The sequence below is a fragment of the Ambystoma mexicanum genome, chromosome 6q (genome assembly GCF_040938575.1).
Source record: "Ambystoma mexicanum isolate Mex_15411 chromosome 6q, UKY_AmexF1_1, whole genome shotgun sequence".
Lineage (NCBI taxonomy): Eukaryota > Metazoa > Chordata > Amphibia > Caudata > Ambystomatidae > Ambystoma > Ambystoma mexicanum.
Genome location: NC_090937.1, coordinates 1676460059 through 1676604237, shown reverse-complemented (window position 1 = coordinate 1676604237; position 144179 = coordinate 1676460059). Strand labels below are relative to the sequence as shown.

Sequence of the window (144179 nt, the reverse complement as noted above, 5' to 3'; positions counted from 1 at the left end):
ATGGTCAAATTGTAAATCTCTCAAAGAGGAATACGAATGTAATTTTTCAATAGTGTTACTCCAGTCGTGACTGAAAAGACACTCCTTGACCTTGTTAGGATTCGTTAGTAGGGTGTCCCTATCAGTCGAAATATCCAACAGGGTCTTATCACAGAGATCACTAAAAGCGTTAAGATATAAATTCTGGACTAAAGGTCCCTGAGAAGAAATCATGTGGCCCACGTCAGCATAGAGAGTATCAGGTTTAGGAGAGAGCAGAGCTGAAAAAAGTGAAAGAACCCTCCAGAGAATCCGGGCTCGGAATGAGACTAACCCTAGTTCATACCTAATAGCCACTGTTGGAATGGAATTTGGCAGTTTCAGAATAATCCTCCAATAGATACCCTCAAGAGAGTCCCAGAAAATCAGAAGTGCCGAGTAGTGGAATTCCATTCCATACAGAAGCTTTGGAGTAACCTTACCCTTAAAGAAATCTACTACAGGCTTAAGGGAGAACATGCCATATTTATTGTCTAGTCTAAGGGATTGGGAGATGAGTGGGAGCAATTTGTGTCTAGGAAATCGTCTAAGTTCGATCGCCGAGGGTTGGGCCAAAATCAAATAACCAAGATAGACTATTTTATTTGCTCTGATTATATTTGCACCACCTCTTTTCCATATTTTGTTATTCCCCATTCTCCCCTTTGAGAAGACCATAGTATGGGTTTTGCTCGGGTTAATCTTAAGCCCATTAAGAGTGGCATATTCATCAAATTTGCAAATGAGCCTCTGCAGGCCCACTTTAGTTTGATCAAAAAGAAGAAAATCGTCGGCATAAGCCAACCATGAGAGCCTCATATCCCCTAGTTTAGCACTCACCATGCCTGCATTTCTCAGAAAGTCATCAACATCAGCCATATAGAGGATAAAGAGACAGGGAGCTAACAAGCAACCCTGTCTCACCCCAATATGTGTCCTTATCCTTCTGGAGAGGGTTCCTGCCAGGTCAAGCCTGATATGGACCCCAGAATTTTCATACATAGCCATGATAAGAGTTAAAAGCCCGGCCGGAATGCCCCATTTAGTTAATTTTTCCCATAGTCTTTACCTGATAACCAGGTCGAATGCATTTGACAGGTCGATGGACGCAACGTAAAGAGAACCATCATACTTACCCCAGGTGGAAGTCTGCAGGGCGCTGAGAATAAGACCATTGAGATTAGTTGAGTGGCCTGTCCTAAAGCCTGTTTGATGTTTGGGGAGAATATGATTTTCCCTGATCCACACGTTAAGGTGGGAGAGCAACAAGGAGGCAAAAAGCTTACAATCCGCATCAATAAGCGAGATAGGCCTATAATTTCTGACCTCGTTACGCAGGCCTCTTTTAAAGATTGTACAATATGAGCAGTTTGCCAACTAATGGGTACCTTCCCAGAGTTAACGACATCTTGAAAGAGCAAAGAAAGAAGATTATCCCAGAGATCTGGCTCAGCTTTAAATGTATTGTTAGTGAGGCCATTAGGCCCAGGAGCCCTAGATTTCTTGGCTTTGGAGATGAGTCCTAGTACTGTCTCGGAATCAGTAGGAGGCTTCCATGAGTCCCTAGAGGGGTTGTTCCCCCACAGACAGGAAACTAATCCCTCACCCCCAATGTCAAAGAGTTTAGTGTAGTGCTCAACCCATTGAACCTCAGGGATGGCATTCAGCTGGTCGGCCACCGCCGCATTGTCTAAGCTAGATACCGTAACCCAAAATGCCCTCAGATCTCGTTTTATGAGCACTGCAAGCATATGTTCTGCGTCATTTTGTAGCATAGTAGCTTTTCTAGACTTACAATAATTTTTATATTTTTGGCAAATAGTTTTAATTTTTGTTTTTTTGTCAGCCCATTCAAGATCTAGGGCTTGTATATCTCTAATGAGTTTCCTAGTGAGACCCTTTACATTGGCCAATTCTTGGTCAAATCTATGAGGATGAGATAATTTAGAAACACCTTTCCTGAGCTGGCCATGAATACTACACTGGAGAGCATTGAGAAAGCTATCAAAATAGACTGTATTAAAAACTGCCAATTTCCAACTGAGAGAAGTATGGTTAAAAGAAAGAATCAGTTTACGATTAAGTACACTGATATTAAGAGGAGTCCAACGTACCCCTGTCCCTTGTCCCACAGTTTGGAGATGGGTAGGACCCCCCACGGGCAAAAACTTAGTGGGAAAGGGACAGAGAAATGAGACCCGGAGGATACCATGATCACTCCATGAATTGAAAGAAACCTCGACATTAGAGGAGAAAGGAATAAGAGAGTGATCTACAAACACGTAGTCTAAGGTAGATATTGATGAGGATTTACGTCATGTGGGACGAGGTAAATTAATAGCGTCATAAAAACCATTGAGACAAGTTAGACCCACTGAATCCAAGGCGAGATTCCAACGGCGACCCCGTGCGAATTTCAGGCCTAGGCGAGAATCATCCTCCATAGCCAATCCCAAGTCGTCATATTTGGATTCGGAAGAGATAGAGCAATCCGAATTAAGATCACCTGCCAGGATCAGTTTACCCCTGGGGTACAAAGATCTCCAAGAAAGAAGCATATCTGTTAACTCTTGCAGAAACGGCTCAAGAGGAGAGATTCCCTTGTGCCAGTATACATTAACCAGAAGTACAATAACCGTTAGATCAAGAGAGAACACCTCCAGGGCCAAGATACCAAAAGGCGTGTCCACAAGCACCTTAGTCCTAAAACCTAAAGAAGTTCTTAATCCTATAAGAAGACCACCCGACGGCCTCCCTCCCAAGCTGGGTTTAGCATTTTGAGAAAAGATATCAAACCCATCTAAAACGGGAGTTGAGAGCATCCAGGTTTCTTGGAGAAAGAAACAATGTGAAGCCCTAATCAGAGTGACAGTGTCTAAGTTCGTAAAGAGGTGAGAATTACCTCTAGAATTCCAGGAGAGAAACCCAAAGCTATTCACGGGAGGAACATCTGGAGAGAGTTCTGAATTAATCAGAGGGTACTCATTTCCACAGACCTGCGGTAACCTGTGCCCAGTGGTGAAAGTTTCCATTAGATTTGGGCATAAATTGCTTGTGTTGGGGCTGTGGGGTTCTTTCCGGATGATATACCATAGTGAGATTACCCCTATATTCTGCACCCCCTACATTGTTACTGAAGAACTGAGTGGGTTCCAGTAAATTTGCTTCAAAGCCAAGTTGCTTTAATCCTTCCCTATGCCCCATGATCAAGTCCAGAACCACTCTTGATTTAAGAATGATATTACTTACATCTACCCGATCCCGAATGGGGAAGAAAATGCTATCCATGTCATAGCTAGAGATGAGCGAGAGCGAGGGAAGTTGATGAAAAATCTTTAAAATATTACCACGATTTAAACAGATTGGTGTATCTTGACCCCAAAGGCTGGTAAGCTGTATAATGTCACGAGGAACTTTCGATTCTGATAAATCAGGTAGAGAATCAGAGATCTTTTTAGTGAACTGAGTTAAAGAATCAACCGCCAAGTCGGGGCCCCTAGCACCTCTTAATATAGTCCTATTTTGAATAACATTTGGACCCACAAGAAATCTTTCACATAACTTGAAAGGAGTGTTGTAATGAACAGAGTCGAGCCCAGAGGGGACACCTTCACGGCCCATAATCGGGCCCGCAATAGGCAAACTTAAAGAGGATGGGTTAAAAGAGAGCTGGGCAGACAAATCCCTCTGTAGTTGAACTCCCGTACCAGCGTCCCTCGTTATAAGCTCAATATTAGCAGGAGGACCCTCAGTAACAGAAATGAGCGATGGGACCAAAGGTAGGGGCGGGGTAGAAGAAGCCCCATCCTGGGACGGCCATATATTAGGTTTAGGCACTGCCCCACATACAGTTTTAGGAACCAGTATCTCCCGGAATAAGTGTTTGACCATATCAATGTTAACCAAGTTTGCTGTAATTGTTGGCAGAGTAGACTGTGAACGGCTCTGATCTATCCCTGATATGCAATTAGAAGGAATAATAGGGAGTACTGCAGCAGAAGAGAAATCCTTTGCAATGATATTGGTGGTTAGCACCGTAGAGGCATTGATGGAGGTCGGCTCTAGTGGAGTTGGAGCTGTTATCAAAGTACTAGAAGCCAGAGAGTCCACTGCCCCCTCAATATTAGGTCCCACTACTAGAGAAGGAGTGTTGTTAGTCGAGGGACCATCAGCCAAACCATCCGGTAAGGGAGATAGAGCTGCTGTAGTGGGAAGTAAGTCAGCAGTGGCCACAGTAGCCACCATAGTAGGAATAGGGGTCAGAGAAACCACTGGTTCAACAGAATTACCGGTCCCCTTTGGAACGGGAGTCGTAGATGAAGAAGCTAAAGTATTTGCCAGGAAGAGATTTTTGAAAAATTGGTTCGTATATGAATTTAGATTTTTCACGTTCTTCTGATTTTTAGTTTTCTTCATTTGCTGAGTAATTTTCCTTTTCCTTCCTATACAGGGCAAAACTTTTTGATGTAAAATTTCTTTGATGGGTTCAGTGGAAACAGATGGATTCTCTAAAGTCGGAATAGATATAAATTCTGATGAAGAGGCGATGAGGGCACCCTTAGAAGTATCTACTGGTTCTAAAGACCTACCCACAAAGGGAAGACCTTGAACAATAAGATTAGGAAGCGGACCAACCGATTCCTCTTGAACTTTCTCCTCCATAAGTACCATAGTGAGTTTGGTGTGAGGGGTAGGATGTACTGCCTTCAATCCAGTGACCTCTCGCATACCCTCAGGAATAGTTGTCAAAATCATAGATGGATGGCTACAAAAATCCAAAGCTGGGCCTTGAGGGACCGTGGGAGCCAGGCCCTTAACTAAAACTACATCTTGTATACTTGGCGGGGTCGCAGTGAGCCCTTTATGTACGATCTGGGCTTCAGACGGTAGTTGATTAGGAGAAATTGGGTCAGGACCGTGTGTGGTCAAAAGTGGATGTTCTTCCTTAATAATTTTAACTAACTCTTCAAATCTGTCAACACCCTCTAACCTAGAATAGATTTCCGATAGGAGGAGAGAGTGAGATCTGACCTCAGACCATATATTATCATACAAACTCACAAAGGAACTCAGAACCATATTAAGAGCCGAGATAGTAGGTTGAGAAAGTTTAATTCTTTCATCTGCCTCTTTAAGAGTATGATGTAAGATAGATTTGCTGCCCTGATCCTTATTTGAGTCTGGGAGTAGACCCCTTTCTTTCAACCAATTTTGTTTCTCTGTGTATTCATCAATAAAATTGATGAGATCAGAAGGAGAGCCTGCAAAGGAATCGTCACAGATTTGCTGGGTGACATTATTTGTATTATTACAATTGGGGCCCAGGTGACTATCAGCAATTGCCTTGTCTGCACATTCTATAATGCTGATATCGTCAATATCCTTAGCTAAAGGGTCTTCAATCTCCAATTTCTTAATTACATCGACTAGATTAGTGTGGTCTAATGAAGACACTGTTGGAAGTGAGTGTAGAGATTTAACAAGGGTACTAGATGTAGTCCTCTTTCCAAAGAAGTGTGAAATATTTTTCCCTTGAATTGGTTTCCCTAGGGTACCCAGATTGGATTTTGTTTTGAGGATGGAATTATGGGTTTTGTTAAATGGAGTTTTGAACAAAATAGGTATAGACTTCCCTGTAGGAGTGTATGGAGTTCCAGCCACATTAGTAGGCAGATTGACATGAATAGTCAAAGTATGGTTAATGCCCCTAGCTGCGGAATTAACCTCTGGCGAAGGTTCAGTGGGAGGAGAAACAATGTTCCCATTGACCGTCACCATAGGTAATGCAGAGGCATTAGCTACAGAGTCAGCCGCCATAACAGATAATATAGGCGTCCTGGGATGAGGGTGGGCAGGAGTTGACAGAACAATATTAACCATATTGTTGTTAGAGTAATCCAAGTGGCCCTTATCCTTTTGAAGAGTAGCACCTTCCGCAAGATTAGAGTCTAAGGTAGCTGCTAGACGTTCTTCCTGTGTATCTATCGAGATATCATGAGTTCCATTAAAAATACAGCTATTGTAAGCTGTATTGCGTGGAATAATACCCATAGCATTGAGTACCTCAGACCTATTGCTGACTTGAATTTGAGCCTGGGCCAGGGTTTTAAGGAGTAAAGGGTTATAGGGGACAGCTACAGGAACATGATGTAAATTCCCCAGTATAGCCGGGGAGGAAGCATCTAACAGAGTAGTAACTGGTGAAACAGAAGGTAAATTACCAGTAGCGGACGGAGTTAAAGCCAGTGAGGCCTCCATAGCTGTCTGACTTCGCAGTCCCTTACGTGTCATTCAGAGAGAACCAAGGCCCAGGAGGGAAATACAGGGGACTTGAGAAAATAACAATACTAGGTTAAGCTAAAACTAGACCTAAGATACAATGATACATTTTTTCATTAAAATACACAAAAACAACGTACACAACAGTCGATAAAATTATGAACACTGCGATCTAAAAATATAACACTAAAAAACCGGAGGCAACCTTAGGCAAAAATGACAATTGTCCCAAGAACACTCATGGATTAAAAATACAGAAGGAAATGGATCTATGCAGCCCCCCCACCCAAACAAATAAAAATAACAGATGTATTAAGAATTAGAGTTGATAATGTTCTTAATCAATACATAATCAAAATGTAATGATTTTTAGGAATAGCCATAATCGTCAAAAGAACCAAGAGGAGCGCTCAGTCTCAGGGTAGGGAACGCCCGACAGCTTGTGGAGCTGCCAGAGTCCGACTCTCCACCCCAAACCCTTAGAGCTGAAGAGGTGCTTGAGAATGAATTATACAGCACAAGACCCAAGTTCCAGTTGCTCACAGGTCACAGCCAAACAGCACAACAGCAGCTCCATCCCTTACTGCCTCCTGGGCTTAACGCCGCAAGGGTGGTTGGGTCGGCAATTTGTGGCACAGATCAGTCACGTGATGCTGTCATGATCTCTGCTTCCAAAAGGTCAGGACTTACCCAACTCCCTTGGAAGCAGACCCATAACCCAGGTTCCGAGTGCCAACCAGTCCCAATTGGGACCTTTTGGACCCTGTCCTGGCGCCAGTGGCACCAGGCTCATAAATATGCCCAGTCCCAGCGCTGGAAGCGCCGGGCTCATAATGCTTGGGTGGACTTACCTGCAGCAGACCATGCTGCTTACTTACCTGCCAGTTGAGCCTCTAATCCTCTTCTGTTTGGGACTACTTTTCCTGTTGGGTGGGGCAGGAGCCACTCCCTAGGTTCAGAACACTGGAACTCTTCTGGAAAGCAGAAACTCTTTTCTTACCTAGGCGTGGCTGTGGAAGGAGACACCTAAGCACTACAGGAGGCTATTTAAACCACACCCGATGGATGAATCTTGCTTTGCGTTATTCTGCATCCTCTGCAGCAGAACGCTCATCGTGTCTTCTGCATCTGATCCTGGGCCTAAGGAAAAAGGCTTACCATCCTGAATCCAGTCTTCAGCAACACCTATAAAGACAAGAAAGAACAGGTTAGCATTACGGTCTTCAGTGACAGCTCTTCACTTACCTGGTCCATCAGCTGTCACCAACGCCTCGCGCTGCATTCCGGCATCTGAAAGACAAAGGCTTACCTACTCTTCGTGCGCTCCGGAGGTCTTCACACTGCATTCCGGCATCTGAAAGACAAAAGCTTACCAGCTCTTCGCACGCCAAGACAAAAGAAGGTGTGTTTAAAGACATTGGGTAACTTTATTACTCACGTGCCATTACTCCTTCCCACGCCGAACCCAGTGGGTATTCCGGCACCCTTCAGCAGCTCCGAACTTGTACCTGCAAGATAGACAGTTAGTGCGCATCGTGAAGCAGGCAACAAGCGCTTACTTACGTGCTTCCAGGCGCTTCTATTCCTCACACGGGTTCCATCCTCAACTCACTTCAGCCCGTCATCCGCCATCGCCGGAACCCTGCAAAACAAGAGACATCATTACAAAAGACTTTTAAGACATTTGAAGTGCCCAGAACTTACCGTTCGTGCAGTAAACGACGGACAGCAGTCCTCTGAGGTCAAGAGGCCTGCACCCTTATCCAGTGAAGAAACTGGTTACGGCACCCTGCCCCGAGGCAGATGGAGAGCTCGGCGTTCACTTACCTAAGGTGAGAGCGTTAACCTTTGGGGTTCTACAGGAGAAGAGAAGGGGAAGAAGAGAGAGACACCCAATAACAGTTCATTAATCCCATATTTTCTATCTGCAGACATCTTACTCTTCGAGTCAGACATACAGTGCACAGAGGTCCAGCCCAAAGAGCCAACTGTGTGTTACACATCACCTTTGACGATACGGTATTCGCCCAGTCAAGACCGGCGCCTCTGCGGGAATCAGGTGAGCGTTACAGAACGCAAAGCCTTCCGCAAAACTCCCGCCCAGGCGCTATGGAAACCTCGGATACCGACCAGCTAGCCCAGTTACTTGGGGAACTAAGAGCAGAAGTGCATGCAGCCCGTCAGGAAACAAACGCTCTAAGAAGGGAACTGATTATTTCCAAGGAGCGAACAGACGATCTCGCTAGACAATTGTTACAGTCACAAGCCGGACAGACCCCATTACCCGCATCAGGGGCAAATCTTCCTTCAACATCCTCTATGAATCCAGTGCAAATCAACCTACCTGGGAATGTACCTCTGGCTCCGCCCGAACGATTTTCTGGTGACCCAAAGAGGTTTGCAGTATTTATTAATCAGTGCCGGTTACATTTCTTATGCCGGCCAGCAGCCTTTCCAACTGATCAAGCTAAAGTAGCTTTCGTGCTTTCGTACCTTAGTGGCAATGCGGCAGACTGGTCGATCCCTCTAGTTAATCAAGATGATCCGGTTCTCCATGATTTTCAAGCTTTTCAGCTCAGTATGGAAAAACTGTTTGCAAGACATTCACAGGGGCAGGCCTTGGACAATGAGCTTCTTTCGTTGCGACAGGGTAATCAAGACCTTTTGGCTTATATTGCGTCTTTCAACAGACTGATAGTGGAAACTCAATGGCCTGAGGACAAAAGGATTACGCTGTTTTATAGAGGTCTACGTGGAGAGCTCAAAGATGTGTTAGCCCAAGTAGTGAATCCCCCGCAAGACTGTTCGGACTATATAGACTTAGTCATTCAAATAGATCACAGACTGCAGAACAGGAAGGCCGATCATTCCAAGTTTGATGCTCGAGTATTTTCCAAACCACCAACTCCTTCCAAAGGAGTAGACTCCGGGGAACCCATGCAAATAGGGGGCCTGAAAGGACCACTAACACAAAAGGAGCGGGAAAGGAGAAAACAGTTGCAATTATGCCTCTATTGCGGAAACTCAGGGCACTTTCTTCGAGACTGTCCGAGAAACAAGCCAAAAAGGCAGTAGGAGCTGCAGTTACCAAGGTCACAAACTCTGAGCAGGGAAACGACCTCGCCCGACAAGAATAGAGGTCTTCTTGCCGAGCGTTAAAACCAGTTCCGTGACCTCGCATTTCGTGATACCTATGGTCCTCATTAGCCCTGATCATCCGGATCGATTACATGCAATTGAAGCTTACGTCGACAGCGGTGCCATCGGCAATTATATGGATCATGAAATGGTTTTGAGGATGAATCTAACTCTTTGTCCCAAGGCTGTAAAGGACGTCATTACTACGGTGGATGGTACGGAGATAGCCTCCGGACCAGTAACGCATACCACTCAAGAAGTGACGCTAGTAAGTCAAGATGGACACCATGAGAAGATCGTGTTCGATGTGATCAAGGCCCCTCAGTTCCAGATTATTCTAGGAATACCTTGGTTAGAGAAACACAATCCTCAGATCGATTGGCGAGCAAGAACGGTTCAGTTTCCAGAATGTGTCTCTACTTGTCACCCTCCACCTGGTGTTGCACTGGCAGCAATTTCTTCGGAGACTCCCCAGTTACCTCCCGAATACCTAGAATTCCAAGATGTTTTCCGGAAGGATCAGACTAACTCTCTACCTCCTCATAGGTCTTATGACTGCCAGATAGACCTGATACCTGGATCTACTCCACCTTGTAGTAGAATTTATGCCCTCACCGAGCCTGAGAACCTTCACCTCCGACAATACCTGGATCAATACCTAGCGAATGGGTTTATTCGTCCTTCCAAGTCCCCTGCTTCTTCAGCTTTGTTCTTCGTTCCAAAAAAGAAGGGGACCTTAGAACTTGTATAGATTATCGTGCCCTGAACCAGATCACCGTTAAGAATAGATATCCGTTACTTTTGATCCCTGAACTCCTGGACCAAGTCAGAAAAGCATGCATATATACAAAGCTGGATCTTAGAGGAGCCTACCACTAGGTACGAGTAAAAGAGGGCGATGAATGGAAGACGGCCTTCCGAACCAAGTATGGGCTATTTGAATATCAGGTCATGCCCTTCGGACTTTGCAATGCCCCGGCCGCCTTTCAATATTTTATGAACGATGTCCTCAGAGAGCTCATAGATGTGTGTGTTGTTGTTTACATTGACGACATCCTCTTTTATTCTTCATCGGAATATGAACATCGGAAACACGTGAAAATGGTCCTCGAGAGATTGCGTCAACACAAACTTTTCGCCAAGTTGGAAAAATGTGTTTTCAACGTGACTGAAGTTGAGTTCTTGGGATTCATATTATCACCTAGCGGAGTGCGTATGGATTCAAAGAAGGTCGATGCAATTCTCAAATGGCCGTCACCATCCTCCGTAAAAGGTGTTCAAAGCATGTTAGGCTTCGCTAACTTTTACCGCAGGTTTATCCCCGAATTCTCTCGAATAGTCCAGCCCATCACCGCCTTGTTAAAGGAAAACAAACGTTTTGAATGGTCTACCGAGGCGGAGCAAGCTTTCCAGAATTTGAAGACTAAATTTATCTCTGCACCAATTTTAAAACATCCTCGCCCCGAACTCCCCTACATCGTGGAAACTGATGCTTCGAGCCTTGCCATGGGAGCAGTTCTATCACAAAAGGACCCAGTAACCAATCAGTTGCATCCCGTGGCATTTTGGTCCGCAAATTCTCACCTCCTGAAATCAATTACACTATTACTGATAAGGAACTTCTGGCTATCAAGTCTGCCTTTAAGGCTTGGCGGCATTATCTTCTGGGGGCCCGACACACCGTTACTGTGATTACGGATCACCGAAACCTGCAATATTTGAAAACCGCAAAAGCCCAATCCTCTAGACAACTCCGTTGGGCACTATTCTTTGCCGAGTTTGACTTCATAATTACCTATCGACCTGGTACAAAAAACGGTAAAGCTGATGCCCTTTCTCGGATGGGAGTGGAAGAACACTTGATCAACCCTAAAACTGTACCTATCATTCCCGAACAAAGAATTCTGGGTGTAATCGCCACACAATCCATAGAGGAAGTTAAGGATAAAGCCAGGCAACTTGTAACTCCAGCAGACATACAGAATTGGCATCTGCAGGGAAAGGACTTTGCAGTGAAGGACAACTTATTGTATTTCCAAGAACGATTATACCTGCCCAGCACAGATTTACAGAAAAAGGTAATCTCTTGTTATCACGATTCCTTAATGGAAGGACATCCCGGTATGGCCAAAACCTCAGAAAAGATCAAGCGCTACTTCTGGTGGCCGTCTTGGAAAAAAGATATCAGAGACTTTATAATGTCCTGTGGAGTATGCGCCCAAAACAAGAGTCAAAAGGAAAAACCAGCCGGCCTCTTACGCCCTATTGACATCCCACCTCGCCCTTGGCATACGCTTTCTATGGACTTCATCACCGATCTACCTGCATGCTCCGGATACAATACGATCCTAGTAATCGTGGACTTATTCTCCAAGATGGCGCATTTCATTCCTCTCAAAGGCTTGCCAACCGCAACAACTCTGGCCCGAGAATTTCTCGAAAACATCGTCCGACTGCACGGTTTTCCTTCAGTTCTAATTTCGGATCGAGGTAGTCAATTTATTTCTCATTTTTGGCGAAGTTGCTGTCGGTCGGCTCAAATTGATGTGAGACTATCGACCAGTCACCACCCTCAAACCGACGGACAAACCGAGAGGACCAATCAAACTCTGGAACAGTATTTACGCTGCATGCTGCAACAAACTGAAAAAACTTGGAAAGATATCCTTTGGATAGCCGAATATGCCTACAATAACTCTGTCCACTCGGGAACTGGGAAAACCCCGTTTTTTCTTCTATACGGCAGTCACCCTCGAACCTCGGAGTTGGATCCACTCCAAGATCTTGGAACACCAGCAGTAGACTACCTGCATTCTACAATCACCCAAGCCTTTAAGGAAGCCGTTTCTCACCTTCAAAGAGCTAAGGAACAATACAAGAAAGGAGCAGATCAACATCGGAAGGAAGCCCCCCAATATCAAGTAGGAGATCAAGTCTGGTTATCCACCAAATATCTACCTCTAAAAGGACCACGCACATTCAACCCAAGATACCTTGGTCCCTATTCCATCACTACCATAGTAAACCCAGTAGCAGTCAAGTCGGACTTGCCCCCTCACATGAAGATACATCCGGTCTTCCACGTCTCTCTATTAAAACCCATGCAACCTCAAACCCGACTAACTAAATCTCCAAAACCTATCCTAGTTGATGGAGAACTCGAGTTTGAAGTCAAAAGCATCCTGGACTCCAAGATCTCCAAATCTAAACTATTTTACCTAATTGACTGGAAAGGCTACGGCCCCCAAGAAAGATCCTGGGAACCTGCAGAATATGTCCACGCTCCTCGTCTAATCAAAAGATTCCATCGAACATTTCCTGACAAGCCCAAACCCCCGGAGAAGCCCGGTTTGGGAGGGGCCTTGAGGAGGGGTGCTGTCATGATCTCTGCTTCCAAAAGGTCAGGACTTACCCAACTCCCTTGGAAGCAGACCCATAACCCAGGTTCCGAGTGCCAACCAGTCCCAATTGGGACCTTTTGGACCCTGTCCTGGCGCCAGTGGCACCAGGCTCATAAATATGCCCAGTCCCAGCGCTGGAAGCGCTGGGCTCATAATGCTTGGGTGGACTTACCTGCAGCAGACCATGCTGCTTACTTACCTGCCAGGTGAGCCTCTAATCCTCTTCTGTTTGGGACTACTTTTCCTGTTGGGTGGGGCAGGAGCCACTCCCTAGGTTCAGAACACTGGAACTCTTCTGGAAAGCAGGAACTCTTTTCTTACCTAGGCAAGGCTGTGGAAGGAGACACCTAAGCACTACAGGAGGCTATTTAAACCACACCCGATGGATGGATCTTGCTTTGCGTTATTCTGCATCCTCTGCAGCAGAACGCTCATCGTGTCTTCTGCATCTGATCCTGGGCCTAAGGGAAAAAGGCTTACCATCCTGAATCCAGTCTTCAGCAACACCTATAAAGACAAGAAAGAACAGGTTAGCATTACGGTCTTCAGTGACAGCGCTTCTCTTACCTGGTCCATCGGCTGTCACCAACACCTCGCGCTGCATTCCGGCATCTGAAAGACAAAGGCTTACCTACTCTTCGCGTGCTCCGGAGGTCTTCGCACTGCATTCCGGCATCTGAAAGACAAAAGCTTACCAACTCTTCACACGCTCCGGAGGCCTTCGGCGCTGCATCCCGCATCTGAAAGACAAAAGAAGGTGCGTTTAAAGTTGGGTAACTTTATTACTCATGTGCCATTACTCCTTCCCACGCCGAACCCAGTGGGTATTCCGGCACCCTTCAGCAGCTCCGAACTTGTACCTGCAAGATAAAAGGACAGTTAGTGCGCATCGTGAAGCAGGCAACAAGCGCTTACTTACGTGCTTCCAGGCGCTTCTATTCCTCACACGGGTTCCATCCTCAACTCACTTCAGCCCGTCATCCGCCATCGCCGGAACCCTGCAAAACAAGAGACATCATTACAAAAGATTTTTAAAGACATTTGAAATACTCGGAACTTACCGTTTGTGCAGTAAACGACGGACAGCAGTCCTCTGAGGTCAAGAGGCCTGCACCCTTATCCAGTGAAGAAACTGGTTACGGCACCCTGCCCCGAGGCAGATGGAGAGCTCGGCGTTCACTTACCTAAGGTGAGAGCGTTAACCTTTGGGGTTCTACAGGAGAAGAGAAGGGGAAGAAGAGAGAGACACCCAATAACAGTTCATTAATCCCATATTTTCTATCTGCAGACATCTTACTCTTCGAGTCAGACATACAGTGCACAGAGGTCCAGCCCAAAGAGCCAACTGTGTGTTACACATCACCTTTGACGATACGGTATTCACCCAGTCAAGACCGGCGCCTCTGCGGGAATCAGGTGAGCGTTACAGAACGCAAAGCCTTCCGCAAAACTCCCGCCCAGGCGCTATGGAAACCTCGGATACCGACCAGCTAGCCCAGTTACTTGGGGAACTAAGAGCAGAAGTGCATGCAGCCCGTCAGGAAACAAACGCTCTAAGAAGGGAACTGATTATTTCCAAGGAGCGAACAGACGATCTCGCTAGACAATTGTTACAGTCACAAGCCGGACAGACCCCATTACCCGCATCAGGGGCAAATCTTCCTTCAACATCCTCTATGAATCCAGTGCAAATCAACCTACCTGGGAATGTACCTCTGGCTCCGCCCGAACGATTTTCTGGTGACCCAAAGAGGTTTGCAGTATTTATTAATCAGTGCCGGTTGCATTTCTTATGCCGGCCAGCAGCCTTTCCAACTGATCAAGCTAAAGTAGCTTTCGTGCTTTCGTACCTTAGTGGCAATGCGGCAGACTGGTCGATCCCTCTAGTTAATCAAGATGATCCGGTTCTCCATGATTTTCAAGCTTTTCAGCTCAGTATGGAAAAACTGTTTGCAAGACATTCACAGGGGCAGGCCTTGGACAATGAGCTTCTTTCGTTGCGACAGGGTAATCAAGACCTTTTGGCTTATATTGCGTCTTTCAACAGACTGATAGTGGAAACTCAATGGCCTGAGGACAAAAGGATTACGCTGTTTTATAGAGGTCTACGTGGAGAGCTCAAAGATGTGTTAGCCCAAGTAGTGAATCCCCCGCAAGACTGTTCGGACTATATAGACTTAGTCGTTCAAATAGATCACAGACTGCAGAACAGGAAGGCCGATCGTTCCAAGTTTGATGCTCGAGTATTTTCCAAACCACCAACTCCTTCCAAAGGAGTAGACTCCGGGGAACCCATGCAAATAGGGGGCCTGAAAGGACCACTAACACAAAAGGAGCGGGAAAGGAGAAAACAGTTGCAATTATGCCTCTATTGCGGAAACTCAGGGCACTTTCTTCGAGACTGTCCGAGAAACCAGCCAAAAAGGCAGTAGGAGCTGCAGTTACCAAGGTCACAAACTCTGAGCAGGGAAACGACCTCGCCCGACAAGAATAGAGGTCTTCTTGCCGAGCGTTAAAACCAGTTCCGTGACCTCGCATTTCGTGATACCTATGGTCCTCATTAGCCCTGATCATCCGGATCGATTACATGCAATTGAAGCTTACGTCGACAGCGGTGCCATCGGCAATTATGTGGATCATGAAATGGTTTTGAGGATGAATCTAACTCTTTGTCCCAAGGCTGTAAAGGACGTCATTACTATGGTGGATGGTACGGAGATAGCCTCCGGACCAGTAACGCATACCACTCAAGAAGTGACGCTAGTAAGTCAAGATGGACACCATGAGAAGATCGTATTCGATGTGATCAAGGCCCCTCAGTTCCAGATTATTCTAGGAATACCTTGGTTAGAGCAACACAATCCTCAGATCGATTGGCGAGCAAGAACGGTTCAGTTTCCAGAATGTGTCTCTACTTGTCACTCTCCACCTGGTGTTGCACTGGCAGCAATTTCTTCGGAGACTCCCCAGTTACCTCCCGAATACCTAGAATTCCAAGATGTTTTCCGGAAGGATCAGACTAACTCTCTACCTCCTCATAGGTCCTATGACTGCCAGATAGACCTGATACCTGGATCTACTCCTCCTTGTAGTAGAATTTATGCCCTCACCGAGCCTGAGAACCTTCACCTCCGACAATACCTGGATCAATACCTAGCGAATGGGTTTATTTGTCCTTCCAAGTCCCCTGCTTCTTCAGCTTTGTTCTTCGTTCCAAAAAAGAAGGGGACCTTAGAACTTGTATAGATTATCGTGCCCTGAACCAGATCACCGTTAAGAATAGATATCCGTTACTTTTGATCCCTGAACTCCTGGACCAAGTCAGAAAAGCATGCATATATACAAAGCTGGATCTTAGAGGAGCCTACCACTTGGTACGAGTAAAAGAGGGCGATGAATGGAAGACGGCCTTCCGCACCAAGTATGGGCTATTTGAATATCAGGTCATGCCCTTCGGACTTTGCAATGCCCCGGCCGCCTTTCAATATTTTATGAACGATGTCCTCAGAGAGCTCATAGATGTGTGTGTTGTTGTTTACATTGACGACATCCTCGTTTATTCTTCATCGGAATCTGAACATCGGAAACACGTGAAAATGGTCCTCGAGAGATTGCGTCAACACAAACTTTTCGCCAAGTTGGAAAAATGTGTTTTCAACGTGACTGAAGTTGAGTTCTTGGGATTCATATTATCACCTAGCGGAGTGCGTATGGATTCAAAGAAGGTCGATGCAATTCTCAAATGGCCATCACCATCCTCCGTAAAAGGTGTTCAAAGCATGTTAGGCTTCGCTAACTTTTACCGCAAGTTTATCCCCGAATTCTCTCGAATAGTCCAGCCCATCACCGCCTTGTTAAAGAAAAACAAAAGTTTTGAATGGTCTACCGAGGCGGAGCAAGCTTTCCAGAATTTGAAGACTAAATTTATCTCTGCACCAATTTTAAAACATCCTCGCCCCGAACTCCCCTACATCGTGGAAACTGATGCTTCGAGCCTTGCCATGGGGGCAGTTCTATCACAAAAGGACCCAGTAACCAATCAGTTGCATCCCGTGGCATTTTGGTCCGCAAATTCTCGCCTCCTGAAATCAATTACACTATTACTGATAAGGAACTTCTGGCTATCAAGTCTGCCTTTAAGGCTTGGCGGCATTATCTTCTGGGGGCCCGACACACCGTTACTGTGATTACGGATCACCGAAACCTGCAATATTTGAAAACCGCAAAAGCCCAATCCTCTAGACAACTCCGTTGGGCACTATTCATTGCCGAGTTTGACTTCATAATTACCTATCGACCTGGTACAAAAAACAGTAAAGCTGATGCCCTTTCTCGGATGGGAGTGGAAGAACACTTGATCAACCCTAAACCTGTACCTATCATTCCCGAACAAAGAATTCTGGGTGTAATCGCCACACAATCCATAGAGGAAGTTAAGGATAAAGCCAGGCAAATTGTAACTCCAGCAGACATACAGAATTGGCATCTGCAGGGAAAGGACTTTGCAGTGAAGGACAACTTATTGTATTTCCAAGAACGATTATACCTGCCCAGCACAGATTTACAGAAAAAGGTAATCTCTTGTTATCACGATTCCTTAATGGAAGGACATCCCGGTATGGCCAAAACCTCAGAAAAGATCAAGCGCTACTTCTGGTGGCCGTCTTGGAAAAAAGATATCAGAGACTTTATAATGTCCTGTGGAGTATGCGCCCAAAACAAGAGTCAAAAGGAAAAACCAGCCGGCCCTTACGCCCTATTGACATCCCACCTCGCCCTTGGCATACGCTTTCTATGGACTTCATCACCGATCTACCTCCATGCTCCGGATACAATACGATCCTAGTAATCGTGGACTTATTCTCCAAGATGGCGCATTTCATTCCTCTCAAAGGCTTGCCAACCGCAACAACTCTGGCCCGAGAATTTCTCGAAAACATCGTCCGACTGCACGGTTTTCCTTCAGTTCTAATTTCGGATCGAGGTAGTCAATTTATTTCTCATTTTTGGCGAAGTTGCTGTCGGTCGGCTCAAATTGATGTGAGACTATCGACCAGTCACCACCCTCAAACCGACGGACAAACCGAGAGGACCAATCAAACTCTGGAACAGTATTTACGCTGCATGCTGCAACAAACTGAAAAAACTTGGAAAGATATCCTTTGGATAGCCGAATATGCCTACAATAACTCTGTCCACTCGGGAACTGGGAAAACCCCGTTTTTTCTTCTATACGGCAGTCACCCTCGAACCTCGGAGTTGGATCCACTCCAAGATCTTGGAACACCAGCAGTAGACTACCTGCATTCTACAATCACCCAAGCCTTTAAGGAAGCCGTTTCTCACCTTCAAAGAGCTAAGGAACAATACAAGAAAGGAGCAGATCAACATCGGAAGGAAGCCCCCCAATATCAAGTAGGAGATCAAGTCTGGTTATCCACCAAATATCTACCTCTAAAAGGACCACGCACATTCAACCCAAGATACCTTGGTCCCTATTCCATCACTACCATAGTAAACCCAGTAGCAGTCAAGTCGGACTTGCCCCCTCACATGAAGATACATCCGGTCTTCCACGTCTCTCTATTAAAACCCATGCAACCTCAAACCCGACTAACTAAATCTCCAAAACCTATCCTAGTTGATGGAGAACTCGAGTTTGAAGTCAAAAGCATCCTGGACTCCAAGATCTCCAAATCTAAACTATTTTACCTAATTGACTGGAAAGGCTACGGCCCCCAAGAAAGATCCTGGGAACCTGCAGAATATGTCCACGCTCCTCGTCTAATCAAAAGATTCCATCGAACATTTCCTGACAAGCCCAAACCCCCGGAGAAGCCCGGTTTGGGAGGGGCCTTGAGGGGGGGTGCTGTCATGATCTCTGCTTCCAAAAGGTCAGGACTTACCCAACTCCCTTGGAAGCAGACCCATAACCCAGGTTCCGAGTGCCAACCAGTCCCAATTGGGACCTTTTGGACCCTGTCCTGGCGCCAGTGGCACCAGGCTCATAAATATGCCCAGTCCCAGCGCTGGAAGCGCCGGGCTCATAATGCTTGGGTGGACTTACCTGCAGCAGACCATGCTGCTTACTTACCTGCCAGTTGAGCCTCTAATCCTCTTCTGTTTGGGACTACTTTTCCTGTTGGGTGGGGCAGGAGCCACTCCCTAGGTTCAGAACACTGGAACTCTTCTGGAAAGCAGGAACTCTTTTCTTACCTAGGCGAGGCTGTGGAAGGAGACACCTAAGCACTACAGGAGGCTATTTAAACCACACCCGATGGATGGATCTTGCTTTGCGTTATTCTGCATCCTCTGCAGCAGAACGCTCATCGTGTCTTCTGCATCTGATCCTGGGCCTAAGGGAAAAAGGCTTACCATCCTGAATCCAGTCTTCAGCAACACCTATAAAGACAAGAAAGAACAGGTTAGCATTACGGTCTTCAGTGACAGCGCTTCTCTTACCTGGTCCATCGGCTGTCACCAACGCCTCGCGCTGCATTCCGGCATCTGAAAGACAAAGGCTTACCTACTCTTCGCGTGCTCCGGAGGTCTTCGCACTGCATTCCGGCATCTGAAAGACAAAAGCTTACCAACTCTTCACACGCTCCGGAGGCCTTCGGCGCTGCATCCCGCATCTGAAAGACAAAAGAAGGTGCGTTTAAAGTTGGGTAACTTTATTACTCACGTGCCATTACTCCTTCCCACGCCGAACCCAGTGGGTATTCCGGCACCCTTCAGGAGCTCCGAACTTGTACCTGCAAGATAAAAGGACAGTTAGTGCGCATCGTGAAGCAGGCAACAAGCGCTTACTTACGTGCTTCCAGGCGCTTCTATTCCTCACACGGGTTCCATCCTCAACTCACTTCAGCCCGTCATCCGCCATCGCCGGAACCCTGCAAAACAAGAGACATCATTACAAAAGATTTTTAAAGACATTTGAAATACTCGGAACTTACCGTTCGTGCAGTAAACGACGGACAGCAGTCCTCTGAGGTCAAGAGGCCTGCACCCTTATCTGAAACTGGTTACGGCACCCTGCCCCGAGGCAGATGGAGAGCTTGGCGTTCACTTACCTAAGGTGAGAGCGTTAACCTTTGGGGTTCTACAGGAGAAGAGAAGGGGAAGAAGAGAGAGACACCCAATAACAGTTCATTAATCCCATATTTTCTATCTGCAGACATCTTACTCTTCGAGTCAGACATACAGTGCACAGAGGTCCAGCCCAAAGAGCCAACTGTGTGTTACACATCACCTTTGACGATACGGTATTCGCCCAGTCAAGACCGGAGCCTCTGCGGGAATCAGGTGAGCGTTACAGAACGCAAAGCCTTCCGCAAAACTCCCGCCCAGGCGCTATGGAAACCTCGGATACCGACCAGCTAGCCCAGTTACTTGGGGAACTAAGAGCAGAAGTGCATGCAGCCCGTCAGGAAACAAACGCTCTAAGAAGGGAACTGATTATTTCCAAGGAGCGAACAGACGATCTCGCTAGACAATTGTTACAGTCACAAGCCGGACAGACCCCATTACCCGCATCAGGGGCAAATCTTCCTTCAACATCCTCTATGAATCCAGTGCAAATCAACCTACCTGGGAATGTACCTCTGGCTCCGCCCGAACGATTTTCTGGTGACCCAAAGAGGTTTGCAGTATTTATTAATCAGTGCCGGTTGCATTTGGGGTTCTACAGGAGAAGAGAAGGGGAAGAAGAGAGAGACACCCAATAACCCCAGTTCATTAACACCATATTTTCTATCTGCAGACATCTTACTCTTCGAGTCAGACATACAGTGCACAGAGGTCCAGCCCAAAGAGCCAACCGTGTGTTACACATCACCTTTGACGATACGGTATTCGCCCAGTCAAGACCGGCGCCTCTGCGGGAATCAGGTGAGCGTTACAGATGCGTCACGTGTCCGTAGATGGCCCCACCTCCTCCAGGAAGCAGGGGAAGCAGCAAGAGCTCAGCTCGCAGTGCTGCTCGGAGCGGAGTTATTGTAGGTTAGTTGGAACGTTAAAATGTTCAGAGCACCAAGCACAATGCGCTCTCACACAGGAAACAAAAGCCACGCCGCAAGGGTGGTTGGATCGGCAATTTGTTGCACAGATCAGTCACGTGATGCGTCACGTGTCCGTAGATGGCCCGCCTCCTCCAGGAAGCAGGGGAAGCAGCAAGAGCTCGGCTCGCAGTGCTGCTCGGAGCGGAGTTATTGTAGGTTAGTTGGAACGTTAAAACGTTCAGAGCACCAAGCATAATGCGCTCTCACACAGGAAACAAAAGCTTGTATGCTTGTTGTCGGTTCCTGGAGTGCTGTATGTGTGTCTATGTGAATTGTTTTATTACGGTCACTTTTGACGCTGTGTGAACTGTAACCAGCTAACTCTGCACATCTTACCTGACTCTGCCTCTGAAGCAGTCACGTTGTCAGCTTTATTAGAATTGCAGAAATTGTAACATCTGCTAAGTGCTATCTTGGAACCTTACTCTATTTCACTAGGATCTCCTACTTACCGCTCCGTCCTCGCCTCTGATTGCTTCCGCATTGCGCAGCCAGTCAGCTTCATTTTGTAGTTCCCAGGCTTATTCCCACTCTTAAGCACCTCAGCGGTGCATTACGTGGGCCGGTTAGAGCCATTTCAGTCCGGGTTGTGGACGTTTCTACCTCTACGCCCACCTCATCCCTGACTCGGATCTTCACTCTCCCTGCTTTCAGGTATCCCCGTTTTACAAGCATTGTACATCATCTGCTTTGCGCAGTCCTTTTCATCATCTTAAATGTGTCCTATTTCCAAAGGACGCTCGGCGGTGTCTGACAACACGTTCTATAATGACTCGATTGTCTTATCACCTGTCAAAAGAGGGCCACCCAGGCAGTCCCTCACCACTGCACTCCTTAACACTCGATCCTTGGTGTCCCACGGGGTCGAGGTTGAGGACTTACTTACACAATCATATAATGACATCATGGCAGTCACAGAGTCATGGCTCAGTGACTGTATCTCCAATGAGGCAACTCAGGCTATGCCCCCAGGGTATGTCTTATTAAGGACTGATCGCCAAGATGTCAAAGGAGGGGGGTCGCCCTCCTTCTGAGAGATAGCCTTCAATACCATCTCTGTCCACACGAGCCCTTTGACGATTGTGAATCATTGATCACTAAAATCAAGATTTCTAGCAATACCACGCTTACCCGTATTCTCATTTACCGTCCTCCTCGTAACTTACCCATGTTTGAAGAACAACTTTTACATCTGCTTAATAATGTCATCACCAACCAAGTCCCTGTCGTTCTCTTAGGTGGCTTTAATTTATGGGCCAATGTCCCTTCTGACAAAACTGCACAATCCCTTCTTGGGGCTCTATCCTCTATTGGTTTTATCCAGCAGGTGACTGAACCCACTCACGCAGCCGGTCATATCTTGGACTGGGTCCTATTTCATGAAATTCCATCTTCCACCCCCACCATCTCCCCATGCCCGTGGTCGGACCACTTTTTACTTAATTTTACCATCACTCTCCCCACTGTATCTCCTAGAGTATATATCACATGCAGGCGCTCCACCACTTCTAGAACATTCAAAAAACGTACTCCTGAAAGACTATCTCTTGAACTTACTGAAAGACTAGGCAACTTGTCCAAATTTGAAAACTCTTCTGAGATTTCAGAACATATGAAAAACATACTTGATTCCATCATTGAGTAACTTGCCCCCATGAGCACAGGACTCATAAAACCTGAAACTCTTACCAAATATTGGTTCAACGATGAAATCCTCTTGTTACAGCATCGCAGGCGAGCCGCAGAACGTGCCTGGTGAAAACATCCTTCGCCTGACTTGTTAGCTGCCTACAAGAAGATAGTGATAATATTCAAAACTGCTGTCACTAATGCCAAAGCTGTTTACTACAGCATTCACACCCATCAAGCAAAATCTAAATCAAAAGAACTTTTTGCAATTCTTCAAGAATTCAATGCTAACACACAGACAACCCTGCAGGCACCTCAGGATGCCTCCTGGTGTCAAACTATTCACAACGCCTTTTCTGCTAAAATTGCCTCACACTTAGAAGCTAGTGTATCTTCTTCTGCTAATATTACTGTAATGCCCCCCCCAATAGCCTCTGCTCCTTTGCCCTCCAATTCACTTGAACAATCTCCTTTGTCGAAGACTTCTTTCAATGAAGCACAGGACCAATCCTCCTCCAGTGTACCCACCGAATTCTCCCCTCGCCGGCTTCAGGACCCCACCCATAAGCCTTCTACAAAAAAGCCTTTGTTCTCTTTTACCCCATGTACTGTATCTGCGGTAACTACGATCATACTGAATATGAAGCCTACTTCTTGCAAAGGTGATGCCTGTCCTTCCAGGCTCCTGGTACAATGCCTTGATACCATCAGTCCCATGATCACCAAACTGATCAACCAGTCCTTCAAGGAAGGCCAAGTCCCGGCGAACCTCAAGGAAGCATGGATTACCCCTTTGCTTAAAAAAGCTAATCTGGACCCTTCCCTTGCCAAGCACTATCGGCCTATAACCAATGTGCCCTTCCTTTTGAAGGTTATCGACAGTGTAGCTTATCTCCAGCTACAGAAATCTATTGACGACATTGCCATACTTGGCCCCCGTCAGTCTGGCTATCGAGCCTGTCACGGCACAGAAACTGCCATGTTAAATTTAAAATCGAATCTTGGATCCATCATCGACCGTGGCCATCCTGCCCTTTTGATGTTGCTAGATCTCTCTGCTGCGTTACACTTAGTTGACCACGCATTACTGGCAACAAGATTACAAACACTTGTCGGCTGCACAAATCTCACGACACAATGGCTAGCCTGTTTTATTGGTCCCGGAATGCCTGTGTGGTGATCCAAAATTCATCTTCTATACCCTCCTTGCTCACTCGTGGTGTACCCCAGGGATCTTCTCTGCCCCCTACTCTCTTCAACATTTACATTCTCCCTCTGCTCCTGTTGCTTGATGACCTGGGTGTCTTATATACCAACTATGCTGATGACACCCAGGTCATCCTCGAACTTTCAGGCTCTTACTCCTCTGACTCGAAAGCCATTGCTGCCATCTACTCCGTCATCCACTCCTGGATGAGTCTGAACTTTATGGCATTGAATGCCGATAAAACAGAGATACTCATTGCCGGTTCTAGTCATATGCTAAAGAATCTCTCTAAGGAATATGCGTCATTTATGATTGCCAATGTTTCCATTCCTGTGGCCCAAAGCGTTAAGACCTTCGGCGTCACCATTGACTTCGAACTCTCCATGTGCCCACACGTGGCCAAAACCCGAGCAGCATGCGGATGGATTAATAGGCAACTATTTACAATGTGTCCATTCTTATCTGTTAGCAATATGTCTCTTCTTGCTTCTGACCTCGTAAACTCCAGGTTGGACTATTGCAACAGTCTTCTAGCAGGCACCTTTGCTGGCAACATCGCTGCCTTGCAGATCACTCAAAACGGCGCGGTCAGAGCTCTGCTGGGTCTACCCAGGCACTTCTCTATCACCGAAGCCCGGAAGAAACTGCACTGGCTCCCTATCAAGAACAGGGTTTCCTTTAAGATACTCACCCTCACATTTAAATGCTTGACCAACTCTGCACCCATCTACCTGACAGTGCATCCAGCGCTATGTCCCTGGTCGATCACTCAGGTCGACTGAGCAGGTCAGGCTCAGTCAGCCTCGCTTTCGCTCAGTCAAATTTGGAAAAAGGAACTTCAACCTCACTGCGCTAGATCTGTGGAACTCACTCCCTCTTCACCTTAAGAGCTACACCTCACGGGTTATCTTTAAAAAGAACCTCAAGACTCATCTCTTTAAGACACCCTAGTCCCCCGACTAGCTTGTTGCCATCTTCTTGTCTCTGATCTTCTCGGTTTCTACTGATTGTCCCTGTCTTGTATTGTTTTTTGTGTGCCGTGAGGCCTGCAGGTGATTTGGCACGTTATCAAGAATTAAAATAAATAAATCATTACTCCACGCCCGGATCTAGAGTACTACACAGAGGTTTGGGTGGACCTGGTGGGGGAGGGGGAATGCATCTATATGACTTGTTCAGTTGAGGAATACGCCCGTACGGGGGAGAGTTTGTGGTCAATATGCAGGGCTTGGATGCCAATAAAGAGAACACAGCCATACGTTGAAGCAGAGAGTAGACAGCTGGAGCAAAGGGTATTAAGGAGTTTGTTACTGTACAAGTAACAAAAGGGGAATGTTGGGAAGGGGGCAACCATGTACCACCCACATAAGCACTTTAGAGTAAGGCGAACTGCATTCAAAGCACTATGATGGGCCAGGGAGAGGTTGGGGTGGTGGTATGACCCCAGTCTGATACAATCAACTCACATAGTGTAGCCCATGACACGAGCAAGAGTGCCATTTTGTGTAGATGTTAGTAACTATAGCTAGGAGACAGAGCCTGCACGGCGAATGCAGCATTTCATGCACTAGGTCTTAATTGTGAGATGAGGGGACCTTCCAGCCATGCCCAAGCTCCCATGAGGACAACACCCCCCCCCCCCCAAACGCCATAAACTTCATTCTATACCGAATGTGCCCTACAATGCTGCAATCCCAGACTGGCGCCTGGTGTGCATTATATCTCGCACTGGCCCAAGCATGACCTGGCTCGTCCCCAGGCAACCACGAGTTATAGCGCATAGAACTGCCTAAGCCCCAAGACCCTTGAATTTCATGGCACCAGGTGACCTTCGATTACTAACCCTAAAGTAACAAGTCCTCAATGTTCAAAGAGAACAGACATTGCACGTCTTTGAGCTACAATCCTATGATTTGTATTGTGAGGTGCTGGGAGGGATACATTGCAGTTCAAACCGAGGGTGGAGACCTTGGAGACAGATGGCGCGATAGGGAGTGAGTGAAATGTGTGTGCGAAGGTCAGAGTGCCCCAGAACCTCCTTTGAGCCACCAGTCTTTAACCTGCCAGGTGCACAGTATAATGATGAAGTAGCATTGTTTAGGAGTGTAGATAATTTGTTATTTAATCTTCGTCAATGAGAAGAAGATGATCTCCGCAGCACCCACGTGATGGAAGACGAGCGGTTTGGGCTGGAACTAATGACCTGGATTCTCTTTTGGAGAAGGCGGACCCTGTATAGACAGACACCACCCAGCTGTGCAGGTTTTTACTGAATGTATCGCATCACAATGACGATGTGTCTACCCATTTTCAGCAGAACGTTCCTAGCCGCAGCATTCTTTGTTGTTGCTCTCATCTTTGTGTGAGATTAATACTCATCCTTACAAGATCGACTTGGGCTTTTCTTCTCTAGCATTTGTATTCTCTCTGGTGTAAGCGTTCAGGGGAGTGCCTTCATTTTGCTAAAGCAACGTAATTAAAAAGACTTTACACACCAGGGTGTCATCGATTGGGGACTGGGAGTTAGTTAAAAAACATGTTCATATGGTCTTCCTGGCGTCTGGCCAGGAAAAAAGAGCAATATCAATTCAGGACAGTGCCAGAGAGTGTCAAAAGCAGCAGCAACATCAAGGAGCACATTCAGGACAGTGCCAGAGAGTCCCATTCTGTCGGCATGGAGGGAGAGAAGGATGCAATGGTCGACTGTGTCAAAAGCAGCAGCGACATCAAGGAGCACGTTCAGGACAGTGCCAGAGAGTCCCATTCTGTCGGCATGGAGGGAGAGAAGGATGCAATGGTCGACTGTGTCAAAAGCAGCAGAGACATCAAGGAGCACATTCAGGACAGTGCCGGAGAGTCCCATTCTGTCGGCATGGAGGGAGGGAAGGATGCAATGGTCGACTGTGTCAAAAGCAGCAGCGACATCAAGGAGCACGTTGAGGCATGAGTCACTATTAAGCATGATTTGGAGGGCACCGTCACCACCTAGATGATGGCTGTGTCGATGCTACACTTGGTGTGGAACCCTGACTGATCGTCATTTAAGAGGTACAATTGTTTGATACTGGTGAGTAGGTGTGTAGCAAACTGCGTTTTCCAATATTTTGCCGGGAAGTTCGGACTGGCCGGCAGTTGGCTATGTTGGCTTCTGTTGGGTTACCTTTTCAATCGGGATGGGTTAGTGGGCAGCGCTGTCGAGTAGAGCTGTGTCAAGTTTGGTTCGATATATACATTAGCAGATGTCTGCATCCTGTCTGGAATTAGATTGCAGGAAACAATGGGTACATCTGCCAGACGTAGCAGCTGGTGCGTTCCATCGTGTGCCATCTTCTCTCACCACAGTCACTTCCACCTCACCTATTACACACTCTGTCATTTCTATAAGGAGTGATGTGCTTTGAGAGGGGAACAGAGGGTATGCAGACATGTGGGAGCAGCAGGAAAAAAAATCTTCATCTCTATGTTAAGAACATTTAAAGAGCACCATCTGTTCCTACATGCCTGGACCATCCGAAATGATACACTGACCGTGTCCCAGACTGTCCCTTTTGTTAGATCCTTCTCAACCCACATAGCCAGCTGCTGGCAATGGATGGAGATGGCGCTGTGTGCCACATGCTGTACCAGCCGGCACAGCCCCTTGCAGCCAGCATGATCGTATTAGGATGGATTGACTCTACACTTTCCTTCTCTGCTCACATCTCTGAAGTCTCTAAGAAGACACACTACCAGCTGCACCTCCTCAGAGCAGAGGTATTCTTCCTTTCACCTCCTTCCCCCAGAAGCTCACTGTCTCCAGAGCTCTGGTTCTCTCTAAACTGGACTACTGCAACAGCCTCTTTCTTAATCTGCCTGCTTCTACTCTGCGCCCTCTGCAATTTATCCAGAACAGGACTGCGGGACTTGTCCATAGCCTCAAGCCCAGGGATCGTATCTCTCCAGGACTGAAATCTGTGCACTGGCTCCCAGTGGCTGCGAGGATTAAGTTCAAAACCCTCTGCATTGTCCACAAGGCCTTCTGGGCCCTGGTGCCTCAATACCTTCAACTCTCTCTTCTTAAATACCTTCCTTCTCAAGCTCTTCGCTCATCTGCCTCAAACTCCCTCAGGGTCAGTCGCTTCTCCAAGCAACGAGTTGGTGGTGGATCTCTTTGTTCGGCTGGGGCCTCCCTCTGGAACAGCCTCCCTGCCTACCTGAAACTTGAGGAGAATCATCTTCAGTTTCGGAAGCACCTCAAAACCTTTCTCTTTGCTTCTGCTTTTAATCCTCCTCTCCCTTGCTGTCTTCCTGGCTGACACTGAAACTGCACTGGTTACCTGGCCACCCTCTGAGCTCGGGCTCAGGTCCCTTCCCCCACCAGTCGCACTCCTGCACTGCCTTCCTGGATACCCCTACACTTGGGGACTGTTTTTCTGTATCCCTACAGTCCCATCACCCGCACATGACACGTGATGTCGGCACTCACCCTTGCACTTGCCACCTGCTGGCCGTACTTTTACTTATTGTTTATTTATTTTCTTATCCTATGTACTGCACTGCCCTGTCCCCTTTTCCCCCCTCACACTTCTCCTCCTTCCCCTTCCCATGCACTTGCATGATCTGAATGACACCTGGCCTAGTAGGATCGTTGTCTGTCTTCCCTCTGTTCCCCCTCCCTTGCCTCATCGCGCCTTGAAACACTTGTGTATAGGAGCATTATAAATGCCATATCATATCATATCATACGTTGTATGGAACACGTTTCCTTAAATAAACAATACCATTACTCCTGTTGTAGTCAGAATTGTGTAACCTCAAGGAAAACCTAATGAAACAAATACAAACAAAGTTTAATTAACTTAATATCACATTCAATCTAACACAAAACTGAAATCAAGCCTGTCACCCCACTACTTAAAATAGATTAACCGCCTCTGTTCCAGAAAGCAGTTTCTTTTAAATTAAAGCAAAATAAAAGAAATATATTGAACATACAAATGGCGGTACTATTAACAACTTATTTTTAATGTTAACACTGTGGCATGCTGGCTGACCCTCAATATTATTTTCATCAGTCTTACAAACACAGGTGAACAAGAGTTAAGTTTGACACGTCAGCTTATCCACCCTTTTGTCCACTATTCCATCTTGGAATTCAGACAGAACGGCTATAATACCATCACAGTCACAACACTTCCATTTTAGACAGAAAGGCACCATTTAATTTCCAAATTCATGAGTTGTATTGCCTCACAGCTCAGTGAATACCTCTACTCCACATATGTGTAAATATGCATGTTTAAATTATTTTTTCTCTACAGGTCAGGTGTGGTCAGGCATAATGCCTGTAGAACACCTTCCAGTGGCACAGCCTGGCTGGTATCACTGGGCTGAGCATATCCTTGGAGCTGAGTGGGTCAAAGGAGGAAGGCTGACACTTATGTGTCAGTTGCTTCCAACTTTATAGTTGGGAGTATTGCTACTTTCATGTATTTTTTATAGGTCATTCATTATACACCTATACGCGTGTGTGTCTCAAGGCGCAACAAGACAAGAGGGGTGGGTGAGGGTGGAACGATCCTACTAGACCTTATACATTTATATTGTGCAAGTGAAGGCTATTTATAACGTGCTTGGTTTCAATCACAGATCACGGATTCAAACCTGTGTTGCTCAGCGTGGTCTTGCTTCCAAGACCCGCGCGTTTCCACAGAGCTCTCCTCGCTTCACATGATGGGAGTATTTACCAATTCTTGGGTAGGAAATGTCGTCAATAGACCATGTCTCTGTGGGGGTGGTATTAAGAGCTAAGGCGCTCGTCCACGCAACAGTTTTTGGGTTCTAGTAGCTGGTGGGCATTAAAATATAAGCGTATCCAGCAAAAATAAAGAAAGGAAACCTGAATAAATGGGCCTTCAGCAAGCATCTGAAGGTCACATGGTCTGTGGTGGTGTGCAATCTTAGGGAGAGCGCATTGCATATATAGGGAACAAAATCCAAAAAGGCTACACCAACTGGCTGCACCACCTGGCTGCACCGCCCGGCTACACCACCCGGCTACACCACCCGGCTGCCTTCTGAAACAGGAAATTCTCATCTGAAGGGCAGAACTAAAGGTACAGGAAGGACACGGGTGGAAAGAAGGGTGGCAGAAAGGGCAAGGTGTGCAATAAAAGGCACAATCAGCTAAACAAAGCCCCTTAAATCCAATCAGAGATATCACAGGAAACCTGTGCAGATTGTGGTCACAATTGTGAACGCCTGAAAGAAGCAGGTCAGCATGTTCTGGGCCACCTGAAGTTAGTCACAAGCGCCAGGGGCAGAGTAAAATTGGCATTGCCATGGTCAAGTCTGGATAAAATTAAGGTTATAGCAACTGACATCCGAGTATGAAGGGTAAGAAAAGGGAGGTTATTCTGCCACAATTTATTTTGGGTATAAATTGATGCCAACAGCAACGTCTGAGAGACAAGTGAGAGCTCACAGTCAATTTTGACACTCAGGTATATGCCATGAGCTCCAAGCTCAAAGGAAGGCCAAGAAAGCATGGCAAGTGCCCAGTGCAACTCCACCAATATAATGCTTTTGCAGAGTTCGGTGAGAGATGTAAGGAAGGCATGATATTAACTGTAAAACAAGTGACCACAGTTCAAGGGTGTCTATTGAACTACAAAAATGGTTTGAGAAATGCCTATCTAATCCTAAATCTACAGATGGGAGCAAGCTACGTCCAACAAATAATAATAATGCAGTCCTAGTGGAGTCTAGTCAAATAAAAAGGCCTACGATAATAAACCTATTGCCAATCCTTACCTCTAAATACAAATAGTTTTGGAAACAGTGATTCGAAAAAGAAAAAAGTGTGTGCAAAAGGATGTTCAGGCCATTGTCTCCCTTCCCCATGTTTTCAACACGGGACAAGGTGGTACACTCGAGCTTAACACCATGTCTGGCTTCTCCAGCACAAGGATACAGTTCAGTCATTAGCATCAGGGCCGTCTGTGCCCAAGTTTCTTTGCCTTTCAAAGTCTCTTCTTTCAGAGGGTCTGATGCGACAAACAAACAATACGTTATTTTCCTCGTAGGATATCACAAGTACTCCATTTATTAGGTGATTCACTATTCAGCTTGGATCCCCCTCAGCCAGGTTCAAATCCTATTTACACAATACTCATAGCATATTCATGCATCTAATTTCTTGGGTGATTGAAGGTTCACCACGGATCACCGTCAGCCGGGCTCAGATCCTCTTAACACAATGTTCAATTAGTCTCCCTCGGTCAGGCTCGGACCAATTTCAATTTAACTTTGAACTCAAACTTAAGCTCTTAAACCAAAGCTCTTAGCTGATCTCCCTCCGCTGTGCTCGGGCCAACTTCGTCTACTTTGTCATCAACATTCTTTATTCTATTAACAGCAAAGACTTTCAATTGTGAACAGGATTTTGCTTGACCCATTGCAGGACCACTTCGATTCACACATTTTTCTCGCTCTTTTGCTTTTTCCACCTTTCAGTTGGATACCTGACAGAGACTTTCGAATGAGCATGCACGCAATGCTAGACCACTCTGTCTAAGGTATCATATCTTAGCTTCATATTTCAATCACTCATCTGTTGTTCAATTTTACTCACTTTGATTATATCAAATACACTTCATACACTGTTCACTATACAATGTTGCAGCTTGCAACCTTGGCTTCCATACAGACCGGTCTGGTATCAGTCTCCCCAACTCACTGGATGTGCTTTCTTCACTGGTGCTGCTTTATTGTAGGAGCCAAGGACCGTACGACAGCGGCAAGCAATTCTCCCCACCTTGACTATCGGTATGGGAGTGCCCTGTGTACTGCCAACACACAATGCAGGATTCTTCAGCCTTGTTTCCTGGTCTTACGTTTTCTATTCTCATGAAAGTAACGGTTCCTTGTTGAAAAGGTCAAGGGCACTTCAGTCTTGGAACTGCTGCTTTCTCGTGTGCTTTGCCTTGCTCAGAGTGTTCTCTCGTGCTCCGCCTTTTATTCGTGTGGTGAAGTGTAATGGATGTCAGGTGTGTAATGGTCGGTAATTGCTTGACCCTGCCTGACCATTGTATTGTGACATGTCAGGTATACGGCTCATGTGTTAGTCCGTTTCTCTCATAGCAAGCTGCCTGTGAGAACGTTTTTGTGTTGAGAAAGGGGGGGTTTGAGTTCCTAAGTGTCCTACTTGGTAGGGTGGGGTAAAGGTGTTACAGGGAAGAGGACACAGCGTCTTGCCATCTGGTGTCCCACTCCCTGAAGACCGCTCACCCAAGTGATCCTCCTGCACTGGTCCACTGGTCCCCCAGGACCTGGATCCAAAAGCGATGGCCGCGTCCTAGCCACCTGGATGACAGATCCCCGGGGACTAGCGGGTGAGACATCTTCAGGTTTCACAGTTATTAGACTGCTCTGGAAGTATTGTGAATTCTTTGCTGTCCTCCCAAATAAGAGTTTGAGGATACAAGTGTTGTGAGCCTAGAATCTGAAGCTGCAAGAATAGATTAGTAGAGCCAGGAGCAGAGTGTAAAGTGTTGAGGATGGGGGATAAGGCAGAACCCTGGGGCATGCTGCATCCTGTTAAGCAGGGATTCCAATATGAAATGAGGCCGCATAGCTTCTCATGTTCTATTAGCCTGTAGTATTGCAAAAAGGAGCAGTGATTTAACAAATCATAATCAGCTAGTATGTGTGTGCCTAAGGAAACTAGGAACAGCTGTGTTATTCAATAGCCATGCCAAACTTAGTCCCACCGAGGAAGCCCCTCCTCCTCTCTGAAGCTTCAATTGCAGAGGGGATTTCATGACCTACATGTCTGCTTTCATGGCAGATAAGAACATCCTGTGCACTGAAGTATTTTCCAGATTCGCTACAATGAAATTGACCCTCGCGGGTATGTTTTGTCATGTGCCTAACAAGGTTACTGTTCTGACTGAAGCTTTTTCCACATTCAGTGCACACATGAGGTTTCTCACCTGTATGTGTTCTCAGGTGGATAGTAAGTTTTCCCTTCTCAACAAACCCTTTCCCACATTCAGTGCACACATGAGGTTTCTCACCTGTATGTGTTCTCTTGTGGTTAGTAAAATCTCCCTTGTGAGCAAACCCTTTCCCACATTCACTGCACTCATGGGGTTTCTCACCTGTATGCGTTCTCTGGTGGTTAGCAAGATGTCCCTTCTTAGCAAAACCTTTCCCACATTCAGTGCAGACATGAGGTTTCACACCTGTATGTGCTCTCTGGTGGATAACAAGATCTCCCTTGTAAGCAAACCTCTTCGCACATTCAGTGCACTCGTGAGGTTTCTCACCTGTATGTGTTCTGATGTGGCGAATAAGATCTCTCTTAACGAAGAAGCTCTTCCTACATGTGGTACACTTGTGAGGTCTTAAACCTGTATGTAAAGACTGATGGCAGATAAGACCCCCCTTACGGCTAAACTCTTTCCCACATTCAGTGCACACATGAGGTTTCTCACCTGTATGTATTCTCTGGTGGCGAGTAAGCTCTTTCTTTCTGAAGAAGCTCATCCTACATTCCGTACACTCATGAGGTCTTACACCTGTATGTAAGGACTGATGGTAAATAAGACCTTCCTTATTTCTAAACCCTTGCCCACATTCAGTGCACTTGTGTGGTTTCTCACTTGTATGTGCTCTCTGGTGGCGAATAAGATGGTCCTTCTGAGCAAATCCTTTCCCACATTCAGTGCACTGATAAGGTTTCTCACCCGTATGTGTTCTCTGGTGGCGAAAAAGATCTCTCTTTATGAAGAAACTCTTCCTACATTCCGTACACTTATGCGGTTTTACACCTGTATGTAAGGACTGGTGGTAAATAAGACTTCCCTTACAAATAAACCCTTTCCCACATTCAGTGCACACATGAGGTTTCTCACCTGTATGTGTTCTCTGGTGGATAATACAATCTCCCTGCTGAACAAACCTTTTCCCACATACGTTGCACTGAAAAGGTTTCTCACCTGTATGTATTCTCTGGTGGTTGATAAGAGTTCCCTTCCGAGCAAACCCTTTCCCACATTCAGTGCACACATGAGGTTTCTCACCTGTATGTATTCTATGGTGGTTAATAAGAGCTCCCTTCCGAGCAAACCCTTTCCCACATTCAGTGCACACATGAGGTTTCTCACCTGTATGTGTTCGCTGATGGCAGATAAGTGTATCATGCAAATTCATGCTATTCATAAATTCAGTGCACTGATAAGGATTGTCACCTATGTACTCATATGGGCAATACGTATGTTCTTGAGATGGTAACTTTTCCCTCATTCTGTGCACATGTAAAAGTTCTCGCCATTCAATTCTGTCTTAGTAAGAGGGCCCTTGCTACTGACCCTTTTCCCAAATTCAGAGCACAGATGGGTGTTCTCTCGTGTGACATATTTAGTGTAGCTCTTCATACAGGGATTACAGGTATGGATGCAATCATGTATTCAACCGGATTATCAATCTTAGTTCCATAAATCTTCTGAAAAGATAACTGGATCCCGGACCTGCATACTTCCAAGATGTTTGGGAATTGCATATTCTAAGAATTAAGCTTTTCACTGCGTTAGTCCAGAGAACGTATCGATCGCTGCTGTTGCATTTCTGGGGCATCAATCACCTATTGAAATAAAAGGAGATGAACGTAATTAGATTCAACGCATTCACTATCGCAGGCATCACAAGTAACAGGCAGACTGGTTCTCAGTGGCAGTGATGTGCACTAATTACCAACACAATAACTAAATATATGTGGCATAATCGGGTGCCATCGATTGGGGGCAGGTACCTGACAGCTGGCAGAGTAGTGCTCGAATGATGTAATGGAATGGGACGGAGGTGACATGCAGCAGGAACAGAGTGATGCATTTATAGTTAGAACATTTTAGCATCCAAGAGCATAAGAAAAAACAACAAAGGGTAAGTGAACAACACAAAGTGGATATTTTAACCACCAGGGCCGTGCATATAGGTGCTGCCATCACTGTTAATAGCCAAGAACTCACCATGTATGCATCATGCACATGATTCCTGTGAATCTACAGTGGAGATTCCGTCCCCGCCCCCCCTCTAGGGGAATCTGCTCAACACAATCCCTCCGATCCTTGACCTGCATAAGCAATACCTCCTATGTCAGCATCCGTTGCAAATTTAAGAATTGTGTTTGCGTCCCATATGGCATCGATCTTGGCATAATTACAGTATTCAAAGTTAGTCACCCCAGGATGCGTGAGCCACACACTTCCACCTTTCTGCCTGTCAGACAGTCAGTCCTAGGTTATTGAATGTATTCTGTGTCTATTGGAGGCAACCGTCACAACATTCCAATATGGTAGCCACAAACTGGTTTGAGGTGGCCCTATGCAATCAGTTCCCCTTTTTGTCCACCAAACCTTTTCGCAGCTTCAATACATAAAACAGGTGTGGGGGTAGGGAGAAGTCTTACCAAGAGTCTTGTCTGCCAGTGCATCAGCCATCATTCAGGGCATACCTGCATTTACAGTCAGCTAAAATCATATGCCATTGTTCATGGAATAAGATTCATGCATGTGTGAACAGAATTCACAGTTAGTCACCCCAGTATGCGTGAGTGTAAAGACTGGAGGGGGGTGTCTGTACTTCTGCTCTCTATATGGTAGAGGAGAGGCACAGAGGACCCCAGCCAAGATTCTCTATTATTGGTAACGTAGTCGAGCAATCAAGGCCTAGCTTCTCAGGAGGTGATGCAGGCTGGTTCTTAAGTACAGTGTAGTCCCCAAGCCCCCACAAAGGAATGTCCACACACTGTATTACTGAAAACACAGTCTTTATATAATTAATATTCAAAGGTATGTACACTATCACAATAACGCACTTTGTACTCAGAAATCAACAACGGTAAATATATACAATTCTAAAGTGGTACCACCAATAATATTTGATCTCATTAAAGTGCATCAACTATACGGTCAGAATGTCACATAGATCAATAACAATGAAACCAGCAATAGAGATAGGAAGGAAAGCAAGATGGCAGACTACTGGCCCAGCTACCTAGACACAGTTCTGTGTGGAGATCTCCCCACCTGGGTAACCTGTAAAATAAATATATAGCACAAGCCGAGTCCATATATTGCTCAATGGTGTTGTTCTCTCCTATAATGTTTTTACCCCCCCAATATACCTGGGGGAGTAGAGTTCTTCGAAGAAGCGTTGACAGATCCTTCTTGAGTGACTCCCTTTAAAGCAGGAGCCACAGATCGTCGATAGGCGTCGAAGAAGGTGAACTTGGCATCAACGACATCAATGAGAAGTTTGAGGGTGCCGAGACCACGACGTCGATCCAGGAGGTGCTCGTCGGCGACGTCCTGCGAGGATGAGATGTGCGGGGCACCTCGGCGATTGATTGTTCAGGACTGCAAAGAGTTTCTGAAGAACTGTGGCCCAGCAAAGGTGTCGAGTCATCTATGTCTTTGTGGCCTTCAGGTGGCGTGAAACCCACCGGCGGATTCTCCTTGGCGCGTTGGCGGCCTTGACTTTCTCCGGTAGGACAAAGCGGTCGACGTTGCAGACAAGAGAGTCCTTCGATTCAAATGTTCTTAGGCAAAGGAGTGGGCGGTTCCGGTCGTCGGCGGCACGGCGTCAAGCGGTCCCCTCTTCTGGGGCAAAACGACTTCGACGAGCCTCCAGCGGTTACACAAACCTGCAAACCCTGGTCGACGGCAATGGACTTCGACAGCGGCGAAGTCCTAGTGCTTCACTTCGTTCTCCTCAGCGGTCCCCGTCTCCGGTCGGCAGCCTTTCGAGGGTCTGACTTCCAGGGAGCTTCGGCGAAGGTTAGCGGTGCTCGATGGTCCCTCGGAGCATGGGAAGAGGGAGCCTTACCAGGTCCTCTCTCAGATCAGTCTTCGATGAATTCGACAGCTTTCAGATCAGGTCAGGTCAAAGCAAATGCAACAGCAAGTCTTCTTCCAGCTGGGTGTCGAGGATCAGCAGTTCCAGTTACTCTTCAAGTGTAGATAAAGCTTCCAAACAATTTCCAGTGGTGAGAGGTCCCCAGATATACTATTCTGTCTCTCATCCACACTGCTGGTTCACGCTCAGCAGCCAATCATACAGAAGGGCATTCATGCAGTCAGTCAGCCAATCAGGCACACAGTGCATTCAGGCCATCCTTCTCCCTCTCAGACACTCACAACAAGGAATATGGATTGGGACAAGTACCCAGCCATTCAACACTACACACTGCATTCAGGCCAGGTTTGGGCAGGGCTGTCTCAGTCTTTGTCTCTCATACCAGAAACCAGACAACCACAACAAGAAGTGTATATGGGTCACACAATCCATTCACCCAGGTCCCACCACAGGGTGTACCCACAACATACAGTCACTGGGAAGGCTCCAGCCAGTCTGGACTGGACTTCACAAAAGCACCATATATAGAACTTCCACCCAACAACCAGTCAGGGGGAAGGGACAGAGTCAGGGCTTCCCAGGACTTTGGGAAAACAAGGTAACAGGCAATAGAAAGCAAGAGGCCACAGGGGGCATCTTGTTTTCTATCAGGAATCAACTGATTCTAATGGCAGGGCCTGGGTATACCAAAATGGAGGATACTCAGAGCACCTGTCAAATTCAGCATGGAGCTGCCACCAGCCCATACCCTGCTCTGTGGGCCACCCCCAGGTGACCAAAACATACACTGGGGCACAGGGTTGTACCTCCACCCATGGGTGCCATAAGGGTCTCCCATGGGTCTGTACACCAAACCAAAAACAGGAAGAGCTGCACTGCCAGGAGTCCAACATGGGCTCCTGGGAAGAAAACAATACAGAACACAATGAAATAGGACTACAGGACAAGTACAGGCAGGCCCTGTCCCTCCAATGCATTTCCAGCATCACAGCCAGCCACACACATCCATCTTTTTGCCTGCCAGACAGTCAGTCCTTGGTTATTAAATGTATTCTGTGTCTATTGGAGACAGCCTTGACAACAGTATACGTGAGAACCTTTGAGCATTCCAATATGGTGGCCAAACACCGGTTTGAGGAGACTCACCTTCTCACAGCTTCAATAAATAAAATAGACATAGGGATGTGTGTTTCTGTTTCAGGGAGTCAAGTCGCGTAACAGTTAACAATCTGAGTCTCCCCTCATGTTTATGTGGCACGTATCTCCCCAAGTCGCCTTTGAATGGCCATCTCCACAATCCCTCAATGGTGATCCATTTATCTGGCCACAATGTACCATAAAAAGAAGAAGAATGCCCCGCTGAACCTCAATGCCCTCCATCCTATTCTCTCCATGCTCGCGGAGTGAAAAACCCTTTAAAAGGCCGTCATTCTGTGAGGCAGCCAGAGCTACATCCCTGCCCTTGACCCAGTACCACTCCCGGCATAGCCAAGTCCATGTATCATTCAGCTCAGGGGGTTATTCCACGATTAAGGGGGAAGATGTAATGCACATGCTCCTCCGCCAGAGAATGTTCTCCCGATCTTTGCAGTGTTCCACATGTTGGTGGACTGCTTTCAGCCGGGCTGTCAGGAACCTGCGGCTGAATACTCTCCCACAAGTTGCCAATGGAATTCTAGAAAGAGTAAAGCCTTCACATGGCCCAGGCCATTTGCCTGCCAGCACCACTAGTATCGCGTCAGTGTGCCATCATACTGTGAATGACTTTGCCTGCCAGTGCTTTGTCTCGTCAACCACCCCTACCTGCTGCCTTCAGCCATGCCCCTCTCTCTGTACTCTAGAACCTGCCTGTTATGGTCAATGCTTCCCTTTCGCTGGTGGGCTGCCCACCGGACCATCCCGCCATGGTAGCCTGGGCAACTGGTGGACGGGAGCACTCTGAAGCCCAGTTATTGATCGCTGATTAGTTCTCTCCACAGCCTCACTGGTCTTCTATTGTGCAGTTGCCTGCCACAGACCGTCTTACACACATGCGGTATGCACGAGGAAAGAGGCATGCTCTTCTCCAGTCCACTTGCCTTTCTGACGTTCATCTCCTGCACAGTGTTGGAAGGCCTGGGAGTCTCTACTGGCTCACATGAGATCCCATTTTTGGCCAGCATATAATCTAGTCTCAGCATCTAAAATGTAAAGAGATTTTTAGAGTTGGTATATTTGCTGAATCTTTAAGTGGCAAGCAACATTTATTTTATTGTTTATAGCCCGAACCTAGCTCAAGAGCAACAGAGCGCTTTGCAACAGGAGGGTGCCAGCCGCGGGCTTGACATTTTATACCGTAGCGCAGTGGTAGAGGGAGAGAGGGATTAGTATTCGACTGTCAGGTATTGTTGAAAGAGCCAGGCTTTTAGTAGTTTGCTGACCTGGAGGGTGGTAGGGAGAAGCACTGCTTGCAAGTCTTGTCTTTGTGGGCTAGATTTGAGTCCAACCTTTTGAGGTGTGAAAGCCACCAGAAGTATGGGGTGTAGCCACTGACGATGCTAGTGTTCCATTTGAGACAGGTTTGTAGGAGATCATGCAGTTTTGAACATTATCCTGGAGGCGAGGTCGAGGCAGTGAAGCGTGCGCAGTGTTGGAGAAATACTGTCCAATGTGTAGGTAGTTGTAATGAGGCGGGCTGCAGCATGGTGGGCTGCTTTGAGTTGGGCAGGTGTGCAGTTGGAAGCCCAGTAAGGAGGGCATTTCTCCCATCGATGTATGGCTGAACAACCGGGTTGAATGTGATCAGGGAAATGAAGGATTCATTTTGCGGAGTGAGTATCTGTAGCCATGTGGTTTGTACCTTTTAGGCTAGGCTATTTAGTTGCGGATACTTGAATGCCTTGAATGGTTAATACATGCGATCAGGCTTTTCCATTACAATACCCGTGCAAGAGTGCACCTGGATAACGAGGGAAGTATGTCTGGGCCAATAAGTATAAATAGGGCAGTCAAGTAAGGATGCTTGCTGGCCCCCCGTACTGCATCATGTGGACACTACTGACCTGCCTGCTTGTCTTCTAAAGAGCTCTAATTGTCACCCCAAAATGGGGAGGGAAAATACAGGCTGCAGGTTGTATGTTGATGATTTGGTTTTATTTGACCACACGTTTAGTGAGATGAAAACCATGATAAATGAACTTCGTGGGCCTCATTATAACATTGGCGGAATGGGTTAACGGGTGCCGCTAATGGATGCGGACCCGTTAAACTCATTCCGCATGATTACGAGGTCCCCTTGCGGGACCCGGTAAGGACGCCTGGTAAAACCAGGCGTCCTTACCGGGTCCCGCGAGGGCACCAGGGAGCTAACAATGGGCCAGTCGTAATCGTCCCGTTGTTAGCTCCCTGCACCCATTCCCATTGAGCCCTATGGGGGCTCGAATGGGAATGGGGAAGGTCCGGGCCTGGGTTCCCTGAGGGAACACATTTTTGCCGATTTTGCAAAGAGATTGCTCATGAAGAAACCCAGCATTTAGTAGTAGAGTGTTCTGCACTGACGTCAGAAGGGGAAACGTATTTTAATAATCTTATGGAATTGGTATGTTTACAGAGTTGCGATGACATTTCGCAAGCTCTTTTTGCCACTACTAGAATGTCAAAATTGCTCTGGTACAGATTCTTTTTTTTTGATCAAAGACTTTATTGATTTTTAAACATAGGAAAACAACTTAACAGTACATGCATCTCTCTGTGTATCAGGGATGGGAGCAAGGGAGCAGTCATACAATCAACATTTTCAGGAGGAGGATCAGGAGAGGAGAGAGAAGCAGGTAAAAGAAAACTAAAAACAACAAAAGAGAGGAAAGAAGAGAGAAGAAAAGAAAACTCTTGATAACTGGGACTGCCGTCTAGTGGTCCGTCAGACTTTGCCAAAACAGGAGTTACTCGTGGCACAATCGGTATGTTCCTGGCTCGCTTCATTCAGCATCATGCGGCCCTGTCCGTTCCTAGCGTCTGTTGTGGCTCACCTGCCTTCTAGCTGGCTTCTTCCCAGCGACCCCATATTTTGTTCGCTTTTTGCGGGCGGCCCCTTGCAGCATATACCCGATGTTCTATGTCAGCGCAGATGTCCACATCCACGACCCATTGGTCGTAGTCCGGAGTGCGTTCTGCGCCCCACAGTTGTGCTATATTCCGCCTGAGCACGGCCGTTGCAGTGGAGCAGAGTATCTTTTCATACCGGGACAGGTCGGCTTCATTAGAGATCCCCAGAAGGAGGTGTTTTGGGCATCTGACTATTGTCTTGCCTATAACGCTGGATAGTTTGTCACAGCATTTCTGCCAGAGTTGTTGGATATTATTGCATTCCCATAGGATATGGAAGAATGTGCCTTCCTCATGCTTGCATCGCAGGCAGCGTGCGTCTGTCGTCTTCCCCCAGCGGAAAAGGGCGACTCTTGGGTAGTAGACGCGGTGCAGGATCTTTAGTTGGATCAGCCTGAGTCTTGAAGAGATGGTTACCTTGCGCGGGTACATTAGGGCCTCCACCCAGTCTTCCGGCTGGAGCGGTCCCACGTCCCGTTCCCATTTGGTCTTCAGGCTGGTCAATTCTGGTGTCGCAAAGGATGTAATCACATTGTACAAGGTGGAGGTGACTTTTCGTTTCACCTGGTCCGACACCATATTGCATTCAAGGGGGGAGCTTTCCGGTATGTTCCGTATATTTTGTTGGTGGGTGCTTAACGCATGTTGCAATTGCGTGTGGTGGTATCTTTCTGTGGCTGAGAGGGAAAATTCCTCTTGCAATGTTTCAAATGGTGCCAGTTTGTCCTCCCGCAGCACAGCCCCGACGGTGGTGATTCCTCGTTGGACCCATTCGGGCCATCTAGGTAGCTTTTGTATTTCAGGAAGATGGCAATTGTTCCATAGGGGTTGGGCCAGTGTCAGTTTCCCATCCCATGCTAGGTGTCGGTGTACCTCTTTCCATATTCTCACAATGTGTGTCGCCATATCTGGTTTCGGTGGGCGACCCAGGCTTCCGTAGAGATGTTCTAATGGTGCTGTTGTGTTGTGGGGGTTAATTGCCTTGATGTGCGGAAGTGTCCCATCCCCATGCAACATGTCATTGACCACCGTCAGCTGGCCGGCCCAGTAGTATGATTGCAGCCTGGGCAGTCCAATCCCTCCTTCCCATACGGACCTCTGGAGCGTGGAGAGAGCGATCCGCGGGTGCGCCCCTCCCCATAGCAGCTTTCTGAGGATGCATTTGAGCTTATGGAATTCTTGCTGCGGGATATATAGAGGGGCGTTTTGCAGGATATACAAGAATTTGGGGAGGGCAATCATTTTGAATAGTGCAGCTCTACCCAACAATGTCAATGGCAGTGAGATCCAGTTGCGGGTGCCTTCTGCGAATCTTGTTACGAGTGGGGCAAGGTTCAGGGATGTATAGTCTGCAAGTTGTTGCGTGATACGTATCCCAAGATATTTGAACTGTTCCATTTCGATCTGGTAGGGGCCGTTCATTGCACTGGTTGCAGGCGCATCCCCTATAGGGAATAGGATGGATTTGTCCCAGTTCACTCGTAGGCCACTGAATGCCCCATATTGCTCCAGTATGCTCGTAACTCTGGAGCAGGAATTGGCTGGGTCCTTCAGATAGATGAGCAGGTCGTCAGCAAAGAGTGATACTCTGACCTCCAAGGTTGCTGACCAGCGAAAGCCTTCCCAGGCAGGTGTGTTTCTCAGGAGAATTGCCAGGGGTTCTATTGCGATCGCAAAGATCATGGCTGACAGTGGGCAGCCCTGCCTCGTTCCTCTCCCCAGCCCAAAGGGATCTGATTGCCATCCATTGATCCTGGTTCCGACGGTTGGGCAGTTGTATAGTAGGCGTACCCAGCTCATGAAGTTCTTGCCAAAGCCCATACGGTGCATTATGTCCCAGATGGCCTCCCATCTCACTGAATCGAAGGCCTTCTCAAAGTCAATTGCAAGTAAGGCCAAGTGGCCTTGTATGCTGTGGGCTCTTTCCAGGGCTGAATATATTCTGTAAAGGTTCATGCGTGTTGATCTCCGTGGCATGAAGCCGCACTGGTCCGGGTGTATCAGAGAGGGAATAACCTGTTGGAGGCGGTCTGCTAGTATTTTGGCGAGTATCTTTGTTTCGCTGTTGATAAGTGAGATAGGCCTGTATGAACTGCAGGTTTCGGGGGGTTTGTCCGGTTTGGGTATCGCTATTATCGTTGCTTCACGTAGGTCAGGTGAGAGAATGCCCTTTTCACGTGCATACTGGTACATCCGTACCAGGTGCGGAGCGATCACATTGGTCCCCACCTTCCGCCATAGCTCGATCGGGAAGCCGTTGGGACCTGGGGATTTGCCGGTTTGGAGGCTGGATATGGCGCTTAGGATCTCGTCCTCCGTGACGTCTCTCTCCAGTAGTTCCTGCTGCGCCGCATTTAAGGTAGGGATGGCAATTTCCTCCATGATCGAGGCATCCATTCCAGTCCTGGGTGCCTCATAGAGTTCTGCGTAATACTCTGCAAAGCCTTGTGTTATGTCCTGGTCCGTTACACAAGTGTTTTGCTCTCCTGTCTCCAGCCGCAAGACATGGCTGCGCCCTTGCTCTTTCCTTTCTAGCCATGCCAGCATCTTCCCAGCTTTATCTCCCATTTCATAGATTCTCGCTCGCATCGCAGTATGTGCGTGCTTTGCGTTATCCATTGCTGTATTTTGGAGCTTCTTTTGTGCTCGAAGCAGGGTGTGGTTTGTGTCCGGTGTGTCTTCGCTTATGTGCTTTTCCTCTGCCTGCTTCACTTGCTGTTCTGCTTCAAGAATCTTGCTGAGATGCTTTCTCTTTTGGGCAGTCGTCCATGATATTAGCTCGCCCCTTAGCACTGCTTGTAGGCTTCCCACAGCGTCTCAGGGTTAGAAGCAGACTGTGTATTAAGCTCAAAGTATGTGTTTGTGCTCTCCTGGAGTTTATCCACTAGCTCGGGGTCCCCCAAGTAGTAGTTATTTAGTCGCTAGCTCGGCGGGGGAATCGGCCTGGATGTTGTGATTTTCAGTTCAAGCGGGGAGTGGTCAGATATGCCTCTAGGGAGCAGGTCTGTTTCCTGTACCTTGTGTTGATCTGAGGCTTGGACGAAAAAGTAGTCCAGCCTAGATAGGGAGGCATGGGCCCCGAATGGAAGGACTATTCCCTAGTGTCTGGGTGGAGTTTCCTCCATGAATCGCATAGACCCAGTGCATTGGTGAATGTGGCGAGTCGGGTAGTTGCGTTGGGGTTCCTGTTGCGTAAATGTGAGCGGTCTAAAGTTACGTTCATGACTTCATTGAAGTCTCCACCCAGAACCAGCAGGTTGGAAGTGTCATTCGTGATCAGCGGGGCAATGTCTGTGAGCAGTTGGTCCAGTTGGGTTGGTGGTGCATAGGTGGCTAGCAGTGCGATGGATTGGTCCCACAACGTGCCCGTCACAAATACGTATCTGCCGCCAGTGTCCAGGTGCACTGTGGTGAGTTGGAAAGGAAGGTTTTTGTGAAACAGGACCATGACTCCCCTTGATCCCATCGTGAAGCCTGAGTGGAGTGTCAGCTTGTAGTTTGTGCGTTTGAACAGGGTGCATTCCGTGCCCGCAAGATGGGTCTCAGTCAGAAGCACTATGTCTGGTGCCCGTCTATTAAGGAATTGCCTAACCAGGCGCCGTTTGATAGCATTGCCAAGGCCATTAACATTCCACGTCATGAGCCGGAGTGTTCTAAGGGCATGAGCAGTGTTGTTATGTGATACCATGTCTGCTTATGGGAGTGGATACGTGTGCCGCCGATGACGATGTGTCGCGTCTCGCGAGCTTGTGCCCATAAGTTATGCTGGTGCTGATTGGTCCTGATATGTTTCGTGTCCGGCGTGTCCCTTGTGTAATGAAACTTAACAAACCCGTTACCCCCCACCCCATACTCCTCCCAACTAGAAGCATCGGTCACCCGAACCTAGAAAACCACGTGTGTCAACTGGACACCTTACATGCAATAAACTCAACTTGTGCATGTATGCTAGTCCCCGGCGGTGTGCGATGAGGGGTTAGCACCACTGGGGCTACTCTCTGATGTGTCTCTTAGAGGGTGGGGGCCCCTCTAACGTGTGGCTGCGAGTCGACCCCGCGGCCGCAATTTTAGGGAGTGTGTTGATTCGTGTCAGCAGGTGGAAAGACTGCCTCGCTTTCTGCACCTCTCTCGTGTAGTCCGGAAAGAAGGCGATCCTGGAGCCGTTGAAGGTGATCGGGCCTTTGGTCCGTGCCAGTTGCAGTAGGGCGTCTCGGTCCCTGTAATTTAAGAATCTTACTGTGCGTGGTGGCGCCCCAGGCGTTGGTCTACCCGTGGGTACTCTATGTGCTCGTTCTATAGAGAAAAACTTGGAGAAGGAGCTCAGGTCATATAGGTCTGTTAGCCATTGTTCAAGGAAGAGCTCCATGCAGGGGCCTTAAGCTTTCTCAGGTATGCCAATTATGCGCACGTTATTGCACCTTGAGTGGCCCTCACCGTCTTCAACTTGGCTTTCCAGCAGTTTGAGTTTCGAAGTGACGCTTCTGAGCTGGTGTTGCATGTCTCGTACTCCATCTTCTGTAGTCGAGATGCGCTGTTCTCTGGTACAGTTTCTTGATGTGGTTTTGTTACAAACATCTACTCTAAGCAGTTGTCAAAAGGATGTTGACAGTGAGAAACTATCTATATAGATGGTAAGCAGTCGGCCTATTCTGTCTCTATCTGATTCTTTTTGAATTTATTTTATTTGCTGTCTTACTGTAACCTGGTTTTAAATGTATATGTGAATAATCTAAATAGAGATGAAATTGTATGATAACATGACTTGTATGACATGAGTTTTTGAAAGGTTGAATTTTGTCAGCCAACCAAAATAAAAATAAATACAAATGTTCACCTATTGAGGCTCGCTTGCTAGTCCGATGTGGCCGGAGGTTCCCTGAGAGCGATCTTAGGCCCAGGGTTGGGAAGTGTTGCCATGTTCACCTAGTGAGGCTCGTTTGCTAGTCTGATGTGGCCGGAGGTTCCCTGAGAGCGATCTTAGGCCCAGGGTTGGGGAGTGTTGCCATGTTCACCTATTGAGGCTCGCTTGCTAGTCCGATGTGGCCGGAGGTTCCCTGAGAGCGATCTTAGGCCCAAGGCTAGGACAGTGTTGCCATGTTCACCTATTGAGGCTTGCTTGCTAGTCCGATGTGGCCGGAGGTTCCCTGAGAGCGATCTAAGGCCCGAGGGTTGGGGAGTGTTGCCATGTTCACCTATTGAGGGTCGCTTGCTACTCCGATGTGGCCGGAGGTTCCCTGAGAGCGATCTTAGGCCCAGGGTTGGGGAGTGTTGCCATGTTCACCTATTGAGGCTCGCTTGCTAGTCCGATGTGGCCGGAGGTTCCCTGAGAGCGATCTTAGGCCCGAGACTTGGGCCCTGAGAGAGATTCTAGGTCTCTAGTCTTGGTCAATGTTGCATGTCACTTATTGGAGACGAAATTCTGCAGGTTTTTCGTGCAAAATCGATTGTAATATTTAGAGGTCGTTCAGTGCAGTTTTTGTCTGCTCATTTCTGTACACATGCTCTTATGATTGGGATTGCATACATTCTAGAAATGCATATTGCCCACATCACATCCAGGCTGACCTGGGTGCCATGAACGGAAGGACGTGCAGTTGCTGAGGTACTACATCTCTTGTGGTATTTCAGCGCTACAATGCCTAAGGGCTGCTGTGCGCTCTATAAATGCTAATGAATAAGTACCTGCACACCCTTCTTATGTTTACATTCTTAGTCAGTTGACACTGGTGGGACATTTCCAAGTGAAAGACCCCCCCCCCCCACACACAGAGCTTCCATCACGTACAAAGTCTGTGTCCACTTCCAAAAGCATTAAAGTGAATTATACACTAAAGCTCCCATTTGAAGGTAAGCTCTTTGGCACCATCTGTATTTTGTTTATTTATAAGGCACTTTCACCAAAGCGCCTGTTGGGATGCACTTACAGACTGCTGCCTCTCCCAAATGGTTCAGGCTGCAGAAAATATATTAAAATACAGAGAATGTGCAAAGGACCGTGTGGGAGGCCGGGGGACTTTTATGGGTAGAGTTGATGGGTGGGAAATAGATGTACATCAGGAGATTATAGTGGGGAAACTGACCAGTGAACTTGCAGTACTGACTGCTACGTAGAACATATTGAATGTGTGTGATGTTTAGAACACGATTTAACAATGCATTTAAAAGTAGGCCTGAACTCCCGCATGCTGTGTTGGAAAGACTGAACAACGAGACCTCATCCTTTGCTTTGATTATGCACATTCCAATTCCCAGACACAGCAAGGAAGATGCATATGCACAGACCTATGAGCAATTAGTTAGGAATGTGAGCTGCAAAATGGGAGACGGGCCTCAGCCCAGCACAAAGGCCGTACTCATGGGTACTGGGGCAAGGGTCGTGGGTTGCCAAAACATGAACCGAGATTTAGGACACCAGCACCCCCAAGATAATGTCCATTCTATTTCAACTACCAGATGTGTAGGAATAAATCCTTCACCAGGTGGACACTGGGCCTATTCCTTGAGACGGGGAACTGATACAGGGGAGAGCAGGTAACAACAAGGTCCGTGAGTTGTACCAGGGAGAGCAAAGGCTGAGGCCAATTCTTTGGGGAGGCATGATGGAGGCGCCTGCGTGTCTGGGATGAGAAAAGAGTTGCGGTGCTCACAATGACCAGGCGCCCTCGATGGCATCAGTTCATGGTGATAACCAGGTGCACATCATGTGGTGAGGCGTTGTGAGATAGGTGGGTATCCAGAGAGAGTAATAGGATTGGTGTAATGTCAAACTGGCACTAGCGATAATGGGATCGTTCCCTCAAGTGATGCTTCTAAAGGCTGTTGATGTCCATAAGATCAAAACCAAAATCCGTCTGTGTCATAATCTATGCTTGCCCTGACTCCTAGAACAAATGCAATGTTGGGACTTCTTAAAAGAAAAATGGTCATAAAAAAAAGAAATGTCAACGAAGGCTGGATTCAGACAGCCTTAACGCCAGGGTTAGTTCTGCCAGTTCAAAGAAACAGTTCAGCTCAAAAAGGGGTGTCCTTGGTATGTTCCAGGTAGGGCCCTTGCAGCAAGACAATATAGTTCACAATGGGGCTCATTACAAGTTTGTCAGTCCGGTAGTAATGGCGCTGGTAAGGTACCGGCGGCGTGACTACCGGACATGCAAACTACGAGTTTTGCTCGCAGGTGCCTTTCTGCCCGCCAGGCCTGACCTGGCTGGCGGAACAGTACTCGCGAGCAGAGAATATCGCATGCACAAGTACCATTCGTGAATGGTGCCGGTGCATCCAACCTCCCCATTCCCATTTGAGCCCTGTGCGGCTCAAATGGGAATGGGGAGTATTTAATTCCGGCACCCGCGAATGGCCAATTACCGGGTCCAGCGGGGCCATAATGACCCGGTAATTGCCCATTTCGCAAGTCTGGCGGCAGCCTGCAGGATTTACCGGCAAGGCTACCGCCAAACTTATAATGAGGCCCAATGTCTCTGGGTCTCTTAGGGGTCCCTTCCCCAAGCTCTGGCGCCTCTTGTTCCAAAAGAAAAGTGACAGTTCCGTTCAGGACTCCGGGTTCCCATCCACAATCCTAGGCCATTCCCTTCACAAAAAAAGAATGGGGGTCATTACGAGTTTGGAGGCAGCCATGGTGCTGCCTCCAAACCCGTGTCCGGGTAGTCGGAATGGGGATTTACCGGGTCATTCTAACCTTGGAGGACCCAGTAAGTCCCCATTCTGAAAACCATTCCCCATTCCCATTCGAGCCCCCATAGGGCTCAATGGGAATGGGGAAGGGGCTAATAACGGGCCCGCAAATAGCAGGCCCATTATTAGCGCCCTGATCCCTTAGCGGGTTCCGCTAACAGTGGCTAGTAAAACCAGCCGGTCCTGGTGGGACCCGCTAAGGGAACTCGGAAAGCGGCGGTAGGGGGTTAACGGCACCGGCATCCTTACCAGTGACGTTAATCCGCTACCGCTGTACTCGTATTGAGGCCCAATGTCTCTTACAGCTTCCTTTGGGCCTCTCAGGGTTCCCTTCCCCAAGTGTAAGCCCCTCTTGTCATCCCAAAAGTTTACTCAATACAAACACAAATTATCAAAGGTTCACCTTGTCAGGGTGTACCTCTCAAAACTTGTCATGTGGGTTTTCTTATCAGCCTTTCCTTCACTTTAAGGAATTTCGCTCCCACTTCGCTCTCAGTGTAGCTCCCCCTGTTCCACATTCACTCAAGTGGCGCTGTATACCTTCTTTTTTTAACACTGGGGCAATATCAGAGACTTTTGAGAATGCTGGGCTTTTACTCCTCCCCATGAGCGACCACTCGGATACACGGCCCACTCTCCATAGAGTCTTTTTCTTTCTTCTATTCTCTTTAGGCACTTTCTGTCTCTTTGTGCCCTATGCACACTTTTATCTGCCTCTCCAGTGCCCTTTGCACAGTTTGTTGTGGCACTTCTGCCTTGTCATGCCTCTTGCACACTTTCTCCTTCTTTTCCCTTTGTGTCGCTTGCATGCGTTACTTTCGTTCTCTCACATTGCTTCGTGCTACTCGCACCTTGTTATTTTCAGTTTACTTAATTTCAGGTCGCTCGCGCCTTCTAATTTCTCATTCTTCTTTCATATTTCACACTGTCCTTACTTTTTCTTCACGACGCTCGTGCACATTTTCCTTTTCTTCGTTCTTGCTTTTTTGCTAGTGTGCCGCTTACACGTTATCATTCAAACACTCCCTCTCCAGCCTCCTGAACGCTACTGAGTTTCTCTACACAATGTAAACTCACCAGCTAGCGCGATCTTGGCTGGTAGACTCATTAGATTTTAGTGTTGAGGTCAGGGTCTCACTGCCTGCCCCCAAGGGACCCATGGGAAGTGGACCCCTCTCAGGGGAATGAGTACTGGCCTGGACACGGCCAAAAGGATACAGCAACACCTGAACCAGTTCCCTGGAGACATAGCTCCCTCACCATGCTGCAACCCCTCTGACACACTGCCATGCTGCAACCCCTCTGACACTCTGCCATGCTGCAACCCCTCTGACACACTGGGTCAGCGGCTCAGAGTCCCGTGCTCCACTGTATCCTCCAGGCTCCGCCAGCTGCAGCCTCCTGCTCCCTGGCTCCCACGACCCATCCAGTAAGCCCAGCTCACTCATTTAATCTGGCAGAACTCTGCCTTTTATACCTTAGCTGGCGGACAATTGTAGTCAGGTGTGTATGGTCAGTGTCAAATGCCTGACTCTGTCTGACTCTATTAACGGGACATGTTAATGGTGGAATGCAGGCCTCTCCATCCACAATATTGTTCCCATGGGTAATCCTTCCAACTCTCAGTCGCCTCTTCCTCGTCCCAGTGCATGTTGGAAAAGGGGAGTGGGAGACAGGATAATATTGAAAATACCCCATGAGGGCCGGAGAAGAGTGTGATGCTGCACAACTGGGAAAGGGGGAATACCATGTCTCGCCTTCTGGTATTCTATTCCCAGTCCCCAGAGACCCTACATTCATGTGATCCTCCCTCGCTTGTCCACTCCAAGGGTCGGGATCCAAAAGCGATGGCCCTTTCCCGGGAGAGGAGGTTGGGAAAGACCTTAAGGTTTTTCACAGAGTACAGACAGGATGGTACTATTTGAGTTTAATCAATCGTTTTGCAGCGTCTCAAGGTGGTCGAGCTTGTTACCCACGTGTGGTGAAGATAGAGGAGAAGACGACATAGCCAACTGGAAGGAGGACTGTATGTATCCATTATTTTTTATTTATTTGTCTTTTTCATTTGTTACACGCCCAGACCCTGGGGTATCACGGCGTAGATACAGACATCTTGGTAATTGGTCATACATTTGAAGAAAAAAAGAAGAGCGTGCAAACATTATTTACAGGCAGAAAATCATTCAAAGCAGTATTAAGCAATATTTACAGGAAGCAGAAGGGGTTGCACTAGTATCGGTTTTGCAATGTACTAGTATTGGTTGAACAACCATGTCTTTAGCTGCTTTTTGAAACTGAAAAGGAAGTCTCTTTTTCGATGTTGATGGGGAGGGAGTTCCAATGTTTAGGGGCTAGGACATAAAAGCTGCTACCCCCTGCTTTGGTGTTGTTGTAGCGGGGTGACACTAGGAGTTGACTATCAGATCTCAGTGTTCTGGTCTTTTCTTTTTTCTGTAGGGTGTTGTTCAGATATAAAGGGGCTTTTTTGGCAAGACATTTATGCGCAATGCAGAGGGTTTTAAAGATGATTCTGGCTTTGATGGGCAGCTAGTGGGCATCCTTCCTAATCTTGGAGATGTGCGCACCCTTTTTTTTATCCCTAATGCTGCACTTAAAGCTTTATTTTGCAAAGGTTGCAGTTTGCTGAGGTTGGTGTTAGAAGTCCCTAGTAGCAACACATTGCAATAGTCCAACTTAGATAATACCAAGGCTCAAGACAGTGTGAGGCAGTTGTTCGGCGTCACGAATTGTCGACTTAGTGCGATCAGTTTGGATGTGCAAGCCGTGGATGATGACAGGGAGCTGATATGTTTGGTCATGGTGAGGTTAGCGTCTAGATATACGCCTAATGTTTTTACCTGCTTGAGGACTGGGATCAGAGTGCCGTCAATGTTGATAGAGTAGTAGTCTGCATGAAGGGGTGCCATTTTAGTTGGTGATCCCGCAATGAGGACTTCTGTCTTCTCATCGTTAAGACAGGCTATTTAGTGCCATCCAGTTCTGGATGATGGCGTATATTTTGTTGATAGTTAAGCTGTCCTGGCCGTAGTTCCCTGAGATGGGTATGAGGATCTGGGTGTCATCTGCAAAGTTGGTGTAGATGACACCCATGTCGTCAAGCGCAGAGAAGAGGAGTTTTGTGTAGGCATTATAGAGTGTTGGGGAGAGGCAAGAACCCTGGGGTACTCCTATGGGTACTGGTATGGGATCAGCAGCTTCCTTGCCTATGGTCACTCAAGAGGTCCGTTCAGCAAGGAAGGATTTTACCCACTAAATGGTGTCCCTGGAATACAGAGTTTCCCTGAATCTCTGATAGTGTCCATTTGGATTTTGAGATCCAGGAGGGCCCTTTCAGTGCGATGGTTAGGCCTGAAGCCTGATTGTCTGGTTCCTAGGAGCTGGTTCTGTTCCAGATGTGATTGAATCTGTGTGTATGCTATTTTGTCTATGAGCTTAAGGAGGAAGGGGACTGTTGTTATTGGCCGATAATAAGTATGTACTGTGGGGTCCAATGTTGTTTTGTTTAGAAGAGGGGTGACCCAGGCCCCTAATACTAGCTGGTACTGTATTGGTGTTGAAGGAGGAGTTGATAAAGTTGCTAATGGTGGGGGTGAGGGTAGTTGCACAAGCTTTCACTGGTTTGGCTGGTACACGGTCACCTTTGCAGTTGGAGGCTTTTAGTTTGGATATGGTGTTACGTACCAGTTCTTGGGTGACCGGGGCGAAGTGGAATAAAGAATTGGGATTTTCAGAAGGGCTAGGAAAGGTGTTGGTGGTGGAAGTGTTTTTTATCAACTAATGCCAGTCTTTTGGCAGAGATTTGCTTCTATATAGGTGGCAGCCAATGAGGGTGGGGGATGAACACTGTATATTGAATGTGTCATGAATGACGACTTGTACCTTTATAAACCTGACACCACCTTGAAGACGAGAGAGCGCTCTGAGACAGTGGATCTGTAATGCCCGGTCCGCCTTTCCTTTTTGATACAAAATAAAGCTCTTGTTCTTCTCAAAAAAGGGTGCACCCAGCCTTTTTCCCTAGCAAGTTGTTTTTTCTAGGCCTGGTTGTTTAGGAATCACCCTTCATGCAACGCATAAATGAGCAGGATAAAACACTTGATACATAATAACGAGCCAACAGAAGCAGAGTTCAGTGATATTAGAAAGTAGGTTGAGTTTAGGGTGAGAACAGAAATTAGCATAAGGGGATAGATATGTTGGGGCAAAGCGGTCCATAGTTTGGGGGCAAGCAAAGAGAAAGCATGAAAATGAGATTGTGTACCTGGGAGCTTGGGAACAGTTAGTAGAAATCGTGACTCGGCGCAAAGGGACCGAGACGGAACATAAAAGGAATCCAATGAGCAAAGATAAGGCAGGTCCAGTCCTAGAAAAAATATAAAAGTGATGCCAAGGCGGGGTCAAGCGGAAACTGAGATGGCTGCATGAATGAGGAGCTCCCGCTGACAGAGAATTATAATCACTAAAATTAACATATTTACTTACTTGTTTTTGTAAAAAAAGAACTGTGGAACACTAGGGTAACCAACTGCCTACTTCCACCTATGTCTGACTCTGAATTATGAATGTAGTTTACTTGGCGCTCTGCTGAAGTATGTCTCATCATCTGAACTGAAGCTGCCTTCCAGCAATGGCAGACCACAACACCTCTCCAGCTGGATGCATTTGAGGTAAACTGCCGTTCCATGAGCACAACTCCCCGACACAGCCTCGCTACTCCGGTTGGAACGCCCACCATGCTTCCACGCATCAGCGGTTAATTGTCGTTAGCTGACTGAAGGACTCCTCCACCGTTTGCTCTGAGATATTAAACCACCTCAAACCAAAAGCGGGAGCGCAGCGGCTTGCTTATTTTCAAACTGTTGTCACTGGGAAACAGGCCGCTGGGGTCCCTTCTTCTTTCCCTCTCCACATGTTTGTCGGCGTGACGCGCCGCTTTACATCGTGGCTTCAGATTGCTAGCCATGGCCTACTCAGTGCTGACACCCAGTGTCCAAACATAATATTGCATGTACTCTATCAGCCTATAAACGATGTGTTCTAATAATTGTGTGATACTACACAGTTACTATGGCTGACACTACTAAACCTCAATATGATAATCCTATTCTCAACACTTGTATGGAAAAAATACTTGAAGAGCTTAGTGGTATTTGCTCCTCAATTACTACACTTGACGCCAGATCTTCTAATATACAAGAGGAAATTAAAGCATTTAAGATTGATATGAAAAGAGTACTTGGCAGATTGGGGGATGCTGAGGAAAGAATAGCTTTTGTTAAAGACAGAGTTTAAGGCCTCGAAAATATGCAACACAAAATACTTCAGCTGGAACTCAATGTTACTGAATTGGAAGATAGGAATCATAGAAACAATGTCAGATTTTATGGGATCCCAGAAAAACTTGAATTGGATGACCCTATACATTTTCTCATCAACTGGAACCCCGCAGCACATGGAATTACTTTCAATCCTCCTTTAGAATTACAACAAGCTCCCAGAATTAGACCTCGATCATCTACCAACAACTCTATGCCCAGACCATTCTTTGCATGTTTCCTAAGCACCAACAGGCGCGGCAAACTCTAATTGCAGCCAAGAACAAATCTCCTATTTTATTTCCAGGCCATAACATTTTTATCTCTCCTGATTTCTCAAAGTCTACTCAAGCCAAAAGGAAAGGATTTCTGGATATGAGACCTCGTCTGAAAAACCTTGGCATTAGATATGGCCTACTTGACCCCGCTAAAATGATCATGAAAATTCCAGATGGCCCCATGAAGGAATTCACTCACCCTACTGATCTTTTCAGCCTACTTCAATAACTTCAACCTTTCTCCATGGAATTCTCAGCCTCCTCGGAATCTCCTACTTGTGCCTCTACATCAGATCATCACACACATCAGCCACTCTTCAAAAGAACAAAGAACAGACAAAGCAAATACAGCATCCCAGAAAGCAGGTTTGAAACGTCTATACCTTTGGATCCCTCTTGCAGCCCTAGTTGCTCCAGAGGCAAATCTAGATCATCCATAAGAAACAGAGAACCTACTCTCTCAGCATTACTGGCTTGAACGCTTCTATCTATTTCTTTCCACCCCGCCTATCGAAGGAATACTTAAGCTCTGAATGTTCTCCCTAGTTATTATCTTCATCCAGCATGAAAATGACTAGATATTATTGTATATGTGTGTTGTCCTTTTTCATCACACAGCAGTTTCATGATTCTCTCTTCTCAGTTGACTCTTTCTTTGTGTTGCACTTTTTTGTGTGCCCTTGAAACCCCCACAATATTCTTTATCCATAACTACCTGATGTGGACCCCTTTCCTCTTCTTTATTCTTATTTCTCATCATTCCCACATTAAATTGCTCTATATCAATAACTATTATTTATGTCTGATCCCTCCACTTTCTAAATGTTTCTCTCCTCACATATTTCCCCTGGTTTATCAAATTATCAACTAGACAGAGCTGTTAACATTTAATTTCTAGCTCATTTAAAATTTTATTTGGACTAATGCGCCTTTGAATGTAGTTTCCGATGTTATCTACAATAACGGTCATTTAAACACTCCATTTATGATGTACAAAGACTATTAAACTCATCACCTGGAATGTAAAAGGTTTAAATCATCCCATCGAGTGCTGCAAAGTTGTCTCTCATCGCACTAAACTCAAGGTTGATCTCGCTGGTCTTCAAGAAACACATTTAGATTCGGGTGAAGAGAACAAGAAGGTCAAAGCTTCATGGGGGAGTCATACTCTTATCCAATGCTGTAAACAAAAAAGATAGTGTTTCAATTTTGACTAATAAACGTTTAACCTTTACATTAATTAATGAAGAAAAAGAACGCTATTAACTATACCAATAATTGTGGTGAATATCTATGGCCCCCTCTTTTGGTCTAATCTCAAATTGAGACCAATACAGAAACATATTTTATTATTTTTTATTATTTACATTATTTGTGGAGATTTCAATCAAATCAAGTCGTAGATGTTTTCTCTTGATCGTAAATCCCCTCCCATCTTATTAACTCCAAATCCTACAAAAATGTCCTTCATTTATTAGAAAACCTGAATTCAGAACAAGCATGGCAATTTTGTCATCCTGAAGTCAAAGATTTCATGTTCTTTTCCCCTCCACATCAATCCTTTTCTAGACTAGATTATATATTCTTCAATCCCTCTCTAATCTCCTCAATTAATTCAGAAATTGGCCCTATCACTATTTCTGACCATGCCCCAGCCAGCAACACCCTAGAATGGTCTCATGCATCTAATTTTCCTCCCAGATGGAAATGTAATTCCTTTTTGTTAAAAGATAAAGGGGGTAATTCATAGCAATCAGCGCACAAGTGGTGCACGCGGCTGGCGCACAGTGTGCTTGTGCGGCAGTCTGCGACAGCCGTGTGTGCCAAAATCCATTTCCACGCACAGCGTATTCATGGATTCTAACATCCATAACGAGCCGTGGCGCAGAGTGGCGCAGCGAACCTGCAGCAGCGCCAGTTACGCCCCCAACCCTGCCCCGTGCGCCATGAACAGCACACAAATCCCGTAAATGGCACACAGGCCAGTGGACCAGCATACAGCCCCCAAACCACGAAAACGTCTGTAAAACTCCCCGCGCACCCCTCCGAATACACAAACCCTGCTCGCAGCGGGGTGCGCGTAGAGAAGGGTACGTGTATTTCGGGGGTGCGCGTGAAGAATCACACGCGATAGGCCTTGTGCGAGCGAGATACATGTATTTCGGGGGTGCGCATGGAGAATCACAAGTGACAGGCCTTGTGCGAGCGGGTACGTGTATTTCAGGGGTGAGCATGGAGAATCAGACGTGATAGGCCCTGTGCGAGTGTGGTACGTGTATTTCGGGGGTGCGCATGGAGAATCAGACGCGATAGGCCTTGTGCGAGCGGTGTACGTGTATTTTGGGGGTGCGCGTGGAGAATCACACGCGATAGGCCTTGTGTGAGCGGGGTATGTGTATTTCAGGGGTGCGCATGGAGAATCACACGCGATAGGCCTTGTGCGAGCGAGATACCTGTATTTCGGGGGTGCGCATGGAGAATCACACGCGATAGGCCAAGTGCGAGCGGGGTACGTGTATTTTGGGAGTGCGCATGGAGAATCACATGCGGTAGGCCTTGTGCGAGCGGGTATGTGTATTTCGGGGGTGCGCGTGGAGAATCACACGCGATAGGCCCTGTGCGAGTGGGGTACGTGTATTTTGGGGGTGCGCATGGAGAATCACACGCGATAGGCCTTGTGCGAGCGGGGTATGTGTATTTCGGGGGTGTGCGTGGAGAATCACACGTGACAGGCCTTGTGCGAGTGGGGTACGTGTATTTCGGGGTGCGTGTGGAGAATCACACACGATAGGCCTTGTGCAAGCGGGGTACGTGTATTTCGGGGGTGCGCATGGAGAATCACACGCGACAGGCCTTGTGCGAGTGGGGTATGTGTATTCTGAGGGGTGCGCGGAGAGTTTCAAACATGATTTTGCAGTGTGTGTCCTCCCAGGTGTGCCCTGTACTCCCTCCCCAGCCCCTGCAGGCAGCCCACACCACAGGGGACTACCCTGCAGCCCTGGTCATGTCCTGTAGGCAGCCCATCCACCCTGGCCATGCCCCCCAGCCAGCCCACATGTCACCATGCAACAGTGAGCACCGAGTCATGTCCCCCTGCACCCCCACCCCCCAGCATTGACGGGCACCTGCCAGCAGGCCCCGACACATGTCCCCCTGCACCCCCACCCCCCCAGCATTGAGGGGCACCTGCCAGCAGGCCCCGACACATGTCCCCCTGCACCCCCACCCACTCTGCATTGACGGGCACCTGCCAGCAGGCCCCGACACATGTCCCCCTGCACCCCCACCCCCCAGCATTGACGGGCACCTGCCAGCAGGCCCCGACACATGTCACCCTGCGCCCCCACCCACCCCGCATTGACGGGCACCTGCCAGCAGGCCCGACACATGTCCCCCTGCGCCCCCACCCACCCTGCATTGACGGGCACCTACCAGCAGGCCCCGACACATGTCCCCCTGAACCCCCACCCACCCAGCATTGACGGGCACCTGCCAGCTGGCCCCGACTCATGTCCCCCTGCACTCCCACCCCCCCAGCATTGACGGGCACCTGCCAGCAGGCCCCGACTCATGTCCCCCTGCACCCCTACCCACCCTGCATTGACGGGCACCTGCCAGCAGGCCCCCACTCATGTCCCCCTGCACACCCACCCTGCATTGACGGGCACCTGCCAGCAGGCCCCGACTCATGTCCCCACCCAACATGTCATAAAGATGCACATTCATGGGCCTCATGTCCACCAAAATCCCACTGCACGCCACCCCAGTCTTCAGAACCAATCAAGTTTCCCATCCACCCGATACTGAAAGGCCTATTTCTTGTCACAAACCAAAAGTCAACTATGCACATCAACACATGTCCGTCACACACACTGTGCCAGTGATTGTGTAAACCCACATTGTGACACACAGTAAACCAATGAGCGAATACCACACATGGAAGTAACAAATCAAAATGTATTGTGCACAAAATGGAGCAAATGGAATCAAAGCATGAAAATAATTTTAAACAAGAAAAAAATTCATGTCCAAAAAAGAAAAACAAAATAATGAAGTCACAATCCAAAGTAATCCAAAATAAAGTCACTGAAAACTCCTTGTCTACCAAAGCAAATCCAAAGGAAACCTAAATTTAAAAATCCATTCATCCATGGTGATGTAAAATAATATTTTCACAGAAATCTACAGTCCAACTATGTACAAAGATTGAAACCAGGGTCCATGAGCCCAACAAATGAAATGAAACCTATGAAAAAAAAAACTACCTAATTAAGAACTATTTACAAAAACGTGGGGCATTGTCCAAGCGTCCCAAAAGAAATAAAAATAGAAAGGAAACCTAACACTAACTAACTGTATACAATGGCGGCGGGCAAGTCCTACGGCTCACTCTGTGATGTTGTGGGCCAGGGCATCATCGAACTCCATGTCAATCTCCTGGAGGCGGATGTTAGGAAGAATTCTCCTTCTAGGGCTAATTTCCCTCACCTAGTGAGCCCCCCAGCAGCTTTGCTGGATTTCTGTAGTTTATTTTTCCACCGGGTAAGAGTGTACATCTTTTTTTCCACTCTTACATGTGTTTTGGCCTATGTGTTTTACTCATTGTGTGATCTTGGGCACTGGAGCACACCACTCCAGGTGCCCCTGTTCTTGTATGGGTTACACCGTACCTTTAGTGTAGTAACCCAGGGTTGTCTTTTAGACTTCCCTCTGACTCCACTTCGCTGGGGCTGACTACTGTCCCCCAGAGAAGGGTAAAGTTGCCATTTACTTTACATAGTCATTTTTACCACAGACCCAGTACACCCCATCTTACATGGAGTACTGGAAAGGGCTAATCGGTACCCCTTTTCGGTCTGTACCTCCCTGAGCATTGTTTTGCTCTTTTAAGATTTAGACTTGGCTGGTGGCAGTGGTATCTAGCCTAACTTTTCTACCGCGATTATATTAGATAAACGTGGTACTGTTCTTGGCTATTATATTAGCCTCGAACATAGACCCGCTTGACCAAATCGTCTTTCTTTTGGCTCCGGTTGGGTTTATTCGCCATTTCTTTTTGTTAAAATCCTTCTTGTGTTTTACTTTGCGCGGCAAAGTAGGTTTGCCTTGTTTGTTCACCGTCTTTTTGGCGGGCTTCTGCAGAGAAGCCCTCCTCAAGGCGCCTGGGTGTCTAGGTGGGCTGAATGTAAGGGAGGAGTGTAGTCCATCCCTGCACAGGGTATCCTAGGAAACCCAAGTTGCACTTTGCCATGATTGGCTGAGGTGGTTGTCCCGGCTGGGCAACCCCCCTGCTGCGTGATTGACAGCCAGGCTGTGTGAATGGGGGTTTTGCGCATAAAAGGCAGGTCTCTTGGGCTAGAAGTCGGAGTCGCCTCTGGAACTACAAGGAACCGAAGAGAAGCGGAGAGAACGACGGCTGCTGCAACTACCCGTTCCGGTGAAGCCCTGCTGCAGTCCTGAGCTATCTACCCTTCGACAACTGAGAGAAGATCCAGTCCAGAGTCTTCTTCCCTTGAGCCTGGTGGGGATAATCAGCTCATCTTCTTCAGCCAGAGATCTCCGCCGCGGTCAAAATCGCTGCACACTGTTATAGTGATCCGGATAGCCACCTGCTGAGCCTCTCCTGTTTTTAAGGAGCACACCTTTTCGTTGTTGCTGCTGCCGGCTTCATCCCTGTGTGGTGCAGACCCCCTTCAGACGTCCTCCTTCACAACGAAGCTCCAGGAATCGTGGGTCTGCGGGAAACCAACAGGAACAACTGCCAGGGCTCCAGCTGCATCGTGGAAATAAGGTACTGTGTTCTACTCGAGGAAACTGGGTGAATCCCTTTTCTTCATCCTCAAGGCTCGTCCTTGTCTTCCCTCCTTCTTATAACTTTTGCTTCTGAACATTGACAATATTAAGTACTTTTTGGCTACACTGAATCGTGAACTGTCTAACGGTGTGATCTTCGGCACAGGCCTCTGGTGTCACCTAAACTGGCTCCGACCCTTTGACTTTTCAACTCCTGTTTCTGAGTGTTTCTCGATACTGTCTGCCTAACCTAAATAGTGCCTGTGATTTTTGCCTCCAACTCCCTCTGGGTATCTCAGGTGCTAAGTGTATTTTTGCCCGGTAGCATTTCATGTCACGGATAAACGTTTTTTTTAGTAGACCGAACTGTCAAAAAGTGATCGCAACCGTATCCGCGGTATCGTGTTTTGTTCATAACACCGGTTCATTCAAACACAGGGTACTTACCTTGAGACTAACTGTACAAAGTGAATTGGTTAGTTGTAGTATATTTAACGTGTGGTTTTGTTTAAAGTTTAATAGAGGTGTTGTGTTTATAACTGATGGTTTAAGAATAAATGTACTTATATTTTTTTTACCTGAAACCTTGATGCAGTGTTTGCTTGAGTCACAGTAATTGTGGTTCCTTTGTGTAATCTCTACTACTGCTCATATACTCTTGAGATAAGCCTGGCTTCTCTGCTACTGCTACCACTATAACCTAGTAGTACAGGCTTGTACCAAAGGTAAAACTTGTACTGCCACCTGTAGTCTTAATTGTGTGTAGTGGTCCTTAAGGGCACTGCACAGGATTCTACCTAACAGCGGGTCTCTGCCCTGGCCCTGAGGTCTTGCCGGGATGCAGTCATGGCCTGTTCCAACTCCCTGCGAGTTGCTTCGAGGCACTCAGCCCGCCTCAACGCTCGACGCATGGAGAACTCCGGCCTGACCATGGTGAGCCGGGCCTCTTCCGCCCGCTGCCGCTCCACATCTATCGCATGGTCCAACCGCTGCCACACGGAAGACACTTCCCATCCAGGGTCCTCCTGCCCTCCGGCCGATGCCGGCCCCTCTGATGTTGATGGCCCCGAGCCATCATTGCTCCCACCTACAGCCTGCTCCTGCTGCTGCTGTCCATTTGCCCTGTCTGATGGTGCCTGCACATCCTCCATCTGCTGGTCTCCAGTTGTTATGGTGTCCACCCCTGCTGGACCGCCGACTCCCGACTGTGGCAGGGATGGGATCTCCACCAAGCTGGCTGTGTTGGTCAGGCCAGGTCCACAGGGGGCCCTGGTGGAATCTGGGCCAGTAGACAGCAGGGAGAACGACTGGGGCATAGTCTCCACAGAGGAGGAGAGGTCTGCCAGAGTGCGCGACACATATCAGAACCCACCGACCATGGCCCCTCCCAACTGTGCCACGTTGCCACGCAGCTCTTCGTGATGGCGTGCGTGGTCCCCCAGGAAGCACGCACATCATCATGAATGACACGCGTGCGCAACACGACACCACTCAGGATGGAGCCCATACAGTCTCCTCCTGAGTGGTGTCGTGTTGCGCAGTGACTCCTCGTCCGCAGGCAGTGGAGAGCCAGATGACGTGGGCCTCCCCCCTACCTGCGGTCGGGCCTGGGACAGGGCATCCCTGCTGGTGCATGGTGGTGCAGTCACAGGGTCAGGGACAGCAGCATGCAGTGGCCCCTCCGCGGCGGCCTATGCTGCCTCCTGACTCTGGCCCTGGACTGCACCACTTGCACCAGTGGTACTACCCCCACCAGGCCCCATGTGCGGCTCAGTAGCGGGCTCCTCCTCCTCTGTGGAGACCACCAACCTGGATGTCTCCGCACCGTCTTCCGCCATTGGAAGCCCCTGTGGGGGCTCACCCGGCCCTCCGCTACAGCCGTAGTGGCAGACGCGGCACCAGTCCCCTAGCTCCCTGATGATGGCAATACCTAGGAGGGGGGCTGGGCCTTGCATCGCCGCCCGGTGGAGGCATCCCCGCCGCTTAGCTCCACAGGGCTATATCCGCCCTCTTCTTCACTCGACGCTGCATAGAGGGAGACATAGAACACAAGCATGAGGGTACTGTACAATAGTCCCTTAGACAGAAAGCAATAACACATGAGTGGCACTGTAAAACGTCACTTCCATCCTGTCCCTCCACAACACATGGTTCAATGCACAATGTGCAACACACATGCAGAAACAGGCACGGCGCATGCAATCAACATCAGCATCCATGTACAAGGGCCTCTAGTGACATAAATGTTGCCTTAAAACTCACATGCATCATGGCTCATACTGATCCCATGCACACACATCACCGGAGGGTCATGCATCATGGCTCGTACACCACAGACACAGTGGATACAAGGGTGACCAGACTGCATAAGTGAATCTACACATCATCGCGGACATGTGTCATGCATCCATGGCATTTCAAAGTCACACACACGCTTCTCAGACACACAGACATGTACACCATACATGTACATGAGAGTAGCACCCATCTCTCACCCGCATCCATGTCCAAGAACAGGGACAGGCATGCATTCATGTGTGCATTCCGCATGCTGCTCCCCATGTTGCATTGGAACACATGCACCATCCATGTGGTTCACGCATTACTGGTCTCACATGCATTACCATGATGTCCCTGCACACACACATCCATACATGGCCTATCTTACACATACAGGCAAGTAGCTGACTACCAGCACACTGCAACATGCCCTGTTTCACACAGCAATGCATAGCCACTTACCGCTCAACTCCAGACGGGACTTCCTCCGAAGGATCTGGGCGTGGAGAGCTGGGTTTATGCTTTCCAGGACCCTCATCTGTATGTTGGTCAGGCTGACCCGGCACCCCTCTGCATCCTCTGCCTTCATGAGGCGCGGGCCTTGTTGAGGGTCCTGGACCTGAAGTCCTCCCAGCGCTTCCGGACGTGCCTGATGTCGCGGGTTGCCACCCCCTCCGCATTGATGGCAACCGCTACATCTTCCCAGATCCTCTCCCATCCTTCCTTGTCGGCGCGCGATGGTGTGAAGAGGGCATCATAATGCCCCAGAACATGCTCCACAAGGACACCACCTCCTTCTCACTGCAGCTGGTGGCCCTCTGCCTCTCTGGCTGGGGGTCGCCAGTGGTCTCAGATGGTGTTTGCCCCGACATGGCGACCCCCGAGGCAGGTGTGGGTGGGCAACTGGGTCCTGGGGCTGGGCTGTGGAGCGATGGTATCCCAGTCGGGAGTCTTCTGTTCTAGCAGGGGTGGACATAGCAACTGGACACCTGCAGATGGCTGACGTGCAGGCACCAAATAGCAGGGCACATGGGCAGCAGGCAGGCAGGCAGCAGCAGATGGCAGGTGGGAGCGTGCTCAGGGCTCTGGGGGACAGGGAAATGGCCTTTTGGGCAGGAGCGTGGTCTTTCGTGTGCTGTCACATGGCCAGCTTGATACGGAGTGATTTAGCACGTGAGAAAAGTGCACGTCAGCGTGTAATTTGCGGAAAGGCCCTTGGCGCGTAGGTGCGTCTGCGACGTAACATGCATGGGCATTTCCCTCAACACGGGTGCATATTGGATCAGCACGTGAAAAAACCACAAGTCCGTGTGTGAATGCGTGTAATTCGGGGAAAGGGCCTAAGCGCATAAGTGACGTGACGCACGTGGGTGTTTCCCTCAGCATGGTTTAAAGGTGAGCGTGGCCAGCCGTTCGCTGTACGTGCCTTTCGTGGAGACCGACGTGTGTGTTGCTACTTCGTGTTGTTTCGCGCGCTATCACAAGTTCACAGCGGATCAAGGAAGTAACTCTTCTTTTGGCAGGGGTATTGGCTACACATGTTTTTCATCATCACCCTAGTCTGACGGTGAGTCGCGCACACTATTTTTCCCACTGTCGGTGCCCCTGTGCATCGCGTACCCGTTTTCGAGGTCATAGTAGCCTGCGTGTCCCACGTGTATGCGTTTTTCATGTTCCTGGGTGCCACCGCATACTACGGGAGGTTGATTCCACGCACGTAGGCTGCAGGAGTTGCGTGCACGGTTTTACAGCAGTTTTGGGGTGTCTGAGCTTTGCGTGACCCGTCACTTCATCACCGGGGTCACATACAGCCTTGCAGGTGCAGGGGTGCTGTTAACATCGTGCATCCCACCCCCTTCACCCCAATTGCCCAGGACAATTGTCGTGTACACCTCCCATTGGCACTTCTCCATCTGTGCCGGCACTACTCCATCTGTGCCATGGTTGGGAGGCCACCAAAGGTGAGGGGCGCCTCAGCTGGGCATACTCCTCGTGGCGGGCGTGGTCAGGGACGTGGCCGGGGTCACCAGGGAGTAGGGGGACTCCAGGGAATCCAGGGTGGCTGCAGAGGGGGAAGAGGCAGGGGCGCGCCAGCTGGTGACGATGTTGTGCCACGTGTTGATGCAGTCATGCCACATCCCCTGCGGCTCTGGGAGATGCAGTACTTGCATCTGACACTGGCGCCCGTGTGACCCGGCAGTCCCTTTCATCGACTGCCACGGGCCCAAGGGTAGTGGTAGCTGCAGGTTCAGCTGTCGACACCACCACCCAGGCTCAGGGTCTGCCAGCGCAGGCTTCGTTGGCACTTGAAGAGTCCATGGAGGATTTCCAGCAGGTCAGGAGGAACACCGTAGGTGCACGCAGGGCTGCCCTGACCGAGACACATGTCCCTGGGGCAGTGATGTCATCTGCTGCCCCGACCAGCGGGGTGTTGGCAAGTGCAGGGGCAGATGCAGCCAACAACACCCCGGTTGTGAGTCTACCAACCAGGATAGTCGCGGTCAATAAACCTGGCACAGCTGATGTTGCTGCGCAGGGTCCATTCCAGGGCACCCAGCAGCCACTGACACAAGTCAGGCCTTCGGTCGTCCTACCACCTGCCATTCCCTTGGTTCAATCCTCCGGTGCCACTGGATCAGAGAGGCATTTGCCAGCCAGGGTCCGCGCCACAATCCAAGAGGAGGAAGGTTGCATCTGCAGCACAGGCTGGGACCCCAGACACAGCCACGGCCTCCTGCACGTCAAGGAAGAAGCCTTTCTGTGCGCAGGAACTGGACTCCCTTGTGGACTACGTGCAGGACCACAGCCGTGACATGCTAGTGGGGCAGAATTGTAAAACTACGGCTGCCCATCAGAATACCCACTGGAAGCATGTCGCGGATAATGTGAGTGCATTCGGCCATGAGGTGCGCACAGCTGCCGAGTGCAAGAAGCGTTGGAATGACCTCAAACGCAGCACTAAGGCCAAGCATGCCTCAAATTACAACATGACTCTTGTGACTGGCGGTGGGCCATCACCTGAGGAGGATGTCCTCACTCTGCATGAGGCACTCGTTGCGGGTTTCATACCAGATGAATTGGTCGAAGGAGTGGGAGAGATGCAGGACTTTGATGCCCCATCCAGTGAGTGTTATTGTGTTTATGTCCAGCCCATGTGTGGTTTGCCTGTGTGATGTGTTGTGCTTGACTGCCACTACATGCTATGTGTACATGGTTCTCATGTGCAAGTCATGCAATGCTTCACTGATGCGGGCTTGCTATGCAGGATGGTGGACATGTAGAGCAGACGGGGACTGTCCTCATCACCACACTTGCACCCTACTCACATGCTAGTCACCCAGATGCCCCTCCGGTCCATGTTCCAGCTCACTGGCCCTTCTGCATGTAGCCAGGGGTGTATTTCCTCTCAGCAATGGGACTATATCATTGCATGACTGACGTGCATGTGTCCTCTGCCTGCATGCGGGAACTCCACGTAGGCATGCCCCCTTGCTCCTCCACCCTCCCTGCACCCCAATTACACCATTGCACTGGTGTGTATCATTTTGGCGTACTGTTTTGGCCTGTTCAAGCCTCCTGTGTACATGCTAACTTCCACCAGCCAACCTGCCAGACACATGCAGTGGGGTACATCCTCTGCCCTTCATGCAGGGTGTCTCGCTTGGACTGTGCAGATGGCAGATGCTCCGCAGGGACATGAGTGCCCATTCATGCTCCATGTGCATTCCATGCATGCCCCTATATGTCCTTGGCAGGATGATCATTGTAGTACGTGTCTTTGATGAGCAACATTTCATGGCATATCTTCCGCCATCCCATGGCCACTCTGGCCCAGTCCTGCATCACACACGTTTAGGGTGTCACAGACTGTGTGGGGCTCAGTCCTCCCCCAGTTTCAGGCCCACTGACTCTGTCAAACTGGTGTAGTGGCTTTTGCACACTTGGGTGTACTACTGAGGGTTTGTCATGTGTCCTGCTTACTGTCCCATCATCATCTGCTGTGTTGTCAGTTGACTCAGATGATGCCATTGATGCTAGTCAACACTGGCTGCCAATACACAGGTATCTGGTCACCCTTTTGCTACCATGCAAGGCATCCCTGCATTTTCACTCAGGAGGGGGGGGGGCTTTGCTTGTAGCCATGCAACCCATTGAATGCACATTGCACGTGATGCCTGAACTTGCCCATGAACTGCCTTCACATTTTTTGATACACATCATGAAGTACTTGTTCATGTAGTTAGTGAGTAACGTACACATGTTCTGCACTGCATCAACCCACTTCTGAGCCATGTAACACCATTCTACATGCATACTCACTGATGCAATGGCAAAATCACCGGGCATGTATGGCAGGTTGTCTTGTGTGTGTGACATGTCTGCTTCATGTGTTGGCTGTCTGTGTGATGTCCATGTGTGAGTGTGCTATGTGCTTCTAACATGTTCTAATGTTTTTTCTCTCCACTTTTCAGATGATGACGCAATGGAGCCAGAGGATGGTGTTGTCATGCCAGGCACAGGGTTGTTATCACAACCGCAACCCAGCACAAGTGGGGGTCGTGGGGTGGTAGAGCACGAGCACCCACGTGTGCTACAGACCATCTTGTCTTTGGCTGGCAATGAGTCCAGCCCAGATGACCACTCTGACGTCCATGTCGAGTTGGATGAGCATCAGGTCTGTTAGGGAGAATTCTCTGTTTAGGCTGAATTTCCTAACCTAGTGAGTCCCCCAGCAGCTTTGCTGGATTTCTGGAGTTTGTTTTTTAATCCTGCCAGTGAGACTCTTTTCCTCACACTCTTGGACATGATTTGAGGGGTTCCTTTGACAGTTAATGTGTTTTATGGGCTATGGGGTCTTTTACTCCATAGGGTCTCATATGTTTTTCTATGTGTGTTACACAGCACCCTCCGTGCAGTAACACAGGAGTGTCATAGTGACACCCCACCATAGGCTCCATACCCTGGGACTGACTACTGTCTCCCAGGGCATGTAAAGTCACCATTGGCTTTACTAGTCCCAAATTTAGTAACAGAATCAGTACAAACCATCATATTGTGGAAGTACTGGTAAGGGATAATTCGATTGCCCCTGGGTCTGTTTTTCGAGGGGACACTGTCCCGTTCCCCCTCGTGGAGTTTCTGGCTGGTGGCAGTGGTTACCACGCGGAATATTCCTTAAGAATATTCTCTATGGGATTTCTCCCATGTATTTTAAACGCACCACTTTTTGGTGCAATGCTAAAGATACCGCCGGTTTATTTATTTAACATTAATTCACCGGTAGGGTCTTTTTGCCAGAACTCGGTTTTAAAATGGTGTTTGTGTTCGCCTCTGTAACTCCAAACCAAAGGTCGAGCCCTTTGTTCCACTTTTGGGGGGATTCTACACAGAAGCCCTCCAAAGTGGTGCCACTCTGTCTGGGTACCACAGAGGGTGTGGGAGGGGGTTTAGGCACCCTGGACTAAGTTGCCTTGCCAACCCAAGTCGCACTCTTGCGTGATTGGCCCAAGTGGTTAGCCGCCCCGTGCACCACTTAGCATGTTTGATTGACAGCTAGGCTAAATGAATGGGGGTTTCTTGCATAAAAGCAGGGCTTTAGGGACTGGAACTTCAGAAGTCGCCACAGGACCTGAAAATCCGAAGAGGGAGAAGCTGAGCCGCCCTGCAATGACGACACCACCGGTGGAGCCCTGCTGAACCGTCTCACCACTTCCCGACGACAGAGGAGATCTTCTTGCCGGAGAGTCTCGTCCCCTTGAGCTGGTGGGGACAACCAGTTTGCTTTCCTTTTCGCCTACCAGGACGTCTAGTGGTCGAATTGCCCGTGCCAAGCATCCCGGCAACCGGATAGCCACTTGCCACTGAACCGCGAATAAAAGGACCGCTCCTTTGAATCGAGAACTCCACGGCTGGTTTCTTCCCTGGCAGTACAACTACCTTCTCTTCCGCCGGATGAAGCACCGACTTGCAACCGCTGCCAGGAACAACTGCCCCTGCTGGAGCATTCTCACCATTTCAAGGTACCGTGTCCGCCTGGCCTCCCTTTCTATAGATTGCTACAAGGTGACAGTAAATCCTTAATTTTCTAGACTGGAATGGCCTCTTGACCATCTAACTGGTCCCTTCCTTTTGGTCCAACGTCTTTCTGAACATTCTGGAGACATTTGTGCACTTTCCAACCGTGTGACCTTGGACACATTTCGTTCTGATCATCTTAAAGTGGATCCGGCTTTCTGAACTCTAACTTCACGGTTTTATTCTGCCTTCCTCTCTTGCTGTGTTCTTCTGAAAGTGTTGGGATCTGTTTCAATTTATGGTCTGCCTTTCTCTCCCTTTCAAACCGAATTATTAGAGTGCCATCTGCGTTAAGCGCTCACCGCTGTCTGAAAATAAGTGGTGCTTTACTTAAGACTTGTCTAACACTCTTTTAAGGAAGTGTATATACTTTAGTAACTGTGTTTTTGAACTTGCTTGATATTAGTGCCCGTGTGTTTTTATAGATGTGTTAAATTAATTATGTATCTTTTACACCAAAGCTCTGGTCATTGTTTGCTTGTTTTACTGTGTTTACCTGCCCTATTGGATATGCTCTGTATACTGCCTAACTCTTCTTGAGAGAAGTCTGACTGCTCAGCCACAGCTACCAGATAAATCTGGGTGGTGCAGACTGCTACCAATTGGGTTTACTGCTAACTCCTGTGGTCTTAAACTTTTTGCAGTGGTCCCTAAGGGAACTGCACAGGTTTCTGCCTAACACTGGTGTACAGCGGTGGGATTTGTATTGAGTATACACTTTAGTGTGCTTTTAGATACTTTAGGACAACTAACCACAAAGCTTAGCACTAAAAAAGCTGATTTTCTAAAACCTGTGTGCTATGGAAAGTTATACCCTAGAATCATTGTCTGCCAAAACTGCTGATTGCTTAAAAGTATTGTGTAGCTATAAGAACCTCTCTGGGAAGGGCAGGAAAATAGAACTTATAGAAAGATTGTTAGAAAATCAAAGTCTGGGTGAAACAGAGGAATCTACCCCCCCCCCCCAGCAAATGTGGATAACAGTGATGGTATTGATCTGAATCAAAGTCTTGATAATGAGTCAGAAGAGGAAAGTGAACCTAATGAAGTTAGCCACCCTGAACCTCTGTCTGCCTTACCTACTGTACCTACTGGATTTATACCAGGTCCCACATGTAATCCTGAATATTTTGAACTTGAAAAAATGAAGCTTGAATTAGAATACAAACGTTTTATTGCTCAATCTGAACGGAATCAAGAGTTAGAGTTCAGAAGAATCAACGCCCAAGCTGAGCAGAAGCAAGCTGAGTTGAAGCTCAGAGAAATAGAGCTTAATCATGAACTTGAAATGAAAACGTTGTCTGTGGAAACTGCTTCTCTCTCTTCTGGTTCCTCTAGGAGTTCCAGTCCCAAAAGACCCCAGATGCCTAAGGAATTAGTGGGTATATATGAACCTAAGTTGGATGTGTTGGATTGGTTGAAAATGTTTGAATATAATCATGGGCTCCAGGACATCACAGGGAATGAGCTACTTCCTTGGTTGTTCTCTAGGCTCCCCCCTGTTGCAACTGATGTGGTAATGGAGTTGGGTGAGGTGGATAAGAAGGATTATGAGTGTGTGAAGCTAGCTTTAATAGCTAGATTTGGGAAGACCCCTTCCCAGTACCTTAAGAGGTTTAGGACCCTCAAAAAGCATGATGGTACCCTTTGGGCTACCTGGGTGAGTGAAAGTTTGAAAAACTTAGAGGGATGGGTTAAGGGTTACAGGGTTAACACTTATGAGGGAATGAAGAATCTTGTAATGTTGGAGTCAATTTATGATGCCTGCTCTCCTGAGCTCAGACAACACTTGGCTGATTCAAAGCAATTAGATTCCAGGAAGCTAGCTAAGGCTGCTGACTTGTGGGTTGCCAACAGGGCTACTCACAAGGATTCTGGGGCTACTCAGAAGAAGGATGAGGGAAAACAGCCTAAAAAGGACTCTAAAGAGAATTCTAATAATTCCAATCCCAAAGAGGGCCCCAAACAGAACCATAAGGTAAACCACAAGGGAAACCAAATCAGGCTAGTGTACCTTCTGGTGCCAAACCAGAAGGAGGTCAGAACAAGCCACCATTCCAAAATGCATTTGGTAAATGCTTTGTTTGTGGCTCTACTGACCATGTGAAAGGAGATCCCAGATGTAAGGGTAAACCTTCAGGGGTCTAGATTGTCTCCTTAGCCTTCGCTCCAGAGGAGGAAGTACAAATGGCAAGTGGAAACTTTCTATTACTGGCTGATGAACCCATTGGAGTCTCAGCCAGAGTTTCCTTAGTGTCTCAGGGTTTGTGGGAACAACAGAACTTAGATGTCTATAATTCTATCCCAGATAATACTAAAGAGTATTATAAGGACAGTGTCCAGGTGAATGGCCAGGAGACTCCTGCCATTAGGGACACTGGGGCCAGCATAACTGTGGTGGACAAATCGTTTTTTCAGGCTGAGGATGTTGCTAAGGCACCCAAACGCCTCACCAAGTTAGCTGGAGGGCCTGTGCAGATGCTTCCCCAGTTACCAGTTCTCATCCAGTGTAATGACATGACTGTGAAGATACCTGTCAGCATACAAAGTGAGTTGCCAGGAAGGGTTCCGTTGGGTAATGACTTGAAAACTCTTGGAGTAGTGTCACATTCCCCCAGACCTCCTAGTAAAAGATTACAGGAGCTCACCAGACCTGCAAGGGAGAGAACTATGAGAGGTACTCACAAGGAGATGATGAAGAAAGAGATCACTCCTACTCCACTGGAGCTGTCAGCTGCTGTATCCAAACAACCAGAAGAAAAGGGGAAATCTAAAACTTCTAAAAAGAAACCAGCAGTCAACACTCCAGTGCATCCAACAAGGACTTCCCCGAGGTTGTCCAAAGTTACACCTGTAACTCCCTCTCCAGCTGAGGCTGAGAGGGTGGTACAACCCTTTGTGGTAGAACTAGACTCTGAGGAAGAGCTGTGGAAGGCCAGGAACTCATTGGAGATCTGGATCCTATTGACCATCCTGAGCTGCAGTCTTTACTGGCAGAAGGTGGATCCAACAGGGCAGACTTCAGTAAGGGACAGTGAGAATGTCCAACTCTGGGAGGTCTTCGCCACCAGACAGATGATCAGGCTGAAGGGCAAGAGCCTGGGAAATATAGGTTGCACTGGGAAGATGGCCTCTTCTACAGTGAACCAACAGAGTCTGCCCCTAGGGACTACAAACGACTTGTAGTACCCCAAGAGATCAGACAACAGTTCTTGCAGTTAGCCCATGAGATTCCTTTGGCTGGTCACTTGAGTTTCAAGAAGACTAAGGCAAGGCTCTCACTCTACTTTTATTGGCCAAAGATGGGGGCTGAAGTAGATAAGTACTGCCGGAGCTGCCACACCTGCCAGACTTCTGGTAAGGTTGGCTCCAAGAATGTGGCACCCTTACTGACTCTCCCAGTTGTGGGAGTCCCATTTGAGAGAGTAGGGATTGACATTGTTGGTCCCCTTGATCCTCCAACCTCCTCAGGCAACAGGTTTATACTTGTTGTAGTAGACCATGCTACTAGGTATCCTGAGGCAATTCCTATGAGGACTGTTACATCTCCGGCTGTGGCTAAGGCCCTCCTTGGTATTTTTACCGGTGTTGGGTTTCCTAAGGAAGTAATCTCTGACAGGGGGTCCAATTTTATGTCCCAATACATGAAAGCCATGTGGAAAACCTGCGGCGTTACTTACAAGTTCTCAACCGTATACCACCCTCAGACAAATAGATTGGTTGAAAGGCTCAACCGAACCATGAAGAGCATGATAGGTGCTTTAGAGGACCCCCTTAAAAGAACAGATCTTCTACTGCCATGCCTTCTCTTTGCTTATAGAGAAGTCCCTCAGGAGGGAGTAGGTTATTCTCCCTTTGAACTTCTTTATGGTCATCCAGTCAGAGGCCCCTTAGCCCTGATTAAGGAGGGGTTGGAGAGTGCTCCTTCCCCCAAGCCAGTCAGAGTGACTGACTATGTGATAGGTCTCCGGAGGAGAATGTCACACATGATGGCAGAAGCAAGTGATAACCTGAAAGCTGGACAAGCTTTGGTCAAGCACTGGCATGATCAAAAGGCTAACATGATTGAGTTTACTCAGGACCAGCTAGTTCTCGTTATGATCCCAACAAGGCAGAGGGCCTTGCAAGACAAATGGATGGGACCCTTCAAGGTTGTGGGTAAACTTGGAGAGGTCAACTATCTGGTGGACTTGGGCAATCCCAAGGAGGCTCCCACAGTCTTCCACACCAACCAACTAAAAGCGCATGTCTCCAGACCTGATGTAGGAGCTTTGCTTCTGGCATCATCAGAGGAAGAAGAAGAGAGTGAAGCTCTTCCTGATCTCCTCAGAGGCTTACCTTTGGACGAAAAGATTGAAGGAGTAAATCTCTCTTCAAATCTGACACCTGAGCAACAAGAGGAGTGCAAATCTATGTTAAATCAGTTTGCCTCCCTGTTCTCACTTTCACCAGGCTTGACCCCTTGGGGACAGCATGACATTCTCACTGGTGACTGTCTGCCAGTCAAAATCAGAGGATATCGAATGTCAGAGAATGTAAGAACCCACATCAAAGGTGAGGTCAGCAAGATGCTTGATCTCGGGGTTATAGAGCCATCTACTAGTCCATGGTCTAGCCCAGTTGTGTTAGTACCAAAGGCAGGATCTAAAGATTCTGTGTGGATTATAGAGCCATTAATGCAGTCACCAAGACTGATGCCCACCCTTTGCCAAGGACAGATGAGTTGGTGGATAGACTTGGTTCAGCCAAGTTCCTCAGCACATTTGACTTGACGTCAGGCTATTGGCAAATAGCCCTGACAGACCATGCCAAGGAGAAAACTGCATTTTCTACCCCAGTTGGCTTATACCAGTTTGCACCTGCTACATTTCAAAGGATGGTGAATCAGGTTCTGACAGGGATGGAGGACATCTGCATGGCATACTTGGATGACATTGCAGTCTTCAGCCAAACCTGGGAAGAACAAGTGGACCACCTGAGCTATGTTTTGCAGGCTCTTGAGAAGGCCAATCTGACCATAAAGGCAAGTAAATGTCTACCATGGACATGAGGTAGGAGGTGGAGAAATAAGGACTTTGCTCAGTAAGATTGAAGCTGTGCACAATTGGACAACACCTACTACTCAGACTCAGGTGAGAGCCTTCTTAGGTCTCACTGGGTACTACAGGAATTTCATAGAGAACTATGGGACCATAGCTTCTCCATTGAATGTCATCTCCTTTCCTAAATTCCCTAAAAAGGTAAGATGGAATGATGAGTGCAATAAGGCCTTTGAAAACCTGAAAAAGGCTCTTTGTCAAGCCCCAGTACTCAGAGCTCCTGACTACCACCAAACTTTCATTGTGCAGACAGATGCTTCAAATGTAGGAATAGGTGCAGTCCTCAGTCAACTGGATGGGAAAGGTAGGGAGCACCCCATTTGCTTCATCAGTAGAAAGCTGAAGCATCCTGAAACAAGGTGGGCAACCATTGAACAAGAGTGTTTTGCTATTGTGTGGGCTCTGAAGAAGTTTAGGCCATACTTGTATGGTTCTACTTTTGTTATTCAGACTGACCACCAACCCTTGAGATGGTTAATGCAAATGAAAGGGGAAAACCCAAAACTATTGAGATGGTCAATCTGCCTGCAAGGGTTTGATTTCAACATTGAGCACAGGTCAGGGTGTCACCACCAAAATGCTGATGGTCTCTCTAGGATGTATGTCATCGACTAGAGGTATGAGATTCATCCAGGAGTGGATTAAATCCTCCTGTCCCTTAGTCGGGGGGGGGGGGGGGCGAGTGTTAGAGAGAATTCTCTGTTTAGGCTGAATTTCCTAACCTAGCGAGTCCCCAGCAGCTTTGCTGGATTTCTGGAGTTTGTTTTTTTCTCATGCCAAGAGTGAGACTCTTTTCCTCACACTCTTGGACATGATTTGAGGGGTTCATTTGACTGTGAATGTGTTTTATGGGCTATGGGGTCTTTTACTCCATAGGGTCTCATGTGTTTTTACTATGTATGTTACACAGCACCCTCAGTGCAGTGACACAGGAGTGTCATAGTGACACCCCACCATAGACTCCATACCCTGGGACTGACTACTGTCTCCCAGGGCATGTAAAGTCACCATTGGCTTTACTAGTCCCAAATTTAGTAACAGAACCAGTACAAAACATCATAATGTGGAAGTACTGGTAGGGGTAATTCGATTGCCCCTGGGTCTGTTTTTCGAGTGGGTACTGTGCAGTCCTCCCTCGTCGAGTTTCTGGCTAGTGGCAGTGGTTACCACGCAGAATATTCCTTAAGAATATTCTCTATGGGATTTTTCCCATGTATTTTAAACGCACCACTTTTTGGTGCAATGCTAAAGATACCGCTGGTTTATTTATTTAATATTAATTCACCGGTAGGGTCTTTTTGCCAGAACTCGGTTTTAAAATGGCGTTTGCCTCTGTAAATCCAAACCAAAGGTCGAGCCCTTTGTTCCACTTTTGGCGGGCTTCTACACAGAAGCCCTCCAAAGTGGTGCCACTCTGTCTGGGTACCACAGGGGGTGTGGGAGGGGGTTTAGGCACCCTGGACTAAGTTGCCTTGCCAACCCAAGTCACACTCTTGCGTGATTGGCCCAAGTGGTGAGCCCCCCCGCTCACCACTTAGCATGTTTGATTGACAGCTAGGCTGAATGAATGGGGGTTTCTTGCATAAAAGCAGGGCTTTTGAGACTGGAACTTCAGAGGTCGCCACAGGACCTGAAAATCCGAAGAGGGAGAAGTTGAGCTGACCTGCAATGACGACACCACCGGTGGAGTCCTGCTGAACCGTCTCACCACTTCCCGACGACAGAGGAGATCTTCTTGCCGGAGAGTCTATTCCCCTTGAGCTGCTGGGGACAACCAGTTCACTTTCCTTTTCGCCTACCAGGACGTCTAGTGGTCGAATTGCCCGTGCCAAGCACCCCGGCAACCGGATAGCCACTTACCACTGAACCGCGAATAAAAGGACCGCTCCTTTGAATCGAGAACTCCGTGGCTGGTTTCTTCCCTGGCAGTACAACAACCTTCTGCTTTCCTCCCCGACGAGATCTTCTCTTCCGCCGGACGAAGCACCGACTTGCAACCGCTGCCAGGAACAACTGCCCCCGCTGGAGCGTTCTCACCATTTCAAGGTACTGTGTCCGCCTGGCCTCCCTTTCTATAGATTGCTACAAGGTGACAGTAAATCCTTAACCTTCTAGAATGGGCTGGCCTCTTGACCATCTAACTGGTCCCTTTCTTTTGGTCCAACTTCTTTCTGAACCTTCTCGAGACTTTTGTGCACTTTCCAACCGTGTGACCTTGGACACATTTCGTTCTGATCCTCTTAAAGTGGATCCGGCTTTCTGAACTCTAAGTTCATGGTTTTATTCTGCCTTCCTCTCTTGCTGTGTTCTTTTAAAAGTGTTTGGATCTGTTTCAAATTATGCTCTGCCTTTCTCTCCCTTTTAAACCGAATTATTAGAGTGCCATTTGCGTTAAGCGCTCACCGCTGTCTGAAAATAAGTGGTGCTTTACTTTTAAGGGAGTGTATATACTTTAGTAACTGTGTTTTTGAACTTGCTTGATATTAGTGCCAGTGTGTTTTTAAATAAATAATTATATATCTTTTACACCAAAGCTCTGGTCAGTGTTTGCTTGTTTTACTGTGTTTACCTGCCCTATTGTGTATGCTCTGTATACTGCCTAACTCTTCTTGAGAGAAGTCTGACTGCTCAGCCACAGCTACCAGATAAATCTGGGGGTTGCAGACTGCTACCAATTGGGTTTACTGCTAACTCCTGTGGTCTTAAACTTTTTGCAGTGGTCCCTAAGGGAACTTCACAGGTTTCTGCCTAACAAGGTCCATACGTCAGGGATGAGTGATTCTGATGTGGACACTCCTCGGTCCGCGACACCTGCACTGAGGAGCCAGACAGTGGTGGGACTTCCGCCTGTGGTGGATCGGGACGCAGGGTCACCCTCCACACCAGTAGCTGATGTGCCTGGGGCATCACGTAGACGGGGCCTTGTAGTCGTGCAGCCGCGGGCGGTTCTAACCCAACAAGAACGCCTGGCCCTTGGGTCCCGCAGGTGTCGAGCCCAGCAATGCGGTGGCCGTGTGCCACCGAGGTATACTGAGTGGGAGCAAGACATGACTGCCAATTCAGAACGTAAGGGGGCAGCACTTGATAACATCGCTGTGAGCATGGAACGTGTGGCCTAATCCGTGCTCCCCCCTGCTAGGCAGGTGCTTCTCCAGCGGCAGGCGGCGCAGTCTACGGCCCGCTCGCTCAGGCTGGGCATGGCGGCATCTGACCGGGCATGCCAGGCTGAAATGTTGTCTCTGCATCAAGCAATTAATGCTCATGCAGCGGCACACATGGAGGCACTGAGGGCTGAGTATGAGTCTCTCAGATCTACTCTGGGTGCCCTCTTGACATCCCAGAGGGTGCGGTCAGAGGAGAGGTTTGAGCAGCTTCAGCGTACCATCTCAGCTGAGCTACATGCTTGCCGGGAGGTGCATCAGTTGTCCAGCCAGACCACACAGGAAGAACTCCGTGTTACACGTGTTACCTTGCAAGAGGAAGCACGTGTATCACGGGAGGTTCTGCATGCAGACCTGCGTGTCATTGCCGCACAGAACCAGGCTCACCCGTCCGTCAGACTTGCTGCCGACGAGGGGCAAGCTGTGCCTAGGCGTGGTCAGGCTCCTGGCCATCGTCCTCCTTTTCCGGATGAGGCAGACTCAGACGACGAGATATCTCCCACACAGGTCGTGGTGTGCAGGCGTTGAGCCCATGGAGGTTTTCTTTTTGTCTCAACATCATCACATGTGGGTGTTGAGGTGCACCCTGTACCTCCCCCCTCCTGGGTGCCCCCCCCCCCCCTGGGTCGTATGTGGCCATTTTTGATTTTTGATTTTAGTTTAGTTAGTTAATATTAACTATTTGATAGTTATTTTAATTAGGTTATGTAGGTTGTTCATTTTTAGTTTAATGAGTTAATATAGTTTAATATTGTTTGTCTATTGTGCAGTCATGTGACGTTGTGGTGCTTTGTGGCTTTTGAAAGCATCCACTGTTTGTTCGAGCTGAGCCCTTCAAGCTTGTCTTGTGTATGTGTTTGCAGCTTGGGGTCCTGACTCACATAGGCCACTCCTGCTTCCCTTATCCATGGGATCGCTAGAATGGTTCGGTGTTACAGAATTGTACATACGGGCTTTGGACTTTCTTAATAACTGTGGTCTGTCTGCTGCTGTACTATTTGTGTTAACACCCCTAGTGGGGATTGGTTGCGTTTTATCCACCCCATGTCTGTAATCAATTTGGGTGAGTATGTGATTGATGTCTCCATTAATTGATGTGGATTGTGATGTATGTTATTTTCTTGCCTGTATATGTGCTTGATGCACTTCATGCTGTAGACAGTAGCCTGCACCCTTGGCCTGTCAAAGTGACACTGATGGTGAGAGGAGTTTGATGTAGGTCTGTAACCTGGCCCAGTGACAACCAGCATGTAGACACACACACAGGGAACTTTCCAGCCTTATTGATTTATTTGATGCCCTTTCTGCTGGAAGATGAGCCTCCAGACTACCTTTGCCAGCAGACACAGGGACGACTAATCCAGAAAACTGTCCATGTTCGGTGGTGCAGACGTGTGGATGTGTGCGCAAGCAGAAGCACAGGGATTGTGCTCAGATGTCCGACAGAAGCAGACGTATTTCCAGGAGCTCCTGGCAAGGTGAGCAACACAAGGGCCCCCACCGCAGACTACCTTCCACCAGGCCACTTGCACATGGATGCTAAGTAGCATCAGTGCTGGGGAGCTTTGCCAGGCATTGTTGGAGAAGGACACAGTACAGCTGACATGCGTTGAGAGGCAAATGCCAAGTGGCTTAACATGTTGTCAGGGGAACACGCAAGGGCCATCAAACATATCCTCGAGTACCCCCTGCTCCATTGAAGCAGAGTAATTAGGGTAGTAGTGTTCCTAGCCAGAAACTGATACAGCGCACAGGGATACCCAGTGAGGCTCAGACTCGTGGTGAGTGCATGTCATTTGCATGTGCAAATTGCCACGTGAACTACCTATTTAAATCTGCGGCGGCCAGGTCACAACTTGTACTGAAGTTGCACCTTGCTATACACGTCTAGCAGCTCACCCAGGGACCATTGTATCATGTGTGATTCTTGACCAATTGGTCTTCCATTCCCCGCGCGGCCACATACGCCGGCCTTACTGCATTGACAGTGTATGTACCATTGGTGGGCCAGGCTAACATATGGGTACATAGCAGCAGACAGGGGTGTTTGTTTGTGGAGGAGTCACTTACTTTGGGGCATGGATGGGGTTGTGTGTGTGTGTGTTGTAAACACACATTCAGATTAGTAACTCACACTCTCTTTGCAGCATTGAAGTGCTCCTGTTACCGGTTCTGAGAGTGCACAGGCAGGAGGCCAGCACTCATCCCAGAGATAAGTCTCCCTTTGGCTTGCATTTGACTTATTTGGTACAATGTGCATGATGAACATGTTTTCTCTAATTGAGTATGTGTTTTTGTGATTGGTTGTATTTTGTCTACTTTCCCTTGCAAATCCACATCCACTCTCCTGCCCCTCTTTCCGGTTATCCTGAATACCAATGCCTGTCCATGCAACATATCCCTGACCCTCCTTCCCCGCCGGGGTCTTAGAGGCCTGTGTTAGTTTGACCTTGCAGGTGCCCAGACCACGGAGGGGGTGGTTGGTTTGTGCCACTCCTGCGTCTGGACACCGGAGCTGTGACACTACCCATCAGTTGATTCATCATCATTGTATGTTATGTACCGTGAATGGTACCCATCCTGTTGGACCATTGTTCAACTGTGCTACCTTGGTTGTTCTATCATTGTGCTTGTACATGTGCTTTGACATTTCCTGCTACTTCAAGTCATCTACTGGAGACTCTTCAAGGGTTTTTTGGTGCCTGCAGCCTTTTTCCCTGGTTTGTGGGTTTGCCTACTTGAAGTTCTCTGCAATTTGGCATTTTTACCAGTCAAGGTGGATCTGAGGGGGCTGGTCCCTATTTACACGCAAGCTGGAACATGGAGAGCAAGGGGTAGGGTGATCCTGTAGCCAGGTAGACTTGATGGAAGAAGGCTACATACCCTAGAGACAGTTGCTCAGAAGGTCACAGTGATGTGTAAGGGAGGGCCTTTTGTTGTTGGACAGTTGGCTTGGCCTACAGTGTTTTGGGCACTCTGACATTGTAATTGCGGGGTACTATGTATATGATGTGTTGTTCTAGTCAATGCCTGTTCCTGTGTTGTCTTTACCTTTCAGGTGTCAGGGGATTGGTGTGGTTTGACATGCTGGGGTGTTCACATGGCCAATGTTCACATGTGATGTGTACAGGACACTGAGGGTCACTTGATTTCACATGCATATATTGAGTGCATGTCCCTAATGACACACACAATTGCACAATGATCCACCACACGTACATCCACCCTTCAATGGCCAAAGGTGCACACAGATTGCCTTCTCGGGCCCGCTGTGTCCCTGCAGCACATGATCTATTTCCATGTGGGTATGGGAGGTTGTTGGTCAGTCATTTCATCTGATTCCATGTCAGGCATCATTGTCTCATGCCAGTTTTCATTTATGACATGTCTCTTTGTATCCTATTGGTCATGTGTTGGCCTTTTGCTATTGCATGCCATGTCATGGTGTGGCAGACAAGGGTGATGTGGGTTGGGAGGGTTTGGGTGACATAGCAGGGATTGTGATGGCCTGTTTTGCAGGGGTGTGTGATACACACCTTACATGTGTTCCTTTTGGTCACACAGGATTGGTTATGTTTAAGTAGCTAGGGATGCACACAATGTAGCACTTCCATGGCAACATTCTCAGGGTGGTAAGGTTGTGACAGTTGACTGTCTCTTTGTCATCATCGATTGTCACCTGGTATGTACCAAGATTGTGTGCACTCCGCAGGGGTGGGAGTTTAGGTGAAGAATGTGGCCACAAGCTGGGTCCGGGCTGCCTCGCCACGTGCCCTGTCCCATCCCATGGGCAGCGCCTGTGCCTGTAGTTGGGGATATGGGGGCACCACCATGTCCACTGGTACCTCCCGCCGTGTTGCAACATTGTGCCGGACACATGCTGCCACAATGATCCTGCACACTACTGGGGGATGCATATATTAGCTGCCCACCAGAGCGGTCAAGGGAGCAGAAGCGTGACTTCAGCACTCTGAATGTGCGCTCCACTATGCCCCTGGTTGCAATATGGGCGGCGTTGTATCTTACCTGGGGTGGTGTGGTGGGGGTCCGGATTGGCATCATCATGTGGCTGCTCAGAGGATAGGCACTGTCCCCTGGGGAGGTGATAATGGTTGAGATTATTAGGGTTTGGGTATTTGTCTGTGTGTGACTTGCATGCATGTGCACAGGCATTTGTACTCACCAAGGAGCCATGTATCGCCATGCTGCCCAGCTTCCAGGGCCCGGCTCAGGGCAGACATTCTGTATATGAAACTGTCATGGGTGGAGCCAGGGTAGTTTGCATAGACAGAGGTGATGATTCCTTTAGCATCGCATACAACCTGCACGTTGATGGAATGCCAGTGCTTGCGGTTTCGATAGATGTGCTCAGTGGCCCTAGGTGGACGTAGGGCCACATGGGTGCAATCTATGGCACTGAGCACTTTGGAGAAGTGTGCCACCCTGTAAAAGTCCTGGACCATGGCCTGCCTTTCTGCGGGTGTTCTGGGCATATATGTGCCTGCAGACTGAGGGGCATGCAGTGATGATTGCCAACACCTGGTGTAGGCAGCGTGACTGCGTGGCCTATGAGACCCCGCCCATTATGGCAGTAGTCCGCTGAAATGACCCAGTGGCCAAAAAATGCAGGACATTGATAACCTTCTCCAAGGGGCTCAATGCTTGGGAGCCCGAGGTGGGGGATGTAAGGTCATCTTCCCACTCCCTGACGAGGTCTGGGATGATATGAGGTGGAAACCTATACCTGCCATAGACGTGGTCGTCAGGCATCCCAAAAAGGCTGGTCCGGGAAAAAAAAATGTGGGCCCTGGCTATTCTCCTCCTCCTGCCGTGTCCCACGATCAGTACTGCGACAAATGGGGCATTAGCTGTATATACGTGTTTGTTGTTTGCGTGCACTTTTATACTGTGCGTGGGGACGCTTCCGCCTGCCTTCGAGTGGCGGACGCGTTGACGCCCATGCGCGTCTTTTGCCGTGCACGGGTTTCCCATATTTGAATCCATGAATACGGGTTGTTCGCGTGTGTGTGGCGTTCCGTGTATTTCCCTGCAGTACTTCCCCAGTTACGCCTTCTTTTTCACGCGTTGTTCCCCATTCCGCGTGTTACGCCCCGTGTCCTGCCCCCTTTTTGGTGTGTGCGCGGATGTTGTGTGCATTTCCTGTGCGCATCGCACACAGCGTTCGGGATGTTGCAATGACGTGTGCGCCCGTGTGCGCCACGCACGGGTTTGGCACAAATCCCGAGGGTAACACGCGCAGGGACTTCCATAAATCGCACGCATGCATGTGCGCTTGCTTTTTAACGCATGTGCCACCTTGCGCTGAGATTTTCGGTGCACGTTTGTTCCATGAATCGGCCTGAAAATCTTTATAGAAAAAAAAATTCTTTTATTGAAGAATTCTTTCATCATAATCGTCCTGAACATTCTTTGACCCACAATAACTGGGATGCTTTTAAAGTTACCTTTCAGGGATTTATTATTCAATATGTTGCTTCCAGAAAAGGACAATCTGAATCTATTTATAAGAATTTATTAACTTCCATTCAAGATCTGAAAAAAATGTATTGTAGTTATCCAGACAGTAATGTAGCCACACATCTTATGAATAAACACATTGAGTTCAACAAATTATGCACTAACAAAGAGTCAAATTCGATACTTTGATCTAAATCCAAATTCTATAGTGGCTCTAACAAAGCCGGGAACATGCTTGCTTCTTATCTTAAAAATAAGAAAGAAAAAGCATTACTTCTATTTCCTCTGCTGACGGTAAAAGGTTAACTAACCAAAAAGATATTAACAAAGCCTTCCTAGAATTCTACTCAACCTTATACTCCAAAGACCATTCGATTCCATTATCAGATATCCACTCCTTCTTTGAGCAAAATAAGAAAGACCCTGATAACCCTGTAGACTTATCATCTCTAAACATTCCAATATCCCTAACAGAAATTAAACAAGCTTTCTTGGACCTCAAACCAAAGAAAGCCATCGGCCTGATGGTTTCTCCATTGATTTCTTTAAAACCTTTACTAATTCTATCTCTCCCAAACTCCTTGAACAATATACTCACTACACTAAGACCCTTCTTTTGTTAAAAACTATAGGCACATCTTCTTAGTTAACTCAGACTCTAAAATGTTTGCTACAATTCTTGCCAAACATCTCAAAATATTTCTTCCCAAACTCATCCACGTTGATCAAACAGGTTTTCACAAAAATTGTTTTACCTCTTCCAACACTAGATTACTCTTCCATGCACTGTCTCATTCTCAATCATCAAATGACTCACTGGCCCTTCTTGCATTAGATGCCGAAAAAGCATTTGACCGTGTTTCTTGGACCTCAATTCTACAATCACTTATTTGGAATTGTTTCTCACCCGCTTTCATCAATCGCATACAAATCCTGTACTCCTCCCATCCATTTGAATCCTTATCAACAACTCACTTTCTCCCTCCTTTCAAATACAAAGAGGAACTTTGCAAGGTTAACCACTTTCACCATTACTGTTCAATTTAGCATTGGAACCCTTACTACAAAACATAAGGAATAATGTTAATATTAAAGGTATACAATCAATAAAGCAATAGTATGCTGACGATATATTACTTTATCTCTTCGACCCCGGTTGCTCTATTCAGCGTTTAAGTTCCACTATTAATGATTTCTCTAAAGTCTCCGGCTATAAACTTAACTTCGAGAAGTCTGAAATGAGGCCCTTACCAATGCTTGTAATGTAACTAACACTCCTATGTTTGGTGTGTCTTGGCAACTTTCATCTATTAAATATTTTGCATTTCCTTCATTTTGCTAAAGATATTCATGCTACTGTCTCCCTTAACACTTATCTAATGATTGAGAAAGTTACTGAAGTGGTTTCAGGCTGGCCTCTTCTTTTCTTATCGCTTAGACTCTATACAAATGATGATTTGCCCCACCATCTTTAATTTTCTATCCATGATACCATTAACAGTCCCAACCAATTTTTTCAAAAAACTTGACTCTACTTTTAAAATTCCTATCAAACCAAAACAAACCTAGAATTGCCATTAACAAACTCAGACTTTCTACATTTCTAGGTGGATTCAAATCCCCAACTTTTTAACCTATAATAAAGCCGTTATGTTAAAACAACTGACAACACTCTACCAATAAGCGAATCGCATCTATGATGCCCCTATATTAATCAACATTGAATCCAATATTATCTCCCAATTTCCCTCACTCACTTTCTCTTAACACCTTCATGGCCCAACATCACTTCTTACCCCTCTATTCACTTTTTAAAATCTATATGGAATGAGCTCCAACCTATGTCTTATTTTCAATCTGAAACAAAGGATAATTCTTTTTTGGTATTGTAAAAACTTCCCTAATAAATCCAACTTTTATCATAATTAATAGATGGTATTTCTCCGGTTTCAAATGAATCCAATATCTATTCCAAAATAATATAGAAATTCCATTTGTACAACTATGCCATCAATCCAATATCCCACAAATGAATACTTCCTTCCACAGATCACTTATCAACACTCTTACCAAATCCCTACCCAATCTAACTCAAAAATCTCCTTCGCCCCTTCTGACCTATTGATCATCTCGACCTTCCACTAAAGCCGCTAAATTGCATTCCTTGTTAAATGACAATTGCACCATCAACTCGCCAAACTCTATTATCATTAGACAGTGGGAACTAGACTCGAACTTTCACCCTACTCCAGATTCATGGTCTGACATTTGAAAATCACATTACTCCTCTTCAGTTGCAGCCAACCTTACCCAAACATTGTACTTCATTCTGCACCGTGCGTACCTTACCCCTTCAAGAATTGTGAAGATTTCTAGTAATACATCCACTAACTGCTGGTCATGCCATTCACCTAATGCAGAGTTTGTTCATCAAATGTATGACTGTAGATATATACATTCATTCTGGCTTGAGATCTGGACAAGCCTTCAAAAAATGTTAATATTCCAAGAACTACTGTAATCTCATGATTGGTACTATTGTTAATCCCTACCTACTAACGATAAACAGCCTGATTTATGGAATTATTTGCGTGAAAAACGCAGATTTGCGCGTCTTTCTGCCAGAAAATCCCTGTTTGAAGTATGGGGATTTTCGGGCAGATAATTCCATGAATCAGGCTGCTTGGCTCCCAGTTTATTCAACCTGTTTATCAGTACTGCTTTCCATATTATCACCTCCAATTGGAGAGACTGTACCAGACTTTCATATACTATGTGGTGAAATTACATCTGTTCTATGCATCGCATAGAAAAGTGCAATGATGTTTTTACTTTGCGTTGGCATAAATTTGATAAGAAAGGGAACATTTGTATTCAATATCTCAATCTGAATGTCTGAAATAATTTACAGATTGCATTAATATGATATATTTCTCTTGTAATACTCTTTTCCTGCCTTTCTCTCCTCTTGTCTCTTGTCCTGTTTGTCCACCTATTATTAGTTCAATCAATTCCAAGTGCTTTACTCTATTGATTTCAAACATGTTTTACTCTTGTTAAATATTTGATAACTCTTACATTGGTTTGTAATGTATATATTGGACCTCAGGAGGATGCTAACGGTAGCCGTGCCTGTAATACAGGCACAGCTGCCGGCGGTATTTTTTGTTTCCGGCGCCCAGGAATGGTCAATTACCAGGTCACTACGGCATTGCCGGACCGGGAATTTGCCCATTCCAGGGCTCCGGAAAATATTTTTCCCCATGGGGGACAGAAAGACACCCGCGAGCACAACTCGTAGTTTGGCGTTCTGGGAATTACGGTACCAGAAAGCTTACCGGTACTGTAGTTCCCAGACCAACAAACTCACAATGAGGCCCATTGTATTCTCAATAATTAATGAATATGTTATGTTATGTTATGTTATGTTACGTTAAAGGTACTTATATAGCGCACCGTCACCTTCGGAATTGGTCCCCAGGAGTTCTGGTGGATATGTAAACAGGAAGGAGGGCAGGTAGGGTTGGTCGGGAGGAGGGGAGTAGGAAAGTGGGAGAGGTGGTGTGCTGTTGGCAGCTTCAGCTCGGTATACACCGAGTGCTGAACTTTGGTGCAAGTATCAGATCGGACGAGGCCTTGTGTGCTGTAGGTGCTGTCTATGTGTTGATGCAGTGTGGTAAAGTGCATGCGTATTGCTAGGAGAGAAAAGGTTGTGTGAGTTTTGTGTGGGTTGAGTATGCAGAAAATTGAGGGTTTGGTTAGCGGGGTCTGTATCCTAGTTCAGGTACTTCTGGTTCAGTTTGAGCTGTATCCCTGTGGGTGGGGTTGTTGCTGGTTCCTTATGGGCCATTTCACTGTGGTGGTGCTGCACGTGTCCAGCTGTGTTACAGTGAGCCTTGTATGGGGTGGTGGGTGTTTCTGAACCATTTCTTTGGGTGTGGAACTGGGTTGGTACCATCAATTCTCTTGTTTTCTAATGTGGCACTGGTCAGTTGAAGCTTTAAATGGTTCAGGGTCAGAATGCTGTTGATGAGGCGGCCTAGTGCGTCTGTCTAGGTCAGCCTGTTTATTCCGGCGTTAGTTTCCTCCTCTCATGACTGTCTTTCAGTTAGTTCTTTGGTTTTTGTGAGCTGACTTCCTTAGGGCGATGAGCTCTCCTCTATACCTTGGTTGCCTTGTGAGTTGCGCCTCTGGTCCATCACTCCCTCTGGTCTCTTACCTGTCTGGCGAGGAGCCCTCCTCTAGACCTTGGTTGTCTTGTGAGTTGCACCTCTGGTCCATCACTCTCTCTGGTCTCTGACTGCCTGGTGAGGAGCTCTCCTCTAGACCTTGGTTGCCTTGTGAGTTGCACCTCTGGTCCATCACTCTCTCTGGTCCCTGCCTACCTGGTGATGAGCTCTCCTCTAGACCTTGGTTGACTTGTGAATTGGTTCCAGCATCCAATGATAGGCAAGGGACATTGCTGACTGACTGTGCTGGCCACAGCTCATTCAGGAATTCAGTATTGCCTCTCCAAGGGACATTTCTGTCTGACTGTGCTAGCCACAGCTCATTCAGGAATTCAGTATTGCCTCTCCAATGGGCATTGCTGTCTGACTGTGCTGGCCACAGTCCATTCAGGAATTCAGTATTGCCTCTCTAAGGGATATTGCGGACTGACTGTGCTGGCCACAGCCCATTCAGGAATTCAGTATTGCCTCTCCAAGGGACATTGCTGACTGACTGTGCTGGCCACAGCCCATTCAGGAATTTAGTATTGCCTCTCCAAGGGACATTGCTGACTGACTGTGCTGGCCACGCCCATTCAGGAATTCAGTATTGCCTCTCCAAGGGACATTGTTGACTGACTGTGCTGGCCACAGCCCATTCAGGAATTTAGTATTGCCTCTCCAAGGGACATTGCTGACTGACTGTGCTGGCAAAAGGCCATTCAGGAATTCAGTATTGCCTCTCCAAGGGACATTGCTGACTGACTGTGCTGGCCACAGCCCATTCAGGAATTCAGTATTGCCTCTTCAAGGCTGGGGTTTTAGCTTTGCATCCAGTAAGCTCAGCCGCACTCCAAGCCGCTTTGCCCATCACTTCACAAAAACAAACCCTCTGTACATGGCACTTTTCTAAAACCTTTAAGCTTTCACAGACACAACCCCTCCATTTTACAGCACTCCAAAATAATTCTGCAACCAAAATTCTGCAGGAATACCGCCCACCTGTGGCAACCCATATGAACACATGCTTGCTGGTTATTTACAAACTTCCCACACAATGCACCAGCTTTGCATCCCTCTCCACCAAACTTCTTACCTCTCTTCACTGTGGTGAGACATGCAGAGGATGTCACGTGCTTCAACCTCAGAAATTGGTAGGCACTGCCTTGTCTTATATTGACCACTGACCCTGGAAAGTAACAACAGTAAGTCAGAATATTAATCTTAGAAAAGAAAACTCTCAACGATGGTTCTTGCGAGCCCTCGGCATTCCCAGTGCCTCTGCTTTGCCAGTCACTGAGAAGAAAATACCCACAAGAATAAGCCTTCAGTTGTGAACTCCTGTCAGCAGCACCCACCCCACAGCTACCATGCTTGCCCCACACTCAGGATGACCACACAAGTCACTCTGGTGCGCTTACTTGGCAGTGCACTTCCACAAGGTCCAACTCTGGGGGACTGCTCTTCTAGAATTTTGAACCTAAAAGGGAAGAGGACAGCAGGTCAAATATTTGAAAAATTAACTCAGGTGTGGCTTCTACGAGCATTCCGTAACACCTAGCTTCCTCCAGCCCACCACCCAAAAACCAAAGACCAATTCTCACAGTTATAACCATCGGTGGCTACTGCATCACGAGTCGTGCTTTAATCAAGTACTACTATTTGTCCGAGTTCATGCAACTCTTTTTTGACAATGTGTATTACTTCTAAAGAAGAGTGCCTATACTCAAGCAAGTTCTAATGATCAAGCTGGCAATATTTCTTCACAGTGTAGAGAGACTAAGGACAAAGCACTCCATTCACACCCCACAAAGTGGTCATACATTCAAACATGCCCCCATACAATTCTGGCGATGCGTTGAAAAGGAAAAGGGAGGTCTGGATGAACCCCTAAATAACATGGATGACAATGAACTGTCTGAATCCATGTGCCGCCTCCTAGCGTTCTCCATAACATGATGACCTTGGCCTGTCTGAATCCATGTGCCCCCTCCTAGTGTTCTCCATAACATGATGACCTTGACCTGTCTGAATCCATGTGCCCCCTCCTAGCGTTCTCCATAACATGATGACCTTGGCCTGTCTGAATCCATGTACCACTTCCTAGCTTTGTCCATAACATGATGACCTTGGCCTGTCTGAATCCATGTGGCACTTCCTACTGTTCTCTATAAGATGATGACCTTGACTTGTCTGAATCCATGTGCCCCCTCCTTGTGTTCTCCATAACACGGATGACCTTGACCTGTCTTAATCCATGTACCACCTCCTTGCGTTCTCCATAACATGGATGACCTTGGCCTGTCTGAATCCATGTGCCACATCCTAGTGTTCTCCATAACATGGATTACCTTGGCCAGTCTTAATCCATGTGCCCCTCCTAGCGTTCTCCAAACCATGGATGACCTTGACCTGTGTGAAGCCATGTTCCCCCTCCTAGCGTTCTCCAAACCATGGATGACCTTGACCTGTCTGAATCCAGGTTCCCCGTCCTAGCGTTCTCCATACCCTGGATGACCTTGGCCTGTCTGAATTCAGGTGCCCCCTCTTAGTGTTCTCCGTAACATGGATGACCTTGGCCTGTCTGAATCCATGTTCCCCCTCTTAGTGTTCTCCATAACATGGATGACCTTGGCCTGTCTGAATCCATGTGCCCCCTCCTAGCGTTCTCCATAACATGGATGACCTTGGCCTGTCTGAATCCATGTGCCCCCTCCTAGCGTTCTACATAACATGGATGAGCTTGACCTGTCTGAATCCATGTGCCCCCTCCTAGCGTTCTACATAACATGGATGAGCTTGACCTGTCTGAATCCATGTGGCCCCTCCTAGCGTTCCCCTGCTGCCCCTTTGGTTTCAGGATTGCTGGAGAACATTAGGGCAGAATCTTCACCAACACTGCCCCCGTGTGGCCAAGCATACCTCTCAGCTGTTTCAGTCCCCCGGCCGGGGGGAAATGGAGGAGTTAGGGCGGGTGAGAGCGCATTGAAGTGACCCGGCCGGGGGCAATGGAGGATTTCATTTTGGGCGGGTGAGAGCGCATTGAAGTGAATAGTCATGTTAGGAGTTTGGCGGCTGAGAGAACTGATTCCATGTTGTATGATACCTTCCAAAGGTGTGTGAGTTGAGAGGTTTCACCGAGCGCCCAAGAGAGAGCCACGCTCCTAGCACATACATCTTTCTAAAGGTGTCATAATTGACCTTTTCACAATTGACCTCGGGAGAATTGACCTCGGGAGAATTTACCTAATTTAGATGGTCAATTAGGACATATATACGGGGGGAAAACCGCTGCAAACCCACCCAATCCAAAAACCCATGCAAACCCCCACCCAATCCCCTTATATTATTTATAATCCAAACCCAAGCCAATACATATATAAAATAACTAAAATAATATAAAGGTCAATTGTGCAGAAGGTCAATTAGGACCACTATAATTAGGTCAATTGTGCAAAAGATCAATTGTAAAAGGTCAATTCGAGTAATACCTTGTGTACACATGTCTGTGCTGGCACAGAGGCCCATTCCCTGCAGTGTTGTGGTGCTGACTTTGGGTCTTTCATGGATAGGAGGGGAGGTATCTGGCATTTATTGATAGGAGGGGAGGTATCTGGCATGTATGGATAGGAGGGAGGTATCTGGCATGTATGGGTAGGAGGGGAGGTATCTAGCATGTATGGATAGGAGGGGAGGTATCTGGCATGTATGGGTAGGAGGGGAGGTATCTGGCATGTATAGATAGGCGAGGAGGTATCTGGCATGTATTCTGGCAGGAACGGAAGGGCATTACGTTCCCTTACTCTTCAGGCAAATCCGCCATCAATACGTTTGCTTATTTTTTACTTCTCCTCTACTGGGGATTCGAACGTGGGCCCTGCTGGTGAGACTCCAATGTCCCATCATGCTGTGCTTTCGCACATCAACTTGTGGTTTACCCCATAACCTGCACGAACTATGCTGGGAGAAACACCTAGCAGAAGGCACTTGGAAAAAATCCCCTTCGGCCGCCTTCAAAACTCTGTTCCATATTGCCTCCAAACAGTAGAAACAGGCAGCCAAATAGGCAGACATTAATGCTAGGATCTCCAACGTCAGCTCAAACATCAAAGAAATCTTCAAGATACTTAGGGAATTGGTTACCTCTGCTGCCCCCCCCCCCCCCCAGCACCATCATTAAAGATGGAACTTGGTGTTCCAATATACAAGACGCCATGTTAGGAAAACTCAACTCCCTGCAATGCAAAATTGCACAAAAACAAGGGCCTTTCAAATCATCCTACAACCTCCCCCGTCCACCTACTCCTACCTGCCCCAACATCCCCACATTCCACTTCAGGAAAGTGATTGAATTCGAAGCTACTGACATCCTCAGACGCCTCAAACCATCCAGATGCAAAGGGGTTATATGCCCAGCCACTATTATCAAAGACTGCGCATAAGCCCTTGTCCCTTTTATCACTAGGTTTATTAATGCCTCCTTTGGTTCGTCCCACCGAGCTTAAAAGAAGCATGGGTTCTGTCCTTGCTAAAAAGAAACACGCTAGATCCCACTGATCCCAGTAACTACTGTCCCATAACAACAGTTCCTTTCCTCCTAAAGATTCTGGACAGGGCTGCCTACATCCAAATACAGAACTTCTTGGAATAGAATTGCATCCTAGGCATGCGCCAATCCGGCTTCCAGCCAGGACATGGCACCAAATCTGCATTACTGTATTTAAAAAACCAGCTGGATGATCTCAGAGATCAGGGTAAACCAGCCTGGCTCTTGTTGCTGTACTTCTCAGCAGCCTTTGACCTGCTTGACCACAAAAAATGTTGTCACTACCTCAAAACCTCTGCCAGCTTCTCCTTGGAAGCTACCACCTCTTTCCTTGAAGGAAGATCCATGAGAGTGTTTGCAGAGGCGGCTACACCCACAGAGCTTAGATCTTCTGTTTCCCGTTAGGGAGAATTCTCAAGAATGTGCTAATTTCCCTTACCTTTTGAGACCCCCAGAAACTTTGCTGGATTTCTAGGATTTTAATTTTTACCTGGAAAGAGTGTGAGCCTGTTTTTCCCACTCTTTCATGTATTTTTGGTGTGTTTTACTTTTATATTCTTTCGTTATGGGGTTTTAAAACAACCTCCATAGACATCTGTGTCACACAGCACCATTAGTGCAGTGGCACAGGGTTGTCTTTCAGACTTCCCAAGGTTTAAATACCTTCTCTGGGACTGACTACTGTCTCCCAGAGCATGTAAAGTTAAATTGACTTTACTAGTCCTTTTAAATTTACAGACCCAGCACACACTATCTTCCTGTAGAGTGCTGGAGGGGTTGCCTATCATCCCCTGAGTCAAAACACTCATGTAACAGTCAAATGTTACCCTTTCCTACTTTATATGGCTGCTGGCAGTGGTTTAGATCAAACTACCACGATTTTTCCCGACCGCAAACAACGGTAGCTAGAAATCGGGACAGCCATGTTTTTCAATATGGCACCCAAGACCAATCTGTAAAAACAGACTCCGGTCAACATTTTTCGCTGTTTCTTTTAGGAAAGGTCCTTCTTGTGTTTGTCTCTGCGCGCCAAACCAGGTTTGGTCCCTTTGTTCGTTGGCCTTTGGCAGGCTTCAGTGCTGAAGCCCTCCTCTGGCGCCTGAATGTCTGGGGTGGACAGGATGTGAGGGAGGTGCCCGAAACTCCCTGTGCTTAGTCTCCTAGGAGACCCAAATGCATTCTGGCATGATTGTCCGGCTGGCTGTCCAGCAAGGACAGCCACCCCGCTGTTTGAGTGACAGCCAGGCTGGAATGAATGGGGGAAAACTGTTTAAAAGCAGGTCTCTGGTACTTGGAAAGCAGAGTCGACCACTGGAACGAAAGAACCGAAGACGAGCTGAAGGAATGTTAGGGAGAATTCTCTCTTTAGGCTGAATTTCCTAACCTAATGAGTCCCCCAGCAGCTTTGCTGGATTTCTGGAGTTTGTTTTTTTCTCCTGCCAAGAGTGAGACTCTTTTTCTCCCACTCTTGGACATGATTTATGGTGTTCCTTTCACTGTTAATGTGTTTTATGGGCTATGGGGTCCTTTACCCCATAGGGTCTCATGTGTTTTTACTATGTGTGTCACACAGCACCCTCCGTGCAGTGACACAGGGGTGTCATAGTGACACCCCACCATAGACTCCATCCCCTGGGACTGACTACTGTCTCCCAGGGCATGTAAAGTCACCATTGGCTTTACTAGTCACAAATTATTAACAGAAACCGGTACAAACCATCATATTGTGGACGTACTGGTTGGGGCAATTCGATTGCCCCGGGGTCTGTTTGTCGAGGGGGCACATCTCCGTCCCCCCTGATCGAGTTTTGGCTGGTGGCAGTGGAAACTACTTTTTATATTCGACCGCGAATATATCCCTATGGGATTTTCCCATTGTTCGAGGCTACCAACTTTAATTATTTAATTCTCATAGCCTCGAACATACCGCCAGTTTATTTAATTAATATTAATTCGCCGGTTGGTATTTTTTGCCAGGACTCGATTCTAAAATGGCGTTTGTGTTCTCTTCTGTGACCCCAACCCAAGTTGAGCCCTTTGTTCCACTTTTTGGCAGGCTTCTCCACAGAAGCCTCCAAAAGTGGTGCCACTCTGTCTGGGTACCACGGGGGATGTGGGAGGGGGTTTAGGCACCCTGGACTGTGTTACCTTGGTAACTCAAGTCGCACTCTTGTGTGATTGGCCCAAGTGGTGAGCCGGCCGGCTCACCACTTAGCATGTTTGATTGACAGCTAGGCTGAGTGAATGGGGGTGTGCTGCATAAAAGCAGGGCTTTGGGGACTGGAACTTCAGAAGTCGCCACAGGACCTGAGAATCCGATGAGGGAGAAGCTGAGCCGACCTACCACGACGACACCACCGGTGGAGCCCTGCGGAACCGACTCAGCACTTCCCGACGACAGAGAAGATCTCCCGACTGGAGAGGCTTCTTCCCCTGACTGGTGGGCACAACCAGTTTACCTTCTTCTTTTCGCATGCCAGGCCGTCTTGTATTCGAATTGCCCGTGCCAAGCACCCCAGCAACCGGATAGCCACTTACCACTGGACCGCGAATAAAAGGACTGCTCCTTTTACCTGAGAACTTCACGGCTGGTTTCTTCCCTGGCAGTGCAACTGACTCCTGTCTTCGTCCCCGACGAGATCCTCTCTTCCGCCGGACGAAGCACCGACTTGCATCCGCTGCCAGAAACAACTGCCCCCGCTGGAGTATTCTCACCACTTTAAGGTACCGTGTCCGCCAGGCCTCCCTTTCTAAAGATTGCTACAAGGTAATAATAAACCCTTAACCTTCTGGACTGGGTTGGCCGCCTTGACCTTCTAACGGGTCCCTTTCTTTTGGTCCAACTCTTTTGTGAACATTTGCAAGACTCTTGTGCACTTCAACCGTGTGACCTTGGACACATTTTGTTCTGATCCTCTTAAAGTGGATCCGACCTTCTGAACTCTAACTTCACGGTTTTACTTGCCTCCCTCTCTTGTTTTGTTCTTATGAAAAGGGTTGGGATCTGTTTCATATTATACTCTGCTTTTCTCTCCCTTTTTAAAATGAATTATTATAGTGCCATCTGCGTTAAGCGCTCACCGCTGTCTGAAAATAAGTGGGGCTTTACTTAAGACTTGTCTAAAATTCCTCTAAGGGAGTGTATATCTTTTAGTGACCGTGTTTTTGAATTGCTTACTATTAGTGCCTGTGTGTTTTTCTAGATGTGGTTTTAAATAAATAATTATATCTCTTTTACACCAAGCTCTGGTCAGTGTTTACTTGTTCTACTGTGCTCTTCTGACCTATTGTGAATACTCTGTATACTGCCTAATTCTTCTTGAAGGAAGTCTGACTGCTCAGCCACAGCTACCAAGTGAATCTGTGTGGTACAGACTGCTACCAAGTGGGTTTACTGCCAAACACCTGGAGTCTTAAATCTTTTGCAGTGGTCCCAGAGGAAACTGCACAGGTTTCTGTCTAACACTGGTGGCAGCAGTGGGATTTGTATTGAGTATACACTTTAGAGTGCTTTTTGAACACTTTGACAATTAACCACAGAGCTTAGCACTAAAAAGCTGATTTTCTAACTATGTCTGCTATGGAGAGTTATACCCTAGAGTCATTGTCTGCCAAAACTGCTGATTGCTTAAAAGTATTGAGTAGACATAAGAATCTCTCTGAGAAGGGCAAGAAAATGGAACTTATAGAAAGATTGTTAGAAAAGCAAAGTCTGGGTGGTACAGAGGAATCTACCTCCCCCCAGCAAATGTAGAAAACAGTGATGGTATTAATCTGAATCAAAGTCTTGATAATGCGCCAGAAGAGGAAAGTGAACCTAATGAAGTTAGCCACTCTGAGCCTCTGTCTGCCTTACCTACTGTACCTACTGGGCCTATACCAGGTCCTACAAGTAACCCTGCTTATTTTGAACTTGACAAAATGAAGCTTGAATTAGAGTACAAACGTTTTATTGCTCAATCTGATAGAAACCAAGAGCTAGAGTTCAGAAGAATGAATGCCCAGGCTGAGCAGAAGCAAGCTGAGTTAAGACTCAGAGAAATAGAGCTTAATCATGAACTAGAAATGAAGAAGTTGTCTGTGGAAAATGCTTCTCTCTCCTCTGGTTCCTCTAGGAGTTCCAGTCCCAAAAGACCCCGGATGCCTAAGGAATTAGTGGGTATGTATGAACCTAAATTGGATGTGTTGGATTGGTTAAAAATGTTTGAGTATGATCATGGGCTCCAGGACATCACAGGGAATGAGTTACTTCCCTGGTTGTTCTCTAGGCTTCCCCCTGTTGCAACTGATGTGGTAATGGAGTTGGGGGAGGTGGATAAGAAGTATTATAAATGTGTGAAACTAGCTTTGATAGCTAGATTTGGGAAGACCCCTTCCCAGTACCTTAAGAGTTTTAGGACCCTCAAAAAGCATGATGGTACCCCTTGGGCTACCTGGGTGAGTGAAAGTTTGAAAAACTTAGAGGGATGGATTAAGGGTTACAGAGTTAACACTTATGAAGGAATGAAGAATCTTATAATGTTGGAGTCAATTTATGATGCCTGCTCTCCTGAGCTCAGACTGCACTTGGCTGATTCAAAGGAATTAGATTCCAGGAAGTTAGCTAAGGCTTCTGACTTGTGGGTTACCAACAGGGCCACTCACAAGGATTCTGGGGCTACTCAGAAAAAGGATGACGGAAAACAGCCAAAGAAGGACTCCAAAGAGAATTCTAATAATTCCAATTCCAAAGAGGGCCCCAAACAGAACCATAAGGGTAAGCCACAAGGGAAACCAAATCAGGCTAGTGTACCTCCTGGTGCCAAACCAGAAGGAGGTCAGAACAAGCCACCATTCCAGAAAGTATTTGGTAAATGCTTTGTTTGTGGCTCTACTGACCATGTGAAAGGAGATCCCAGATGCAAGGGTAAACCTTCAGGGGTCCATCTTGTCTCCTTAGCCTTTGCTCCAGAGGAGGAAGTACAAATGGCAAGTGCAAACTTTCTATTGCTGGCTGATGAACCCATTGGAGTCTCAGCCAGTGTTTCTTTAGTGTCTCTGGGGTTGTGGGAACAACAGAACTTAGATGTCTATAATTCTATCCCAGATAATACTAAAGAGTATTATAAGGACAGTGTCCAGGTGAATGGTCAGTAGACTCCTGCCATTAGGGACACTGGGGCCAGCATAACTGTGGTGGACAAATCTTTTTTTCAGGCTGAGGATGTTGCTAAGGCACCCAAATGCCTCACCAAGTTAGCTGGAGGGCCTGTGCAGATGCTTCCCCAATTACCAGTTCTCATCCAGTGTAATGACATGACTGTAAAGATAACTGTCAGCATACAACGTGAGGTGCCAGGAAGGGTTCTGCTGGGTAATGACTTAAACACTCTTGGAGTAGTGTCACATACCCCCAGACCTCCTAGTAAAAAGTTACAGGAGCTCACCAGACCTACAAAGGAGCGAACTATGAGAGGTACTCCCAAGGAGATGATGAAGAAAGAGATCACTCCTACTCCACTGGAGATGTCAGCTGCTGTCTCTAAGAAACTAGAAGGAAAAGGGAAACCTAAAACTTCTAAAAAGGACCTCACAGCCAGCACTCCGGTGCAGCCAACAAGGACTTCCCCTAGGTTGTCCAAAGTTACACCAGTAACTCCCCCACCAGCTGAGGCTGAGAGGGAGGTACAACCCTGTGTGGTTGAACTAGACTCTGAAGAAGAGCTAGTGGAAGGCCAGGAACTCATTGGAGATCTGGATCATGTTGACCATCCTGAGCTGCAGTCTTTATTGGCAGAAGGTGGACCGAACAGGGCAGACTTCAGTAAGGGACAGAGAGAATCTCCAACTCTGGAAGGTCTTCGCCACCAGGCAGATGCTCAGGCTGAAGGGCAAGAGCCTGGGAAATATAGGTTACACTGGGAAGATGGCCTCTTCTACAGTGAACCAACGGAGTCTGCACCTGGGGACAACAAACGACTTGTAGTACCCCAAGAGAACAGACAACAGTTTGCCTTGGCCATGGCATTAGAAGTTAGCTAAGGCTGCTGACTTGTGGGTTGCCAACAGGGCCACTCACAAGGATTCTGGGGCTACTCAGAAAAAGGATGACGGAAAACAGCCAAAGAAGGACTCCAAAGAGAATTCTAATAATTCCAATTCCACTGGCATGGCATTGCCCTGGCCATGGCATTAGAGGAGTATGGCCTCCAACAACTCTGCTCCAAACCTACCCACTCGAAAGGCAGAATCCTTGACTGGATCACCGCCCTTAACTGCAACATTACCTTGAAAGATCCCACACAGCTCATTTGGACAGACCACTACTTCCTCTCATTTGACATTAATACCAGCAACTTAGCGCATAAAAGACCTATTATTGCACCTGCCTGCGCAACTAGGAAAAAGAGCAACATCACAGCGGAAGCCTTAATACCCTTGGTGATCCCTACTCTGAACGCATTACCAGCCACAACTGACTTGAACCAATTGGTCAACGTCTACAACGATTCCATGGCCAAAGCCATTGACATCATTGCCCCACTGAAATTGTGCAAAGGGAAACCTAAAGCGCACCTGAATACATGGTACACCCCGGAGCTTAAAACTCTCCATCAACAAAAAAGTAAACTCGAAGCACTATGGAAATCAGTGCCATCAGTAAATAACAGAACTAATCTTACAAACATCTCCACTCTCTACAAAAATGAGATCACACGCGCTAAAAAAGAATCTCTCAACTCCAGGATTTCCCAGGCAAGCTCCAGCACTAAGGAGCTCTTTAACATACTAAAGGAACTAGAAAACCCCACTCCTCCCACTGACTCTTGCACTAAGGATAAACCTTGGTGCACAGGGATCCAGAATGCCCTTGCTAACAAATTTCAGGGCTCCAAACTAAAATTGACAACAAACGACAACAATTTACTCCCGGTCCTACCTCCAGTCCCACCCCTCTTCCACCTACCGCCACCAGCTCAGGCTTTACCTTCAAAAAGGTATCCATACCGGAGGTACAGAAAATTATAGCATCCCTGAAACCCTCGAACTGCAAGGGGGATAGTTGCCCCGCTCAGATCATAAAAGATGCAGCTATGGATCTCTCCCCCTTCATTACTAAATTAATAAACCTGTCTTTCTCCAATAACTTGGTCCCTAGTAATCTGAAACAATCCTGGGTCCTACCACTACTAAAAAAAAAAACACTCTCGACCCTGACATACCCACGAACTATAGACCCATTACCACCGTCCCATTCTTACTAAAAATTCTTGATAGAGTGGCCTATTTACAAATCCAGGATTACCTCGAGACAAATCATTTACTAGGAACTCGCCAATCTGGCTTTCAACCACAACACGGGACAGAAACGGCCCTTGTTGACCTCAAATGCCAGATAGACGAACTCAAAGATAAAGGTAAGGCTGCCATCCTTCTTCTCCTCAACCTCTCCGCTGCCTTTGACCTGGTCGACCACAAAATCCTGTGCAACCATCTGTCATCGGCAGCACACTTCTCCCACTCTGCGATCACATGGATCCAATCCTTCCTGGACAATAGGACTATGCGGGTCTTCTCACCCCTAGCAGCGGCTGACCCTATCCCTATTACCTGCGGTGTCCCACAAGGATCTTGTGTCTCACCTACTTTGTACAATATATTTACAAAACCCCTATTTGAGAAGCTGGACAATCTGGGTGTCACCTACACGAACTACGCAGATGACACCCAGATACTCCTCACTCTATCCGGTAACTACAACGTGGACGCCAAATGGATCAATGAAGTCTTCTCCATCATTCAGGCATTGATGGCCACACATGGGCTCTGCCTGAATGATGATAAGACCGAACTGCTTCTTGTCGGCTCACCTAACACCATCCGTAAACTCTGTCCCGGTTACCCAGCTTTACCATTGACGGCAACACCATACCCATCGCCAAAAGTGTAAAAACCCTCGGTTTCCATTTAGACATGAATACCAACCTAGCCAAACAAGTTAATATGACTGCCTCAGCCACTGCCTACACTGGTAAATTAATTAGGGCCTGCAGACCATTGATTTCCCCCAACAACTGTCTCACTTCAGCCAGAGCACTCATTCAATCCAAACTGGACTACTGTAATAGCCTCTATGTAGGTGCCAATAAAACAGTAATCAATAAATTGCAAGTCTTACAAAATAACGCACTCCGTGCAGCCCTAAATCTTCCCAGAAGAGAACATATCTCCGCCACAAGAATTGCTTGTAAATGGCTCTCCATCCAACAAAAAATAGACTTAAAAACCATATGCCTTACATACAAAGCTCTTAACCACTTAGACCCGCCCTATCTCACTAACAAATTCACATTAGGACAGAACACTAGAACCACTGGATCAACTAACACACTACAACTGACGCCCAAATACTCCCTCAAAAGAGCTGGTGGATCCAGCTTCCCAGCTCTGGCCTCACAACTTTGGAACACCATTCCACTGGATATCAAATCCACACCTACCTTCCAACCCTTCAGAACTAAGGTCATCACCTGGTTACTCAACAAATAACCAACCATGTATGTATGCATACCCAATGCTCAAATGCTTCTTATTGTGTTTGCCTATTATTATCTATGCACTAACTGCCTTCCTGTCAACCTTTACATGCCACATTACTGTTGTACTATTGTTCCCTACTGTTGCCTGTAACCAGATGCTCAAAGCGCACATATACCCCTGGGTCAAGAGTGCTATACAAATAAATAAACAAACAAACAAACAAACAAACAAACAAACAAACAGTTCTTGCAGTTAGCCCCTGAGATTCCTTTGGCTGGTCACTTGAGTTTCAAGACGACTAAGGAAAAGCTCTCACTCTACTTTAATTGGCCAAAGATGGGGGCCGAAGTAGACAAATACTGCAGGAGCTGCCACACCTGCCAGACTTCTGGTAAGGTTGGCTCCAAGAATGTGGCCCCTTTAGTGCCTCTCCCTGTAGTGGGTGTCCCATTTGAGAGAGTAGGGATTGACATTGTTGGTCCCTTTGATCCTCCAACCTCCTCAGGCAACAGGTTTATACTTGTTGTAGTAGACCATGCTACTAGGTACCCTGAGGCAATTCCTATGAGGACTGTTACAACTCCGGCTGTGGCTAAGGCCCTCCTTGGTATTTTTACCAGGTTTGGGTTTCCTAAGGAAGTAATCTCTGACAGGGGGTCGAATTTTATGTCCCACTACATGAAAGCCATGTGTAAAACCTGTGGAGTTACTTACAAGTTCTCAAGCGCATACCAAACTCAGACAAATGGGCTGGTTGAAAGGTTCAACAGAACCATGAAGAGCATGATAGGTGCTTTAGAGGACCCCCTTAAAAGAAAGTGGGACCTTCTTCTGCCATGCCTTCTCTTTGCTTATAGAGAAGTCCCTCAGGTGGGAGTAGGTTATTCTCCTTTTGAACTTCTTTATGGTCATCCGGTCAGAGGTCCATTGGCCCTGATCAAGGCGGGGTTGGAGAGTGCTCCTTCCCCCAAGCCAGTCAGGGTGACTGACTATGTGATAGGTCTCCGAAGGAGAATGTCACAAATGATGGCAGAAGCAAGTGATAACTTGAAAGCTGGACAAGCATTGGCCAAGCACTGGCATGACCAAAGAGCTAACATGGTTGAGTTTCCTCAGGACCAGCTAGTTCTCGTTATGATTCCAACAAGGCAGAGGGCCTTGCAAGACAAATGGATGGGACCCTTCAAAGTTGTGGGTAAACTTGGAGAGGTCAACTATCTGGTGGACTTGGGCAATCCCAAGGAGGCTCCAACAGTCTTCCACACCAACAGACTAAAAGCGTATGTCTCCAGACCTGATGTAGGAGCGTTGCTTCTAGCATCATCAGAGGAAGAAGAAGAGAGTGAAGCTCTTCCGGATCTCCTCAGAGGCTTACCTTTAGACGAAAAGATTAAAGGAGTAAATCTCTCTTCAAATCTGACACCTGAGCAACAGGAAGAGTGCAAATCCATGTTGAATCAGTTTGCCTCCCTGTACTCACTTTCACCAGGCTTGACCCCTTGGGGACAGCATGACATACTCACTGGTGACTGTCTGCCAGTCAAAAGCAGAGGATATCGAATGTCAGAAAATGTAAGAACCCACATCAAAGGTGAGGTCAGCAAGATGCTTGATCTCGGGGTAATAGAGCCCTCTACTAGTCCATGGTCTAGCCCAGTTGTGTTAGTACCAAAGGCCGGATCTAAAGAACTTAGATTCTGTGTGGATTATAGAGCTCTTAATGCAGTCACTAAGACTGATGCCCACCCTTTGCCAAGAACAGATGAGTTGGTGGATAAACTTGGCGCCGCCAAGTTCCTCAACACATTTGACTTGACGTCAGGCTATTGGCAAATAGCCCTGACAGACCATGCCAAGGAGAAAACTGCATTTTCTACCCCCGTTGGCTTATACCAGTTTAAGGTAATGTCGTTCGGATTGAAGAATGCACCTGCCACTTCCAGACACCATCAAAACGCTCCTTCCCTATTTTGAGTAATCCTGCAGAGTAAAATCAAAATGGTGGAGGGGGGCTACCAGAAGACTCCTTCCAGCAGCTAAAGCAGGGCAGCGGGAACTGTGGCTCTGTGCCAGACCGGAAGCCCCTGATCCCAGGGTACATGGTGGGGCTATCAGAAGACTCCTTCCAGCAGCTAAAGCAGGGCATCGGGAACTGTGGCTATGTGCCAGACCGGGAGCCCCTGATCCCAGGGTGCACGGTGGGGTTACCAGAAGACTCCTTCCAGCAGCTAAAGCAGGGCAGCGAGAACTGTGGCTATGTGCCAGACCGGGAGCCCCTGATCCCAGGGTGCACTGTGGGGCTACCAGAAGACTCCTTCCAGCAGCTAAAGCAGGGCAGCGGGAACTGTGGCTATGTGCCAGACCGGGGAAGCCCCTGATCCCAGGGTGCACGGTGGGGCTACCAGAAGACTCCTTCCAGCAGTTAAAGCAGGGCAGCGGGAACTGTGGCTACGTGCCAGACCGGGAGACCCTGATCCCAGGGTGCACGGTGGGGCTACCAGAAGACTCCTTCCAGCAGCTAAAGCAGGGCAGCGGGAACTGTGGCTATGTGCCAGACCGGGGAAGCCCCTGATCCCAGGGTGCACGGTGGGGCTACCAGAAGACTCCTTCCAGGAGCTAAAGCAGGGCAGCGGGAACTGTGGCTATGTGCCAGACCGGAAGCCCCTGATCCCAGGGTGCACGGTGGGGCTATCAGAAGACTCCTTCCAGCAGCTAAAGCAGGGCAGCGGGAACTGTGGTTATGTGCCAGACCGGGAGCCCCTGATCCCAGGGTGCACGGTGGGGCTACCAGAAGACTCGTTCCAGCAGCTAAAGCAGGGCAGCGGGAACTGTGGATATGTGCCAGACCGGGGAAGCCCCTGATCCCAGGGTGCACGGTGGGGCTACCAGAAGACTCGTTCCAGCAGCTAAAGCAGGGCAGCGGGAACTGTGGCTATGTGCCAGACCGGGGAAGCCCCTGATCCCAGGGTGCACGGTGGGGCTACCAGAAGACTCCTTCCAGCAGCTAAAGCAGGGCAGCGGGAACTGTGGCTATGTGCCAGACCGGGAGCCCCTAGTCCCAGGGTGCACGGTGGGGCTACCAGAAGACTCCTTCCAGCAGCTAAAGCAGGGCAGTGGGAACTGTGGCTATGTGCCAGACCGGGGAAGCCCCTGATCCCAGGGTGCACGGTGGGGCTACCAGAAGACTCCTTCCAGCAGCTAAAGCAGGGCAGCGGGAACTGTGGCTATGTGCCAGACCGGGAGCCCCTGATCCCAGGGTGCACGATGGGGCTACCAGAAGACTCCTTCCAGCAGCTAAAGCAGGGCAGCGGGAACTGTGGCTATGTGCCAGACCGGGGAAGCCCCTGATCCCAGGGTGCACGGTGGGGATACCAGAAGACTCCTTCCAGCAGCTAAAGCAGGGCAGCGGGAACTGTGGCTATGTGCCAGACCGGAAGCCCCTGATCCCAGGGTGCACGGTGGGGCTATCAGAAGACTCCTTCCAGCAGCTAAAGCAGGGCAGCGGGAACTGTGGCTATGTGCCAGACCGGGAGCCCCTGATCCCAGGGTGCACGGTGGGGCTACCAGAAGACTCCTTCCAGCAGCTAAAGCAGGGCAGCGGGAACTGTGGCTATGTGCCAGACCGGGGAAGCCCCTGATCCCAGGGTGCACGGTGGGGCTACCAGAAGACTCCTTCCAGCAGCTAAAGCAGGGCAGCGGGAACTGTGGCTATGTGCCAGACCGGGGAAGCCCCTGATCCCAGGGTGCACGGTGGGGCTACCAGAAGACTCCTTCCAGCAGCTAAAGCAGGGCAGCGGGAACTGTGGCTATGTGCCAGACCGGGGAAGCCCCTGATCCCAGGGTGCACGGTGGGGCTATCAGAAGACTCCTTCCAGCAGCTAAAGCAGGGCAGCGGGAACTGTGGCTATGTGCAGACCGGGAGCCCCTGATCCCAGGGTGCATGGTGGGGCTACCAGAAGACTCCTTCGAGCAGCTAAAGCAGGGCAGCGGGAACTGTGGCTATGTGCCAGACCGGGGAAGCCCCTGATCCCAGGGTGCACGGTGGGGCTACCAGAAGACTCCTTCCAGCAGCTAAAGCAGGGCAGCGGGAACTGTGGCTATGTGCCAGACCGGAAGCCCCTGATCCCAGGGTGCACGGTGGGGCTGTCAGAAGACTCCTTCCAGCAGCTAAAGCAGGGCAGCGGGAACTGTGGCTATGTGCCAGACCGGGAGCCCCTGATCCCAGGGTGCACGGTGGGGCTACCAGAAGACTCCTTCCAGCAGCTAAAGCAGGGCAGAGGAAACTGTGGCTATGTGCCAGACCGGGGAAGCCCCTGATCCCAGGGTGCACGGTGGGGCTACCAGAAGACTCCTTCCAGCAGCTAAAGCAGGGCAGCGGGAACTGTGGCTATGTGCCAGACCGGAAGCCCCTGATCCCAGGGTGCACGGTGGGGCTACCAGAAGACTCCTTCCAGCATCTAAAGCAGGGCAGCGGGAACTGTGGCTATGTGCCAGACCGGGGAAGCCCCTGATCCCAGGGTGCACGGTGGGGCTACCAGAAGACTCCTTCCAGCAGCTAAAGCAGGGCAGCGGGAACTGTGGCTATGTGCCAGCCCGGGGAAGCCCCTGATCCCAGGGTGCACAGTGGGGCTACCAGAAGACTCCTTCCAGCAGCTAAAGCAGGGCCGCGGGAACTGTGGCTATGTGCCAGACCGGAAGCCCCTGATCCCAGGGTGCACGGTGGGGCTATCAGCAGACTCCTTCCAGCAGCTAAAGCAGGGCAGCGGGAACTGTGGCTATGTGCCAGACCGGGAGCCCCTGATCCCAGGGTGCACAGCGACTGAAGCACTGGAAGCTACTCCCGCCGGGGTGAACGCGCACTGCAGTCTCTGTAAACCACTATCTACGGTTGCAGGGAGACTGCAGCTACTACAACACTAGAAGCTAATTTCCCTGGGTGCAGGGGGGCAGCAGCTACTGTAACTGAAGCCGCTCCGCCCAGCATGCGCAAGGACGGCAACACTGAAATTCGCTTCCCCTGAGGTGAATAGGAACTGCAGCTACTGCAAGACCGGAATCCGCTCGTCCCAGGGTGCACAGGGACTGCAACACCAGAAGCCGCTACCACACGGGATACACAGGGACTGCAGCACTGGATGCCGCTCACCCTGGGTGCACGGGGACTGCAGCTATCTCATCACTGGAAGCCTCAGACCTCTCATTCCTGTGGGTGGAGTAGAAGTGAGAGTCTTGTAGAGGAATTTGGGGCATATGACCCTCTCCTTTCCATTATGTCATGCCTATCGGCAACGCTAGCCAGAGAGGGGCGTTTCTGCTGGATCTGCCACAGGACTTGAACCTGCGCTCTGTCCAGTGTCATCCCCAGCATTTATCTGCCTGAGCTGTTTCCCAGGCACACAGGTTTGTGCCTGCCCCCGACCTGTTATATACATTGTGAAGCAAACGTCGTGAGGGTGATTTGTGGGTAAATGGTGGCTGTGGAATCTCACGCACTTCACAGCCTGTGTTTAGGTATCGAGACACGTATGGCACTTTCAGGCCTCAAATAAAGATTGAGGGAAAAGAACGCTACAATTTCTATCTTTTTGGTTAAAATACATCTGCAGGGGGTCTTATGTTTGGATTGCAAGATGTCACTTGTAGCTTTCAAATCACACATTTCTACCAACTAGAATGAAAGAAAATCTGTGGTCAAGTCCCTATATTGCTGACTGGTCTCAAATCCCAGCTTCACCAATTAAAGTTCAGCTAGTGATCCTGGGCACCACCATACATTGCTTCAGGTAACAGGGAAAGGAGGGTCTTTAACAAGAATATTTTGTTTGCATAACAAATGTCAGCCCAAAAGGTAATGAATGAGTGGTGTTCTATCCATGTAATCATTGAATAAAGTTTTTTGAGGCCCCCTCCTTCATCCTTACTTTGTTAGTAACCCTCCTATTAGTGAGGATCGTTAAGGATATTAAGAAGGATCCTAGCAAATTAAGATCCGTCTGGAGCTTGCTTACAAATGTTTCATTGGGCAACAAAAGACTTTTAAGAAAAATAATACAGTATTTGGCATATACATGGACTATAAAGTCATTGGGCCTCATTACACGGTAGGCGGTAAGGGTTTACCGGTACTGGTATTTTACCGGTACTGGTAAATTCTTACCGCCTTACTACGAGGTCCCTTTGCGGGTTGGGGTATTTAACGTCTGCTTTTTGCAGGCGTTAAAAACCAACCCGCAAAGGGACCCAGGGAGCTAATTACGGTACTGCAATTTGCGGTACCGTAATTAGCGCCTTCCCCATTTCCATTATGCCCTATGGGGCAAAAATGGGAATGGGGAAGGGGAATGGTGAAAGGGGGAATTACCGCCCCGCCATCCTTGGAATGGGGCGGTAATTCCCCTTTCCACCAAGGCGGTGCCGGTATTTAACCGGCATGAACCATGGCGCTAATAGCGCCATGGTTCTCCGCCTACCGTGTATTGAGGCCCAGTATATGTTGTGGCACTTTCATAGCTCCATGTTTGAGTGTAGGTTCACCCTAGTCTGATACGTACCAGTTCCCTAACCCATTTAAAGGTTAAAGACCTGTTAAATGATCCCTCTCACTATGTTGCCATCAGCACTGACCCTACCAACTCCATCATGACCAGATTACAGGAACTATGCAGGTCAGGAATTGAAAGCGGCTTTCTGTCGACCCATAAGGCCCAATACCTTACTCCTAGGGAAGTCTGCACACCTGTTCTGTATGCTTTGTCTAAGGTTCATAAAAACCAAGATAAGCCACACGCTCGTCTGATTGTTTCATTGTGTGGCTCCATCCTGGAAACCTGCGGGAAGTATCTTGATTACTTTTTACAGCTTTGGTAACAGCATCCAGAGCATATCTCAAAGATACCCTGTGGCCATTCTCTGGCTAGGAGGGTACTTCTTCGACTGATCCAGCAAGTTGTTAGTGACTTGCGACATTGTCGCTCTTCCTCAACTTGAGGCGATGCGTGTTGTTGAGGGGAGATTAGACGAATGACCAACCCCTCACCAGATGCTTACTTCCTTTCTGTTTACTCTATTGCGTATAGCATTGTGCGAGAACGTCATTACCTTCGGTAATGACTTGTTCTTACAGATCAAGGGTATGGCTATGGGGGCAGCTTTTGCCCCCAGTCTTGCCAACTTGTATGTGTCAGAGTTGGAGGATTCTTATATTTTTTCCAACAATCCCTTTTCAGACAACATCATAGACTGGAGACAATATATATATGACGTCTTCTTTAACTGCCACTGCCAATCCCATGACCTGTTAGCATTCCTAGGTTGGTTTAACAATCCCAATTCTAATCTTCAATTTACTTGTCAATGGAACCAAGACCAGATTTCGTTCTTGGATTTACCAGTTTCCCATGACCAAGGTACACTACATACTTCCTTGTACCGTAAGAAATTTGATTGCAATAGCTCTTTGCTTTTCAGAAGCCAGCATCCAAGGGCACTTTGCCAAAATCTCCCACCCCGTCAACTACTTAGGATGCAACGAAACTGAACTTTTAAAGATGATTATGCCAGATTGTTACTCAGCGCTCTGGTAATTGATCACTGCCTGTAGATAGGCGACCTTGGAGACAGTAGTTTCCACAGATATTCACAAGACAGCATCTGGTAACCCGACACCCCCTAAATGCTAAGATTCAGGCTTCCTCAAGGAGTGGCTCTTTTCTGCGATGTGCCCTTCTGCTGTTTCAACCTGAACAGGCAGAATTGCCCATCACCTAAAAGAGTGGGGAGAACACATACCGCCAACCAATGCTGCAAAGAAATACAAAGATGGTTAGAGGAGCCAAGGTATGAAGGAATGCAAGAAAACAATAGTACTAAGGAATACCTAGATATGATTTGAGGTGTGGACTCTGCTATAGGATTAACCTACAAAAGAAATAAACGATTACCCTCTACATAAATGTAATATACCAGAGCATCCCAGAAATAAATGGATAAATAATTCAAACACAGACCTGAAGGGAAAACTGGCAGGATTGAATGAAGTCCAAATAGAGGGGAATCAACGAAAGGACAAAATAATAGAAAGGTAGGTTAGTACAGGAGAGTAATCCGGGCCGCACGAGGGACGCACTAGTGACGGGTTGGTGCATGTACCGGAAAGCGTCAATATGCACTTGGTGAGTAGTTCACTGTGGAATGTTGAAGTCCCAGAGGATGTAGAAACCAAGTTCCAAAGTGGGTATTAACTAGTATGAACAGTTCAGGATAGCAGCAAGTGAAATGACCTCAGGAACCAGAAAGAGGCCGTGGATGAGAACAGGGGACAACCAATTACCTTAGTGGGCCGTAGTACCAGGACGTCACTGAGGAAAAAAGCAGGCAGTCTGTGAAGAGGTCTGGGTCAGTAAAGGAGCGGGCGTAACCAAACCAAAGGAGTATCCAAATGCAGTCCAAATTGAATAGTCAAGCGTCGGGAACCAGAAGATCAACAATAAAGCACTGACTGAAAGTCAGAAGGGAATAGGAAACATAATCGCAATGAGAGTAACGCTACAATTAGCAGCAGAGAGCTGTACGAGTAGCAGTACTTTAAAGTACAGAGGGGCGTGGTTTAGGTGCACGTTCCTTACGCCTGCAAGGTGTCAGCTGACACGAGACGCGCCGGCCTGCAAACAATTGCCATGGCAACCTGTATCGATTCCAGAGGAGAGCTCGTGAGTGTGCTCTTCTTCGCGTGAACGCCGCGGATGAACCAGCGCTATCATTCTGTGTTGAATGGGTAACACAGAAATACCAATGACAAGATCTCTTCTCGATTACGCGTCAGGGGATACCCTTCTAAATTTCTTAAGAGATCGGCTAAGCAAGGTCTACCACACTGACCACGACATTCTCCTTCAACCCTTGGAGAAGTAGACTGCATTATACTGGCTGGTTTGTGTGACCACCTGTGCATCAAAACCCACAGCCATTAAGAAGCTTATTAAGAAAAATTGGAACTTATAATGCAGCTCTGGTTACACTTCCAAAGCACCTCTGTTTGCCCTCAAGCGGGGCCAGAATATTTGAGAATGCGTGGTTCATGCTTGTGTGCTTTGTGAAAAGCCTTGAGTGCAAACCTTACGAGATCTGTGGAGCGGTCAATCCCAACCAGTAATGGGTCATTTCCCATACAGCTCATGTGACACTTGTATCACAAGTTCTGTTTTTCAATACAAAGACGTCACATGGATGTTAAGATCTCACACCAATTGCATCACAACCAATGTTATATACATCATTCACTGCCCCTGCTAGAAGCATTATGTAGGAATGACCACCCACAAACTTATTTTGCGCATTGGAGTGCATCGCCCGCATATCAGGGCTGGTTCCCCTCCTCCATTGGTCCAGCATTTTTTGGACCTTGGACATAATGAGCTTGAACTGAAGTTGATGAAAATAGGCTGCATCATCCCTGAGCACTGCTCATAGCCTTTTCAGGTTAGAACAACGCTGGATTTTTCGGCTAAAGACATACTTGAATGATTTAAATGAAGAGACCCAATGCTCTTCCCTCTTATAACATTGGTTGTCTTATATCAGCTTGTTTCACTTACCTGTGCCTGCGCAATATTTTTTGGAATGTCACAATATTCAAATCTATGATTCCTGTGTCCACCTTGATTCCTTAGTCCAGTGACCGCAGAAGATTTTCTATGGTTTTGTGTGTCCACCTTTAATCCTTAGTTCAGTGACCGTAGAAGGTTTTCTATGGTTTTGTGTGTCCACCTTGATTCCTTAGTCCAGTGACCGCAGAAGATTTTCTATGGTTTTGTGTGTCCACCTTGATTCCTTAGTTCAGTGACCGCAGAAGGTTTTCTATGGTTTTGTGTGTCCACCTTGATTCCTTAGTTCAGTGACCGCAGAAGATTTTCTATGGTTTTATGTGTCCACCTTGATTCCTTAGTCCAGTGGCCGCAGAAGATTTTCTATGGTTTTGTGTGTCCAACTTGATACCTTAGTCCAGTGACCGCAGAAGATCTTTTAGGGTTTTGTGTGTCCACCTTGATTCCTTAGTCCAGCGACCACAGAAGATTTTCTATGGTTTTGGGTGTCCACCTTGATTCCTTAGTCCAGTGACCGCAGAAGATTTTCTATGGTTTTGTGTGTCCACCTTTATTCCTTAGTCCAGCAACCGCAGAAGGTTTTCTATGGTTTTGTGTGTCCACCTTGATTCCTTGGATCAGTGACCACAGGAGGTTTTCTATGGTTTTGTGTGTCCACCTTGATTCCTTAGTTCAGTGACCGCAGAAGATTTTCTATGGTTTTATGTGTCCACCTTGATTCCTTAGTCCAGTGGCGCAGAAGATTTTCTATGGTTTTGGGTGTCCACCTTGATTCCTTAGTTCAGTGACCGCAGAAGATTTTTTAGGGTTTTGTGTGTCCACCTTGATTCCTTAGTCCAGCGACCGCAGAAGATTATTTAGGGTTTTGTGTGTCCACCTTGATTCCTTAGTCCAGTGGCCGCAGCAGATTTTTTATCTTGTTCATTTGATATGTGATACAGGAATGCTTTTTTTACCTACACTCCACAACAGACTTAGGGCCTCATTACACGGACGGCGGTAAGGGTTAACGGTCACCATTAATGGTACCGGTGACCGTTAACCCTTACCGCCTTACTACGAGGTCTCGTTGCGGGTTGGAGACTTTAACGCCTGCTTTTTGCAGGCGTTAAAAACCAACCCGCAAAGGGACCAGGGAGCTAATTACGGTACCGCAATTTGCGGTGCCGTAATTAGCACCTTCCCCATTCCCATTATACCCTATGGGGCAAAAATGGGAATGGGGAAGGGCAATGGGGGAAGGGGGAATTACCGCCACACCAACCTTGGAATAGGGCAGTAATTCCCCTTTCCACCAAGGCGGTGCCGGTATTTTACCGGCATGGACCAAGGTGCTAATAGCACCTTGGTCCACCGCCGTCCGTGTAATGAGGCCCTTAGTTCTCAACTTGTTTATCAATACCACTAATTTGTTCTATCTGCATGTAATCCAATTGAACATCTTAAAATTCCGACAAGCTCGACGCTGTTACCTCAACTACTTCCACCTTTAGGAGCGGTCACATGACCGCTATACAATTTGACTGCTGGCTTGATCAGAGCCTGAGTTTGACTGAGGCTGTGAGCTCTGTCCGACGCAGAAACGTCTGACCTTTGCCCGCTTGCAGGCTTCGTCCGGCAAGCATGATGGAACTCCATTCTTCCGAGGTGAGTGTACACCCTTGTCACAGTCCAACTGGGTGACGCTCCTGCAATGCCCCATTGGGCAAGATTTCTATATGTCTTTGTGACTGATGCAGTTTTTCCGTTTCCCTTTTGTCTCGTTCAGTGATGCGATTGCACTTCCTCGCGTTGATTCAAGTAAACTGAAGTTCTCACTACATGCAACATGTGTGCGACTTGAATGCACCTTCGTTGTGCACTTTTAGTTTATGTTAGACCTCTGCTTTCAATGCATTTGACTTGGTGAATGTTGTAGAAATAATATTGCCTTGGCACTTGTCATTAACCGGCTTTCAGGTCCCAGATGTCATCTCCGGCTTTCTGTATTTTTCTTTAAGATTCAGCAGTACGAACCATGTGTGTTCAATTTTTGATTTATTCTGTCCTCACTTCATGTATTTTGTTTTCAGTTAAATTTAGAACTGATTATTGTTTCAACCTTCTAAACTCATTCTCACCCTGATGAAGGCTCGGCCCCTCAAAGTTCTGGGGCTCTGATAGCCGAAACTCAAGTTAGCGTTTTTTTGTTCTGCTTATCACTGTTCTCTGAATTGAACCTTTTTGATACAAAGCTGAAGCTATTACTTAGCACCTTGCTGTGCAATAGGCCAACACGCAAGTGTGGCCTCAGGTGTTCACGTGTCCGGCATTCTTTTTGGCAGCAATATTCTCTGGCTCTTTGTTCATTTGGGTATTTGTATTGGCTCTGTGGGTCTAGCCCCTCTCCAGCAGGCCCTACTGGGTTATTCTCCCTTTTTCGCCACACGTGCAGAACTTGCATCCTCTTCTGAACTCTTGTTCTACATAATGCTTTTTGCATTGTTTTTAAACATTTTTCTAAGTGCTTGCTATGATGTTATTTTTCTAATATTCTTTTTTCCGAGTTTGTTTTCTACCATTTCCATAGAGTCATTTTCATTGATTGTTGGAACCTTGTCTTTGGTGTGTGCAGTTTGATCACACTTTGGAACCTTGTCTTTGGTATGTGCAGTTTGATCACACTTTGGAACCTTGTCTTTGGTGTGTGCAGTTTGATCACACTTTGGAACCTTGTCTTTGGTATGTGCAGTTTGATCACACTTTGGAACCTTGTCTTTGGTGTGTGCAGTTTGATCACACTTTGGAACCTTGTCTTTGGTGTGTGCAGTTTGATCACACTTTGGAACCTTGTCTTTGGTGTGTGCAGTTTGATCACACTTTGGAACCTTGTCTTTGGTGTGTGCAGTTTGATCACACTTTGGAACCTTGTCTTTGGTGTGTGCAGTTTGATCACACTTTGGAACCTTGTCTTTGGTGTGTGCAGTTTGATCACACGTTTTGGTTCAATTTTGCTTTGTTCCAGCGGGTTTCCGGTCCTGTTGATGGTTCCCTTATTCCAGTGGAACCTACAATGAAACATTCCTACCCTTTCTTCTGCACACAAGCTTAGCTTAGACAGCCTTATTGCATCTACACGCACAGATACGATAGAGAGGTGTGTTTAATGTGTGTCTGGTTCTGCAGAGGGGTACCATACATGTTACTTTGAACTTTACATTGGCCCTATGATTCTATAACCATTTAAGGATTCTCAACCTTTGGGAAAATGTGCAAACATTGGGCGTGATAGCGACCACCACATCTCTTGGTGTTTGTGCAGGGAGTTGGGCATATGAACGAGCTGCTGTGCATGAGCCCCTTCCCTTCTGCATTTGCTGGACCGCCAGACTGGACCACAATGCCATTGTGTTTTTAAGGAAATTGCTCTAGCAGGATCTTGTACAGGAGCAGCTCCGTCTCACCCACACACAACTGACTTATGAAGAGCAAATCCAATGTCGAAATGAAAGGCACCACCACTGTTTGCAAAATAGCCGAATAAAGCAATGGCGAATAATGATTAGTAATGGAATTACCGCCACTTTTACTGCTCTGCCATGTTTCGAGTTTGGCCTTGGAGTGGAGGATTTACCTCCAGCATCACGATCACGTGATGACCGTACGGCCTGCTGGAAAGGGTCTTGTCCCCCCGCCACTCCTCCCCTTTGCTGATCCTTGGCCTAGAAACAGGCCTTAGATCAGTACTTGTACACACCGCTGTGCCGCTAGAGAAGCCCTCCATCATCTCTGGTTGTTGGAAGTTTTAGGAGCCACCTCCTTCAATCAGGTGGATCACTGCATCCTTGCAGGATGCCACAACTTCACTGGTAGAACTGGGTCCCAATGCTACTACCATGTCCTTTAAAGGTGGCCCTCCTCTTCGCTTATTCACGCCAGGCGCTGTTTGGGCCCCAACGCGGAACTGTCCTCCCGAGTGGCATCAGGAACAATGTCGGGTGTGACATGCTCTAGACCCCCCTCCTGTGGCTGAGTCCATGGGCCAAGGTTCCCTCGAGGATTGTCTTTATGCAATGGGATCTCCAACCGTCTGCTCCACCAACATTGCTGGTAAACCACCTTCCTGGAGATTTGGATTGCCCGTGCTAAGGGACTAAGCTCCCCTCCAGGCCCTGCTGCACACCCCCAGGGCAGATTATACAGGCATCTCACTCTGGGCATAGGGGCAGACTATGAATGTACACGCTTGGGCAGAAATACTGCGCAGGGCCACTGTTACAGTTTGATGCCCCCGAGGAGACCATCCGCCTTCACATGCTGCACTGTCAGGGAGCGCATGCGCACATGCCAACGATTGTTCTTTGCTAAACGATAGCAATGTTATTGGCCCCTTTCAATTATTATCTAGGGCTTGTGCTCCCCTCAAATTGTTTGGTGGGAAACATCCGAATTTTAATGGCATCTTCAGGTAGGGCAGAGGACGGTTGGTTGCAAACGCTTACTGCATCCCTCAGTTAAATACACTATGCCAGCCTCATAGTCATATAAAAAAGAAAGCGATCAGTCAAGTGCCGTACAAAGTGCTACTCTGGTCTCCTGTGGCAGGAAAGTGCATGAAGTGCCACCCCAGAAACCTCTAATGGGCAAGACCCTGGGAACACGTGATGGGCACATCCATGAAGCGCTGCACTGAGCACATGTGAGGGGCAGATCCATGAAGCCCTGCACTGTGCGCATGTGATGCGCTGCTCAATGAGGCACTGCACTGAGCACATGTGAGGGGCAGATCCATGAAGCACTGCACTGGACGCATGTGATGGGGACATTCATGAAGCACTGCATGGGATGCATGTGATGGGGACATTTATGAAGCACTGCACTGGACACATGTGATGGGCAGACCCATGAAGCACTGCAAGGGATGCATGTGATGGAAAACCCATGAAGCACTGCACTGGATGCATGTAATGGGCAGATCCATGAAGCAGTGGACTGGGCGCATGTGATGGGCAGATCCATGAAGCACTGCACGGGACGCATGTGATGGCAAACCCATGAAGCACTGCATTGGGCGCATGTGATGGGCAGATCCATGAAGCAGTGGACTGGGCGCATGTGATGGGCAGATCCATGAAGCACTGCATTGGGCGCATGTGAAGGGCACATACATGAAGCACTGCACTGGGCGCATGTGATGGCAGATCCATGAAGCTCTGCATTGGACGCATGTGAGGGGCAGATCCATGAAGCACTGCACTGGGCGCATGTGAAGGGCTCATCCATGAAGTACTGCACTGGGCACATGTGATGGGCAGACCCATGAAGCACTGCAATGGGCGCATGTGAAGGTGACATCCATGAAGCACTGCACTGGGCGCATGTGATGTCAGATCCATGAAGCACTGTGTTGGCGCATGTGAAGGGCAGATCCATGAAGCACTGCACTGGGCGCATGTGATGGACAGATCCATGAAGCACTGCACTGGGCGAATGTGATGGGCATGGATATGAAGCACTGCACTGGGTGCATGTGCGGGGCAGATCGATGAAGCACTGCACTGGATGCCTGTGATGGACAGATCAATGAAGCACTGCACTGGGTGCATTTGATGGGAGCGGTTATGAAGCACTGCGCAGGGGACATGTGATGGCAGGTCCATGAAGCACTGCACTGGGTGCATGTGAAGGGCACATCAATGAAGCACTGCACTGGGCGCATGTGATGGCAGATCCATGAAGCACTGCACTGGGCGCATGTGATGGACAGATCCATGAAGCACTGCACTGGGCGAATGTGATGGGCATGGATATGAAGCACTGCACTGGGCGCATGTGAGGGGCAGATCCATGAAGCACTGCGCTGGACGCATGTGATGGACAGATCAATGGAGTACTGCACTGGGTGCATTTGATGGGAGCGGTTATGAATCACTGCACAGGGCACATGTGATGGCAGATTCATGAAGCACTGCACTGGGTGCATGTGAAGGGCACATCCATGAAGCACTGCACTAGGCGCATATGATGGCAGATCCATGAAGCACTACACTGGGTGCATGTGATGGACAGATCCATGAAGCATTGCACTGGGCGCATGTGAAGGGCACATCCATGAAGCACTGCACTGGGCGCATGTGATGGCAGATCCATGAAGCATTGAACTGGGTGCATTTGATGGGAGCAGTTATGAAGCACTGCACTGGGCGCATGTGATGGACAGATCCATGAAGCACTTCACTCGGCGCATGTGAAGGGCACATCCAGGAAGCACTGCACTGGGCGCATGTGATGGCAGATCCATGAAGCTATGCATTGGATGCATGTGAAGGGCAGATCCATGAAGCACTGCACTGGGTGCATGTGATGGGCATGGATATGAAGCACTACACTGGACCCATATGATGGCAAATTTATGAAGCACTGCACTGGGTGCATTTGATGGGAGCGTTTATGAAGCACTGCACAAGGCACATGTGATGGGCAGACCCATGAAGCACTGCACAGGACGCATGTGAGGGGCAGATCCATGAAGCACTGCACGGGACGCATCTGAGGGGCCGATCCATGAAGCACTGCACTGGATGCATGTGATGGACAAATCCATGAAGCACTGCACTGGGCGCATGTGAAGGGCACATCCATTAAGTACTGCACTGGGCGCATGTGATGGGCAGACCTATGAAGCACTGCACTGGGCGCAAGTGAAGGGCACATCCATGAAGTAATGCACTGGGTGCATGTGATGGCAGATCCATGAAGCACTGCAATGGGCGCATGTGAAGGGCACATCCATGAAGAACTGCACTGGGTGCATGTGATGGACAGATCCATTAAGCACTGCACTGGGCGAATGTGATGGGCATGGATATGAAGCACTGCACTGGGCGCACGCGAGGGGCAGATCCATGAAGCACTGCACTGGGCACATGTGAAGGGCACATCTATGAAGTACTGCACTGGGCACATGTGATGTCAGATCCATGAAGCACTGTGCTGGGCGCATGTGAAGGGCAGATCAGTGAAGCACTGCACTGGGCGCATGTGATGGCAGATCCATGAAGCACTGCACTGGGTGCATGTGATGGACAGATCCATGAAGCACTGCACTGGGCGAATGTGATGGGCATGGATATGAAGCGCTGCAATGGGCACATGTGCGGGGCAGATCCATGAAGCACTGCACTGGACGCATGTGATGGACAGATCAATGAAGCACTGCACTGGGTGCATTTGATGGGAGCGGTTATGAAGCACTGCGCAGGGCACATGTGATGGCAGATCCATGAAGCACTGCACTCGGCGCTTGTGAATGGCACATCCATGAAGCACTGCACTGGGCACATGTGATGGCAGATCCATGAAGCACTGCAATGGGCACATGTGATGGACAGATCCATGAAGCACTGCACTGGGCGAATGTGATGGGCATGGATATGAAGCACTGCACTGGGTGCACGTGCAGGGCAGATCCATGAAGCACTGCACTAGGCGAATGTGATGGGCATGGATATGAAGCACTGCACTGGGCGCATGTGAGGGGCAGATCCATGAAGCACTGCTCTGGGTGCAGGTGAAGGGCACATCCATGAATTACTGCACTGGGCGCAAGTGAAGGGCAGACCCATGAAGCACTGCAATGGGTGCATGTGAAGGGCACATCCATGAAGTACTGCACTGGGCGCATGTGATGGCAGATCCATGAAGCACTGCACTGGGCGCATGTGATGGACAGATCCATAAAGCACTGCACTGGGCGAATGTGATGGGCATGGATATGAAGCACTGCACTGGGTGCATGTGCGGGGCAGATCCATGAAGCACTTCACTGGGTGCAGGTGAAGGGCACATCCATGAATTACTGCACTGGGCGCAAGTGAAGGGCAGACCCATGAAGCACTGCAATGGGTGCATGTGAAGGGCACATCCATGAAGTACTGCACTGGGCGCATGTGATGTCATACTCATGAAGCACTGTGCTGGGCACATGTGATGGGCACATCTATGAAGTACTGCACTGGGCGCATGTGATGTCAGATCCATGAAGCACTGCACTGGGCGCATGTGAAGGGCACATCCATGAAGCACTGCACTGTGCGCATGTAATGGCAGATCCATGAAGCACTGCACTGGGCGCATGTGATGGACAGATCCATAAAGCACTGCACTGGGCGAATGTGATGGGCATGGATATGAAGCACTGCACTGGGTGCATGTGCGGGGCAGATCCATGAAGCACTGCACTGGACACATGTGATGGACAGATTAATGAAGCACTGCACTGGGTGCATTTGATGGGAGCGGTTATGAAGCACTGCACAGGACGCATGTGAGGGGCAGATCCATGAAGCACTGCACGGGACGCATCTGAGGGGCCGATCCATGAAGCACTGCACTGGACGCATGTGATGGACAAATCCATGAAGCACTGCACTGGGCACATGTGATGGCAGATTCATGAAGCACTGCACTGGGTGCATGTGAAGGGCACATCCATGAAGCACTGCACTGGGCACATTTGATGGCAGATCCATGAAGCACTGCACTGGGTGCATGTGAAGGGCACATCCATGAAGCACTGCACTGGGCACATATGATGGCAGATCCATGAATCACTGCAATGGGCGCATGTGATGGACAAATCCATGAAGCACTGCCCTGGGCGCATGTGAAGGGCACATCCATGAAGCACTGCACTGGGCGCATGTGATGGCAGATCCATGAAGCACTGCACTGGGCGCATGTGATGGACAGATCCATGAAGCACTGCACTGGGCGAATGTGATGGGCATGGATATGAAGCACTACACTGGGTGCATGTGCGGGGCAGATCCATGAAGCACTGCACTGGACACATGTGATGGATAGACTAATGAAGCACTGCACTGGGTGCATTTGATGGGAGCGGTTTTGAAGCACTGCACAGGACGCATGTGAGGGGCAGATCCATGAAGCACTGCACGGGACGCATCGGAGGGGCCGATCCACGAAGCACTGCACTGGACGCATGTGATGGACAAATCCATGAAGCACTGCACTGGGCGCATGTGAGGGGCAGATCCATGAAGCACTGCCCTGGACGCATGTGAAGGACAGATCAATGAAGTACTGCACTGGGTGCATTTGATGGGAGCGGTTATGAATCACTGCACAGGGCACATGTGATGGCAGATCTATGAAGCACTGCACTGGGTGCATGTGAAGGGCACATCCATGAAGCACTGCACTGGGCACATATGATGGCAGATCCATGAAGCACTGCACTGGGTGCATGTGAAGGGCACATCCATGAAGCACTGCACTGGGCACATATGATGGCAGATCCATGAATCACTGCAATGGGCGCATGTGATGGACAAATCCATGAAGCACTGCCCTGGGCGCATGTGAAGGGCACATCCATGAAGCACTGCACTGGGCACATGTGATGGCAGAATCATGAAGCACTGCACTGGGTGCATTTGATGGGAGCGGTTATGAAGCACTGCACTGGGTGCATGTGATGGACAGATCCATGAAGCACTGCACTGGGCACATGTGAAGGGCACATCCATGAAGCACTGCACTGGGCGCATGTGATGGCAGATCCATGAAGCACTTCACTGGGCGCCTGTGAAGGGCTCCTGTGAAGGGCACATCCATGAAACACTGCACTGGGCGCATGTGATGGCAGATCCATGAAGCTCTGCATTAGACGCATGTGAAGGGCAGATCCATGAAGCACTGCACTGGGCGCATGTGATGGCCATGGATATGAAGCACTGCACTGGGTGCATGTGATGGGCATGGATATGAAGCACTGCACTGGGTGCATTTGATGGCAGATTCATGAAGCACTGCACTGGGTGCATTTGATGGGAGCGGTTATGAAGCACTGCACAAGGCACATGTGATGGGCAGACCCATGAAGCACTGCACAGGACGCATGTGAGGGGCAGATCCATGAAGCACTGCACGGGACGCATCTGAGGGTCCGATCCATGAAGCACTGCACTGGATGCATGTGATGGGCAAATCCATGAAGCACTGCACTGGGCGCATGTGAAGGGCACATCCATTAAGTACTGCACTGGGCACATGTGATGGGCAGACCTATGAAGCACTGCACTGGGCACATGTGAAGGGCACATCCATGAAGTACTGCACTGGGCGCATGTGATGGCAGCTCCATGAAGCACTGCACTGGGCGCATGTGAAGGGCACATCCATGAAGCACTGCACTGGGCGCATGTGTTGGACAGATCCATTAAGCACTGCACTGGGCGAATGTGATGGGCATGGATATGAAGCACTGCACTGGACTCACGTGAGGGGCAGATCCATGAAGCACTGCACTGGGCACATGTGAAGGGCACATCTATGAAGTACTGCACTGGGCGCATGTGATGTCAGATCCATGAAGCACTGTGCTGGGTGCATGTGAAGGGCAGATCCATGAAGCACTGCACTGGGCGAATGTGAGGGACAGATCCATTAAGCACTGCACTGGGCGAATGTGATGGGCATGGATATGAAGCACTGCACTGGGCGCATGTGAGGGGCAGATTCATGAAGCACTGCACTGGGTGCATGTGAAGGGCACATCCATGAATTACTGCACTGGGCGCATGTGAAGGGCAGACCCATTAAGCACTGCAATGGGTGCATGTGAAGGGCACATCCATGAAGTACTGCACTGGGCGCATGTGATGTCAGATTCATGAAGCACTGTGCTGGGCACATGTGAAGGGCAGATCCATGAAGCACTGCACTGGGCGCATGTGATGTCAGATCCATGAAGCACTGCACTGGGCGCATGTGATGGACAGATCCATGAAGCACTGCACTGGGCGAATGTGATGGGCATGGATATGAAGCACTGCACTGGGTGCATGTGCGGGGCAGATCCATGAAGCACTGCACTGGACGCATGTGATGGACAGATCAATGAAGCACTGCACTGGGTGCATTGGATGGGAGCGGTTATGAAGCACTGTGCAGGGCACATGTGATGGCAGATCCATGAAGCACTGCACTGGGCGCATGTGAAGGGCACATCCATGAAGCACAGCACTGGGCGCATGTGATGGCAGATCCATGAAGCACTGCACTGGGTGCATGTGATGGACAGATCCATGAAGCACTGCACTGGGCGCATGTGAGGGGCAGATCCATGAAGCACTGCCCTGGACGCATGTGAAGGACAGATCAATGAAGTACTGCACTGGGTGCATTTGATGGGAGCGGTTATGAATCACTGCACAGGGCACATGTGATGGCAGATTCATGAAGCACTGCACTGGGTGCATGTGAAGGGCACATCCATGAAGCACTTCACTGGGCGCATATTATGGCAGATCCATGAAGCACTGCACTGGGCGCATGTGATGGACAAATCCATGAAGCACTGCACTGGGTGCATGTGAAGGGCACATTCATGAAGCACTGCTATGGGCGCATGAGATGGCAGATCGATGAAGCACTGCACTGGGTGCATTTGATGGGAGCAGTTATGAAGCACTGCACAGGGCACATGTGATGTGCAGATCCATGAAGCACTGCACACATGTGATGGGCAGATCCATGAAGCACTGCATTGGGCACATGTGATGGGCAGATCCAGGATGCACTGCACTGGATGCATGTGATGGGCACAATCATTAAGCACTGCACTGGGTGCATGTGATGGGCAGATCCAGGATGCACTGCACTGGATGCATGTGATGGGCACATTTGTGAACCACTGCACTGGGCGCCTGTGAGGGGCACATTCATGAAGCACTGCACTGGGCGCATGTGATGGGCAGATCCAGGAAGCACTGCACTGGGCGCATGTGATGGCCACATTCATGAAGCTCTGCACTGGATGCATGTGAAGGTGACTGTAAGGAAGGCCTGTTATCAAAGTAAGACAGGCACAAGTGATCACAGTTCAAGGATGTTCATTGAACTTTATCAGGGGTGTGAAAACCGCCTAAGGTAAACCTAAATCTAAAGATGGGAGCAACTTACGACCATAAAATTATAATAATACAGTCCCAGTGGAGTTTAGTCAAATAAACACAGCCTATACTTTAAAAATCGATTGCCAATCCTTACCGCTATGTTACAAAATAGTGTGGGACAATGCTCACAAAAGAAAGAAGTGTTCACAAAATGATAAGTCAGGATGTTTAGGGCGTTGGCCTCCCTTCCCCATGTTTTAAGCACAGGACAATGAGAGTCACTCAAGCACAGCACACTCCTGGGTTTCTTCGGCACACGGTCATAGTTCCTTTTACCAACATCACGGCCTTCTGTGCCCAAGTCTCTTTCGTTCAAAGTCTGTTGCTTCAGAGGGCCTGATGTACCAGAAACAACAAAGAAAGGTTCCTTTCCAAATATTCAAGTCAGCGATTTATTCTTCGCCCTGGATCCCACTCAGCTGGGCTCAGATCCTTCTTTCACAATTAGTCCCCATCTTCTGGGCTCAGACCAATTTCAGTTCACAGGCAAATCGAAGACTTTCAAATGTGCACAGGATTCAACTTAACCCTCTGCAGGACCACTTCGTTTTCACTGTTCAATAATCTTTTACACGCTTTGGGAGTACCAAACAGAGACCTTCGAGTGAGCAGCCACGTGGGGCCGGACCACTCTGTATCTGCTACCTATTTTGTTTTCATAAACTTCAATCGCAGGCAAGTTCTTTGGTCATACAATGTTGCTGCTTGCAAACTAGAGCATAACACAGTCCAGTCTGCTACCAGTTTCTCCCGACTCACCGGCTGGGCTGAACTCGTTGGGGTTGCTTTGCTGTTGGAGTCAAGGACAGTACCATGGTGGAAATTGCTTCTCCCCGTCTTGGCTATCAATGCGGGAGGCCCCGTGTACCTTTGACACATGCTACACCATGGCTCAGCTGTAATTCCTGGTCATATGTTTCATTTCCTTGAGGCTTCTTGAAAGTCGCAATCCTTTCTTGAAAAGGGCAAGGGTAACTCTCCCCTTGCTGTCCTCCATGGTCTCATCACCTTTCTCCTCGTTTTAAACTGCCACCCCGGAATAGCTGCTTCCTCGTGCGTTTGGCCTTGCTCAGAGTGCGCTTTTATGCTCCACCTTTTATCCATGTGGGGAAGTGTGATGGAAGTCAGGTGTGTGTAGTTATCAGTAATTGCCTGACTCTGCCTGACCTTTGTGTTGGTACATGTCAGGTATACGGCTCAGGTGTTAGTTTGTTGTCGCGCACAATGAACTGCTTGTGAGAAAGTGTTCATGTCGGAAAAGGGGGTGGGGGTTGAGTTTCCAGGTATGCTACCTGGTAGGATGGGGAAAAGGTGTCATAAGGAAGGGGATACTGAGTCTCACCCTTCAGTGTACCACTTCCCCTCCCGAAGACCCCCCATCCAGGTGATCCTCCCGCACTAGTCCAACCGCAGGAACTGGATACAATAGCGATGGCCATGTCCTGGTCACCTCAATGGCAAATCCCAGGACTAGCTGGTGAGACACCTTCAGTTTTTTTGCATATCCTTCCCCTATGCAAGGTGGATATGCCTGTTCTTTGTGGTTAAGTATGAAACAGGTGGTGGTGCCGGAAACACGAGAGCAACTGAAGAACAAGGCAAAGGATATTACATCAAAAATTAATTTTATTTTGTTATAAATTGTAAAAAATCTTTAATTAGTTCATTTTGTAAAACACATCCTATATAGCAGACATTCATACATTCATTCATACTAATACAGCTCTAAAAATAGTACATTTACATTTTTTTTAAGGAAATGTGAAGCAAATGCAACAACTGTTCCATTGTTAGGATACAAATTACACTTTCAAGAAAAACAATTAATGGGATCAAAGCAAACAGATACAAATTCTGTATAATGGAAATGTAAACAACACTTCCAGTGTTCAATGATAATGGTTCACTCCAGACAAAAGTTATCGACTATTGGTGCCCAGACTATTGATGCCAATATAAATGAGTCTTCTTAGTCAAACAGGCTTCTTAATACAAACAAAAAGCAACGATACAGTTACAATTGGATGTTAAAAAACCTTCATTCACTCAGAGCTCTCTGTGAATACCAATAGTCCAAATATGGGGAGAGGACAAATTAATTCATACTCTGAAACCAACCCAGAATTTGAATAAATGGAGAGGGTTAACTCCAATTCATTTAAATGTTGCCCACTGAGGGGCAGTGCATATCTCAAAGGCCTCACATAACATCCAGACCTCCATTTCCCTCAAAAGGTAGTCCTCGTTATAAAGCACACTCCAGGAGACAGACGGTGCCGACACTTCATCTATACAAAGTCAAGGAGTGTTATCCTTTTTGTTATTGGGGTAATTTCTCTGGCATATCTTCTGTGGTGTTGATTTGCCTTATATCAAATATTCTCAAAGTAGGATTGTGATACAGTGGTGACAGAAGCACCATGGTCCAAGGCCTGGGTCGTAATGAGGGCCAATGGGCCTCATTACGACCCAGGCGGTAAGTTACCACCTGGGTCGTACCTTTACCGCCATGGCGTAAACTATGTTTACGCCATGGTGGTTGGCGGATTTACCGCCCCATTCCGGCAGTAAATCCCCATTTCCCATTTACCCTTCCCCATTCCCATTTTTGCCCCATAGGGCATAATGGGAGTGGGGAAGGAGATAATTACGCCACCATAAATTACGGTGCCGTAATTATCTCCAAGGTCCCTTAGCGCCATGGATTTTAACGCCTCCAAAAAATGGAGTCACTTCAGTTCGAGTAGCTGTCATCAAGCACACAAGCTGGTATCCTTCGCCCTGGTTAATCCTAACCAGCTCTGAGAATGGTATCCACGTGGCTTACGAGTTGATTGGTCCCACCAACTCAAAGAAGGGGCTTTTCTGTCGAGATGAACTTGGCAATTCGGACCTGCCGCAGGGCTTCACCGGACAAACCAATGGTCCAGGAGTTGCAGCAGCTGTCCTCTTCCAGCTCGTCTTCGGTTCTTTCGTTCCGGTGGTCGACTCTGCTTTCCAGTCGAAGAGTCTCGCCTTTTAAAAGGTTTCACCCTTTTATTCCAGCATAGCTGCCACTCACTCAGCAGGGTGGCTGTCCTTGCCGGACAGTCAGCCAGCCAATCACGCCAGAGTGCATTTGGGTCTCCTAGGAGACTAAGCACAGAGAGTTTTGGGCACCTCCCTCACTTCCTGCCCGCCCCAGACACTCAGACGCCAGAGGCGGTCTTCAGTTTTGAAGGCATAGAAACAAAGGGACCAAACCTAGTTTGGTGCGCAGAGGCAAACTCTAGAAGGACCTTTCCAAAAAGAAATGGCAAGAAAAGAAGGCTGGGACCTGTTTAAACAAAGGGTCTTAAGGCGCCATTTTTAAAAACATGGCTCCTGCGATTTTTAGCTACCGGTGTTCGCGGTCGAGAATAATCATGGTAGTTCGTTGTAAAACCACTGCCACCAGCCATTTCGATAGAAAAGGGTAGCATTTGACTGCTACATGAGTTTCTAGACACAGGGGATACTAAGAAACCCCTCCAGCACTCTATAGGAAGATAGTATGTGCTGGGTCTAAGAATTTAAAAAGACTAGTAAAGTCAATTTAACCTTAGATTCTCTGGGAAACATTAGTTTATCCCAGAGAAGGGGCCTCATTACGACCCAGGCGCTTAGTGGTTAACGGCGCCGTAAAAGGCTGCAGCGCCGTTAACCACTTAGCGCCTTACTACGAGGTCCTCTTGCGGGACCCGATCTGAACGGCTGGTCTAGACCAGCCATTAAAGTAGGGACCCGCAAAGGGACCTCGCAGGCAATTACGGTACCGCAATTTGCGGTACCGTAATTGCCGCCTTCCCCATTCCCATTATGCCCTATGGGCCAAAAATGGGAATGGGGAAGGGCCATGGTGAAATGGGGAAATACTGCCCCGCCAACCTTGGAATGGGGCGGTATTTCCCCATTTCACCATGGTGGACTCGTTACAACACTGGCACCAACTATGGTGCTAATAGCGCCATAGTTTAGCGCTGGTGTTGTAATGAGGGCCAAGGTATTTAAACCTTTGGGAAGTCTAAAAAGACATCGCTGTGTCACTACACTTAGGGTGCTGTGTAATACACATGAAAAGATGCCTATGGAGTTAACTTAAAACTCCAAAATCAAAGAACACAAGAGTAAAACACAAATCAAAATACATGAAAGCGTGGGAAAAAAGGCTCACACTCTTTCGAGGTAAAAAAAATCAAGTCCTCAAAATACAGCAAAGTTGCTGGGGGTCTCTAAGGTGAAGGGAATTAGCACATTTATGAGAATTCTCCCTAACATAGATTATGCTTGCACTACTTTTCAGCAGAACGTTCTTAGCAGCAGAGTTCTTTGCTGTTGCTCTCATCTGACTTGGTCCTTTCTTCCCTAGCGGGTTGTATTCTCTCTGGTGTGAGTGTTCAGGGGCATGCCTTCAACTGCTGATCCTGACGTGATCCCAGCACCCCCTGTACCTGCAGAGGCTTCCAGGACACTTCTCCAGAATGAGCCGCGCCCACCTACAGCAACCAGCCCTGAAAAAACATATTGAGTGGTTTAGCAGGAGCAATTTTATGAAAAGTGCTCTCTGCTCTTTCGAAGCGGGGTGCTGCTCCGAGGAGAGTGCAGGCCGGTGTTGGATCCCCGTGGCGGAGGAGTTCGGGTGAGCACACACATATGAGAAGACTTTGGTAAGCGATAAGTAGGGGACAGATGCATGGGGAATTGTGAGAGGTGTATGTACCTGGAGAGCGAGGTCGATGTGACGTGGAAGAGGTTTGGGATATTGTTGGTAAAATTTGCATTATTGATTGAGTGCGTTGGTAAAGTATTATAAGGAAAGGCAATGGTAAGGCAGGGATCCCTTCCGCGGAAGAGGAAGGAAGGTGGTACCACAAGGCAGTATAATATTTAAAGGAGGTATATGGAAATACAAAATAGTGGTCTCGTATAAGTAGTAGGCCAGAAACAAGTAGTGGTTGCTAGTTTAACGTGTTGGTTTTAATTCATGGTGGTTGTGTTTTCTGGGTGTATGCAGTAATTTGGTGCGTCGCGGTGTGGTGTTGGATAATTTATTGGAGTGGTGCGTGTGTATGGAAGGGTGAGAGAGAAGAGTGGGGGTTGATTCTTTTGCAGCATGCGCGGGGCGTTAGAACGGCTTTGAAGGGTCAGTACGAGATAGACGTCACTGATTGATTGATTGATTGATTGATATTTTATTTCTATCGTGCTCGTACACAAGTGTTTCAGAGTGCGACAAGGCAAGGGAGGGGAACAGGGGAGAACAAAACAGCGATCTTACTAGGCCCAGTGACATTGAGAATGCGCAAGTGCATGGGAGAGGGGGGAGGGGAAAAGTGCATGGAAGGGGGGAGAGGTGGAAAGTGCGAAGCAAGGAGAAACAGAAACATAACAATAAATAAGGGGGTCCCAAAAGAGAACATGTACAAGGCCCTGTGACTGTATCGTGACAGGGTGGAGAAATATCATAAGCAGTGGATCACGAGACAGGGGGGGATGCCCTGTCCATGGCCAGGCTAGGGCTCACACAACAAGAGTATTTTGGAACACATGTCCACATTTCTAGTAGCAAATTATAAGAGGAAGCAGCTACAGAAGAGAAAAGAGATTCTCGATCTATGGCGTACGTTCAAAGATGCAGAAGATCAAGAGATTGGAGCCGAGGCACAGAGACAGAAAGATGGGAAGTGCAGAAAGGGAGAAGGAGAAGGCGGGGTGCCAGTGGAGGGTTGGGGATTATATCCCTTGACAGCGTATTCTGCAGAAGGGTACACTAATCCAAGCTAAGTATCTGTTGCAATGGGACCCCTTCGGCTGTGGTAGGGTCTCCTGCTGTGTCAGTAACACCACTGGTGGGGGGCTACTGCTCCCCCACCTCCGTATACCCATCAGCTCAAAGGACCGGCATCGGCGGGTTACACGTCTAGGGAGTTCGAGGATAGGTTGATCGGATTACTAACAGAACTAAAAAGGATACAGACATCCCCAGGAACTGTGAGGAATATAAGTGCATTGAGAGAAGGGCTGTGAGAGTGAAAGTGAGGGAAAGTGCTGCTTAAGATGGATACTGAAAGTATAAGATGTGCAGATGTTGAGAAAGAAAGAAGCCCGGTGGGTGGATCATCCTGGGAGAGGAGAATACAGTGTTGGGAGAGAATGTGGAGGAAGAGGACGCTGATATGTTTACTGAGGATCAGAGCGAAGGAGAAGGTAGGGGTGAATAGGCAGCTGAGAATACCCCGCAAAGAGGAAGTTTATGGGCGGGGGGCAGGTTGAGGAATAGGGCTAGCCGGATGGCATTGGTAAAGAGAAGTGGAATCACGAGGAAGGGTGTGGGAAGTAGGGCAAAGATGAAGATGCCACTCATCCATAAGGGGGCAGGGAGGACACAGTATGTGCCTTGGCCCCAAATGATACCGCAGCTCACAGCAAGGGCAAGCAAGTGGATATACAAATTTGAAAAACAAACAGCCGTTGTTTGCCGTAATTGGGGATCAGGATGGGGACGTGTGGGTTAAGGATGGATTCCCGGGAGTAACCTTGGGGGACGATGCACATGATGGAGCATCATTTATTGGAGTTAGGGCAGTGGTATGGGATACTGAGGACCTTCCCGAATACTCCCTATTTACAGTTTTTGATGCAGTAGACCATGGGTGATGATGAGGAGGAGATGATGACCCAGCTAGATGTATTCTTAAAATGCAAGAGAAATGGAGAGCTGAGACGGGAGGGCCGTGGGATCAATCAATACCATTCCTCTATTTTATCATAAAGATGGGTTTACCGAAGGAAGTGCAGAAAGCGCTGGATAAGATTGTGGGTGGGCATTGAGGCGAAGGGGTGGCCGGAAATACAGAGTATAATAGTGCATCATTGTAAACGGATCAATGAGCGGGAGAGGGAAACAGCACAAAGCCATCAGGGGAATGAAGCAAAATTGGAGGAGAAAAAGTTGGCAAAGTTCGCAGTCCAGGTGCCTGTATCAACGCCAGTACAGGTGGAAGGAACAGAGAGCCCCCAGCAAGCTGTGACTGCCACTTTTGCGGCACTCTGGCCGAAGGCAGATAAGGACAGTGGGGCAGGGGCAACAGTACCCCAGCCCAGAGTGGCAGCAAGCCAGGGTCGCAGCTGGGCAGAGGGGGATTTCAAGGAGCAAGAGGAGGAGGGCTTGGACCTAGGGGAGGTAGGTTCGGACAGTATCAATGTTGGATTTTTTTAAATTGGGGGCATTTACCAAGGGAATGCAGGAGCAGGTCTGCAGTGGGGTATAATTATGGGCCACAGAAACAGGGCAAAGGGCCTCAAGGACTACAAGAACTAGGGTACCAGCAACAGGGTCAAGGGTACCAGAATCAGGAGTATCCACAGGGGCAGTACCAAACTTATAATCAGCAGACCCAAGCACAGGACACACAAGTGTGGCACCTGTCGCAGCAACAGCAGGGTGGTGCTGCCCCGGTAAAACGGGTGCCAGGTGGGGCTGCTCCCTTTGGGGGAGCAGTAGTGGTAGGAGGTAGCCCCTTCTCGTTCCCTGGACTGAGCACATATCCTGATTAGGACAACCCACAGAGAGCACTCGCCTTGTCGACGACTATGGACACTGAAGTGGAACTTTTGATGGGGGCAGAGATAGGAAATTAGCAATTCATATTTATGGTGGGCTCTGGTGCAACAAAATCATGTATCATGGAAAGAAACTTTCCACTATCAGGAAAATATCTTGACGCGCAGGGATTCTCTGGGGCTATTCTCAAGGTTCCATACACTGAGGAGTTGGACGTAAAGGTGGGAGGGAAGGTGGGAGCGAAGGTAGAACGGGGGCCCTTACTATATTCTGAGAGTTCCCCATTCAATTTACTGGGTAGGGACCTGACTGTGGGCCTCATTATGAAACCGGCACGGCTGCCGACGGAGTAATTTTTTTTCCGGCGCCTAGGAATGGGCAATTGCCGGCGCATTACAGCCCAGGCGGACCCGGTAATTGCCCATTCGTGGGCATCAGAAAATATTAGTCCCCATTCCCATTGGACTCAATGGGAATGGGAGCTCGCACTCCTACACTTGTCCCAGAGAATCACCAAGCACACCGCCACAAGACTCTTGAGGGTGGGATATTCCAACATGATTCTCACACCAAAAACAAGGAAAGCCCGTGCGGGGTGGTGCAGTTTTCCTACAATGGCCGCTACCCATTGGAACGCACTCCCTACTCATCTAAGAATGATCGAGTCCCACCAAGCATTCCGCAAAGCCATTAAAACTAAGCTTTTTGTATAAAAGGTAAATATATATATATGTGCACCTCCCTGTATAACTGCCTTACTGCTATCTTACGTATGCTTGTAACAATTATCATACTTGTACTTCACTAAGTCTGTATCTGTAACTAAGAGAACTCTGGTTCCCATTGAACATTTGAATCAAAACTTCTTACAAATTCTTGTAACAGCGCCTTGATGCCTCCGGGTTGCAAGTGCGCTTCACAAATGCAAATAAATAAATAAAATTGGTAGGTTGGATGCACTGGCACCATTCGTGGTGCCGATGCATCCGACATGGTCTGCTCGCGGGTGCCAGTCTGCCAGGCACCTGCGAGCAGGACTCGAAGTTTGCCGGTACCGTTGTTACTGGACCGGCAACCTTGTAGCCCTATATCTTTTACAGATCATGGAGTAGTCTGTTCCACGCCTGGGATGTGTTCTGTAAGGGTGATGTTGACAATAAACACAGTGACAAAGGAGGTGGTAGTCCGCGGGATTCCCGTACACCCGGACATGTTTATCTATGGTATTACAGCGCTTGTGAAGTGCCCACTGATTTTGTCATCCAGCTGTGTCACCCGAGGTGGTGTGGCTGGACTGATATTAGCACCGGATTTACAGGAGTTGTTGGTTTTGGACAAAAGTGTTGTCCTATTGGGAATGGATAGGGACGGGTGTGAGTGGCGCACTCTGTAGAACCAACAATGCAATGCAATGAGATGACAAACTGTTTGGGAATAAAGACTAAGAGGGGGAAATAATACTAAAGGTTTGCATCCCATGTGACTTAATGATGCAGTACCAAAGAGTGCAGCGTCCCTTAATGGCAGCATTAACTCCATCCCCATTTTTTCGATGAGGATTTACAGCACTTGCCTTTACAATTGTGGACTACAAATCCACATGATTAGGATTATTGAAAGATGTAACACCTGTGCATATAATATTGAAGCCAGGTGCAGTGATGCCCAGGGTGAGACAATATCCACTGTTAAGAGATGCAGAGGAAGGCATTAGAAAAACAATACAGGCCCTACGTCCCTGTGTAACACAGCAATATGTCCTGTTAAAAGGGGGCAATTGGAGAATGGAATGATCCAGGATTTGCACCCCCTAAATGATGTGGTGCAGAAAGAGTTTCCAGTAGTCCCGAATCCTGTGACAATTTTATGCAACATCCCCAAAGAAGCCACATATTTTACTTTAGTGGATTTGAAAAAATGCATTCTTCTCGATTCCACTCCATCCGGAGTGGAGGTACCTTGCGGCGTTTATGCAGGGCCAGATGCGGTTTAAACACACTAAATTACCCCAGGTGTACTGTGAGAGCCTGAGCATATTCAACTGAATACTGCATGCCGATGTAGGTAATGTTCAGGTGTCTAGCATGATTATCCACTACATGGTCAATCTGCTAGTGTGTAGTGATAGTGAACAGCATTGCCGAAGGGACTCCACTGCACTGCTACAAGTGTTGCCCTACAAAGGGTACAAGGTCGATAAGGCCAAATTACACTATTGCCAGCAGGAAGAAATCTATTTGGGGAAGTACATATTGGTGAATGGGAAGAGGATAATACCTGACAGGGCAGCGTCAATACGCGCCACCCCCAGTCCCGCCTCAGTTCAAGAGATGCAGAAGTTTCTGGGCCTATGTAATTACTGTCGGGCTTGGATTCTAGATAACGCGGCATACACAAGCCCACTTCTACAGGCCCTAAGGGATGCACAAAAGATAAAGGAATGTAGACAGGAATTGCATTTGTTTTCACATTCTGATATGATATGGTGTGGCATTTATAACGCGCCTGTACACAAGTGTTTCTAGGTACAACAAGATAAGGAGGGGGGAACAAAAGGAGGACAAAATAACGATCTTACTAGGTCTTGTGTCATTCAGATTGTACAAGTGGGGGGGAGAGGGAAGGGGAGAAGTGCAGGGGGTATTGGAAGGGGGATGTGCAGTTAACTCACAAGTGCAGCCAGCAGGTGGCTCCTAAGTGCAGAGAGATGGGACTGTAGTGTTGCAGATACAGACCCTTAAGTGCCTGGGAGCCTGGATGCAGTGCAATGGCAACTGGACATGCAGTAGCCTGGGCCCGAGTTCAGAGGGTGACCAGGTGGCCAGTGCGCGGAGCAGTCAGGTGCATCACCAGCGGAGATGAAGAGAGAAAGCGGACGCGAAAAGGAAGTTCTGGAACCGGAGGTGGTTCTGCTCAAGTTTGAGAGAGGCAGGGAGGCTGTTCCAGAGGGAGTTCCTAGCCGAGCAGATAGATCCGCCCCCAACTCTCTGCTTGGAGAAGCGTCTGACCCTCAGACAGTTGGAGGTGGATGAGCGGAGAGCTCCAGAAGGAAGATATTTTGGATGGAAAATTTGTACGTAGAGCGGTCCGAGGCCCCTGAAATCCTTGTGGGTGATGCAGAGGGTCTTGAACTTGATCCTTGCAGCCACGGGTAGCCAGTGAAGAGATTTCAGAGCTGGAGAGGTACAATCCATGGGCTTGACGCCTAGTACAAGTCTTGCAGTCCTGTTCTGGATAAATTGTAAAGGTCAAAGAGAAGAGGCAGGAAGATTTAGAAAGAGGCTTTTGCAATAGTCCAGCCTACAAAGGACCAGAGCTCTGCAGATAGTGAGCTTCTGGTGGAAAGGAAGAAAAGGAAGAATACCTCCAAGGAGGTGCAGCTGATAGTTTGACTTGTTAAAGGCATCAGAGATGTGAGGACGGAAGGAAAGGGTGGAGTCAAGATGACACGAAGGTTCTTAGCCTGACAGGAAGGAGCAATAAGAGGGCCCAGATTGGGCAGCTAGAGAGAGAGAGGAAATGAGGGAGCGGGTGTCCCAATGAGGAAGACCTCAGACTTACTGGCATTTAGGTAGAGATAATTGACAGCACACTATTCCTGAAGTGCGGCCAGACAGTCTGGTATGAGAGAAGAAGCAGAGGTGGCTGAGGGGAGCCTGAAAGAGAGCTGAGTGTCATCCGCATAACACTGAAAATTGGAGCAGAAAGTAGCATTGCGGTGGGCAAGAGCTGCCAGGTAGTGGGTGAGGGGCCAGGGAGAGTGGTTAGGCTGCTGGGGAACACCACAAGTAGAGAGAGAGATAGAAGAGAGGAAAGGCCACAGTTGGACCTGAGAGGGGTGGTTGGTGAGAAATGAATTCAACTAGGCCAGGGACTGATCAGTAATACCAACGCTGTCCCCAAGACGATTGAGCAGGATGGCATGGTTGATCATGTCAAAAGCAGAGGATAGATCAAGGAAAATGAGGACAGAAGTAAGATTAGAGTCAAGATTGGAGAGCAGTTCTTCACAGGTGTTTTGGAGAGCAGTTTCCGTGCTTCTGGCAGCTCTGAAGCCAAACTGGTGGTCATGGAGGCAACAAAAAGATTCAGTCTGTAGATTAAGCTGGGAGATGGCCAGCTTTTCCAAGAGTTTGCCCAGGAAAGGAGTGATGGAGATTGGGTTATAGTTAGCTGGAGAAGAAGGATCGGCTGAGGCCTTCTTTAGAAGGGGGTGCACAAGAGAGTGCTTACGTGGGGAGGGGAAGATACCATGGAAAAGGAGTGATCGCAGAAATTGGCCAAGGCTGGAGCAAGGATGTTGATGTGGTCCTTGATAGTTCTGGATAAGCAGGAGAGAAATTGCTTTGATGAGACTTTCATAGATCGGACTTGTCTAGAAACATCATGAGGGGTGAACAGGAGAAAGGAGGAGAAGAGACGGCCTCAGACGGGCAAGGAGTGGTAGGAGGAGGAAGTGGAGGTAGAGGAAGAGAGGGTGGACCGGATGTCATGAGTTTTAGTAGTGAAATGAGAGGCCTCAATGAGAGGGGGGTAGGGAGCCCAGGCAGGGGAGGCGTTAGGGGAGTTCACGCGAGGGGGGCAGACTGAGGGAGGCACCAGGGGGACACAAAAGGGAGGGGTCACAACAAAGAACAAGAACAGACCTACAAATCAGATGCAGTACAGAACCATCAGAAAGAAAAGAGCACAACAGGCAACAAGAAGTATAGAATGCAGATGTAGTACAGAGCCAGGCAAAGCACAAATCACAACAGGGTACCTGGGAGTAAAGAAAGCAGATGCAATACTGGGCCAAAGGCAAAGCACAGCGGTCAGCAGGGAACCTAGATGTGAAGAATGCAGGCAATTGCAATGTGATGCCACAAACTGTGGATAGCAACACAACGATGCTTTTGGGCTGTTGTGCGCTCAACAAATGTGAATAAATAAATAAATAAATATCAAGAACCATAGAGAGCAAACACCAAGTCAATACAATCAACAATACAGTCAACAAGGCACAGAACACAACGGGAAGCAAGAAGAAGAATTCAGGCAATGCCAAATAATTCCCGAAAAAAGTGGAGCACAAGACAATGTCAGAACAGTACACAATAGATCAAAGAGGGAAGGGCTGAGATGCGAGAGGAAGGAAAGGAAACGCAGGAGGGGTGAATGGAACAGGATGCAGGGACCTACGATGCAAGGGAGCGCACGCAGCCAAGTTGTTGGCTAGGTTTCTGAGCACAGCACAATACAACACACACAGATTCGAAAAAGGCTATGTTTTTTAGCACAGCACAATACAACACACCCAGATTCGTCTTTCCCAAAAGGGAAAAAAACGCTAATGGTCAGCTTATGACGGCAGTGTTGACCCAAAAAACACTATGCGCCACAAGTCATTGGACTATTATAGTGGCACTCGGAATGCAGTGATGCAAGGGCAGTTCGTGTGCGAACAAGCATTAGCAGCTGCTTCCTTTGCCATAGAGAGAAATTCTACGACCGTGATTGGGTGTTCAGTAACGTATGTGGAACATTTTTGTTTGCTATTCTAGAAAGGTCAACATCTATCCTGACTACGCAAAGGTCGTCGGCATATGAGATCATCATCTCTAAACCCCATATTCATATGTTTAGGTGTAAGACAGTGAATGCTGCCACCTTTTTAACAGGCATGCCTACTAAGAGGACCTGACGGCACACAATTGTGCCACATATGAGGGGGAGGAGGATGATACTCCCAAAGCAAGGGACTGTGCATGGACAGAGGGTGAGATACTTTTCATTGATGGGTCATCCACAATTGATCAGGAGGATGGACAGAGACGGACATGGGCAGCAGTGGTACGACTTGAGGAAGTGGAGTACAAGACGGTGGTCATGAAAAGGTTGCCTACCCATTTTTCTGCACAAGCGGCAGAACTTGTGGTGCTCATTGAAGCACTGAGAGCGTCACAAGGGTGCCATGTCACAATATACTCTGACTCGGCATACGTTACAACAACGGTACACGCCGGTCTCTCCTGCTGGAATAGGAGAGGGTTTCAGGGGGAAATGGGTCCTCAGTGCAGCATGGGGTGAAAATACTGATAGAAGCCTTATCACAGCCATTGGTTGTGGCGGTCATCATGTGCACTGCCCATGCACAAGGGACAGATGAAATATCGAGGCGGAACGCAGCCGCCGACGTGGCGGCCAAAATGGCAGGGTATCTTCCAAATAAAATACCCGCTGAGTAAGTTGTAAGTGTCCCACCGGCGGCAAATGAGCAGCCAGTGCCTTATACAGCATTGCCCATCTCCCAGATTATCAAACTGCAAGGAAGGGCACCTGAGAGGGAAAAGGAGTTGTGGTTACAGAGAAGGTGTAAGCAATCTCCGACAGTTCTGGTATGGCGGCAGGAGAGCTCTGGGAAGACAGTAATGCTCCAGGAGCTGCTAGCAGTAGCATTTGAACTATTGCACTATCCTTCTCACAGTTTGAAGCAACACATAGCAGCAGACATACAGGTGGACTGGTTCACACCAAACATCCAGGAAAGCATTACAGAAATGGTCATACATTGCACCCCATATCAAGTTTTAGTACAGGGATGACACCATGAACTTTATGGGGCACCTTACCCCGCCATACTGGGCCATTCCGTGAATTACACATAGGCTATGCTGATATGGGTGAGCATTGTAATGGATCTAGGTACCACATTGTGGTGATTTGTCCTTTCTCAAGGTGGGTGGAAGCAGGGCCATGTTTGCACCCGGATGTCAAAAGTGCTGCAAGGTTTCTAGTGTGGGAGGTTTTCCCACGCTGGGGTGTGTGTGACATTTTAAAGGTCAGATAATGGCACATACTGCTTCAATGTGCTATTCTGACACGTTACAGCATCAAGCATCGGATGTGTTTGATTTATCATCCACAGGTCATTGGCATTGTGGAGAGAATACCACTATGAAAAGGTATAATGTTATTTCTGACAGTACTGCTAAAGCAGCCATCCCTGAAAATGTGTATAGAAGAATGAAAATAGAGGCAAAACAAAAATATGATACGTATGAAGGACTGGGTTTTGATGTGATCGAGGATATTCATCACCCCGAGTTCACTAACTCATGGTACTCTGATACGAGTGGTGCTGGGAGAAACTCTGTGAATGGGAGCTGTTATGTGTGGTCACTCCTTCCACATGTGTCAGGGGCTCCCAAGGTCTTAGTACTTGCAAGTAGTCCCAATTATAGAGGCACATTGCCTAGGTCATCTTGCGCTATGAAGAATAAAAGGAACATTCCAGGCCCAGATCTTGCAAAATGCACGAAGACCCGAGAACCATCAAGTGTGTGGAGTTACCCCATCTGATGGTGAATGGGTGGAAGTATATCAATAATAACTGGCAGGACAGCACACTACCTTGCTTGGCAGAAGAACTGGTAACATATAGCAAGGAAAGGATAGCACGAGTGGTCAACTTCTGAGTGCAAATCTGGACAGAGCATATCACAAAGCTGATGTGGATTGCAACAATGGAAAAGGCAGTGTGAGTGCACAAGGAAGAAGAATATGAACTCTGTTTCCGCAGCAAAGGTACACTCTTTGTCGGCACTAACAAACATTGTAATAAAACTCTCTTGCTCACAGACATGAAGAAAGGAACAGTGGTGATGATGGCTTACTGCTGGGTCTGTGGCCGACAAGCTTACTTGCACCTCCCACCATCATGAAGGGGCTGTTTCTCGCTGGCCACATTGCATTCAGCGCTATTAGTAATCCAAGAAGAACACCTGAAGGGGGGGAGTACTGCCTGCAGAGGGGCCAATGAGTTTTCTCAAAGTAGAAAATGAAGGTAAGAGTTTGGTGCCCACGCAAGATACTAAAATACCAGAAGAATACAGACTTTTCAGCTCAGCAGAATAATGTATCGCCTCTTTACTGTTGCCGGGAGTGCAGCCCGCAGCCTATGCCAAATTGCTGCAAATAGTGAAGTGGGAACTGGTCCAGCTTGTCAACGACACAGAGAATGGGTTCAAGGTGAATCAAGCTCGAGTTGTGGGAGTTAAGCTTTATGAAAATGCAAAATTGCTATGGGCCTCATTATGAGTGTGCCAGTCTGGAAACAGCGGTGCCGGTAAGCCTACCAGCACTGTTATTTCCGAACCGGCACACTAAGCACCGGCACCGTTATTAACGGTGCCGGTGCTTCCGTGTTCTCCATTCCCATTGAGTCCCCCATGGGACTCAATGGAATTACAGAATTACTGTTGCCTGACTCCCCGGCCGCCGGGGTGAGGATACCCCGGTGGCACTGGGAAGTCAGGCGCTGGTTATTTTTTTACAGGTCCGGGCGGCAAGCCACCGGTATCACCGGCAGGCTGCCACTGAACTTGCAAATTTTACCGGTGCCCGAGAATGGGCAATTACCGGGTCATTACGGCCCCGCCAGACCCGGTATTTGTCCATTCCCTGGCACCGGTAAAAAATGCTCCCCATTCTCATTTGAGCCCCATAGGGCCAATGAGAATGGGGAGGTCGGATGCACCAGCGCCATTCAGAATGGTGCCAGTGCACCCGACATGCTCTGCGGGTGTCGGAACTGGTGGGCGTAAAGGCAAGCTTACCGGGACCGTGGTTACCGGACCGGCAAACTTGTAATGGGGCCCTATGACATTTAACTGGGCCCGTCGTGGCTAGGACGTGATCGTGAAGATGTTAATGCCCATCATTGTGTTCGCCCTGGTCCTTTTCTGCACTTGTCAGCTGGCTCCTCGATGCTGTGTTACAGTAACACCTGATAGCACAAGAATGATGGTATCAATTTGGGGTTCAAAAGCACCTCGCGAAACAAAAAACATTGAAGTACAAACGGATGTCCAACAGGGAAGCCCGTATGGAGATGAAGTTGATCCTCTATACCACGCTATCATTTTCACACACCCTAATGAATCCAAAGAATTACACAGGGCTGGACTGGGCAGGGGCGGGGGATGCATTTATAAGACGTATATATGTCTTTCACCTGAAGAGTATGCGCGTAGGGGGGAGAGTTTGCAATCAGTGTGTAGGGGTTGGGTGCTAATAAGGAGAACTCAGCTATATGTGGATGCAGAGACTAGGTAGCAGGAATGCAGACCTATTCCAGAATTTGTTACCTTACAAATAACGAAAGGGAGGAATGTTGGGAAGGGGTCAGCCCCATCCACTCACCTCCTAGGTGCTTTAAGGTAAGGCGAGATGCATTCGAGGCACTGTGATGAGCCAAGGGGCAGGGGGGACAGTGAGAGGGATGCCTTCACATCCAGCAGGACTCCATGTTAATATAACCAATTATAGTGTAACTACATGGTCCTGCGAGTTACAGCCCATATAACTGACTAAACCCTAAACTCCCCGAATTCCATGGCACCAGTTCCCTTTGACCACCAACACCAAAGTAACAAGTCCAGAAATGTTCAAAGAGGATGGGCAGAGCTTATCGTTGAAGCGACAGTTGTGTGATTTGTATTGCGAGGTGCTGGGAGGGATACATTATAGTTCAAAACGAGGGTGGAGGCCTTGGAGCCAGATGTGCGGAGGGAGTGAGTGAAATGTGTGTGTGAAGGTTAAAGTGCCCTAGAACCTCCTTTGTGTCTGTCTTAAGGCCTGCCAAGTGCACAGTATGAGTGATAAAACAAGTTGTAAAGTAGCAGTATATTTGTTTTCTGACCTTCAACTTAAGTAGAAGATGAGCTCTGCAGCACCCATTTGATGGAAGACGAATGGGTCAAATAAACTATCATCCCTTATGGATAAAGGTGGTACCTGTAAAGGGTCCATCCAATGAGCCGTGTTGGGTTTTTACTATATGTGTTGCCTCATCTATGATGATGTATTGCTTTATAAGATTCTGCTTGTACTACTTTTCGTCAGAACGTTCTTAGCAGCAGAGTTCTTTGCTGTTGCTCTCATCTGTGTGTGAGATCAAACTTGTTATCCTTACAAGATCGACTTGGGCCTTTCTTGACTAGAGGGTTGTATTCTATCTGGTGTGAGTGTTCAGGGGCGTGCCATCACACTGCACTGGAGGCATGTGATTGGCAGATCCATGAAGCACATCACTGGGCACATCTAATGTGAACAGTTATGAAGCACTGCGCTGGATGCATGTGATGAGCACATTCATGAAGCACTGCACTGGACGCATTTGAAGGGCACATTCATGAAGCACTGCACTGGGCGCCTGTTATGGGCAGATCTAGGATGCACTGCACTGGACGTACGTGATGGACATATTCGAGAAGAACTGCACTCGGCACATGTGACGGGCATCGTTATGAAGCACTGCACTGGACGTATTTGATGGGCCCGTTTATGAAGCGCTGCACTGGATGCATGTGATTGGTACGGTTATGAAGCACTGCACTGGATGCATTTGATGGGCAGATTAATGAAGTGCTGCACTGAGGCCAGCAGAAGCAAGGTTATACCATCACAGTCCTTATCTGAGGGGAGCATTCTCCAGACACAGGCAAGGATGCATTTGTCACTGCCATCAGAAGCAAGGGTTCTTCCTGCATGGCCTCCACACTCCATGCTCTGTCGTGCCTAACCGTCACAGTCCTTAACTGAGACGAGCATTCTTCAGGCACAGGCAAGGATGTGAGTGTCACTGCCAGCAGAAGCAAGGTTACTTCCTTCCACGTGCTGCCCTGCATTACCCTCACAGTCCTTAACTGACGGAAGCCTTCTCCAGACACAGGGAGGAATGTATCACTGCTGGTAGAAGCCAGGGTAATTCCTGCACATCCTCCACACTCCACTCGCTGTCCTGCATTACCCTCACAGTCCTTAATAGAGGGGAGCATTCTCCAGACATAGGGATCTCGAGCCATCCTTTCCCAAAACGGTTTAGGTGGGCAGTACATTTGATAGGCCTCCTAGGCTTTGTTATGGGGACATGGGTCTCCAGGCCCTGCCATGGTGGTGGTGCCCCTCATGACAGGGTGGCCCGCTGGGCCAATATCCCGTGCTGGACACAGCATGGCAACAAAGACACAGACACCAGTTGGTAGTGTTACTGGTACTGCTGAGAGGGAGACCGCCCAGCCCTTTTATTAGAGGGCGCCACAGGTCTGGACACGTGGTCCTAACATGTGACTTTTGCACAAGCTACAGTGCTTGTGCTGATGTCACAACATCCCCTGCCAATGGGAAAGACAAACAACTGATTCAAGAATTACAATGGCATGTTTTCCAACTACAGCACTCGCTCCTACCCCAGAGGTCATTAGCAAACATTGATCTACGCATGTATGCATTGGTGGCTGACACACCTTTGGTGCTTCGTTCTTAAAAGCTTTATTAGTCCAATATGGAAGTGGGGATTGCCCTACTGGCTGGAAAAGTCACACCGGGGGTACCGGGGCCGCATCGGCAGATGGTCACAGGGCAATCGCTCTGTGTCTGCTCACCCATGATGGAATACGCTCCACTAGCCGGCAAAGCCTCCAGTGACGCCGGGGGCCACATCGGCTGGCGTCTTGCCAGCAGGTCTCTGGCCCATCTACTGTAGGATGGTCCTCCAGCAGGGCTGGGTGGTCTTTCTCCCATGTGGCAGACCATAGTCCTTTGCAGAGGCCAGAGTCTTTTGGGCCCCCTCACCCACAGGTGTGATACCGGTGAACAGTAGTGGGCCGACACGTGTCCAGGTTCCCCCTTCAGGTGGGAGTTTTTCCTTGGTTCCGTTTTGGCGGCAGTCCCACCATGCTGAGGCTCCCTGCAGAAGGAGTTGGCATGCGCAGTGATCAGGGCCCTGCACTGCCCAGGTCTTCCCTCTGCTTGTCAGGGGGAAGACCTGAACTTGTGTTGATAACGCAGCGCAAACGTCCGCGCCATGGCCAGCCTCTCTGGGTTAGGAGTTCTTCCTGGCTTGTCTTTTGCCTGGCCACACAAGCACACTCATCAGGGAGAGCGCAGACTGGCTAAGGCCACGTCTCCCCCAGGAAGGAGCTCCTTCTGGATCGCCTCTGGTGTAGGGCCACTGCAGTGGCGGAGCTCGCCACACTGCTCTTGTGTTTTGGTGGTGGAGGGGACAAACCCCGCTGTGTGACCCTCTCCAGGGCCGTTGGCAGCAAGGCTAGGCAGAGTCACTGTGGTGGCTTGCGTGAAGCCTTGGCGGTGCCCATTGTTACTTGGTCATTCTTCTCTCCCAGGCAGGGGCTGACGTCAGCCTGTTTCCTCTAGGATTGCTTTCATGAGCACCTTCTGCCTGACTGCACGTGCACTCTAACCTGGGAGAGCCGGGGTCATGCCAGCGCCATGGCAGGGATTCGTGGTGATTGGGTGCAGGATGGGCAGCGGCCCATTTTGTGCCATCTACGGGTTCCCTTCCAGGTGGGAGTGTTCCCTCACTGTCATGGGCTCCGGGAGGAAAGGCCACTGCAGTGGTGGTTCTTGCTGTGCCACTCTTATCCAGTTAAATGTCAGGGACAAGACCCCAATTCATGACCTGCTCCTGGCCTGTTACCCACAAGGATAGGCAGGATCACAGTGGTGGCTTCCTGCAAAACCCACTGCAGCACACGGACTTGCCGAACCACACTTTTTTACCCAGGCAGGAGTGTCCAGTACTGTAGCAGCATGGTCTGCTCTTCTCCTAGGCCTCTCCCATAGGCAGGAGCAGCTCAAGGCAGTGCACCTCTCCCACCGGCAGGAGTGCTTGTTTGAGGCAGTGCACCTCTCCCCCTGACAGGAGCGAAAGCTTTGAGTCTGCAGTGGGCCAGGGTGCCCGGCTGTCCTTTTGCGCCAGGCAAGGGCCTCTAGCGTTGTTGCGGCATGGGCAGCGAGTTCTCACGCAGGCAGGAGTACTAAAGGTCCTTGTGGAAACATGAGCTGTCAGTCATCCCCAAGGCAGAATGGGCTGCCTGTTCTCCCCAAGCAGGAGTACCTAATGTTCATGTGGTGGCATGTGTGACTTGCCCTCCCTATGCCCGAGTACGTAATGTCCAAGTGGCGGCACGGGCCACCTGCTCTCCCCCAGGCAGGAGTACCCCACAAGTCATTGTGGCAGCGTGGGCCGCTTGCCCTCCCCCAGGCAGAGTGCCCAACAGTCATGTGTTGGCCTGAGTCAATAATCTCCTCCAGGGGCTCTGGAAAAGCCGAGCCCCCTGCTCTTCCCCCGGCAGGAGACTTCCAGTTCACTCCCAGCATCTCTCCCCCAGGTGTGAACTAAGTTGCTGATGGCGGTAGCGTTCCGTGCAGCCCTTTCATCTCCCACAGGTGGGAGAAGTTCATTGGTCACTGCAGCGCTGCATGGCGGTGAGCTACTTCACTTTCCAGGGCGGGGACATTTTAAAATTGTTCATTCCTTTTTTTTCTCCTCTGGATGCAGGGCTCCGCTCCCCTTTTATTGCGGAGGGCCCTGCCACTCACTCCCTCTGCATGCAGAAGTATAGTGTTGCTAGTGGCAGCAGCCCTCGCAGTCTCCCCCAGGCAGGAGCACACTCTTTATTAGTTTGCTGCATATGCAGCGCAGGCCACGTCGCCGACTCCTGCGGACGGAAGATTCCATTTTTTATTGTGGCGTGGCCCCACCACTGATTGTCCTGAGTGAGGTGCGAGTTGCGCACCCTATTTTCTCCTACCTGCTGGGCAGAAGAAGAGGCTAGGGTTGCCCGCACTGTCGCGTTCCTCCCCAGAGTATGACTCCTGCCCCCTTCACTGCTGCCAGGCTGCCCTGGCCTCTGCCTTCCCCCCCTTTTTCTTTATTTGACTATGCTGGAAGGACCGGGGTGCAGTGAGTGGGTCTGGTCGGTGGACCCTCTCGTCGCCAGATGTTACAGGAGAGTCTCCGCTCCTCGCAATGGTGGTGGTGCCCCTGATGGTAGGGCGGCCCGCTGGGCCAAAGGCTCGCAGTGAAAGCAACAAAGACACAGACACCAGTTTGTAGTCTTACAGGAACTGCCGAGCAGGAGACCACTTGGTTCTTTTATTAGAGGGGCTAAGTGTCTACACACGAGGCCCTAACATGTGACTTTGACACGAGCCACGGTGCTTGTGGTGACATCACAACAGGCTTTAACAGGCTTTGAATGTAAAGGGCCCTTTCACATGCAGGCCCACATGTGCATGCTGACCGAGCTTCCTGGGCTTGTGCTGCACTTTTATTAAATGCATCCCTATAGAAATAGATATTGTGCAGTGTCATGGACAGCTTTGCAGTGATTCCTCTCCGCAGGGTAAAATAGAATAAAAAGAACAGGCAGGAGGCTGAGGAGTGTGGCCTCTCCTTCCTCGCGTGACTGAGAGGAAGGAGAGGCCAGAAAAGGAGGGTCCGGGGAGAGCAGGAGTGTGAGTGACCGAGAGGAAGATGAGGACCAGAGATAAGAGAGGCCAGAAAAGGAGGGCCTGGGGAGAGCAGGAGTGTAAGTGACCGAGAGGAAGATGAGGACCAGAGACAGGAGAGGCCAGAAAAGGAGGGTCCGGGGAGAGCAGGAGTGTGAGTGACCGAGAGGACGATGAGGCACAGAGACAGGCGTGGTGAAGAGGAGAGGCCAGAAAAGTAGGACCCGGGAGAGCAGGAGTGTGAGCGACCGAGAGGTGGATGAGGCCCAGAGACAGGAGAAGCCAGAAAAGGAGGGCCTGGGGAGAGCAGGAGTGTGAGTGACCGAGAGGAAGATGAGGCCCAGAGACAAGAGAGGCCAGAAAAGGAGGGCCTGGGGAGAGCAGGAGTGTGAGTGACCGAGAGGAAGATGAGGTCCAGAAACCTGCAGAGTGAAGAGGAGAGGCCAGAAAAGGAGGGCCTGGGGAGAGCAGGAGTGTGAGTGACCGAGAGGAAGATGAGGCCCAGAGACAAGAGAGGCCAGAAAAGGAGGGCCTGGGGAGAGCAGGAGTGTGAGTGACCGAGAGGAAGATGAGGTCCAGAAACCTGCAGAGTGAAGAGGAGAGGCCAGAAAAGGAGGGCCTGGGGAGAGCAGGAGTGTGAGTGACCGAGAGGAAGATGAGGCCCAGAGACAAGAGAGGCCAGAAAAGGAGGGCCTGGGGAGAGCAGGAGTGTGAGTGACCGAGAGGAAGATGAGGTCCAGAAACCTGCAGAGTGAAGAGGAGAGGCCAGAAAAGGAGGGCCTGGGGAGAGCAGGAGTGTGAGTGACCGAGAGGAAGATGAGGCCCAGAGACAGGCAGAGTGAAGCGGAGAGGCCAGAAAAGGAGGGCCTGAGGAAAGCAGGAGTGTGAGTGACCGAGAGGAAGATGAGGCCCAGAGACTGGCAGAGTGAAGAGGAGGACCCGGGAGAGCAGGAGTGTGAAAATACGAGAAAGCGGGATATGGGGGGGGGCAGAAAAGCTCGGTCCTAGATCTTAATGGGGTGACTCTGATATTAAGGGGGTTTAATATTAAACCTCTGACCTTCCGACTCCCCGCTCTGCAGAGTAGGAGAAACCGGGCGTCAGTCACCCGCCCGCCCGCAGTCGAAGAAAGACAGGGCATAAGGTGGGCAGTGTCTCCACATTGCGCATGCCCAGCACGTGCACGAGCACTGCTACGCATGCTCCTGAGTGAAGCGTTACTTTAAGAAACGTGTGCAGTAGCCACGGCTTAAAATCCCGGGCTGGATGCGCATGCTCAATAGCTCAGAACGGCATGAGCCACTTCCGCAAACGCCGAGACGGAGAAGTGTCTCTACTGCGCAGGCCCAGTGTCTTCACATTCCATCCTGCGCATGCGTACCAGTGAAGGCTTCCTTTCAGGCACGTTTGAGCCACATCCGCAAACGCCGAGACGGAGAAGTGTCTCTACTGCGCAGGCCCAGTGTCTTCACATCCCATCCTGCGCATGCGTACCAGTGAAGGCTTCCTTTCAGGCACGTTTGAGCCACATCCGCAAACGCCGAGACGGAGAAGGGTCTCTA

General features: G+C 48.4%; 1 protein-coding gene across 2 annotated transcripts; it reads right to left on the bottom strand.

Moving 5' to 3' along the window:
• Window positions 1-28544: 28544 nt before the first annotated feature.
• LOC138517036 (zinc finger protein 84-like) lies at window positions 28545-143801 on the bottom strand. Of its 2 annotated transcripts, XM_069632550.1 has the most exons (5): window positions 143678-143801; window positions 87531-87589; window positions 87206-87298; window positions 55031-55195; window positions 28545-34356 (listed from the first exon to the last, which is right to left on the bottom strand). In XM_069632550.1, the coding sequence occupies exon 5, from the start codon at window positions 34017-34019 to the stop codon at window positions 32451-32453; it is 1569 nt and encodes a 522-aa protein (XP_069488651.1). In that variant the 5' UTR covers window positions 34020-34356; window positions 55031-55195; window positions 87206-87298; window positions 87531-87589; window positions 143678-143801; the 3' UTR covers window positions 28545-32450. The 2 variants fall into 2 exon arrangements, with proteins under 2 accessions (XP_069488651.1, XP_069488652.1); XM_069632551.1 differs by lacking the exon at window positions 55031-55195.
• Between the last annotated feature and the right edge of the window lie 378 nt (window positions 143802-144179).

What these genes read in the sequence shown, in the direction of transcription:
- LOC138517036 (XM_069632550.1), bottom strand. Translation starts at nt 34,019, where the DNA reads ATGAGGGAAAAGTTACCATCTCAAGAACATACGTATTGCCCATATGAG.